This window comes from Oncorhynchus nerka, linkage group LG22 (assembly GCF_034236695.1).
Source record: "Oncorhynchus nerka isolate Pitt River linkage group LG22, Oner_Uvic_2.0, whole genome shotgun sequence".
NCBI lineage: Eukaryota > Metazoa > Chordata > Actinopteri > Salmoniformes > Salmonidae > Oncorhynchus > Oncorhynchus nerka.
The window spans coordinates 85,078,796-85,210,511 of record NC_088417.1 but is presented as its reverse complement, the minus strand read 5'-3'; the positions used below and the strand labels follow the sequence as shown (position 1 = coordinate 85,210,511).

The 131,716-nt window shown below is 45.2% G+C and overlaps 5 protein-coding genes and 1 pseudogene across 11 annotated transcripts in view; 4 read left to right on the top strand and 2 right to left on the bottom strand.

The window, feature by feature from the left end:
* Positions 1–6,624, bottom strand: part of LOC115104817 (N-alpha-acetyltransferase 25, NatB auxiliary subunit-like) — a 55,382-nt gene extending 48,758 nt beyond the window's left edge. For 2 of the 4 annotated variants that reach the window (XM_065007506.1, XM_065007507.1), the window contains exons 1-4: positions 6,538–6,624; positions 4,446–4,531; positions 3,933–4,089; positions 2,698–2,816 (exon numbers count right to left, since the gene is read on the bottom strand). In XM_065007506.1, coding sequence (XP_064863578.1) covers positions 2,698–2,816; positions 3,933–4,089; positions 4,446–4,531; positions 6,538–6,595 — 420 coding nt within the window. In that variant the 5' untranslated portion in view covers positions 6,596–6,624. Of the gene's footprint in view, positions 1–2,697; positions 2,817–2,946; positions 3,094–3,932; positions 4,090–4,445; positions 4,532–6,537 lie in introns of those variants that run through there. The other 2 variants (XM_065007509.1, XM_065007508.1) reach the window with 2 other exon arrangements.
* Positions 6,625–13,113: 6,489 nt separating this feature from the next.
* On the top strand, positions 13,114–22,751 carry LOC115104816 (BRCA1-associated protein-like; annotated as a pseudogene).
* A 4,607-nt stretch (positions 22,752–27,358) lies between these two features.
* Positions 27,359–39,453, top strand: LOC115105903 (torsin-4A-like). Of its 3 annotated transcripts, none has more exons than XM_029628385.2 (3): positions 27,359–27,570; positions 37,856–38,317; positions 38,422–39,453. In XM_029628385.2, the coding sequence occupies exons 1-3, from the start codon at positions 27,451–27,453 to the stop codon at positions 39,274–39,276; spliced, it is 1,437 nt and encodes a 478-aa protein (XP_029484245.2). In that variant the 5' UTR covers positions 27,359–27,450; the 3' UTR covers positions 39,277–39,453. The 3 variants fall into 3 exon arrangements, with proteins under 3 accessions (XP_029484245.2, XP_029484246.2, XP_029484247.2); XM_029628386.2 differs by lacking the exon at positions 27,359–27,570 and adding an exon at positions 28,018–28,253; XM_029628387.2 differs by lacking the exon at positions 27,359–27,570 and adding an exon at positions 34,482–35,758.
* A 614-nt stretch (positions 39,454–40,067) lies between these two features.
* zgc:56235 (Voltage-dependent anion-selective channel protein 2-like) lies at positions 40,068–61,328 on the bottom strand. The gene is made up of 8 exons (XM_029628408.2): positions 61,211–61,328; positions 58,067–58,138; positions 49,011–49,060; positions 42,977–43,182; positions 42,581–42,802; positions 42,139–42,289; positions 41,955–42,012; positions 40,068–41,845 (listed from the first exon to the last, which is right to left on the bottom strand). The coding sequence occupies exons 2-8, from the start codon at positions 58,131–58,133 to the stop codon at positions 41,754–41,756; spliced, it is 846 nt and encodes a 281-aa protein (XP_029484268.1). The 5' UTR covers positions 58,134–58,138; positions 61,211–61,328; the 3' UTR covers positions 40,068–41,753.
* Positions 61,329–65,423: 4,095 nt separating this feature from the next.
* Positions 65,424–82,974, top strand: LOC115105912 (tricarboxylate transport protein B, mitochondrial-like). The gene is made up of 9 exons (XM_029628409.2): positions 65,424–65,787; positions 77,794–77,901; positions 78,908–79,007; positions 79,104–79,242; positions 79,364–79,448; positions 80,281–80,385; positions 80,505–80,620; positions 80,734–80,807; positions 80,931–82,974. The coding sequence occupies exons 1-9, from the start codon at positions 65,676–65,678 to the stop codon at positions 81,043–81,045; spliced, it is 954 nt and encodes a 317-aa protein (XP_029484269.1). The 5' UTR covers positions 65,424–65,675; the 3' UTR covers positions 81,046–82,974.
* Positions 82,975–92,262: 9,288 nt separating this feature from the next.
* Positions 92,263–131,289, top strand: LOC115105894 (phosphatidylinositol 4-kinase alpha-like). 2 transcript variants are annotated; one of them, XM_029628367.2, is made up of 51 exons: positions 92,263–92,474; positions 98,222–98,338; positions 98,536–98,629; positions 98,730–98,891; positions 99,089–99,351; positions 99,744–99,810; positions 99,927–100,075; positions 100,176–100,241; positions 100,331–100,427; positions 100,586–100,777; positions 100,917–101,017; positions 101,138–101,397; positions 101,552–101,647; positions 101,879–102,062; positions 102,243–102,343; positions 102,450–102,618; positions 102,857–102,907; positions 103,047–103,155; positions 103,342–103,478; positions 103,573–103,706; positions 104,918–105,000; positions 105,090–105,160; positions 105,287–105,493; positions 106,014–106,097; positions 106,182–106,271; positions 106,836–106,955; positions 107,030–107,122; positions 118,638–118,794; positions 119,937–120,064; positions 120,189–120,347; positions 120,893–121,044; positions 121,132–121,239; positions 121,352–121,479; positions 123,405–123,563; positions 123,652–123,731; positions 123,858–124,057; positions 124,184–124,271; positions 124,457–124,624; positions 125,545–125,598; positions 125,862–125,982; positions 126,106–126,235; positions 126,334–126,404; positions 126,611–126,683; positions 126,881–127,058; positions 127,197–127,301; positions 127,810–127,935; positions 128,185–128,305; positions 128,652–128,811; positions 128,902–128,991; positions 129,077–129,160; positions 129,625–131,289. In XM_029628367.2, exons 1-51 carry the CDS (start codon positions 92,376–92,378, stop codon positions 129,674–129,676), a joined length of 6,288 nt encoding a protein of 2,095 aa, XP_029484227.2. In that variant the 5' UTR covers positions 92,263–92,375; the 3' UTR covers positions 129,677–131,289. The 2 variants fall into 2 exon arrangements, with proteins under 2 accessions (XP_029484227.2, XP_064863575.1); XM_065007503.1 differs by having other exon boundaries at positions 121,352–121,572.
* Positions 131,290–131,716: the final 427 nt, after the last annotated feature.

Sequence of the window (131,716 nt, the reverse complement as noted above, 5' to 3'; positions counted from 1 at the left end):
GCCCAACAACCTGCCCGCTTGACCCTATCCCCTCCTCTCTTCTCCAGACCATCTCCGGTGACCTTCTCCCTTACCTCACCTCGCTCATCAACTCATCCCTGACCGCTGGCTACGTCCCTCCCGTCTTCAAGAGAGCGAGAGTTGCACCCCTTCTGAAAAAACCTACACTCGATCCCTCCGATGTCAACAACTACAGACCAGTATCCCTTCTTTCTTTTCTCTCCAAAACTCTTGAACGTGCCGTCCTTGGCCAGCTCTCCCGCTATCTCTCTCAGAATGACCTTCTTGATCCAAATCAGTCAGGTTTCAAGACTAGTCATTCAACTGAGACTGCTCTTCTCTGTATCACGGAGGCGCTCCGCACTGCTAAAGCTAACTCTCTCTCCTCTGCTCTCATCCTTCTAGACCTATCGGCTGCCTTCGATACTGTGAACCATCAGATCCTCCTCTCCACCCTCTCCGAGTTGGGCATCTCCCGCGCGGCCCACGCTTGGATTGCGTCCTACCTGACAGGTCGCTCCTACCAGGTGGCGTGGCGAGAATCCGTCTCCTCACCACGTGCTCTCACCACTGGTGTCCCCCAGGGCTCTGTTCTAGGCCCTCTCCTATTCTCGCTATACACCAAGTCACTTGGCTCTGTCATAACCTCACATGGTCTCTCCTATCATTGCTATGCAGACGACACACAATTAATCTTCTCCTTTCCCCTTCTGACGACCAGGTGGCTTAATCGCATCTCTGCATGTCTGGCAGACATATCAGTGTGGATGACGGATCATCACCTCAAGCTGAACTCGGCAAGACGGAGCTGCTCTTCCTCCCGGGGAAGGACTGCCCGCTCCATGATCTCGCCATCACGGTGCTGACAACTCCATTGTGTCCTCGTCCCAGAGCGCTAAGAACCTTGGCGTGATCCTGGACAACACCCTGTCGTTCTCAAATAACATCAAGGCGGTGGCCCGTTCCGTAGGTTCATGCTCTACAACATCCGCAGAGTACGAATCCCTGCCTCACACAGGAAGCGGCGCAGGTCCTTAATCCAGGCACTTGTCATCTCCCGTCTGGATTACTGCAACTCGCTGTTGGCTGGGCTCCCTGCCTGTGCCATTAAACCCTACAACTCATCCAGAACGCTCGCAGCCGTCTGCTGGTGTTCAACCTTCCCAAGTTCTTTCACGTCACTCCCGCTCCTCCGCTCTCCACTGGCTTCCAGCTGAAGCTCGAGATCCGCTACAAGACCATGGTGCTTGCCTACGGAGCTGTGAGGGGAACGGCACTCACTACCCAGGCTCTGATCAGGCCCTACACCCAAAACAAGGGCACTGCGTTCATCCACCTCTGCCTGCTCGCCTCCCTACCACTGAGGAAGTACACCCCGTCTCAGCCCAGTCAAAACTGTTCGCTGCTCTGGCCCCCAATGGTGGAACAAACCTCACGACGCCAGGACAGCGGAGTCAATCACCACCTCCGGAGACACCTGAAACCCCACTTTAAGAATCCTTCTCCCCTCCCCCCTTAAAAGACCTAGATGCACTATTGTAAAGTGGCTGTTCCACTGGATGTCATAAGGTGAAAGCACCAATTTGTAAGTCGCTCTGGATAAGAGCGTCTGCTAAATGACTTAAATGTAAAAATGTAATGTCATTATGGGGTATTGTGTGTAGATTGAGGGGGGAAAAAAACAATTTAATTGAATTTTTGAATAAGGCTGTAACCTAACAAAATGTGGAAAAAGTCAAGGGGTCTGAACACTTCCTGAAGGTACTGTACATTTGGTATGCTACAGTAGAAACGACAATACAATATACAGAAAATAAAGCCCTTACTTTGGTAGGAACGCACACATGTCCAAAGTCTAATTTGTAAAGAAACTACAATGAAGGTAATGCGGGCGCCGGCCAGATAATGTGCCGGGGGAAAAAGTTTGTGCAATCCTGTTCTGACTAGAGATGCAGAATGTCTTCATACTTGATCTGGGGAAACACTGGGGAAGTGCTTGGGCTCTCGTTGAGGAGAGAAGTTTGTTGAGAGAAGTTTGTCCGACTCAGTAAAGCCTCAAATATAAATGATCTGCAACAAGTGAAATGGGCTACTTCTTATGTGAATTAATGAGGCGGGACACAGCTCAAATCAAACTGTTAGAAAACTAGTTCGAAAATAATTTGAAATTGACAAGTTGAAACATAGATCATTGGCAGGCAGTGTGGCTTGGTTTGAGGGCAGCCTGTCTTGTTGGGTAACAATCACATTTTGCAACAGTGAGTGCATTCTGACATCACGCACATAAAAAAACCTCACACTGGGGAAACCGTTAGAGATATTTGGAACTTATGCGTGAAAAGGTTAAAGCAGTTGTATTTAATGCTTGTGGAAAAGCTGGGGAAGTGTGTGTGTGTGTGTGTGTGTGTGGGAAAGGGGGATATCTAGTCAGTTGTACAACTGAATGCCTTCAACTGAAGTGTCTTCCGCATTTAACCCAACCCCTCTGAATCAGAGAGGTGTGGGGGGCTTCCTTAAATCGACATCAACGTCTTCGGCGCCCGGGGAACAGCGAGTTAATTGCCTTGCTCAGGGGCAGAACGACAGATTTTTACCCTGTCAGTTCAGGGATTAGATCCAGCAACCTTTCGGTTACTAGTCCAATGCTCTAACCACTAGACTGTCTGTGTGTGTGTGTGTGTGTCTGCATTTTCTGACCTGCTGCATCTTCTTGTACTCTCCAACACGGGCGTACGCCATGAACAGGTGAGAGTGATACTCCTCGCTGAGGGGAACCTTCTTCACCGCAGCTTCATACAGCTTAGTCACCAACTCAGCTACAGACAGAGGGGATGGGGAGAGTCAACAGCACAACATCTAAGGCCTTTGCAGACTGTATGGCAGCTTCAGTCTTTTACAATCATCACATTACACTGTGCGATGTAATCAAATGAAAATATTGATAACCTGGCCAGATTGCACAATTTGCTTCAGTTCCGTCATCAAATTCTGCGATTGGCTTGAGAGTCTACGTCAGTCTGCGTAGGCTGTCACTGCAGCGGTGTATTTGATCTGCGCATCCGCCAGCACCATCAGAGCAAGCCACTCTTCATGCTTATGCGCAAGTTTGGAAAAAAATTAAAGTCTGCATAGTTTTCAAATAACTGTCTATGTCCGAACTCAGAGTCAAATAGGCTTCCCCAAAATAGCATGGTCGCTGTAGTAGAACGCTTACTTTGATTGGTGATTTTGTGCATTTATCAAAATCCCATCGGGTAGCATGATTTCAGATTATTAGGGAAATCATTCTTCTTGCACAGCATGTAAATGTTTAAATCAAACTATTGTATTAATCTGACTATTCACAATAATGTGCATACTTAGTGCCGGCCATGTTCCTATTGGTCAGTCACCAGGATCGGCTCGTAACACCAGTCACACTATACAATAAATGCGAAACAATTCTGACACTGACAGAACTTTGTCGGAGCCTACGACCGCACACTGTGGTACATAAAAGTCGTCAGACCCCGACCCTGTCACACTGAACGAGCCAAGACGTCTGACAGTCGTTTACGACCTACGAATTTGTCAACAAATTGGAAATTTTGTCTGGGACAGAAAAATCATAGTATAAGATGGCTAAAATCTTTAAAGATAATTCAGAGAGTTGTGTGGATGTGTGCGTGTTTGGTTTTACTGCCTTTGTGGAGAACAAAAGTACTCAAAAGGATAGTAAAACAAGAAAAATCTGGAAAATTGGGGATATTTTCCTGGTCCCCTAAAGGAAAAAGCCTATTTTAGGCTCAGGGGTTAGTTAGGTTTAGGGGTTAGTGTAAGTGTTAGGTTTAGGGTTACGGAAAATAGGATTTTGAATGGGAATCAATTGTTTAGTCCCCAGAAGGATAGTACAACAAATGTGTGTGTGTGTGTGTGTGTGTGTGTGTACTCACGGCGGTGCATCTCTCTGTACAGTATAGTGAGAGCCTGTAATGAGTTATCGTCGGTGGGTTCGAGTGTCGCCACCTCCTGGGCCAGGCTAAATGCTTCATCCTGCTTTCCTGTTCGCTGCAGACCGATGGCTTTCAACACCTGGCGAGAGGGATCTGCCTGAGTAACATGCCACCATCATCATCGTAGGGGGTAGAGGTTAGGGGCAGGGTTTTAGGTAAGGCCTAGGGGGTCAGGTATGGATATAAGTGCTTGTCTCTCTTTCAGTCATTAACCCAACTTGATTTACAGCTGCTAGCGAGCAGTTTTTGACCAGACCGGGAAAAGCTCTGGGCTCCATCTTGGGCCCTAAATACAGCCCAGAGTCCCACCCACCTTGGCACCTAAATACAGCCCAGAGTCCCACCCACCTTGGGCCCTAAATACAGCCCAGAGTCCCACCCACCTTGGGCCCTAAATACAGCCCAGAGTCCCACCCACCTTGGGCCCTAAATACAGCCCAGAGTCCCACCCACCTTGGCACAGTGCAGGTCCTTGTGTTTCTTCAGCAGTTTGTCAGCCTGCTGGATCGCCATCTTGTTGTTGCCATTGTCCAGGTAGTCTGAAGGGAGATGACATTACAGAATCAGTTATAGTACTGTCTGGTGTAGGTAAACACATACACACCCACCCCAGCCCAGTCCCACCCAAGGAGAAAGGGAGTTATTCCTTGTATTTCTCTACAAACCATTCATGGAGTACTAAGACCTGTCAGCAACCAAATTTTAATATAAACTTGCACACTGATTTAAATAATTTAACCAAAGCCATTATCAGGCTCTGAAAGTAGTTTCTAAAATGTGGAATGTCCAATCAAAGACGCATATTTTGAACCAATGGGTAAAATAATATGTTAACTGTGTAAATAATCGTCTAAAACAACCAATGGTCCAAACCTCATGTTTCTAACATAATAACCTTTCAAACATTATTGAAGTTTTTCCCTTGTAATATGACCAAAATTGAAAAGTGATCAAAAATAAGGACAGCATAGCGTAAACTAGGCTGGATGCTGTGCGAGAATAAAGACTACCTGACAGGCTCACATTCCCGTTGAACTCGTCATCATTCTACTCGAATAAGCAGGTAAGATAGATATTGATTTTGAGACATGACATGTAGTATTTCTTTGTTTTAGTATACGCCTTTTTATATTTCATGAAAAATTCCTGTTGTGTTTTTGAAGATTTCTCACAAAAACAAGCGGATCTCTGAAATGTCAACTTTTCCTAAGCCTTTTATATGTAATTCACATTGTCATGCAAATGTAGCTTATTTATTTTTTTACAGAGCACACACAAAAACAAGCACGCACACAGTCCCTTTCATAGGGCAAGTTGGGGTCTAGACTTCAAGGCAGCTGGATGCCAAAATGAACCCTGCCAGACAGACACACAGTGCTCTCCAGCTACACTATGTCATCAGCCCAAACGACAGCCAGGCCAACATCATTATGTCTCGTGTTGGCCATCAGGGTTTCCCCATTCTTCATAAACCAAATGTCTCTAGATCAGCATCAATTTATATATCTACACCCATACAGCAGGAATATTTTTCTGTTGTACAACAGGTATATTTTCATTGTGTCCAGTGTCCACTCACTGACAGCCTCTGTCAACTGATGATAATCAACTCCACATGATTTCAGCAGAGCTTTTGAGGAATGGGAAACAGAGAGAAAGCTGAGAGACCAAACAGAAGTCTCAACGGTGTATGTAATTAGAGCAGTTTGAAAATAAATCTAGCTAGCTATCTGTATGATATAATACGACACTAGAATGTCATCGAATGGCCCAAATCAAAGGCTACAACACAACCATGCATATCAAGCTAGCCAACCTTAATCCTCTTAAACGCATCTGACACATGACAGCTAGCTAACCATGATCATTGATCTGTAGTTATAGCCTTCATACTTTGTAGCTAGATAACAAATGAGTTAACAGAGTTAGCATCAGCATCAGAGACACGAAATAAACAACACCCGCTAATAAAAACTCATCTAACCAGCTATTTAGGTAGCATCACAACTACTGCCTTGTAACGTTAATAGCCAAACCATGGCATCCCGTTCACCCCGGTGTATCTGACCAACTAACTAGTTAGCTTAAACATAGTTGCTGATATTTCTGTGGCATGCAAAACTATTTGTAATAACGTTAAGACTCAGATCCATCACTGTTTCTACATGCTAACATAGCTAAGCCTTAGTTAATTAGCTGTTAAATCAAAGAGACCTGAATTTAGCAAGTGGGAGAGACTAATCGCTGAAACTATTTTAGGGTGTAGTTCAAAGCAAAGCTGTTTCATCGTGCATTGAATAACGGTGGGCAAAATATCTGCAGTTGTGCGCTGTCAGAATTGTGCTGACATCCACTCAAGCCAAGGTGCACGGTCATTCGGCGCTGCAGGCGAATTGAGTCCGGGGATGGGACTTCGGGGGCCCCTGGTGCTGCCCAGCGAGTCCCAGACACAAGCTACTGATCAGATGACTGCTCCGGTACGTCGATAAACAATGACAACGCATTTAACCAGACACAAATGTGCTGTTTCCTTGCGAATTGTTACCGTAAATGGGTCTAAGTCTCCGGTCGTTAGGGTCTTGCACATTGCCTCTAGCCGCCATGTTGGAGGTTACCAGTATATGTCTGAGCATGCGCGGTCGCATCAAACCGGTAGGAATTAAAAGGGGCAGTACATATTTTTTTTCTCACCTTTATTTAACCCGGTAGGCTGTCAGGCTCTCATTTTTATTTAAAATTTTTTTTTTAATTAACAACAAATCAATACATAAAGCACACGAGGGAACACAAGCATACATAGATTACAAACAATGGACAATCGAGCTAGGGGGTACAATTTCACATTACAATTACACAAGGACCTTAAGGGACATGCATATACTTACAATTCTAACAGCTTTTTGTTAGTAGAAGCATTTAACCGTCTTAAAATACAGTTCAATTTCTTTTTGTAGGATACGAAAATGTGGTTTTCTGTTTGTAAATTTACATTTGTGTATATGAAATTTGGCCAAAAGAATAATGAAATTAATTACATAAAAATGATTCCGCTTATTTCTATTGTATGTAAAGAATCCAAACAGTACATCTCTCCACAATAGTGTAAAATCTTCATAAATGTGTTCAATTATAAACCTACTGATGTCTTGCCACAGTTTTCTTACATGCATACAATGCCAAAAAAGATGCACAACTGTTTCTGGGTGGTCATTACAAAAGGAGCAATTTGAGTTGATGTTTTCCTTAAACTTCTTCATATAGTGGTTGGCAGGATAGTATTTATGAATAATTTTAAAGGAAACTTCCTTAATTTTGTTAACAAGTAGGTATGTTTGTGGCAACATCCAAACTTTTTTCCAACAGATATTATCAATAAATCCATTCCAGTAAGGCATGTCAGGCTCTCATTTAGAACTGCGACCTGGCCAAGATAAAGCAAAGCAATTCGACACAAACAACAACACAGAGTTACACATGGAATAAACAAGCATACAATAGAAGAAGTCTATATACAGTGTGTGCAAATGAGGTAGGATAAGGGAGGTAAGGCAATAAATAGGCCATAGTGGCGAAATAATTACAATATATCAATTAAACACTGGAGTGATAGATGTGCATAAGATGAGTGAGCAAGTAGAGATACTGGGGTGCAAAGGAGCAAAATAAAAAATAACAGTATGGGGATGAGGTAGTTGGACGGGCTATTTACAGATGGGCTATGTACAGGTGCAGGGATCTGTGAGCTGCTCCGACAGCTGGTGCTTAATAAAGTTAGTGAAGGAGATGTAAGTCTCCAGCTTCAGTGATTTTTGCAGTTTGTTCCAGTCATTGGCAGCGGAGAACTGGAAGGAAAGGCGGCCAAAGAGGAATTGGCTTTGGGGGTGACCAGTGAAATATACCTGCTGGAGGGTGTGCTATGGTGACCAGTGAGTTGAGATAAGGTGGGGCTTTACCTACCAATGACTTATAGATGACCTGGAGCCAGTGGGTTTGACGACGAATATGAAGCGAGGGCCATTTCAGTAGGATTTATCTGAATTGAATCTACTCAATACGGCAAATGCCAAATACATGTTAAAATACAGTCTCAGTATGTCAACTGCAGTGGTATAAAGTACTTCAGTAAAAATACTTTAAAATACTACTTAAGTAGTCTTTTGGGGTATCTGTACTTTACTTTTTATATGTTTGACAACTTTTACTTTTACTTCAGTACATTCCTAAAGTAAATAATGTTCTTTTTACTCCAAACATTTTCCCTGACACCCAAAACTACTCGTTACATTTTGAATGCTTAGTAGGACAGGGAAATGGTACAATTCACACAGTTATCAAGATAACATCCCTGGTCATCTCTACTGCCTCTGATCTGGCAAATTCACTAAACACAAATACTTCATTTGTAAACGATGTTTGAGTATTGGAGTGTGTCCCTGGCTGTCCGTAAATTTTTTTTAAATAAATGCGAAAATTGTACAGTCTATTTTGCTTAATATATGGAATTTGAAATTATTTATACTTTTACTTTTGATACTTAAGTATATTTAAGCAATTACAATTACTTTTGATACTTAAGTATATTTAAAACCAAATACCCAAGTAAAAGCCGACAAGGTAAAAATCTGCCGTTCAGCCCCGGAGCAAGACAGTTAACCCCCAACAACTGCTCTCCGAGCGCCGATGATGTGGTTGTCGATGATAAGGTGGCCCCCCGCACCTCTCTGATTTGAGGGGTTGGGTTAAATGTGGAAGACACATTTCAGTTGGATGCGTTCAGTTGTACAACGGTATCCCCCGTTTCCAACTGCCATTTACTCATACTGATCTTTCATTATTTGAAAAGACTGTAGTTTCTTACATGCAGTTCACAATGACACATGACTGTTGTGCTCAGCTGTGCCACTAGTGGTCCTTCTTGGTCTGTCAAACTCTGGTCAAACTCTGACCTTTAAAAAATATTGTTCAGCTCTAATTTTCTCATTTTAATTTAAAATGTCTCCATTAAAATTGAATTGATCATAAAATAATAATTCCCTATGTATGTGAGTGATATACTGATCTGCATATCAGAATGATGTCTTAACGAAACAACTGCCGATACCTTGAAATGGTCCCCACACAAATCAAAAGAAATCAGCCAAGACCTCAGAAAAAAAATTGTAGACCTCCACAAGTCCGGTTCATCCTTGGGAGCAATTTCCAAACGCCTGAAGGTACCACGTTCATCTGTACAAACAATAGTATGCAAGTATAAACACACTGGGACTTCGCAGCTGTCATACCGCCCAGGAAGGAGACGCTTTCTGTCTCCTAGAGATTAACTTACTTTGGTGTGAAAAGTGCAAATCAATCCCAGAACAACAGCAAAGGACCTTGTGAAGATGCTGGAGGAAACGGGTACAAAAGTATCTATATCCACAGTAAAACGAGTCCTATATCGACCTAACCTGAAAGGCCGCTCAGCAAGGAAGAAGCCACTGCTCCAAAACCACCATTAAAAAGCCAGACTATGGTTTGCAACTGCACATGGGGACAAAGATTGTACTTTTTGGAGAAATGTCCTCTGGTCTGATGAAAAATAGAACTGTCTGGCCATAATGACCATCATTATGTTTGGAGGAAAAAGGGAGAGGCTTGCAAGTTGAAGAACACCAACCCAACCGTGAAACACGGGGGTGGCAGCATCATGTTGTGGGGGTGCTTTTCTGCAGGAGGGACTGGTGCACTTCACAAAATAGATGGCGTCATGAGGCAGGAAAATTGTGGATATATTGAAGCAACATCTCAAGACATCAGTCAAGTTAAAGCTTGGTCACAAATGGGTCTTCCAAATGGACAATGACCCCAAGCATACTTCCAAAGTTGTGGCAAAATGGCTTAAGGACATCAAAGTCAAGGTATTGGAGTGGCCATCACAAAGCCCTGACCTCAATCGTATAGAAAATTTGTGGGCAGAACTGAAAAAGCGTGTGCGAGCAAGGAGGCCTACAAATCTGACTCAGTTACTCCAGATCTGTCAGGAGGAATGGGCCAAAATTCACTCAACTTATTGTTGGAAGCTTGTGGAAGGCTACCCGAAACGTTTGACCCAAGTTCAACAACTTTAAAGGCAATGCTACCAAATACTAATTGAGTGTATGTAAACATCTGACCCACTGGGACTTTGATGAAAGAAATAACAGCTGAAATAAATAATTCTCTCTACTATTATTCTGACATTTTCACATTCTTAAAATAAAGTGGTGATCTTAACTGACCTAAGACAGGGAATTTTTACTAGGATTAAATGTCAGGAATTGTGAAAAACTGAGTTTAAATGTATTTGGCTAAGGTGTATGTAAACTTCCGACTTCAACTGTAAATATAAACAGTACCGGCACCCAAAATGAGTACTGGCATCCGTTTCAGTCCAAGTCAAGCACCACTACCATCACATGAAATGCCCATGAAAAGCCCTCATGCAAATAAAGGGCATAATTTCAGCAAAATACATTGATACATTTTATTATTCAAAAGTTCTAGTCAATATCCATTGTATTTTTTATTTATTTTTACAGTCACTTCCAGGGCTTGGCACTATGTGGTATCTTGCCATATTTGACCATACACCATTTTCTGTACATTGTGTCCAGTAAAAGGAGCCATTCTACTCAGGAGCACTTGTAGTTTCCAAATCCACAGAGCTTACACCCAGAGGAGCGTTGCTGCTTATTTTGTGGCCACTCTTTAAGGATCGATCATCTTAACATCCAATAGTTTTTTCATGCTGGACATACACAATTTTCTGTATGTTGCGTAAAGAAAATAGACAAATACATTATATCTTATAGAAACACTTTTAATTACTCTTTGTATGATAATTAGTATAAAATATATTGATTGTGCACATTTTCAAAAGTATACAGGACTTGACTCTTATTCTGAAGGATTAAAAAAACATGTGACCCAGAAGTACATAGTTATTTTTGCCAGCTTCACAGCGGTAGAACATAGAACAGCGGAATAATTACGTTTGAGGAGTCAGAGCAAGTCACTCCCTCTTACCATCAGAGACCTGCTCATGTTACTATTTCTGGAACACATTTGTCTGAGTAGTTCAGCAATGATGGCAATAGGTATTGATCCAGAAGTTGATGCTTTGTGTTTGCCTATTCTCCCTTTTTCTCTACCTCTCCCCCTTTTGCTCTCTGGCCCTGTAGTTGAGGATGTGTCAGAGGAGGATTTGCAGGAGAAAGCACTGAGCTCAGCCAGGCTCTCTCTGAGTGGGAAGACAGTTGGAGAGAGCAGCCGTCTTACATCATCACATCGGCAGCAGAACCATGGGAGACATGGTCATCGAGACCTTCCCACCCAATCCTGGTAAGAATCGGGGTATATAGCAATATGGATGACATATTTAATTAATATGATGCTGTACACAAACCAATGCATTATTATATGTTGGTGTGTAATAATACTAATACATGTGGTGTGTGTGTATAGGGAGATGGGGTGTGTTAAAACATATTCTGAGATTTCAGAATGACTGACTAAAGAAAATACAGCTGTGGTTATCAGTCTGTCAGACTTTATAGGGATAGAAACTACTACAAACCTACATTTCTCCCCTTGGTGAGCAGACTGGGGCAGAGGGAGAGGAGGGTGGAGGAGCCCTAGAGGATCAACCAGACGGGAGAGGTCCTATTGAGGGCCCTACAGAGGTCAGTGCCGAGGGCACAGAGGTGGCTCCAGACTCGCCCTTCAAGCAGCTTCCAGACCAGATCTCCTTCTTCAGTGGAAACCCCTCAGTGGAGATCGTCCACGGCATCATGCACCTCTACAAGACCAAGTGAGTCTCTGTTGCCATACACAACACTGAGTGTGTTTACATGCAGACTAATCATTTGATATTAAACTAATTATGGCAGAAGGCAGAGTATGGCTTTAGACATGTAAACACCTTACTCTGCTTATCTTAATCGGCATTAAGTCAAAATCTAAGAAAGCATACGCCGATTAAAACACTGGTTTTCTGAGCAATCTTTCTTATTATTAGGATGTAAACACAGGTTGAAATATCAAAACGAACTCTGAACCAACTTCATTTGGGGACAGTTCGAAACACAAGAAAACATTAATGGCCATTTAGCTAGCTAGCTTGCTGTTGCTAGCTAATTTGTCCTGGGATATAAACATTGGGTTGTTATTTTACCTGGAAGGTCCTTTTTTCTGGATCTTTGTAGAATTTTTACCCATTTTGAGTCACACAAAATCGTATGTTCTCTACTCAAACAATTAATCCACAGATAAAAGGGGAAATCTAGTTAGTTTCTAGTAATCTCTCTGCCTTCTGTCTTCTTCTGTGGACTTTATATGGCAGTTGGCAACTAACTTTAATGTGCATTACCACCATCAACTGGACTGGAGTGTGAACCTCAGTTCATTTTTCAATCACCCATGTGCGTATATGCTCCTAAAAGACTATGAGGAGATGGGAGAGGAGGGACTTGCAGCACGTCATGCGTCAAGTAGAACCAAGTTCTATTTTAGCACCTGGCTACGCAGACACTCGTTGACCCGCACTAGCAGTTTGGATGAAATGATTGAATAATATGTATGTGTACACAAAAGTGGTGTGGTCAGCATGTTACTGTGAGAGAAAAGGGGAACAGAGTGTCTGGCCAAGGTCTGTTGAGGAAGGTGAACAGAAGGTCGCTTGTAAACATCATGGAGACCCGGTAGAGAGGAACTGCTACCAGTGCACTCTACTGCGAAAACAACATTCTAGTCATCCGTTTTGAGTTTTTACTCTGTTCAGAAACTAACAGTGCTCATTGAGTCTGAACCCATTGACTTTATATTTCCATTCAGTAGGCTTGGGCGGTGTCCAGATTGGGATATTTGGTCATATCGGCGCTGAACACGAGGGGCGCTACTTTCAAACCCCAGATAGCCTCTAATCCGAAGGTTAGAAATACTAACAAGTACATATAAAATCCCATAAAGTTTTACAAGTAACTAAAAAATGCTAGTCAGTTTGCTGCACACTCAAAATAAATATTAGAAAGCAAGGCTCTTGATCCAGGAGGGGATTCTCTGCTGTTATCAGGAGAAGCTTCATTTGGCAAGAAGCCACGACCTCATGAAGTTTGTGGCACCATTTTATGATGTCATGGAGCACATGAAGATCATACGAGACTCCACCCCTAACCAGTATATGGTGCTGATCAAGTTTAGTAGCCAGGTGAAATGAGTAAGATCATAGAACACTGCTGTTGTTGTATCTGAAAGTCTGTTTAGAATCTGTTTTTAGAATTATTCACATTATTACTCCGTCCATCTCTCTCTGTCTCCCCCTTTCTCTCTCCAGGCTGATGCAGATAGTTTCTACACAGCGTGTAATGGCCGTACGTTCAACTCCATAGAGGATGCAGTCTGCCAGCTGGTCTATGTGGAGAGAGCTGAGGTCATCAAGTCTGAGCAGGTACAGTATGTACACCAGTACCTCTAATGACTGTCTGAGCAGTGCACCTGAGGACATAGATTTGAATAATTTCTCTCTCTCACCCTCTCACCTCCAGGGCGCCAGTTTTCCAGTCTTCCAGTGATTGAGCTGGCAGAGCTTCCTAAGTGTACCATGTGTCTGGAGAGGATGGATGAGTCAGTGAATGGGGTACTCACTACACTCTGTAACCACAACTTCCACAGCCTGTGTCTGCAACGCTGGGAGGATGCCTCGTGAGTATATACCAGCACACACACACGACTCACAGCATGACCCTGAGTTCATTTCTCCATCCTCCCTCTCTCTGGTCAGTGAATGACTGTCATGTGCTGCAGTTTTAGTCCTTTTGTGGCACAACATGTGAGCAATATGGCATTGTGTTTTAGCATGGGGACAATAGAAGTGGTAGCTACTGTACATTTGGTGTTTTTATGTGTGTAAAGGTGTTGACTGGGGTGTATTGACTGTTCTGTTCCAGGTGTCCGGTGTGTCGGTAATGTCAGACCCCAGAGCCTGTAGAGGAGAACAAGTTCTTTGAATGTGGAGTTCAGGAGGTAAACATTATTTACACACTAAAATCAACACTACATACATTTGCATACATCTACAGGTACTCTTGTTGCTAATGTTTTCCCTCCTACGCCCCTCCCCCTGGCTAATGTTTTCCCTCCTACACCCCTCCCCCTGACTAATGTTTTCCCTCCTACGCCCCTCCCCCTGGCTAATGTTTTCCCTCCTACGCCCCTCCCCTGGCTAATGTTTTCTCTCCTACTCCCCTCCCCCTGGCTAATGTTTTTCTCCTACTCCCCTCCCCTGGCAAATGTTTTCTCTCCTACTCCCCTCTCCCTGGCAAATGTTTTCTCTCCTACGCCCCTCCCCTGGCTAATGTTTTCTCTCCTACCCCCTCCCCTGGCTAATGTTTTCTCTCTACCCCCCTCCCCTGGCTAATGTTTTCCTCCTACTCCCCTCCCCTGGCTAATGTTTTCTCTCCTACTCCCCTCCCCTGGCAAATGTTTTCTCTCCTACTCCCCTCTCCCTGGCAAATGTTTTCTCTCCTACGCCCCCCCCTGGCTAATGTTTTCTCTCCTACCCCCTCCCCCTGGCTAATGTTTTCCCTCCTACTCCCTCCCCTGGCTAATGTTTTCTCTCCTACTCCCCTCCCCCTGGCAAATATTTTCTCCTACTCCCCTCCCCTGGCAAATGTTTTCTCTCCTACTCCCCTCCCCTGGCAAATGTTTTCTCTCCTACTCCCTAATGTTTTCTCTCCTACTCCCCTCCCCTGGCTAATGTTTTCTCTCCTACTCCCCTCCCCTGGCAAATGTTTTCTCTCCTACTCTCTCCTACTCCCTAATGTTTTCTCTCCTACTCCCCTCCCCCTGGCTAATGTTTTCCCTCCTACTCCCCTCCCCTGGCTAATGTTTTCTCTCCTACTCCCCTCCCCTGGCTAATGTTTTCTCTCCTACTCACCTCCCCTGGCTAATGTTTTCTCTCCTACTCACCTCCCCCTGGCTAATGTTTTCTCTCCTACTCCCCTCCCCTGGCTAATGTTTTCTCTCCTACTCCCCCCCCTGGCTAATGTTTTCTCTCCTACTCCCCTCCCCCTGGCTAATGTTTTCTCTCCTACTCCCCTCCCCCTGGCAAATGTTTTCTCTCCTACTCCCCTCCCCTGGCAAATGTTTTTCCTCTCCTACTCCCCCTCCCCTGGCAAATGTTTTCTCTCCTACTCCCCTCCCCTGGCAAATGTTTTTCTCCTACTCCCCTCCCCCTGGCAAATGTTTTCTCTCCTACTCCCCTCCCCTGGCAAATGTTTTCTCTCCTACTCCCCTCCCCTGGCAAATGTTTTCTCTCCTACTCCCTCCCCCTGGCAAATGTTTTCTCTCCTACTCCCCTCCCCCTGGCTAATGTTTTCTCTCCTACTCCCCTCCCCCTGGCTAATGTTTTCTCTCCTACTCCCCTCCCCTGGCTAATGTTTTCTCCTACTCCCCTCCTACTCCCTCCCCTGGCTAATGTTTTCTCTCCTACTCCCCTCCCCTGGCTAATGTTTTCTCTCCTACTCCCTCCCCTGGCTAATGTTTTCTCTCCTACTCTCCCCTCCCCCTGGCTAATGTTTTCTCTCCTACTCCCCTCCCCTGGCAAATGTTTTCTCTCCTACTCCCCTCTCCCTGGCTGTTTTCTCCCCTACTCCCCTCCCCCTGGCAAATGTTTTCTCTCCTACTCCCTCTCCCTGGCTAATGTTTTCCTCCTACTCCCCTCCCCTGGCTAATGTTTTCTCCTACTCCCCTCCCCTGGCTAATGTTTTCTCTCCTACTCCCTCCCCTGGCTAATGTTTTCTCTCCTACTCCCTCCCCCTGGCTAATGTTTTCTCTCCTACTCCCTCCCCTGGCTAATGTTTTCTCTCCTACTCCCTCCCCTGGCTAATGTTTTCTCTCCTACGCCCCTCCCCTGGCTAATGTTTTCTCTCCTACTCCCCTCCCCTGGCTAATGTTTTTCTCCTACGCCCTCCCCTGGCTAATGTTTTCTCTCCCCCCTCCCCTGGCTAATGTTTTCTCCTCCCCCTCCCCTGGCTAATGTTTTCTCTCCTACGCCCCTCCCCCTCCAGAACCTTTGGATCTGTCTGATCTGTGGTCATATCGGATGCGGTCGCTATGTCAGTCGTCATGCCTACAAACACTTTGAGAAGACGCAACACACTTACGCCATGCAGCTCACTCACCACCGTGTCTGGGACTATGCTGGAGGTACAGGATACTGTGGAGGGCTAGGGGCAAGAGTACCGACTTCTGTTTATAATCAACTACAATGTATATAAAACAGGGATGCAACAAATATACAATTACATTTGAGTCATTTATCCAATGCGACGTACAAGAGCAATTAGGGTTAAGTTCCTTGCTCAAGGGCACATCAACATATTTTTCCCCTAGACTGCTCTTGGATTTGAACCAGTGACCATTCAGTTACTGGCCCAACGCTCTTAACCGCTAGGACACCTGCGCCCAATGTACAATTGTTCTTAACATTTAAAGTGCAATTTTTTAAAAACATTTTAATGATAAGAAAAAATAATAAAATGACGTGAATTCACAATTCAGATATGATCCTGCGTATGACCGCTATGGGGGCCAATGCAGTTCAATCTACCTGGCTACCTGACAGCGCTCATCTTCCTGCTGTCCCCTACCCCTTTTTCGACATGGCATCTTGTAGTCTGGTTCTAGATATGCCATCAGGGCAGTGAAGCCAACATCCTCTGCCATTTGACAATGGCTGCATATCAACCGCTGTGATTTTCTCACTCCGTCCCTTATCTGCTGCCAGCAACTGGTTGGTTCACGGTGACTCCCTTTCAGATGGTTGAGCATTGAACCTGTACTGCCTCTGCAGCTCAATTCCACCTTGCAAAGTTTGTATTTATTTCACCACTGTAGTATCCTTAGAGGCTTCTTAGATTGATGAGTCATGACACGTAAGTAGGGTTTAGTATTTAATTGAGTCAATACTGCCATCTATTGGTCAACATAAATATACCAGGCTACTCCACCCACCCTTTAAAGCTAATAACCCAACTTAATTCCTTTCTGAGCTATGCTATTTTCATATTTAAATTTTTTCAAACATGATCTCCTTTAGGATCTGAACTGTAGGCCATCCTTTCAGAATAAATTCATGCACTTGTGATAACGTGACATCCTTGGAAGTCTATTACCTGATTTGTGCTGTGTTCACCTGGGCATCATCCAACACATCGATCATCAAAACCTGGTCATTTTCTTCTTCCTTAATGATGATTTCTGGAATGGGCAGCCTACTCAGAGCATCAGCATTCCCATGGTATCTACCTGGTTTGTAAATGATTATTTTCTTAAATTATTATTTTCTCCGCTGGCGACAACATTCTTGACATGAACCCGATAGGTTTCTCTGCACCAATCTTCATCTGGTGTGATAGCACCGCCCCCACACCATACGATGAGGCATCACACGATAAGATGAGATCTCTGTCTGGTGAGAAGTGCACTAGCACTTCAGCTGATTGCAGTAACACCTTTACTTTGCAAAAGCTTCTTCCTGTCTTTCTGACCATTTCCAGGCCACATCCTTCCATAACAGTTGATGCAGAGGAGCTAAGAACGTAGAGTGGTTCGGGAGGAAGTGATTATAATAGTTCAGTAAGCCTAGATAGGCTTTCAGCTTGGCCTATAGAATCTGGGAGTAGCATCAGCAGCAACATGAATGGTAGCTTGGACCCCTTTTAATGTCCCTAGCTCTTCTTTGAAAACACACTCATGCTTTGAAATCAACTGATGCAGTGTCAATGTCTCTGTGGTGACATGTTTGATTTCATCCCAGTTCAATTTTATTTCCTCAAACCACCCTCTCCCTAGTAAGCTGGTGGCAGTACCTTCCACTACTAAGAGAGGCAGACTTTTCTTTTGTCCTTGATATTCCACTTGAACATCAGCAACTCCAATCACAGGGATCTTCTCCACTGTGTACGTTTTGAGTTTAATGGGGGTGTCTCTCAGTTTAGGCACTTCAACGTTTTTTCCACTTCCTATAGAATTGGGACCTGTTCAACAGCGTGACACTACATCCTGTGTCTAGTTCAAACGGTACCTTAAATCCATTTATTCCCATTTCCACAATGAAAGTCTTCACTTTTTCCGTATTCGCCCACTGCACTGTGTACATTGAGAATGCTTGCTCTGCGTTTGCGCACTCACTTTCACTTTCTATCACTTGATTAGAGCAGTAGCTAGAGCTTCTGTGGGTATTCTGTTTTCTGTCCGTTCTCTTTTCTGCAGCCCATGGCTTTTTTTTTATTGCGGCACGCCCTCGCAATGTGGCATATTATCCCATCCTCGTCACCAAATATGTAGTATCCTTAGAGGCTTCTTAGATTGATGACTCATGACACTTAAGTAGGGTTTAGTATTTAATTGTAACTTAGAATAACATTCTCTAATGCACCTGGCTTAAGCTACCTCAAGCTTTCTTAAATCACGGTTATATAGGCAGACATAGGAAATGGCTATGGATAGCGGAAAGCAAACCCCGTCTTGAGTCAATACTGCCATCTATTGGTAAACATAAATATAGCAGGTTACTACAACTACCTCACGTGACCTTCTCAGTATTACCATACAGGACTTCGCTGCTGTCCCTTCCCTGTCTTACTCACTTACATTTTTTAGAACTGTTAACGACGATGACGACGTGCGGATCGATTTATTTCCGTGGTAAATCATTTGAAAGATGCATATCTCCCCCTAACGTTACAGCATTGTTGCATTAGGTATCTGTTTAATAGTGTTCCTTTTATGATGGTGATGATCGGGACCTGTTAGTGGTAGTTTTGCGATAACTGCACTGTGATTTTCATTTTGTAAAAAATTAATGTTTTTTGTTTAGGGATTTTAAATGTTAACGATCCCAATGTCGTTTAAACCTTCCCACCACTAATATAAAACCTTCTGTGTAGCACCGCAACAGTGCTTCACTGATTTGTGTGTGTGTGTGTGTGTAGATAACTATGTACACAGGCTGGTGGGAAGGTTTAAACATAGGCTGGGAGAATAAGATTGTCCACCTGGAGAAGGACACAGCAGAGGAGGTAGGATAAGAATCATTGCTGCATGTCTGAAATCATGTCTCTATCTAGCCATTCAGCTAAATACCCGATTTTGTGTGTGTGTGTGTGTGTGTGTGTGTGTGTGTGTGTGTGTGTTTCAGATCAGCAACATGAAGGCCAAGTTTAAGGAGACCATAGATCGATATGATAACCTGGAGCGTCGGCTGGGAGAGCTGGCCAAGGACGAACAGAGCATGGACAAGAAGTAGGTGGATCCTCTCACACTGCAGGCAGCTGTCAATCATCCTGACACAGTAAAATGTTAGAATCTGACTGTGGCCATAGTCATGTTGTACTGTAGGTTTTCATTTTCTTTCTCTCTCTAAACTAGTGGGGAGAGACGTTGTTATCTGCAATTGAAAATCTGTGTGTCTTGGTAGCACCATCTCTGTCTCCCCCTCCTTCAGGTGTGGTCAGTTGTCGACCCGTGTGACGAAGCTTGGTCAGGAGCTGAAAGAGGAACAGGAAATTAATCGCTGTCTGAGAGCCAATCAGGTTCAGCTACAGGCCCAGTTGGCTGAAGATGAGCACAAGGCTAGAGAGACTGGTGAGTCTGGGGGAGTGAGAGACTAGAGCCTAATTCTGGGGGAGTGAGAGACTAGAGCCTAATTCTGGGGGAGGGAGAGACTAGAGCCTAATTCTGGGGGAGGGAGAGACTAGAGCCTAATTCTGGGGGAGGGAGAGACTAGAGCCTAATTCTGGGGGAGGGAGAGACTAGAGCCTAATTCTGGGGGAGGGAGAGACTAGAGCCTAATTCTGGGGGAGGGAGAGACTAGAGCCTAATTCTGGGGGAGGGAGAGACTAGAGCCTAATTCTGGGGGAGGGAGAGACTAGAGCCTAATTCTGGGGAGGGAGAGACTAGAGCCTAATTCTGGGGGAGGGAGAGACTAGAGCCTAATTCTGGGGGATGGAGAGACTAGAGCCTAATTCTGGGGGAGGGAGAGACTAGAACCTAATTATGGGGGAGTGAGAGACTAGAACCTAATTCTGGGGGAGGGAGAGACTAGAGCCTAATTCTGGGGGAGGGAGAGACTAGAGCCTAATTCTGGGGGAGGGAGAGACTAGAGCCTAATTCTGGGGGAGGGAGAGACTAGAGCCTAATTCTGGGGGAGGGAGAGACTAGAGCCTAATTCTGGGGGAGGGAGAGACTAGAGCCTAATTCTGGGGGATGGAGAGACTAGAGCCTAATTGTGGGGGGAGGGAGAGACTAGAGCCTAATTCTGGGGGATGGAGAGACTAGAGCCTAATTCTGGGGGAGGGAGAGACTAGAACCTAATTCTGGGGGAGGGAGAGACTAGAACCTAATTCTGGGGGAGGGAGAGACTAGAGCCTAATTCTGGGGGAGGGAGAGACTAGAGCCTAATTCTGGGGGAGGGAGAGACTAGAGCCTAATTCTGGGGGAGGGAGAGACTAGAGCCTAATTCTGGGGGAGGGAGAGACTAGAGCCTAATTCTGGGGGATGGAGAGACTAGAACCTAATTCTGGGGGAACCCTACATTGTGGACGTAGTTTCTATCTAGGAGTTAAATGGATGACAACATTTTATCTTATCTTTGATGCCTTTAACCTCTCTTTCCCCCCTCCAGGCGAGCGTAAGGACGGGGTGATAGCAGGGCTCCGGGAGCAGCTGAGAGATGTCATGTTTTACCTGGAGACTTAGCAGCAGATAGGTCTGCCTCCAGAGACCAGAACTGAGATACAGGAAGGACACATCAACATAGGCGCAGCAGCCACTCCTGCCCCAGGACCCACCACCGCCATAGGCTGAGGCCGCAGGGGGGCGGTCCAAAAAGGGGAGGGAGTGACTAGATCCTAATTCTGGGGGAGGCAGAGACTAGAACCTAATTCTGGGGAAGTGGCACAACCAGGAAGTGGAGAGAAGAAGAGATGTCGGCCTTCACTAATTGCCACAAAGTCATAAACCCTGCCTATTTCTACAATTTATTTTCTTAAAATGTGATTTTAAACCGAACCTTAAACCTAGCCTTAACCACACTGCTAACCTTATTCCTAACCTTGAAGGAAGACCAAACATTTTTGTTTTCATACATTTTCTATGATATAGCCTATTTTGAATTTGTGCCTGTGGTAAAACCAAAGATGTCAGATGCCTGAAATGCCCCACCAAAATTACCATATTAAAGTGTGTGTGGTGTGCGTGCGTGCATGCGTGTTTGCGCAATTGTGTGTGTTTGCGCAATTGTGTGTGTTTGTGCTTTTCAAATGGACTTTGGCTCCTTTGACAGTACTCTTAAGAGGATGGGATCAGAAGTTAAGTGTATATCTCTGCTTCAAGGTGCCCACTTTGACTTCTCCCTCCATCCTTCTATAAAAAAAAGTCACCCTCTTTTCTTCCTGAAAGGAGGAGAGATTCATGTGAATAAGGAAGTGAGAAGTGGACAAATACCTCATGTTTGAATATGTTGGCTTTTCTAACGAACTGTCCAGTCACTTTTTGTAGGTATGTGTGTTGTTATAAATGGGTTTAGAAAGTCTGCTTCCGAGGTTCACTACCAGCTGGTTGTCAGCGTTTGTCATCTCTGTTTTATCGAACATCTGACTCCAATCTGTTCTCAGGAAACGGAATGACTCAGTTCTATCGTGAGATTGTTTATTTATTTTTCATTGAGATCATTTAATATGTGACAGAAAACAAACTGAACATCACTTTATCTGAGAGATTAAGTCAAGTGCTGAAATATTTAATTTCTCAATTTAGCTCTGTGTCAGAGCTGTAGACTTAACAGACGGGCACAGGTATATGTGGCTGATGCTTTGGCATTCCTACACTAATCTGAGATGTGCACCTGATGTCAAGGGTTGCCCTATTGCCTGGGCCAAGTCATTTGAGCAGTCATGCAAGTTAAGCCTAAGGTTGCACGTTGGGCAGGTGATTTTTTACAAAAAAAAGTAAAAACAACCAAACTGCAAAGAATTCCAGTAACCTAAAGCTGATCTTTCTGGTTCCTCCCCATTGTTTAAATGAAAGACAGACAATGTATGGCAGTTGGGCAAGTTGAGCCTGTTCTACTTGCTAGTAACAACCAAAATACAAAGAATTCCAGTAGTGATCTTTCTGGTTCCTCCCCTATGTGTAGGTGAAAGACAGGCAATATATGGCACTTCTGTGTGTAAATAGCTCATTTATATTTTCGGGCAAGTGCCTTTCAGACTTTAATGTCAATCCCTGTAATACAGTACAATACTCTACAAATACAATATCATACAACAGTTTGACTCCTGTTTCCCTGCACTTAACTGTGTGTATGTGACCACCATTTTCTTCACTGACAACACATCTGTGGCAAGCCTGAAAGGGCACCATATTGCCTACACACTGCACTACTGACCAGATCCTGATAACCTGTGAACACGTTTGTGTTGAAATGCTGAAAGGCTACCGGTATTTTCTGCTCAGTCACAACTTTCCACTATAATATAGCATCAATATTGTCATAGCATGGTATTGTATCTAGGTCAACACAGACGTTGGAATAGTACACGGCAGCAGCAGGATCCCATCTTTAGCCTATTGTGAACATGTCATATTTTATTTTACCTTCCTGAATGTCAACTTAAAGCAGTTTAAGTATTCACTGTGTATACATGTTAAAGTGCTCAATAAATTGTGTTGCCATTTGTACTCGGGGTGATGGTTTTGTTTTAAAAGTTCCTCTATGAAGGTTCATGATAGTCAAAATGAAGAGTTCCTAGAAAAGGCCTCTTTTTAAATAATACTTTACCACCCACCACGGCTGCCCAGTCATTTCTGTGTGATGTCTGTGTAAAGGGAAGTTAAAGATGGTCAACTATACCATAAGTCACGTTGAAGAGAGTAAACCATAAGCTGTGAGTCATAGAGAGAGTTAGGGCTGGGGGATTTTTCTCCCCGCTCCAAGGGGGGGATTTTTCGTGGCGCCCTGCTGACGAGTATTTCGCTCATACAGCAGTCATAAAGGCCTAGAGCACTAATTTAATGTAATTTTTATTTAAAAAATGATATTCTTTTTTAGCAGCACCCTCAGCACCCCTAAATCTCCTGTCTATGGGCTGGATTCAATACGTAGCTCTGAAGATCAGCGTTGTAGGCCGGTGGAAATGTAAAGGTTATTTTTGGTTGAGCTGGAAATGCAGCGTTTACCCTAAATGCAGTCTGAAAAAAGTATGGTTGCTGAGGGTGAGCGAACTATAATACAGAAGCTGTGGCTCTTTCATTGTTGATGGACACATTTAACAAGGTGTGGTAAACTTTATAGGAAGATATTTCAATATCATAATTCATGTCAGCCTGATTCAGATTTCAGATAGGTAGACTTAACATTAATTTAAGACAAAATATGTACTCAAGCAGAGGCGTCATGCCCATAGGGGGCACAGGGGCACATGCCCCCTCAGATTTCTGATATTTAAATATATATATATATATATATACAGTATATATATATATACACAGTATTTATATATATATATATATATTCAGACCCCTTGACCTTTTCCACAATTTGTTAAATTACAGCCTTATTCTAAAATGAATTACATTTTTTTTTGAATTTTCATCAATCTACACACAATGCCACGTAATGGCAAAGCGAAAACAGGTTTTTGGAAATGTTAGCAAATTTATATAACAAAACAAATAGAAATAGCTAATTTACATAAGTATTCAGACGCTTTGCTATGAGACTCTAAATTGAGCTCAGATGTTTCCATTGATCATCCTTGAGATGTCTCTACAACTTGATTGGAGTCCACCTGTAGTAAATTGAATAGATTGGACATGAAATGGAAAGGGACACACCTGTCTATATAAGGTCCCACAGTTGACAGTGCATGTCAGAGCAAAAATCAAGCCATGAGGTCAAAAGAATTGTCGGTAAGCTCCGAGACAGGTTTATGTTGAGGCACAGATCTGTACCAAAAAAATTCTGCAGTATTGAAGGTCCCCAAGAACACAGTGGCCTCCATCATTCTTAAATGGAAGAAGTTTGGAACCACCAAGACTCTTCCTAAAGCTGTTCGCCCGGCCAAACTGAGCAATCGAGGGAGAAGTCACTCTGACAGATCTCCTCTGTGGAGACGGGAGAACCTTCCAGAAAGTCAACCATCTCTGCAGCACTCCACCAATCAGGGCTTTATGGTAGAGTGGCCAGACGGAAGCCACTCTTCAGTAAAAGGCATATGAAAGCCTGCTTGGAGTTTGCCAAAGGGCAGATAAAGGACTCTCAGACCATGAGAAACAAGATTCTCTGGTCTGATGAAACCAAGATTGAACTCTTTGGCCTGAATGCCAAGCGTCAGGTCTGGAGGAAACCTGGCACCATCCCTGCGGAGAAGCATGGTGGTGGCAGCGTCATGTCTGGAGGAAACCTGGCACCATCCCTGCGGAGAAGCATGGTGGTGGCAGCATCATATCTGGAGGAAACCTGGCACCATCCCTACGGAGAAGCATGGTGGTGGCAGCATCATGTCTGGAGGAAACCTGGCACCATCCCTGCGGAGAAGCATGGTGGTGGCAGCATCATGTCTGGAGGAAACCTGGCACCATCCCTGCGGAGAAGCATGGTGGTGGCAGCATCATGTCTGGAGGAAACCTGGCACCATCCCTGCGGAGAAGCATGGTGGTGGCAGCATCATGCTGCGGGGATGTTTTTCAGCGGCAGGGACTGGAAGAGTAGTCGGAATTGAGGGAAAGATAAACAGAGAAAGTACAGAGAGATCCTTGAGGAAAACCTTCTCCAGAGCTCTCAGGACCTCAGACTGGGGTGACGGTTCACCTTCCAACAGGACAACGACCCTAAGCACACAGCCAAGACAACGCAGGAGTGGCTTCGGGACATTTCTCTAAATGTCCTTGAGTGGCCCAACTAGAGCCCGGACTTGAACCTGATCAAACATCTCTGGAGACAGAGCTTGAGAGGATCTGCAGACCCCAAATACAGGTGTGTCAAGCTTGTAGTATCATACCCAATAAGACTCAAGGCTGTAATTGTTGCCGAAAGTGCTTCAACAAATTACTGAGTAAAGGGTCTGAATAGTTATGTAAATTATATATTTCAGTTATATATTTTTTTATAAATGTGCAAAAAATTCTAAAATACCTTTTTGCTTTGTCATTATGGGGTATTGTGTGTAGATTGATGGAAAAAACGATTTAATACATTTTAGGATAAGGCTGTAACGTAAAAAATGTGGAAGAAGTCAAGGGGTCTGAATACTTTCCAAATATATACATTTTTCTGTAATACTACTAGCCACCTAACAATTTGATGAAATTGGCTTTAGCCCATATAGGTTACCAATCTCCCAGCCTCATAATCTTCTTTTAATTGTAATATTTTTTTATACAAAGGGCACCATTGGAAATTAGACCCTGGTCTCAATTGGGCTACCCTGAATAAATAAAACGTAATGAAAATACATTTAAGAAAACTAGTTACCAAGAAGCATTTCAGGGTAACAATTAAGTTAGAGTAGCTAGCTTGTTTAACTATCTTATCTGGCCTGCCTGCTGGCAAGGTTGGTAGACTTTAGAAAAGCAAACAATAACTAAATGTATTCTTTTCAATCTTATACCCAGATTTTAGCAGAGAAACAGAGAAGCATATTCAGTTTATTTAAAAAAAAGAACCACCACTCAGTAGGATACAGAAAGCTCAAGAGGTATGTTTAGATATGCAATAATGAACATGGCTCTGCAGTACTTTTATGACATCTTTTTTTTAAACTTAGGTTCATGTTGAGACAACCATCTCAAGTTTGAATTGAAAACTGAATTGACCCCAACCATGACAGAGATGAGCCTCCTCTCTCTCACCCGTGAGATATTTACTCTTTCAAATCAACCACACACACACACACACACACACACACACACACACACACACACACACACACACACACACACACACACACACACACACACACACACACACACACACACACACACACACACACACACACACACATTCTCCTACCACCCACACTCACAAATAAAACACTCACACCCTCTCAGCCATTAATAACACTCAGTTTTGTGATTTGTTCTCTTCAGTAGCATCATGTTGCGACATTGACGCAGAGCCATTCTGCCTTGGGCTAGTGCAAAGTAATTACAATCACAGGACAAAAAGGTCAAACATTTGTAGAATGTAACCTAGTGTATGAAAAGGATTTCGAGGGAACTTAATCATGTGATGGTTTCATTATTGTTTATTTACACAAAATACTTACAATAGCAGGACAAAACTGAATTGGAGAGCCCATATTGTATTAAAGGTTGTCTTTGTTCACAACAACAATCCTCTATTGTTATGATGGATAATATGACAAGTTCTCTCCTTGAACTCTTGGTTACCAATCATCATTTGTACATAGATATGATGTTAAACCAGCCCTATCAGTTTCCCCACTGCTTGGCTGTGGGTTTCCTCTTCTCATATATGCTGTGAAGCAAATGACACACTAAATACGCAAACATTTATCACACCGCCTAGTTTTCCGCTAAGTAGAGGACCTCTAACTAAGCAAATAGATTACTTAAACAAAGTTATCCACACTCTGAGAAAAAAGGTTCTATCTACAACCTAAAAGGGCTTTTCAGCTGTCTCCGAAGGAGAACCCTTTGAAGAACCCTTTTTGATTCTAGGTAGAGCCCTTTTTAGTTCCATGTAGAACTCTCTGTGGAAAGTGTTCAACATGGAATCCAAAAGGGTTCTACCTGGAACCAGAAGGGTTCTACGGCTGTCCCCATATGAGTACTCTTTTTGGTTGTAGGTAGAGCTGTTTTTGGTTCCATGTAGAACTCTCTGTGGAAAGTGTTCAACATGGAATCCAAAAGGGTTCTACCTGGAACCAGAAGGGTTCTACGGCTGTCCCCATATGAGTACTCTTTTTGGTTGTAGGTAGAGCTGTTTTTGGTTCCATGTAGAACCCTTTTGGGTTCCAGGTAGAAGTCTTTGTGGAAAGGAACCCAAAATAGTTATACCTGGAACCAAAAGGGGTTATCCTATGTGGACAGCCAAAGAACCCTTTTGGAACATTTTTTATAAGAGTGCATGCCTGCAGGCTGGGAGTGAAAGTCTTTACTTAAGACTCATCTCTTCAGTGAGTCCAATGATTGAGCGTAGGGGCCCCTCGAGCACATTTCTCTTAGGGCCCCCAAAAGGCTCGATCCGGCCCTGATGGAGGATATGTAGAGCAGGAAAGGGGAGAGGGTAGGTGGAAGGACAGACAGAGAGAGAAAGAGGAAGGAGGAGACTGCAGAGGACATAAGCAAGAATGGGGAGGGTGAGATAGAATGATAGGAGTGGTTGTATAGCAGTCTTAGTCTAGCAACTCACTATATGCTGATGAAGTTCAAGAGAAGGACTTACTCTATTGTTCTCTCCCAACTAAAATCTTGGTGCGAGCCTAGTGAAGACCCATCAGTCTATAGGAGGCTTGATATTACCTATACATTTAAGGTAAGCCAACTGATTACCCTGCATTTCTCTTTCTGTATACTGTTTTGATTCTTTCCCCGCTCCTATCTCTCTCTTCTTGCTTACACTGTTTTGATTCTTTCCCCGCTCCTATCTCTCTCTTCTTGCTTACACTGTTTTTTGGGTGACGTATTTGCAGCTGGGTCTCTAGTCCTACACAATCTCCCTCTCTTTCTCTCACTCTCAGGGTTAGAAAAGCTCACGTGTGTACCTAGCAGCTAGGACCCTTCCAGGAAGGAAATGTAGTCAGCAGAGAGCAGTGGAGGTCTGAGAGAGAGGGGGATACAGAACTTCGAGAATGCAGCCAGGGAAAGACACCTGGAAAGGCTGTAGAATGTGTGGAATGCCGCCAGCCCCTCTCAGGACACAACATGTGAAGGAGGGGGTTAAGATGATATCAACTCACCTGGCTGCAGGACACACTAAGGTGTAGTTAGTCTAATTCTATTGCACTTGGTCAGAGAATGGCTGACACTAAGTGAGTAAGGTTTCCCAGCAGCAGAGCTAACATTAGTGCCAAGGTAAACAAGCTCGCCAGACTAGCTAGAAAGCAATTACTCTCAACATTCAGCCTTCGGTTCATCTCCAGTGGCATGTTTGATGTGCGTTTTTTTAGCTCTGCGTGCCAGGCCTGCACACGGCCGGTGAGTGAGACTGGTGCCAAGGTAAATACTGGGGTATTACAGTGGTGTTACAGTAGGTTAGCTATATGTTTATGGGTTATCTTGTTTGTTTCACACTCTTTAGTGGGAGAAACCAGATGAAATAGTTAGCTGGGACTGTATGTGGCTGTGTGTTCTTTTCCTTAGGCAGTAGGCACAGATCTATGATCAGTTTACCCTCCCCAAATCCTGACCTGAACCATTAGAGGTAAAAACACAAAAATGAGTTTATTGACTATTGTTTACTGATAAGGTTTACGTTTACTGATCAAGTTTACGCTTCCCAGAGTTGGTGCCAGATGATTTTGGATCCTACACTGGGGATGTTGGCATGGGTCAGGACACTGACATTGGTCCGTCGATCCTCACACCTGATGTTTAGTATCTTTCTCAGAAAGTGCTGTTGCTTTGTACACGTTTTAAAGCCATAGAGAGGGTTGGGATTATGACAGTTTTGTACACGTTTTACAGCCGTAGAGATGGTTGCGATTATGACAGTTTTGTACATGTTTTACAGCCATAGAAATGGTTGGGATTATGACAGCTTTGTACATGTTTTACAGCCATAGAGAGGGTTGGGATTATGACAGCTTTGTACATGTTTTACAGCCATAGAGAGGGTTGGGATTATGACAGCCCTGTACATGTTTTACAGCCATAGAGATGGTTGGGATTATGACAGTTTTGTACACGTTTTACAGCCGTAGAGATGGTTGAGATTATGACAGCCTTGTACACGTTTTACAGCCGTAGAGATGGTTGAGATTATGACAGCCTTGTACACGTTTTACAGCCGTAGAGATGGTTGAGATTATGACAGCCTTGTACACGTTTTACAGCCGTAGAGATGGTTGAGATTATGACAGCCCTGTACACGTTTTACAGCCGTAGAGATGGTTGGGATTATGACAGCCTTTTACACGTTTTACAGCCGTAGAGATGGTTGAGATTATGACAGCCCTGTACACGTTTTACAGCCGTAGAGATGGTTGAGATTATGACAGCCTTGTACACGTTTTACAGCAATAGAGATGGTTGAGATTATGACAGCCTTTTACACGTTTTACAGCCGTAGAGATGGTTGAGATTATGACAGCCTTGTACACGTTTTACAGCCGTAGAGATGGTTGAGATTATGACAGCCTTGTACACGTTTTACAGCCGTAGAGATGGTTGAGATTATGACAGCCCTGTACACGTTTTACAGTCGTAGAGATGGTTGGGATTATGACAGCCTTGTACACGTTTTACAGCCGTAAGAGATGGTTGAGATTATGACAGCACTGTACACGTTTTACAGCCGTAGAGATGGTTGGGATTATGACAGCCTTTTACACGTTTTACAGCCGTAGAGATGGTTGAGATTATGACAGCCCTGTACACGTTTTACAGCCGTAGAGATGGTTGAGATTATGACAGCCTTGTACACGTTTTACAGCAATAGAGATGGTTGAGATTATGACAGCCTTTTACACGTTTTACAGCCGTAGAGATGGTTGAGATTATGACAGCCTTGTACACGTTTTACAGCCGTAGAGATGGTTGAGATTATGACAGCCTTGTACACGTTTTACAGCCGTAGAGATGGTTGAGATTATGACAGCCCTGTACACGTTTTACAGTCGTAGAGATGGTTGGGATTATGACAGCCTTGTACACGTTTTACAGCCGTAGAGATGGTTGAGATTATGACAGCCTTGTACACGTTTTACAGCCGTAGAGATGGTTGAGATTATGACAGCCCTGTACACGTTTTACAGTCGTAGAGATGGTTGGGATTATGACAGCCTTGTACACGTTTTACAGCCGTAGAGATGGTTGAGATTATGACAGCCTTATACTCGTCCTGAGATCGTGGTTTTTGAATACCCATTCGTTTTCCAAAGGCTGTGCTTGTGCAGCCTATCGTGTGCTGTATTTCTTCCTTAGTGGTGACTCATTAGGCGAGATGGCTGCTGAGGTAGGCAAAGTGGTCCACGTTGTCAAGTGGTTCACATTCATCATAGGTCACTGTTGGATTTGGTGGTTTGTTTTATTTATGTTCAGGCTCTTGTATGTTTCAGAGGAGCTGTTGAGAGCAGTTTGGAGGTCTGCTCTGGAGTGTGGAGCAATGGCACAGTCTTCAGCATATTGGAGGTCTTTGACTTTGGTAGTTCTCACAATGGTTTTTGCGCGAAGGCCGCAAAGATCGAAAAGGTTTCCTTTATTTATTACACAGTGAATCCTTATGATGAGCAGTCTTGTGTGAGGGGTTGGAGTGCTGCAAGGAATAGGGAGAAGTTGGTGCCAGCACACATGCTTTATAAAATGTATTTTACAAGGACCAATCAATATTTCCATAAATGTGCCATGTGTATAGCTGTTTCATCAGTAGTAACTGAGTGACATTACATACAGTGTGAATGGCAACACAGAGGTGTCAGCGCTACTTTCAGAACATGACTAAATCCTGTCATTAACACTATCTACAGTATCTGTTTGATATTGGAGTTGAGCATGACTAACATGGTGATAAGAGGCTGTTAATATCTGGGAAAGGCCATGATGTCATTGTAATCTGCCATCACTCACTCCCACCTGGGAAAGGTGTTTGATTGATCATACACTCTCTAATCTGGGAACAAACAGGTGTGTCATGAATCATGTTTAAGTGATAATGCCTGAGAAGCCTGTGTTTGGAGGATATATTGGCACGGGTGTTGTTTCTTCTCGGGCCGGCAAACCTTGCCAATATATTCTCCAAACACCGGTATCGAGGGCATTATCAATTTTATACAACGAGTTACCAACATATTCAAATAATGATTTACATATTTGAATTAAAAACGTTATTTTGGGTCTAAGGCACTGTAGTGTTGCGGCGTCACTACAGGGATTGAACCCAGGCTGTGTCACAACAAGCAGTGACCGGGAGTCCCATAGGGCAGCACACAATTGGCCCAGTGTCATCCGGGTTAGGGGAGGGTTTGGCTCATCGTGCTCTAGCGACACCTTTTGGTCAGGCCGGGTGCCTGCAGGCTGACATCAATTGTCAGTTGAACGGTGTTTCCTCCCACACATTGGTGCAGCTCACTTCTGGGTTATGTGGGCGGGTGTTAAGAAGCGCGGCTTGGCTGGTCATGTTTCGGAGGACGCCTCTCCCGTGCCCGTTGTGGAGTTGCAGCGATGAGAAGATCGTAATCGCGAAATTGGGGAGAAAAAGGAGATAAAAAGTTATTTTGATGAATTTATTCATACTATTTCATCCTTCCACAAGATCTAGGGTTGCTACCCAAGCCGGCTGGTTGCTCGTTCGTTCCTTCTATCGGTTCGGTTGCCAGAGACGCGACCCAGTCCTTCAGTCTTTTTGTTCCGTATCTATGGAAACGACCCAGTCGTCCGTTCGAAATGTTCCCTTGCCATACTGGCTGGCAACGTTCTTATCCCTTGCTTGCTAGCTAGCCAACTACAGCTAACTTACAGTCACATCAAAAAGTCAGAATAACAGTAACGTAGCTGCATTGCGTAAATTTAAGCTGTTTTCTAGTGACATTTATTTGGATACTTCCATAACAATGAGCAAATGATGCACAATTTCACCTGGCATAGAAAATGTGCTCTCTCGTCTGGACACTGTTGTTCAGAGGAGCAAGCCAACAACACAACTAACACAATCACTTCAAACTGAATATGGAAAGACAGCAAAATATCTGCACGCTTTACCTGTATGTCTAAAATAAATGTGAGTTTATAAATTGCCTGGCTGGGCTGATGAGACAGTGAATTGCGCAGTCAGGTGGAACAGAGCAAATAGGCATTTTAAGGTCATAGAGTTAGCTGATGGTAACTTGCGGGAATAGACACCGGCTGGAATATGCTTTTAACCAATCAACTTACACATTAGATCCACACTTTGTATAAGAGCTTATACACACTGTAACCCCCCCCCTTCTCTTTCTCTCCCTAGCTCTGATTTGCACACATCACAACACACTTTAAAGTAATGATGACTAACTCTAAGTGGACATACAAATCATCAAATCAAATTGTATTTGTCATATGTGCCGAATATAACAGGTGTAGACCTTACCGTGAAATGCTTACTTACAAGCTCTTAACCACCAATGCAGTTAAGAAAATAATATTTACTAAATAAAGTAACACAATAAAATAACAATAACAAGGCTATATACAGGGGGTACCTGTACTGAGTCAATGTGCGGGGGTACAGGCTAGTCAAGGTAATTGCGGTAGTATGTACATGTAGCAGCAGTTAAAAAGAATCTATGCAAATAGTCCAGATAATTGGTTAATTGTTCAGCAGTGGCTTGGGGGTAGAAGCTGTTAAGGAGCCTTTTGGACCTAGACTTGGCACTCCGGTACTGCTTGCCGTGCGGTAGCAGAGAGAATAGTCTATGACTTGGGTGACTGGAGTCTTTGACCATTTTTGGGCCTTCCTCTGACACACTTCCCTCATTGTGCATTGTGTGATCCACTATGGAAAAACCTGAACAAGAGGAAAACTTATGTGAGAGTGTTGTTCATTGACTACAGCTCTGCTTTCAACACAATAATGCCCTCCAGGCTCATCACTAAGCTTAGGGCCCTGGGTCTGAACCCATCCCTGTACAACTGGGTCTCAGACTTCCTGATCGGCTGACCCAAGGTGGTGAGGGTAGGCTACAACACCTCCGCCACACTGATCCTCAACAGGGGGTAGAGCTCTGCTACCCGACCCGAGCCTTTAGGGCCGGATAAGGACTGTTTTTTCATCAATAACTAGGGTACAGGCAGGGCTTGGGTGTCACTAAATTGATCACTAGTAGATTAAAAAACATGTACTGGCGCACACCCAGAAAAACTAGCCTGTGTGGAGGTGCTGACCAATGGCGAACAAACTACAAACTACCAAAACAAAGAACGTCACACACTCCATGTATAAACCCCCAGCAACCTAATGGGTAGAATAAAAATCAACCAAAAAATGCACATCTCTTCAAGGAACCGCCACTGGTGGTTGCAATACTGGAGATAGTTAGGTGAGATCTGACCTGCCCCCTGAGCCCACTCAGACACTCTTGACACCTATCCCAAATGGGAATTACAAATGTGGCTTATGCGCACAGTGTAATAGCACCATAAAAACATATTTCTTCATACATTCATATACAGGTCGAAAGATCCCTGTTAGGGGTATCATCTCATGCAAGACCAAGGGAGTAATCTCATCACCTGTTCATGTGGAAAAGCCCACGTAAGACAAACGAAAAGACAATTAAAACAATGCATAGCTGAACACCGCAGCTCAATCAGGTGTAAGAACATTGACTATCCAGTAACAGCTCACTTTGTTAAAGCTAACCATCCAATCCTCTCCCTCAAATACACAGGCATTGAGCATGTTGCTCTACCAAGGAGAGGAGGTAACATGGAGATCCTACTACTACAAAGGGAGGCTTACTGGATATCCTATCTAAAAACATTGACCCCTAGTTGCCTGAATATTGACTTTGATCTCAGGCCCTTCTTATGAACATATTTTTCCTTTATGAACAAGTCTTATAAATTGATATATTATTTCTACAGATTATTAGCGTACAACTAATATGTTCCCCCTGTTGATGATGCTCATTATACATTAAGGTTGAACCAAAAGATTACATGTAACAAATATGAAATTATGTGAAATTGAATGAAACAATAATGTATGTTGATGCTAATATGATGTACAATATTCCATTATGTTTCTATATGATAGCAATAGTGTAATATATTTAATATGCCATATAATATTTTTTAACAGTTTAACTAATTCATTTGAATTAACTTAATCATTATGAAACACCCCTCACTATTGTCATTGGTTGCACTAATTGCACTGTTTGTCTACATAACCTGGTTCAAATATTCATGACATTACCCTGAGGAAGGCACAGTGATGCTGAAACATTGGTAAATACCCATTAGGTTGCTGGGGGTTTATACATGGAGTGTGCCACTTTCTTTGTTTTGGTAGTTCCTAAATGGATCAGGAACATTTTGAAGCTGAGCCTAACCCTAACCCTAGCCCTAACCCTAACCCTAGCCCTAACCCTAGCCCTAACCCTAGCCCTAACCCTAACCCTAGCCCTAACCCTAACCCTAACCCTAGCCCTAACCCTAGCCCTAACCCTAGCCCTAACCCTAACCCTAGCCCTAACCCTAGCCCTAACCCTAACCCTAACCCTAGCCCTAACCCTAACCCTAGCCCTAACCCTAGCCCTAACCCTAGCCCTAACCCTAGCCCTAACCCTAACCCTAGCCCTAACCCTAACCCTAACCCTAGCCATTTGCTCATGCTCTGCTGCACAGCACAGTCATATCTGACTAAGATTATAACATGGTGTCAGAAGTGCTTCAACCTCGTCATTTAAAACAGGATAGATTATTTCACAGAAAACAGTAATAGTGTTCCTTGAGTTTTGCCAGTTTTCAGTGAGTTTTCTTTCATTTCTCTTCATTGAGCAGAGCAGCCCAAGCAGAGCAGTTGCTATAGATACTCACAGACTCAAAGCTGCCATGAGCAGAGTGCATGAAGAGCGAGATGTGCGCAGGGAGTGAATGACAGACAGAGAGGAGCAGCTAATGGATTTACTAACGGAGGAAGTTATTTCTGATTTGGGGTTTCGGGCAGTGCTGGGCCGAGCCTTAAATCTGTTAGAACAATCGGGCCTGGGTAGGGTAGGGCCTGATCGTCGCGGGCATGTGTTGGGCTTGGGTTTAAAATTCATTCCTGTGCAGGGATCTAACACGGGGGACCCCAAGGGGTGTGTGCTCAGCCCCCTCCTGTACTCCATGTTCACCTATGACTGCTTGGCTATGTATGACTCCAACTCATTCATCAAGTTAGCTGACAGCCTGTTTACCAACAATGATGACATAGACGACAGGGAGGAGGGAGGAGGTGAGGACCCTGGCGGAGTGGTGCCAGAAAAATAATCTCTCCCTCAACTTAAACAAAAACGAAGGAGTTTATCGTAGACTACATGAGACAGAAGAAGGAGCAAGCCCCCATCCACATCGACAGGGCTGCAGTGGAGAGGGTCAAAAGCTTCAAGTTCCTTGGCGTGCACATCACTGAGGACCTTCTTCACCACCGACACCGTGGTGAAGAAGGCACAACAGCATCTTTACAACATCAGGCGGGTGAAGAAATCCGGCATTGCCCCTAAGACCCTCACTAACTTCTACAGATGCACCATTGAGAACATGCTGTCTAGCAACTGCACCGCCCTCAACCGAATGGCTCTACAGAGGGTGGTGCGGTCAACCCAACGCATCACCAGGGGAACGCTGCCTGCCATCCAGGACATTTACAGCACTCAGTGTCAAAAGAGGGCCAGGAAGATCATCAAGGACCTCAGCCACCTGAGCCATGGTTTGTTCACTCTGCTACCATCCAGCAGACAGAGACGGTACAGGTGCATCAAAGCGGGGACCGAGAGACTGAAAAACAGCCTCTACCTCCAGCCATCACCCCATCTCCAGTAGTAAGACTCACTCACACAAAACACATACACACACAGACAACGCTCCTGTCCCATGTATATAGAGACATTAAACACTGGACACTTCCTGTTTCTTTTATACTGTTTTTCACACTGTGTATTCATATACTGGATTCTTGACATCGCTCATTGTAATATATCCACTGCCATCTACTTTTTACTATATATTTTTGTTGTGTATACTGTTGGATTCTGGGATGGACTTTGAACATTGTTATACTCAAGAGAATAGGAACATTAGTTACACAAGAGACATGAGGGGTGCCATAATGAGGGGCTGAGTGCAGGGAAAACAATTGCAAGTGACAGTACTGATAAGGGGAGAAACCGTTGAAGGCTCATATCACTTAGTTCCCTGCTTAGCAGGAAGGATGCAATGTTTAGAGATAAGGAGGAGACTCCACCCAAAGTGGGGTATGAATACCACCACAGGGGAAGCCATGTCTGTGTCTGAATTACAGCTGTAACGACCCTTTGGGAAGAATTCAACTTGGTTAAGCTTCTCTAGTATCCGTGAGATATTTACTCTGAAAAATTAGAACCTAACAATACGCATAGATTGCATTTGTATTACTGATAGTGTTATTTTGGTTGTAATTGGGTTAGTTCCTGTAATTAGCTGTAAGGCCTTGATCAGACTTTGTAAATAAATGCACTATAATGATAACATACCGGTACAAGCTAGTACTATTTTGTGTCATTGTGGCAAAGAATGGACTTCATCAGCCACAGTGCTGCACACCTGGTAGTGAACCTCCATAGGCCCCCAAGCATCGTCTCCCGTGACACAGGCCAAGCATCGTCTCCCGTGACACAGGCCAAGCATCGTCTCCCGTGACACAGGCCAAGCATCGTCTCCCGTGACACAGGCCAAGCATCGTCTCCCGTGACAGACCAAGCATCATCTCCCGTGACACAGGCCAAGCATCGTCTCCCGTGACACAGGCCAAGCATCGTCTCCCGTGACACAGGCCAAGCATCGTCTCCCGTGACACAGGCCAAGCATCGTCTCCCGTGACAGACCAAGCATCGTCTCCCGTGACACAGGCCAAGCATCGTCTCCCGTGACACAGGCCAAGCATCGTCTCCCGTGACACAGGCCAAGCATCGTCTCCCGTGACAGACCAAGCATCGTCTCCCGTGACACAGGCCAAGCATCGTCTCCCGTGACACAGGCCAAGCATCGTCTCCCGTGACACAGGCCAAGCATCGTCTCCCGTGACACAGGACAATATATCTTTGTAGTGTTTTGTGTTTAAAAACTGTGCTGAAATAACTGTGTTAATTGAATTTCATACCACACAGAACTCTTGTCGCAACTGCAAGGCATGATCAATAGCTTCACTTGTATTCCTGTAATCATTATCTGTCAATCAGGGGAGAAAATGCTCTGATACCTTTGTAGGTCAATTGAAATGTATTGAGTCAAACGTTACATGAACTGAGTTCTCACAGTCTGGTATGCCTCAGTATCTGACCCTTTATCTGACTAGGGGAAATGGCTGAGGGTAGTATTAACCACACACACACACCAAGTCTGACTACATATAATGACTGTTTGAGCAGCAATGAAAGGATTACGCAACTAAGTGCAATGTCACAACTTGAACTGAAAAGGATATTTGTCAAAGATATTTACACAATTCCATTCCCAGGTCACGTTATCAGGTACTATGTGATGCTGACATATTTGACTAACATTGTGTATTATTGGATATTTCCCACCCGTCTATCTGTTCAGTGACAGGCAGTTAGTTTAGCAAGTCAAGTTTAAGAAGGAAGTTACAGCAGACAAGCTGTAACCCTCTGGGTTTCCATTTAAACTTTACCACCACAGTAAATAATAACCTGGGCTAAACATGAGCATTCACATATAGCATGTTTAATAATAATATATGAATAATAATAATAAATCATATTATAACCTATGCATCTAAGAGAAGATAATCAATCATTAACATTCATTCTTGCTTAGTAGAACCTATTTTTCTTTCTCTTGAGGAAAAAAAACAACAGATTGTGATCCTGACTGTAATTCAATAAATAACCCCTCTACTCCTCTCTCTTTTCCTCCTTCAGATGGGCGACCAGGATGTTTATGACAGAATGTTTGGGTCCCAGATAGACAGAGAGATGAACGAGGATAAAGATGAAGGAGAAAGTGAAACGAGGGGGTCGGGGAAAGGCGCTCAGAGTTTCTGCCAGTTCTCGTCCTCTCTGCGTACTGTGGTTCGCATCAAACAGAAGTACCAGGCCATGAAGAAACGACGGCTGGAGTTGGCCGGGCTGGGGGGAGGAGGGCTAGTGTTAGGGGCTGGTCTCCACACTGGTGCCCCTGTTCGCAGCAGCCCCAAAATCTTCACCTTCGAGACCCCCTCCAGCTCCCCCTCTGCCTTATCGTCGCTCTTCCTAAAGATGAAGAAGAAGAAGTCGCGGCGGGTCATGTTCCCCAGTGGAGGGGGGCGCAAGGCCCCCGTCGTACAGGAACACAGCCGAGCAAAGATCTGCCTCTTCCTCCTCTGCACCATCCTCTTCTTCCAGGTAATGAGTGAATGTGTGTGTGTGTGTGGTTCATCTTCGTCATCCTCTTTGCCTGTGTTTGTCTCATTCTGTACTTTCTATCCTCCCTCCCTCCTTCACTCCAGGTGTATAATGCCATAGAGAACCTTGATGACCACGTCCTGAAGTATGACCTGGGGGGATTAGAGAAGACTCTGTGTAGGGAGGTGTTTGGCCAGCAGGGGGCGATGGATGCTCTGTTAGCCCAGCTCAGAGACTACCTCTCTACCTACGTCCACAGTAAACCCCTGGTCCTCTCCTTACACGGACCCAGTGGCGTGGGGAAGAGCCACGTAGGGCGACTCCTGGCTGGCCACTTCCGCTCGGTGGTAGGCGAGCCCCTGGTTCTACAGTACTTTGTGTTGCACCACTGCCCCCTGGAGGACGAAGCCTGGCGCTGCGCCCGAGCCCTGTCGATCTTAGTGTCAGAGACAGTGCTGAGAGCAGAGGAGGAGGAGAAAATTCCTCTTTTCATCTTTGACGAAGCAGAGCACCTTTACCCAGAGCTTCTTGATGCATTGAGTGACTTGGTCCGCTCAAACCGCTCCAACGAATACCTGAACGCAGTCTACCTGTTCCTGAGCAACCAAGGACACACCCACATCACCATGCACCTGCTGTACAACTCCTCCAGCGACTCCATGATGACCGCATCTGGACACCACGGCAAACTCGTCAAGGAGCTGAATCCGTTGTTGCGCAACACTCTGGTGAAGCTCCACCCACTGTGGGCAGAAGCTGAACTCTTACCAATGACCCTGCTGGAGAAAGGTCACGTGATGGAGTGCTTCCTGGATGAGATGACAAGGGAGGGGTTCTACCCGGACCGTACCAACGTTGAGAGGCTGGCGGGGGAGATAGAGTACTACCCTGTGGTAGGGGGCCACGTGTATTCCCGGACAGGTTGTAAACAGGTGGTTGCTAGGGTCAATTTGCTATGAGAGACTTAGAACTGCAGGGAAATGGTGTGATTAGATGAGATGTCTCCTGAGAAAAGACAGTTCTGGTCCATATCCTTTTGGTGTTTCTTATGATCCACCAAGCAAACATTACCAACGTTACAAGCCAGAACCCATCCTTGAAAAACATTTTTAAATAAAAAGGTATATGTCTGAGAATGAGGAGTATCTCCATGTCCGATAATCATGTTTTCTACGTTCTGTAACTGAACCTCCCAAACAAGACCCTTGATTACTGGACGAATAGATAATGACAATTTTGGTATGAGAGGGAAAAGAGAGAGGTGAGGTTGGGATAATATCCTAGCCTGCACATATACAGAGTGAAGTCACAATCAGATGTTATGGTGAGACACGGCTGTGCCATTCTCCCACGATGCTGTTAGTCAAAATACTGACGGTAATAGACAGACCCACTCCTGATAGAGGACGAGAGAAGTGATTGGACCAAATGAGTCTGGCTGTGGCATTGACAACAGCAGATCAGGAAAATGTGATGCAGTATTTGATGCATTTTGTTAACAAAAATAATGTATTGATTAAACTATCATCCTGTCTAAATGATTAGTCTGTCTGGTAGACAGTGACCAAGGGTTTGGGACAGACTGCAGAAGCAGCTTTCTCTGGAACCCCCAGAATTAGAAATTCAAAATACATATGGAAACTATTACAACTGAACCAAATACTGCAATTATCACTACTATTCTCACTTCAGCGGTAACGGACAATGAAAATATTCTCATGTCTTCTGAGAAACAAAAGACATGACATGATCAAGTCAATGTGTTTATTTATTAGAATTCCATTACTTGAAGTTGGAAAAAATGTGGTACTGTGTCTAAACACACAAAATCAAAGTGATTCACAATTATGTCAACAAATGGAAAGAAAACAAAGATAAATGCATAACTGGTTTATGACTTGGTAAAGGAAACCGTTGAGTTCCACACAATGGCCTCTGACATGATCCCTTCAAGTGTTTTCTGACTGTAGGAGTGGTGAAACTAAGAGGAGAATATGTATACTATGTACAGAGAGTGGGAATGACAGGGAGTGTTGATTGGCTCCCAATGGGACCGATGGCAGCCAGGAAGGGGTGTCGGTCCAAAGTAGCATGAGCAACAACATTCTAGAATGGCACCAAGACACTCATTTTAGAACAGACTAAATTAAATCCCTGAACAGAAATTCTAACTCATAAGTCGCTCAAAATACTCTCAAATAGCGCCATGTCCACGTCCCTCTTCACGTGACCACAGATCTTAACTAGATAGATGAAAGCAACACTGTAGAAATGCCACCTATTCTAACCTACTGGAAGATTCCACCATATTATTTTCACCTACCAGCTGGCATATACAGAAGCGTGGCAAACGAGCAAAGGAGAGGAACATATGTGAGTGTTTTGGGACACATGTAGAACTGCATTCAGAGGACGATACTAATCTTACTGAAACTCTCCTGCAGACGCCCCTATTGTTCAGTGGTTACAGTAACAGCAGATGGTAGCAGTGGTCAAATGGTGGATTCCTTCTCAAGGTTGGACTCAATTAAAATCTCACTTCAGTCAAATGAGGAATTAAAACATAAGTTGTCTGAAATGAGATAGTTCTTACGCCAAGCCTGTTTGTTCTGGCTTTAACCGGTCTCTTTCCACCCAGCCAACCAACCAAAACCAACAACGGTTTACATCCGTGATATGAAAACATACAATGGACTCGTACATAATGTCCAACATCACTAAAACATCCTATGATCACACCTAGTTTAACTGATACCATGGTCCACGACTGACAACAGCACAACCAAAATACAACATTTGATACTCAAACCAATACAAACGAAACAGACCGACGGAGGGAACACTGGACATCAAATGCATGAGGCTTCCATTCTTACCAAGCCTTCCGTTCTACCACAGATATTCATTCAGACATGTTTACAATGAAAGACGAAGGGGAATATATACACACGTACATAAGCATACATGAGCTACAAGTTTCCCAAGGACTACTCCCCCAAACCCCTACTGAGAGGTGACTCTTCAGTTACCAGTCCGATGACAAAACTCCCCTGTACAAGTTTCTATCCATCTTATGTGCCTGCCTTTCCCCTCAAAGACTGAAACACTTTCTTTAAAACAAGATGAACGGTAGTGGTAGCTAACTATCTAAACCAAAGACTAGAATATATAATGGCCATGACATTACAGAATGTCTCTCAGTATTCATTCAGGTTATTTAGCTACTTCAGTCATGACGGACATGGCTGCCACGGGTTTGACTATTCCTGCCTAAACACTTAATGTGTGTGTGTGTGTGAGAGACAGAGGTGCAGGAATGGAGAGGCTACATGAAGATGGTTTTGGATAAGGGCTGTGGTAGGGTTTGCATGTGGTTGGGAATGGAGGTGTGATTGGTTCTGAGCTCTTCTCTTGGTTGGTGGGTCTTGTTCCTGCTTTATGCCTCCAGCTCGAAGCCCAGGCCAACCTTGTGACCGCCGGTGTTGAAGTTCTTCCCATCGATCAGGGCTGACAGAGTCACCTTCACACCTACACGCAGAGGAGAATAATATTACTGGAGGTGTTAAAACACTACAGCTAGACCTAACATGACGGTTGTGCTTAGATCATAACCTTCTCTGTTGTGATTGTTACTCACCTGGCCTGAGGCTCTGGGTGTAACCGACTCCAATCAGGCTGGCGTTATTCACTTTGGCCTGCAGGGGGAGACACAGTTAGAGACAGACAGAGAATGTGTGTTAGTCTGTAAAGCTGGCTGAAGTCCCACCAGGGTAAAGCGTGTAAATGGAACGTGTGTGTAAATGTAAGTGTGTGTTACTCACAGACAGGGAAGCATCTTTGTCTAGAGCGTATTTGGCTGCGATGCCGAAGCGTGTGTTGTTGCTGCCGGCCGTCCAGGCCAGAGTGACCGCCGTCTCCAGCTGGTCATCCACCTTCTGGTAGATAGAACCCCCAAATTCAGTCCCATCGTTACTGAGAGAGGAGAGAGAGCAGTTAACAGACATGCCCAAATCAGCCCCTAGTTCAGACACCTTCTGGTGGGTGGAACCCTCTTAATTCTGTTCCGTCATTACTGAAAGAGAGGGAAGGTAACACAGAAACTCCTTCCTACTCTAACCTCCATACCATTACTGCTGAGAGACACGGGGCAACAGCAGCCACGGTTCCCAAACTTTACCATCTAACACATTCCACATTTCTGATGACTCACTCAAAAACAAATCCAGTGTTTCTAGGCAAGATCCACTGCATTGAGATACTCACACGTTGGTGTGGAGCTGGAAGTCTCCAGCCTTGTATCCCAGGGCAAAGTTGTTCTGGGCCAGTTTGGACTTGGCCGTGTCAAAGGCCATCTGGTACCCGGCCAGCCAGCCCTCATAGCCCACCACTGCGGCTGCGTGGATGATGGGACCCTCGAAGTCGACGTCACAGCCCACATTAAGGAAGTCACGCTTGTAGCCAGTCTTCAGCTTGCCACTCTTCTTGCTGAGGACAGATGGAGAGGAGACACCCAACAAATAACCTTTCATATCTGATCCTTCACACTCCAAAAAAAGAAAGGCGATAACATATTTCATTAATAAATCCTAAATCATTTCATATTTTTTGTCAAAAGGAATAACGTGGTATGTCATTAACAGTTTGATGTCCCTCTCTCACCCAGTGTTTGGTACGAAGGATGTGTCCAGAGCCAGCTTGAGTCCCTGAGCCAGCTGGTCCTCCACAGTGACCTCTGTAGCCAGAGTGTTGTCGGTGTTCCACTTCTGGTTGAAGCTCAGGCCCAGCTCCTTCATCTTGTACTTGGTCTCCAGGTTACCAGCTGCCTTCCCTGTGTCTGTGTTACTGGAACCTGATGTGTTGAACTCCTGAGGGGGAGAGAAGAGAGGGCGGGAGAGAGTGAGGAAAAAGAGGAAAATGTATGAGGCAAGAGATGGTGGAGAGGAGAGTTGATCAAATAGTTTAAAGTGAGTGAGTGAGATCTAGAAAAGCAGATGTTTGCTTACAGCAAAAGAGGACACCCTGTATGATTAATGAACGATGTAAGGAGAAACACAGAAAACTGATTACAGGTAATAGAGCATGAAAAGGTTCACCAGGAAAATAAAGTTAAAGAAAGTGAGGGATGCAAGGTAAGGAGGGTGGATAGGTGGGTGGGAGGAAGTAGACAGAAACACTATATATACACACAAAAGTATGTGGATACCCTTTCAAACGAGTGGATTCGGCCATTTCAGACACACCAGTTGCATCCCTCACTTCGAGCACACAGACATGCAATCTCCATAGACAAAAATTGTCAAGAGAATGACCTTACTGAAGAGCTCAGTTACTTTCAACATGGCATCATCATAGGATGCCACCTTTCCAACAAGTCAGTTAGTCAGATTACTGCCCTAATATATCTGCCCCGGTCAAGTAAGTGCTGTTATTGTGAAGTGGAAACATCTATGCGCAACAACAGCTCAGCCGCGAAGTGGTAGGCCACACAAGCTCACAGAACAGGACCGCAGAGTGCTGAAGAGCGTAGAACACAAAAATAGTGTGTCCTCGGTTGCAACACTCACTACAGAGTTCCAAACTGCCTCTGGAAGCAACAGCAGCACAAGAACTGTTCGTCGAGAGCATCATGAAACGGGTTTCCATGGCCGAGCAGCCGCACACAAGCCTAAGACCACCATGCCCAATGACAAGCACCGTCTGGAGTCCCCCCCCCCCACACCTTTATCTAACCTGGTAGGCTAGTTGAGAACAAGTTCTCAACTGCGACCTGGCCAAGATAAAGCAGTGCGACAGAAACAAAAACAGAGTTACACATGGAATAAACAAGCGTACAGTCAATAACACAATAGAAAAAAAAGAATGTCTATATACAGTGTGTGCAAATGGCATGAGGTGGTAAGGCTATAAATAGGCCATAGTAGCAAAGTAATTACAATTTAGCAGATTAACACTGGAGTGATCGAAGAGCAGATGATGGTGTGTAAGTAGTGATACTGGTGTGCAAAAGAGCAGCAAAGTAAATAAAAACAATATGGGGATGAGGTAGGTAGATTAGGTGGGCTATTTACAGATGGACTATGTACAGCTGCAGCCAACGGTTAGCTGCTCAGATAGCTGATGTTTAAAGTTAGTGAGGGAAATGTAAGTCTCCAGCTTCAGCGATTTTTGCAATTAGTTTCAGTCACTGGCAGCAGAGAACTGGAAGGAAAGGCAGCCAAAGGGGGTGTTGGCTTTGGGGATGAGCAGTGAGATAAACCTGCTGGAGCACGTGCTACGGGTGGGTGTTGTTATCGTGACCAGCGAGCTGAGATAAGGCGGGGCTTTACCTAGCATAGACTTGTAGATGACCTGGAGCCAGTGGGTCTGGCGACGAATATGTAGCAAGGACCAGCCTACTAGAGCATACAAGTCGCAGTGGTGGGTGGTATAAGGCACGTCGGGAACAAAACGGATGGCACTGTGATAGCAAACTGGATGTAGTCTGAGTAGAGTATTGGAAGCTATTTGTAGATGACATCGCCGAAGTCGAGGATTTACTAGGGTAAGTTTGGCGGCGTTTGTTGCGAAATAGAACGCCGATTCTAGATCTGATTTTGGAATGGAGATGTTTGATATGAGTCTGGAAGGAGAGTTAACAGTCTAGCCAGACACCTAGGTATTTGGAGTTGTCCACGTATTTTAGGTCAGAACCGTCCAGAGTAGTGATGCTAGTCGTGCGGGCAGCGAACGGATGAAAATCATGCATTTGGTTTTGCTAGCGTTTAAGAGCAGTTGGAGGCCACGGAAGGAGTGTTGTATGGCATTGAAGCTCGTTTGGAGGTTAGATGGCACAGTGTCCAAGGAAGGGCCAGAAGTATACAGAATGGTGTCGTCTGCGTAGAGGTGGATCAGGGAATCACAATCAGCAAGAGCGACATCGTTGATATATACAGAGAAAATAGTTGGCCCGAGAATTGAACCCCTTGGCACCCCCATAGAGACTGCCAGAGGTCCGGACAACAGGCCCTCCGATTTGACACACTGAACTCTGTATGCGAAGTAGTTGGTGAACCAGGCGAGGCAGTCATTTGAGAAACCAAGGCTATCGAGTATGCCGATAAGAATATGGTGATTGACAGAGTCGAAGGCCTCGGCCAGGTCGATGAAGACGGCTGCACAGTACTGTCTTCTATCGATGGCGGTTATGATATCGTTTACTACCTTGAGTGTGGCTGAGGTGCACCCGTGACCAGTTCGGAAACCGGATTGCACAGTGGAGAAGGTATGGTGGGATTCGAAATGGTCAGTGATCTGTTTATTAACTTGGCATTCGAAGACTTTAGATAGGCAGGGCAGGATGGATACAGGTCTATAACAGTTTGGGTCTACAGTGTCACCCCCTTTGAAGAGGGGGATGACCGCGGCAGCTTTCCAATCTTTAGGGATCTCGGACGATACGAAAGAGGTTGAACAGACTGGTAATAGGGGTTGCAACAATGGCGGCGGATGATTTTAGAAAGAGAGGGTCCAGATTGTCTAGCCCAGCTGTTTTGTTCGGGTCCAGGTTTTGCAGCTCTTTCAGAACATCTGCAATCTGGATTTGGGTGAAGGAGAAGCTGGGGAGGCTCGGGCAAGTAGCTGCGGAGCTGTTGGCTGGGGTTGGGCTAGTCAGGAGGAAAGCATGGCCAGCCGTAGAGATATGCTTATTGAAATGTTCGATTATCATGGATTTATCCGTGGTGACCGTGTTGCCTAGCCTCAGTGCAGTGGGCAGCTGGGAGGAGGTGCTCTTGTTCTCCATGGACTTTACAGTGTCCCCAAACTTTTTGGAGTTAGAGCTACTAGATGCAAATTTCTGTTTGAAAAAGCTAGCGTTTGCTTTCCTGACTGACTGTGTGTGTATTGGTTCCTGACGTCGCTGAACAGTTGCATATCGCGGGGACTGTTCGATGCTATTGCAGTCCGCCACAGGATGTTTTTGTGCTGGTCAAGGGCAGTCAGGTCTGGAGTGAACCAAAGGCTCGCCACCATTGGACTCTGGAACAGTGGAAACGCATTCTCTGGAGTGATGAATCACGCTTCACCATCTGGGTTTGGCAGATGCCAGGAGAACGCTACCTGCCCCAATGCATAGTCCCAACTGTAAAGTTTGGTGGTGGAGGAGGAATAATGGTCTGGGGCTATTTTTTCATGGTTCGGGCTAGGCCCCTTAGTTCCAGTGAAGGGAAATCTTAACGCTACAGCATACAATGACATTCTAGAATATTCTGTGCTTCCAACTTTTTGGCAACAGTTTGGGGAAGGCCCTTTCCTGTTTCAGCATGACAATGCTCCCCTGCACAAAGTGAGGTCCATAAAGAAATAATTTGTCGAGACCAGTGTAGAAAAACTGGACTAGCCTGCAGAGCCCTGACCTCAACCCCATCGAACACCTTTGGGATGAATTGGAACGCCGACTGCGAGCCAGGCCTAATCACCCAACATCAGTGCCCGACCTCACTAATGCTCGTAGCTGAATGGAAGCAAGTCCCTGCAGCAATGTTCCAATATCTAGTAGAAAGCCTTCCCATAAGAGTGGAGGCAGCAAAGGGGGGACCAACTCCATATTAATGCCCATGATTTTGGAATGAGATGTTCGACAAGCAGGTGTCCACATACTTTTGTTCATGTAGTGTAGGTGCAGCAAATGGCAGTCAGTGGTTGAAGCTGGACAAAGAAATGGATGACAAAATGAAATTAGTTGAAGAGACATTGACACCAGTCAATCCAGATGGACAAAGAAATGGATGTGAAATACATGTAAATGAGTTGGACAGAATTATAAGTCACTGGACAGTGATGTAGATGCAAACAGACTAACAGTACCATCTGCTGGACACAAGGATGCTAAAACAAGACTTAACAGTGAAATCAGACAGTCTGTCGATGCATCTTCCAGCACGTATCATGTTGTACATACATAGAGACATCAGCACACTGTGGGAGAGAGTCTTACCATCTAAAATAGAGTGCAGTCCAGGAGGCAGGGGGAGGCAGGGGGACAGAGCAGGGGTTAGGATAAGCAGATGGAGACAAACAGTCCCGACACACAGTCTTAAACACAAGCTGCCTCTCACACACACACAGCCTGTCATATCTCTTTATCCTGAAGCATAAAGCCAAGCAGAGCCAGCAACATCACCTAGCAACCTGTGAACCTTAGAGCTCAGAATTACAAACCGTTAGAAGGGTCGTTATTACAGTACCAGAGAGAGAGAGAGAAGGGTCGTTATTACAGTACCAGAGAGAGAGAGAGAAGGGTCGTTATTACAGTACCAGAGAGAGAGAGAGAAGGGTCGTTATTACAGTACCAGAGAGAGAGAGAGAAGGGTCGTTATTACAGTACCAGAGAGAGAGAGAGAAGGGTCGTTATTACAGTACCAGAGAGAGAGAGAGAAGGGTCGTTATTACAGTACCAGAGAGAGAGAGAGAAGGGTCGTTATTACAGTACCAGAGAGAGAGAGAGAAGGGTCGTTATTACAGTACCAGAGAGAGAGAGAGAGGGTCGTTATTACAGTACCAGAGAGAGAGAGAGAAGGGTCGTTATTACAGTACCAGAGAGAGAGAGAAGGGTCGTTATTACAGTACCAGAGAGAGAGAGAGAAGGGTCGTTATTACAGTACCAGAGAGAGAGAGAGAGAAGGGTCGTTATTACAGTACCAGAGAGAGAGAGAGAGAAGGGTCGTTATTACAGTACCAGAGAGAGAGAAGGGTCGTTATTACAGTACCAGAGAGAGAGAAGGGATAAGCAGATGGAGACAAACAGTCCCGACACACAGTCTTAAACACAAGCTGCCTCTCACACACACACAGCCTGTCATATCTCTTTATCCTGAAGCATAAAGCCAAGCAGAGCCAGCAACATCACCTAGCAACCTGTGAACCTTAGAGCTCAGAATTACAAACCGTTAGAAGGGTCGTTATTACAGAGAGAGAGAAGGGTCGTTATTACAGTACCAGAGAGAGAGAGAGAAGGGTCGTTATTACAGTACCAGAGAGAGAGAGAGAAGGGTCGTTATTACAGTACCAGAGAGAGAGAGAGAAGGGTCGTTATTACAGTACCAGAGAGAGAGAGAGAAGGGTCGTTATTACAGTACCAGAGAGTACCAGAGAGAGAAGGGTCGTTATTACAGTACCAGAGAGAGAGAGAAGGGTCGTTATTACAGTACCAGAGAGAGAGAGAGAAGGGTCGTTATTACAGTACCAGAGAGAGAGAGAGAAGGGTCGTTATTACAGTACCAGAGAGAGAGAGAGAAGGGTCGTTATTACAGTACCAGAGAGAGAGAGAGAGAAGGGTCGTTATTACAGTACCAGAGAGAGAGAGAGAGAAGGGTCGTTATTACAGTACCAGAGAGAGAGAGAGAGAAGGGTCGTTATTACAGTACCAGAGAGAGAGAAGGGTCGTTATTACAGTACCAGAGAGAGAGAAGGGTCGTTATTACAGTACCATAGAGAGAGAAGGGTTATTTATAAAATTACAGTCACAGAATCACAATATACTTTTTCCTCAAAGAAAGAAAAATGTTCTACTAAGATGTTCTACTAAGCAAGAAGGAATGTTAATAACCGATTAACATTAACAGAGAGAGAAAGAGCAACCGAGGAAGTGCAGGTGGTACAGTGGAGGGGAGAGAGAGAGAAGTGGAAAAGGCGAGGACAGAAACAGAAGACTCACCACTCCACTCTGAGACTTGGTCTTCAAGTCCAGCTTCACGATGCCGAAGCCTTGAGGGTTAAACAAGAGGTTGACGAGCTAAGTGTACATTTGAGCAGACTTGAAGAACAATGACAATTTGTTTATGATGCGTTGAGTTACATCATGGTTTGCATTTAGGGATGTGCATCTTTCTCTTTCAAGACGTTTCGATACGTATCCAGATACATGGGCTCCAACACGATACAGGAACGATACACTTTAGTTTGAATCGATTCGGTGCCATTTCAGCTCCATGCGATTCGATGCACTAACATATGCTGCATAAACCCAGTTACCTCACATTGGTAACACTACTTTTAGGGTCCATAATAAACCAATTATATAAGGCATTTATAAATTGGGTATTCCCCATGTATTAACTCGCTACTCAAACAATAATAAACCATTTACTAACCAATAGTAAAGCATTTTTGTAGTCCCTAATCTAGAGTGAGTGCAATTTAAACTACTAAATTTTGAGTGACCAGTATAACTTCTCACAAAAAGATGGGCATGCCAATTGTAGACATTCTTGCTGTACCTGGTAAAATAACAATTATACAACACAGGATGTTTAAGTAAACTCAGCAAAAAAATAAACGTCCCCTTTTCAGGACCCTGTCTTTCAAAGATATTTGGATTTTTACGAATTAACTTCACAGATCTTCATTGTAAAGGGTTTAGACTCTGTTTCCCAAGCTTGTTCAATGACCCATAAACAATTAATGAACATGTACCTGCGGAACGGTCGCTAAGACACTAACAGCGTACAGACGGTAGACAATTAAGGTCACAGTTATGAAAACTTAAGACACTAGAGGCCTTTCTACTGACTCTGAAAAACACCAAAAGAAAGGTGCCCAGGATCCCTGCAGATGTGGCCAGGGCAATAAATAGCTATGTCCGTACTGAGACGTCTAAGACAGCGCTACAGGGAGACAGGACGGACAGCTGATCGTCCTCGCAGTGGCAGACCCCGTGTAGCAACACCTGCACGGGATCGGTACATCCGAACATCACACCTGTGGGACAGGTACAGGATGGCAACAACAACTGCCCGAGTTACACCAGGAACGCACAATCCCTCCATCAATGCTCAGACTGTCCGCAATAGGCTGAGAGAGGCTGGACTGAGGGCTTGTAGGCCTGTTGTAAAGCAGGTCCTCACCAGACATCACCGGCAAAAACGTCACCTATGGGCACAAACCCACCGTCGCTGGACCAGACAGGCCTGGCAAAAAGTGCTCTTCACTGACGAGTCATGGTTTTGTCTCACCAGGGGTGATGGTCGGATTCGCGTTTATCGTCGAAGGAATTAGTGTTACACCGAGGCCTGTACTCTGGAGCGGGATCGATTTGGAGGTGGAGGGTCCGTCATGGACTGGGGAGGCGTGTCACAGCATCATCGGACTGAGCTTGATATTGCAGGCAATCTCAACGCTGTGCGTTACAGGGAAGACATCCTCCTCCCTCATGTGGTACCCTTCCTGCAGGCTCATCCTGACATGACCCTCCAGCATGACAATGCCACCAGCCATACTGCTCGTTTTGTGCATGATTTCCTGCAAGACAGGAATGTCAGTGTTCTGCCATGGCCAGAGAAGAGCCCGGATCTCAATCCCATTGAGCACGTCTAGGACCTGTTGGATCGGAGGGTGAGGGCTAGGGACATTCCCCCAAGAAATGTCTGGGAACTTGCAAGTGCCTTGGTGGAAGAGTGGTGTAACATCTCACAGCAGGAACTGGCAAATCTGGTGCAGTCCATGAGGAGACTGCAGTATTTAATGCAGCTGGTGTCCACACCAGATACTGATTGTTGCATTTGATTTTGACCCCTCCTTTGTTCAGGGACACATTATTCCATTTCTGTTCGTCACATGTCTGTGGAACTTGTTCAGTTTGTTTCAGTTGTTTAATCTTATGTTCATACACATATTGACACGTTAAGTTTGCTGAAAACAAACGCAGTTGACAGTGAGAGGACGTTTCTTTTTTTGCTATATATATATATAAAAACAGAGTTTACCGTAAATGCATTTGGCTAAGGCGTATGTAAACTTCAACTGTGTGTGTGAAGTCAGAAGTTTACAAACACCTTAGCCAAATACATTTAAACTCAGTTTTTCACAAATCCTGACATTTAAGTCTTAGGATCACCACTTTATTTTAAAAATGTAACATGTCAGAATAATAGTAGAGAGAATGATTTATTTCAGCTTTTATTTCTTTCACACATTCCCAGTGGGTCAGAAGTTTACATACACTCAATTAGTATTTGGTAGCATTGCCTTTAAAATTGTTGAACTTGGGTCAAACATTTCAGGTAGCCTTCCACAAGCTTGGGTGAATTTTGGCCCATTCCTCCTGACAGAGCTGGTGTAACTGAGTCAGGTTTGTAGGCCTCCTTGCTCGCACACACCTTTTCAGTTCTGCCCACAAATGTTCTATAGGATTGAGGTCAGGGCTTTGTAATGGCCACTCCAATACCTTGACTTTGTTGTCCTTAAGCCATTTTGTATGCTTGGGGTCATTGTCCATTTGGAAAGCCCATTTGTGACCAAGCTTTAACTTCCTGAATGATGTCTTCAAATGTTGCTTCAATATATCCACATAATTTTCCAGCCTCATGATGGCATCTATTTTGTGAAGTGCACCAGTCCCTCCTGCAGCAAAGCACCCCCACAACATGATGCTGCCACCCCCCGTGCTTCACGGTTGGGATGGTGTTCTTCGGCCTGCAAGCATCCCACCTTTTCCCTCCAAACATAATGATGGCCAAACAGTTATATTTTTGTTTCATCAAACCAGAGGACATTTCTCCAAAAAGTACGATCTTTGTCCACATGTGCAGTTGCAAACGGTAGCCTGGCTTTTTAATAGCGGTTTTGGAGCAGTGGCTTCTTCCTTGCTGAGCGGCCTTTCAGGTTATGTCGATATAGTACTTGTTTTACTGTGGATATAGATACTTTTGTACCCATTTCCTCCAGCATCTTCACAAGGTCCTTTGCTGTTGTTCTGGGATTGATTTGCACTTTTCGCACCAAAGTACGTTCATCTCTAGGAGACAGAACTCGTCTCCTTCCTGAGCGGTATGGTGGCTGCGTGGTCCCATGGAGGTTATTCTTGCGTACTATTGTTTGTACATATGAAAGTGGTATCTTCAGGCGTTTGGAAATTGCTCCCAAGGATGAACCAGACTTGTGGAGGTCTACAATATTTTTTTCTGAGGTCTTGGCTGATTTCTATTGATTTTCCCATGATGTCAAAAAGAGGCACTGAGTTTGAAGGTAGGCCTTGAAATACATCCACAGGTACACCTTCAAATGACTCAAATTATGTCATTTAGCCTATCAGAAGCTTCTAAAGCCATGACATAATTTCTGGAACTTTCCAAACTGTTTAAAGGCACAGCCAACTTACTGTATGTAAACTTCTGACCCACTGGAATTGTGATACAGTGAATTATAAGTGAAATAATCTGTCTGTAAACAACTGTTGGAAAAATGACTTGTCATGCACAAAGTAGATGTCCTAACCGACATGCCAAAACTGTAGTTTGTTAACAAGAATTTGTGTAGGAGTTTTAATGACTCCAACCTAAGTGTATGTAAACTTCCTACTTCAACTGTGTGTGTGTGTGTCTGTATATACATACATATACACACATACACGTGTAAATAACTAGCTTACTAACATTGACAAATGTGTGAGTAATGATAAATAAATTGAGAGAAATACATTATAAATGGTTCATTATGGACCATTCAAATAAAGTGTTCACCCATTCTAAATTATAATCTGCTGCTGATGGAGCTCATAAGACCCCTGAGCGCAATCTGTCTGAGCTAACTTCTGTGGGTATGTGTAAATGATGCTTGTCTATGAAGGTATGTCTATGAAGGTATGTCTATGAAGTCGGTCTATGAAGTACAGTGCCTTTTAGACATTTTTCCTAATTTATTTATTTTTAAACCCAGAAATATCACATTTACTTAAGTATTCAGAACTTTTAGTCAGTATTTGTTGAAGCATCTTTGGCAGCGATTACAGCCTCGAGTCTCCTTGGTTAAGACCCTACAAGTTTGGAACACCTGTATTTGGGGAGTTTCTCCCATACTTCTCTGCAGATCCTCAAGCTCTGTCAGGTTGGAAGGGGAGCGTCGCTGCACAGGTAGTTTCAGGTCTCTCCAGAGATGTTCGATCGGGTTCAAGTCCAGGCTCTGGCTGGGCCACTCAATGACATTCAGGGACTTGTCCCGAAGCCAATCCTGCGTTGTCTTGGCTGTGTGCTTAGGGACGTTGTTGGAAGGTAAACCTTTGCTCCAGTCTGAGGTGCTCCGGAGCAGGTTTTCATCAAGGATCTCTCTGTTCTTTGCTCCATTCAGCTTTCCCTCGATCCTGACTAATCTCCCAGTCCCTGTCGCTGAAAAACATTCCCACAGCATGATGCTGCTGCCACCACCACCATGTTTCACTGTAGGGATGGTGCCAGGTTTCCTACAGATGTGATGCTTTGCTTTCAGGCCAAATAGTTCAATATTGGTTTCATCAGACAAGAGAATCTTGTTTCTCACAAGTCCTTTAGGTGCCTTTTGGCAAACTCAAAGCGGACTGTCATGTGCCTTTTACTGAGGAGTGGCTTCCATCTGGCCACTACCATAAAGGCCTGATTGGTGGAGTACTGCAGAGACGGTAGTCCTTCTGGAAGGTCCTTCCATCTCCACAGAGGAACTCTGGAGCTCTATCAGAGTGACCATTGGGTTCTTGGTCACCTCCCTGACCAAAGCCCTTCTCCCCCAATTGCTCAGTTTGACCGGGCGGCCAGCTCTAGGAAAAGTCTTAGTGGTTTCAAACTTCTTCCATTTAAGAATGATGGAGGCCACTGTGTTCTTGGGGAACTTAAAAATTGCAAAAATGTTTTGGTACCCTTCCCCAAATCTGTGCCGAGACACAATCCTGTCTTGGTGCGCTACGGACAATTCATTCAACCTCATTGCTTGGTTTTTCCTCTGACATGCACCGTCAACTGTGGGACCTTATATAGACAGGTGTGTGCCTTTCCAAATTATGTCCAATTTACCACAGGTGAACTCCAATCAAGTTGTAGAAACATCAAGGATGATCAATGGAAACAGGATGCACCTGAGCTCAATTTCGAGTCTCATTGCAAAGGGTCTGATTACTTATTTAAATAAGGTCTCTGTTTTTATTTTTTTATAAATTTGCAAACATTTCTAAAAACCTGTTTCTGTTTTGTCATTATGGGGCATTACATTTTTTAAATTTAACTAGGCAAGTCAGTTAAGAACAAATTCTTATTTACAATGACGGGCCTAGGAACAGTGTTGTGTGTAGATTGATGAAGAAAATAACTCATTTAATCAGTTTTAGAATGAGGCTGTAACGTAACAAAATGTGGAAAAAGTCAAGGGGTCTGAATACTTTCCGAATGTAGTGTAGGTCCATCTCATTATCTTATTCAAATGTTAGGCAATGTTGGAATGATTTAACTGTTTTGCTTACTTTGTGTATTATAATTAGCTCGTGTGCTTTTCTTGGCGAGGAGCAGATACTATATAATGTTGTTGTGTCTAACCATATTTGCCAGTGACAATCTACCATTAAAATATTTGTTTTCAACAAAAAGTTCAGTAATTGACCCATGTAATTCCAGTTGATAATGAAAGGATCGTTTTGTTTGCTGACTGTGCGTTGGTATATTGTATATAAAAGTGGATCCTCGAGATTGTATTTTCCTCCATTTTTAGACCACATAGGCCTAAGAAAATACTTCAAATGGTAGGCTAACCAAGTCTCTCTCGCTCTCCCTCTCTGTGTGAGAGTAAAGTTAAGGGCTCAACATCTTGCTGAATTTATTTGAACTAATATCTGAATTTCTGTTGGTGTCCATTTTGAAAGTGCTGAATGGATAGGCCCTTGTTTGTTTGCACTTGCTAATATTTAAGGCAAAGTGTTAATGATAAGAATAAACATTGTGAATTTACTGAACATACATTTAAATCATGTTTGTGTATGGTTCAAAAGTTAACTCATTTTGGCGTTCGTTATTATTTAAAGAGAATTCGGTTCTAATAGACTTACACATATCCACAAGGAGTCAGTAGTAACCACATTTGTTTAAGCAAGTCAGTCATATCAGCTATAGTTTTAAAAAAGGCAGTAAATAAGGCTTGATGAACTGTTGTGCTGCTAGACAAGGCTCCGCTGATAGCCAGGTGTAGCGGTGTTAAGGATTCACTCCATGGTGCTGAAAGTAGAGGTCGACCGATTAGGATTTTTCAACGCCGATACCGATGATTGGCGGACCAAAAAAAGCCGATACGGATTATTCTGACTATTTTTTTAAATGTATTTGTAATAATGACAATTACAACCGAATGAACACTTTTTAAAACTTAATATAATACATCAATAAAATCAATTTAGCCTCAAATAAATAATGAAACATGTTCAATTTGGTTTAAATAATGCATAAACAAAGTGTTGCAGAAGAAAGTAAAAGTGCAATATGTGCCATGTAAGAAAGCTAACGATAAAGTTCCTTGCTCAGAACATATGAAAGCTGGTGGTTCCTTTTAACATGAGTCTTCAATATTCCCAGGTAAGAAGTTTTAGGTTGTGGTTATTATAGGAATTATAGGACTATTTCTCTCTATACGATTTGTATTTCATATACCTTTGACTATTGGATGTTTTTATAGGCACTTTAGTATTGCCAGTGTAACAGTATAGCTTCCGTCCCTCTCCTCTCTCCTACCTGGGCTCGAACCAGGAACACGTCGACAAGTCACCCTCGAAGCAGCGTTACCCATGCAGAGCAAGGGGAACAACTACTCCAAGTCTCAGAGCGAGTGCCGTTTGAAATGCTATTAGCGCGCACCCCGCTAACTAGCTAGCCATTTCACATTGGTTACACCAGCCTAATATTGGGAGTTGATAGGCTTGAAGTCATAAACAGCTCAATGCTTGAAGCACAGCAAAAAGCTGCTGGCAAAACGCACGAAAGTGCTAATTGAATTAATGCTTACGAGCCTGCTGGTGCCTACCATCGCTCAGTCAGACTGCTTTATCAAATCATAGACTTAATTATAACATAATAACACACAGAAATACGAGCCTTAGGTCATTAATATGGTCGAATCCAGAAACCTTCATCTCGAAAACAAAATGTTTATTCTTTCAGTGAAATACGGAACCGTTCTGTATTTTATCTAACGGGTGGCATCCCTAAGTCTAAATATTCCTTTTACATTGCACAACCTTCAATGTTATGTCATAATGATGTAAAATTCTGGCAAATTAGTTTGCAACGAGCCAGGCGGGCCAAACTGTTGCATATACCCTGACTCTGCGTGCAATGAACGCAAGAGAAGTGACACAATTTCACCTGGTTAATATTGCCTGCTAACCTGGATTTCTTTTAGCTAAATATGCAGGTTTAAAAAGATATACTTCCGTGTATTGATTTTAAGAAAGGCTTCAATGTTATGTTTAGCTACACGTTGGATCAACGACAGTCCTTTTTCGCAAATGCGCACCGCATGGATTATATGCAACGCAGGACACGCTAGATAAACTATTAATATCATCAACCATGTGTAGTTAACTAGTGATTATGATTGATTGATTTTTTTAATAAGATAAGTTTAATGCTAGCTAGCAACTTACCTTGGCTTCTTACTGCATTCGCGTAACAGGCAGGCTCATCGTGAGGCAGGTGGTTAGAGCATTAGACTAGTTAACTGTAAGGTTGCAAGATTGAATCCCCGAGCTGACAAGGTAAAAGGTAAAAATCTGTCGTTCTGCCCCTGAACAAGGCAGTTAACCCACTGTACCTAGGCAGTCATTGAAAATAAGAATGTGTTCTTAACTGACTTGCCTAGTTAAATAAAGGTGTAAAAAAAAAAAAAGATGTTTTTTTTTTTTTTTTTTTAAATCGGCCAGAATCTCCGATTGTTATGAAAACTGGAAATCAACCTCTAGCTGAAAGGAAAGCTCTGCTGTTGGCACAGTTTTATGTACTGTAGTACCTAACAGTTTATGGCCACCGTTTGTCAGTGTTATAGTGCAATGAATGTATTGTTTCGTGTTGTGGCTTTGCTGGCATGCATCTAAAATGTTTTGCGTTTGTCCCAGCAAGATTTACATGCTAATATCGCCATTGCTCTGTATATCAAAAAGAATACCATATTACACTAGTACACTAATTGCAAAACTACCAAAATTATTGCTGTTGGTGAACCTGAATAATCAAAATAAAATCTATTGTAGGCCCCGTTCAGCAGGTAGAGCCTATAGCCAGATGATAGTTGTCTTCGGCAGCTTACTTTTAGTCTGGTAAAATACATTTTTCAACAGCGCATAGATAATAACCTAGAAAATGACATTGGTTGTCAGTTAACTAATAAAACCTTATATTGCGCTAGTCATTTGGGGATGTTAATGCTGAAGGTGCCGGGCACCGTATGAAGTTTGACTAGGCTACTGATAGTCCCTGGGATTGTTCAGCAGGTAAAAGGACTTGAAGAGCAATGACTGTCAACGCAGTTACATGCATAGTTCCACACTGAAGGAGAAGACGCATCAGGTGTTACAAAAAAGTAAGCACAAAGAGTGAATTAGTGATTCATAACGTTTGAATATATTTTCTGACCAATGCAGCTGCATCTAAAACATTTTAAAACAGGGATCAAGGCATATTGGTGAATCCTTACATCCCTATCTGCTTTGCTTTCTAACAGTCCATAACCTCGCCCGCCAAGTGCAACTTAACATTTTTATGTATCACATTGGCTGATTCCCAGGTGACTTTGGTGTATCAAATTCTAGCACGACCAGACTATAAACAGTAACTTTATCTGTTATTTCATGCTTCAGCTAACTCCTCTGACTGTCATTCATTGTCATGTGTGGAATTGTGGCTTCTCCTTGGTAAGCTAACTGTTCGGGTGTGCAAATGGTTTTACTATTTAGTAACCTATCATAGCCCTTGCTGAAGATAGTTAGTAACTCACCATAGCCCTTGCTGAAGATGTCCTTGGCAGCCTTGCCCAGGTCTGAGTATGAAGGAGGAACAGCCATTGTACCTGGAGAGGAGGAGACAAGTCAGGAAGGTCAACACATGCAAGCCATATACAGTTGCGGCCAAATATATTGGCTCCCTTGCCAATATATTCCCCATTTCTTCTAAAATAAGTTGGGGGGGAAATGGCCTCCTTACCTTGCTATTCGATTTAACATTGCAGAACCATTTTTATTTTTGTAAACTTAAGTTAACAATTAGATTTTCGAAAATAAAGACAAATGGCATAGACAAAGTTATTGGCAACCCATAGCTGGTACTTGGTTGCACAGCCATTGGCCAAAAGAACTGCCAGCAAATGTTTCTTGTAGCCATCAATGACCTTACTGCACTTTTCTGCTGGCAATTTGGCCCACTTTTTAGCAGCAAACTGCTCTAATTCTTCTATGTTTGAGGGGAGCCCTCCAAGTCCTGTTTTCAGCTCTCGTCATAGGTTATGGGTGTGATTCAGATCGTCGCTGGCCGCTCCAGAACAGTCTAGTGATACTTCTTGAACCATTTCAGGGTGCTTTTGCTGTATTTTTGGGGTTGTTGACTTGCTGGAAGACCCACAACCATCAACAGAGACACTGTTTTTGGACACTGGGTTGAACATTACACTCCAAAACACAATGATAATCTGCTGATTTTATGTCTTGCACACATTCAATGCCCCCAGTATCAGAGGCAGCAAAGCAACCCAACAGTATTACCAAACCGCCCCACGTTTGATTTTAGGGAGGGTGTTCTTTTCTTTGAATGCTTTATTTAATCGCTGGTAAACATGAGACCCCACTGCTGAAGGAGACACAAGAAAGCCTAATTGAACTTCTCAAAAACTCCCCTAAACAAGCCTAAATCCTGGGGAAATGTTCTGTGGACCAATGAAACAAAATCAGAGCTCTTTGGCAATACAGATCAGCACTGTGTTTACTGACAACCAAATGAAGCAGTCAATGAAAAGAACACCCTCCAACAATCAAAGACGGGGAGGTTTGATAATGCTGTTTCCCTTGCTGCCTCTGGTACGGGGGGCCTTGAACGTGCAAAAGGCATCATGAAATCAGAAGATTATTAGGTGTTTTGTAGTCCAATGTTGGACCGACCCAGTGTCCAAAAACTGGGTCTCCATTGAATGTTGTGGGTCTTCTTCCAGCTGGACAGCAACACCAAACAAAAATCAAAAAGCACCCTGGAATGGATCAATAAGAGATGTTTAAGAAAAGTGCAAGGCTGCCAATATATTTGGCCGTAACTATGTCCCACTGCAATACTTGACTCAGTGTGTGATGTTCTAGAACGTTGCAAACAGCTGACATGATACCTTCAGGACTGATTTGGAAGTTGTCACTAGAAATCTCAGGACTCTCCATTTTGCAAAGCAGTCCAGAAGGACTGCAGTGTGCCAGTGACTATTCTGCACCATGACTTTCCTGCAGCAGACATTTTTTTCCTAGTGAATCATCAGTGTAGAATAGATGCCCTGTCACATATCCTTGGCAACCAGAGTGCTGGGAGGCTGGGTACCTAGGTCATGTGACTGGTTTCCCAGTGAGTGAGCTCAGCTGGAGAACAGATTGTTTCTTCTGGCAGGAAGCTAGCTAGGCCGACACCAGCATCACACCCAGGCCACACACAGCACTGGATTAGCCTATAGCTTTGATTGACCTACATAACCGTAAGGACATGCTTTTTACATGCCATTCTAGGCAAGTTTCCAAACCTATCATCTCAAGGATAAACTGAAGTCAGAGGTGGCATGAATTTTCTTGACTGAGGACAACAGGAACTTGCAGAACAGGCTGCAGTATTTACAAATCTAGGCCCTTGTGGTTTGACAGGACCGGGCATAGGCACATATTGTAAAAATATTTGCAGTTATCACAATACCAAACAAATAGATAGTTGATTTTTACTTAGAATTTTATTTTCAGGTGGATTTTGAGTTACCTTGATCTGTCACAAAGCCAAAATATATGTCAGGTTAGTAATATTTTTATTTATTTAACCAGGTAAGTTGACAGAACACACAGGGTGGGGGATGAATGAGCCAATTGTAGATAACTAGCTAGATGCATCTAATAATGAATACTTAAAAAAAAAAAAATTGTAATGTTATGTCATCCTTCCAACCAGCTAACAGTAAGGCACTGGTTAATTCACTTGGCTGATTATCTTCTAATTTCAGCACGCAACGACAGCTACGCAACTTAGTTTAGCAAGATAGACTCAACCAGAAAAATGTGTGTTCATCTTGAAGGTGAGGGTCATAGCTATCAGTTACCAAGGTGAGGGTCCTCCTGTAAATGAACGCCACCAGCACAAATGAAAGTACCTAGATGGCTATATTTCCACAGCTAAATTGTCATTGTTCTATTGTTTGCAAGACGAGTGGCGGGCGAACATATTTTGTGCACTGTCTATTTCTGACAAAGGACTGTAGATGCGACCGTTTAAGAGAGTCAGTTGTGGTGGTTAGCCAGGCTAGTCAAACTGGTTAACATTAGCCAGCTGAAATGTTGGCTAGCGTAGATAACGTTACAGCTGCATGATGCATTGGGGATGACTGGAATCAGTAAGAGTAAATATGCCAACAACGACAAAAAGTATCATATATAAAAAGTTAAGTACTTAATTTTATAAATATTGCAGCTAGTTAGCCTCGTTAGCTAGTTAACTAACAGTAGCCAATAGTGGGGAAATCATGGTACACGCCCCTTATTTCTTTAAAAAAACAACTGTTAATCCTTTAAAACGTTAAAATAACGTTAAATAGTTTCATCTCGTTATTTGCAACACAACTCTACCTGGGATTATACAGCACAACATTATGTAATATTTGCTAGCTAAAAGGTTAGCATGTTAACCACATTAGCTAAAACAGATGGACATTGGAATAGGCCCTTGTAGCGAGCTACCTAACATTAGCTAGTTGCTCAGTTGGTGCAGTGGCTAACCTTGGACAACCGCGCTAACTAGTGTAGTGACATTTTACTGCCAATGATTCATTCATGCGATGAATGGCATTATTTTTAAAAAATCAAAAAACATTCATGTTTTATATTAGCTACATCAACAGTTAAATGTTCATAGCTACCGATTTTATGATGTGAAGCAAGGAGAGATGGATATCTGCAAAGCGTCTGGTCCTTTTTCACCCTGTCAAAGCTAGCATCTGCCGGCCTGGCAAAGATAGGGCACAGTGAAGGAGACACAGGGAGCATGCGCAATTCACAGGGGCGACTGTTTGAACGACTGCAGAAATATGCAATATACCTGCCGGTACATAATCCACATTTCTTCAATTAATTCTAGCATTTTCTAAAACAGTAGTAGTTTCAATGATTGTATTTATATTAGTCGAAGTGCATCTCAAATGTCAGCAATTTACAGCCTTTTTTACTGCCTACAGTTTGAAACATCATTATATTCGGACGAAAATTTATTTTTTTGTGCCAAATAATAAGATGAGAAAGATAAATCATCATCACTGTAGCCCCTCCTATGAGCAAAATACGTCGAAAATACGTTGAAAAAACGTTGAAAATAGTATTGTGCTCACTGGGATAGGAAATGGGGAATGTAATGCTTACAAAGGGCCCAATAGCTGTGTTGGGGTCAAAAGTATAATTTGTGTGAGGGCCACAGTGGTGAAAAACACAATTGCTGTTGTCATTTACACCTGCACTTTAGGCCAGTGGCCACCCTGATAAAGTTTACAGCAGGATATTTGGTGAGGCAGCATTGGGAGCTATTTTTACAGTCTGGTTGGGAGAACTTGTGAGGTGTCTGTTTCTCAAACCAGACACTCTAATGTACTTGTTCTCTTGCTCAGTTGTGCACCGGGGCCTCCCACTCCTCTTTCTATTCTGGTTAGGGCCAGTTTGCGCTGTTCTGTGAAGGGAGTAGTACACAGCGTTGCACGAGATCTTCAGATTCTTGGCAATTTCACACATGGAATAGCCTTCATTTCTCAGAACCAGAAAAGACTGGCGAGTTTCATAACTAAGTCCTTTGTTTCTGGCCATTTTGAGCCTGTAATCGAACCCACAAATACTGATGTTTCAAATACTCAACTAGTCTAAAGGTCAGTTTTATTTCTTCTTTAATCAGAACAACAATTTTCAGCGGTGCTAACATAATTACAAAAGGGTTTTCTAATTTTTATTTTATTTTTTTATTTCACCTTTATTTAACCAGGTAGGCTAGCTGAGAACAAGTTCTCATTTGCAACTGCGACCTGGCCAAGATAAAGCATAGCAGTGTGAACAGACAACACAGAGTTACACATGGAGTAAACAATTAACAAGTCAATAACACAGTAGGAAAAAAAAGGGGGGAGTCTATATACAATGTGTGCAAAAGGCATGAGGTAGGCGAATAATTACAATTTTGCAGATTAACACTGGAGTGATAAATGATCAGATGGTCATGTACAGGTAGAGATATTGGTGTGCAAAAGAGCAGAAAAGTAAATAAATAAAACAGTATGGAGATGAGGTAGGTGAAAATGGGTGGGCTATTTACCAATAGACTATGTACAGCTGCAGCGATCGGTTAGCTGCTCAGATAGCTGATGTTTGAAGTTGGTGAGGGAGATAAAAGTCTCCAACTTCAGCGATTTTTGCAATTCGTTCCAGTCACAGGCAGCAGAGTACTGGAACGAAAGGCGGCCGAATGAGGTATTGGCTTTAGGGATGATCAATGAGATACACCTGCTGAAGCGCATGCTACGGATGGGTGTTGCCATCGTGACCAGTGAACTGAGATAAGGCGGAGCTTTACCTAGCATGGACTTGTAGATGACCTGGAGCCAGTGGGTCTGGCGACGAATATGTAGCGAGGGCCAGCCGACTAGAGCATACAAGTCGCAGTGGTGGGTGGTATAAGGTGCTTTAGTGACAAAACGGATGGCACTGTGATAAACTGCATCCAGTTTGCTGAGTAGAGTGTTGGAAGCCATTTTGTAGATGACATCGCCGAAGTCGAGGATCGGTAGGATAGTCAGTTTTACTAGGGTAAGCTTGGCGGCGTGAGTGAAGGAGGCTTTGTTGCGGAATAGAAAGCCGACTCTTGATTTGATTTTCGATTGGAGATGTTTGATATGAGTCTGGAAGGAGAGTTTGCAGTCTAGCCAGACACCTAGGTACTTATAGATGTCCACATATTCAAGGTCGGAACCATCCAGGGTGGTGATGCTAGTCGGGCATGCGGGTGCAGGCAGCGATCGGTTGAAAAGCATGCATTTGGTTTTACTAGCGTTTAAGAGCAGTTGGAGGCCACGGAAGGAGTGTTGTATGGCATTGAAGCTCGTTTGGAGGTTAGATAGCACAGTGTCCAATGACGGGCCGAAAGTATATAGAATGGTGTCGTCTGCGTAGAGGTGGATCAAGGAATCGCCCGCAGCAAGAGCAACATCATTGATATATACAGAGAAAAGAGTCGGCCCGAGAATTGAACCCTGTGGCACCCCCATAGAGACTGCCAGAGGACCGGACAGCATGCCCTCCGATTTGACACACTGAACTCTGTCTGCAAAGTAATTGGTGAACCAGGCAAGGCAGTCATCAGAAAAACCGAGGCTACTGAGTCTGCCGATAAGAATATGGTGATTGACAGAGTCGAAGGCCTTGGCAAGGTCGATGAAGACGGCTGCACAGTACTGTCTTTTATCGATGGCGGTTATGATATCGTTTAGTACCTTGAGTGTGGCTGAGGTGCACCCGTGACCGGCTCGGAAACCAGATTGCACAGCGGAGAAGGTACGGTGGGATTCGAGATGGTCAGTGACCTGTTTGTTGACTTGGCTTTCGAAGACCTTAGATAGGCAGGGCAGGATGGATATAGGTCTGTAACAGTTTGGGTCCAGGGTGTCTCCCCCTTTGAAGAGGGGGATGACTACGGCAGCTTTCCAATCCTTGGGGATCTCGGACGATATGAAAGAGAGGTTGAACAGGCTGGTAATAGGGGTTGCGACAATGGCGGCGGATAGTTTCAGAAATAGAGGGTCCAGATTGTCAAGCCCAGCTGATTTGTATGGGTCCAGGTTTTGGAGCTCTTTCAGAACATCTGCTATCTGGATTTGGGTAAAGGAGAACCTGGAGAGGCTTGGGCGAGGAGCTGCGGGGGGGGGGCGGAGCTGTTGGCCGAGGTTGGAGAAGCCAGGCGGAAGGCATGGCCAGCCGTTGAGAAATGCTTATTGAAGTTTTCGATAATCATGGATTTATCGGTGGTGACCGTGTTACCTAGCCTCAGTGCAGTGGGCAGCTGGGAGGAGGTGTTCTTGTTCTCCATGGACTTCACAGTGTCCCAGAACTTTTTGGAGTTGGAGCTACAGGATGCAAACTTCTGCCTGAAGAAGCTGGCCTTAGCTTTCCTGACTGACTGTGTGTATTGGTTCCTGACTTCCCTGAACAGTTGCATATCACGGGGACTCTTCGATGCTATTGCAGTCCGCCACAGGATGTTTTTGTGCTGGTCGAGGGCAGTCAGGTCTGGAGTGAACCAGACCTAATGATCAATTAGCCTTTTAAAATGATAAACTTGGATTAGCTAACACAACGTGTCATTGGAACACAGGAGTGATGGTTGCTGATAATGGGCCTCTGTACATCTATGTTGATAATCCATTAGCCGTTTCCGGCTACAATAGTCATTTACAACATTGACAATATCTACAATGTATTTCTGATCAATTTGATGTTATTTTAATGGACAAAAACAAGTATTTTCTTTCAAAAACAAGGACATTTCTAATTGGCCCCAAACTTTTGCACGGTAGTGTATGGTTCAATCTTAGTTTTCCTTATCTCCACTGTGACCTTCTGTACCTTCTGTGGCCCTGTGGAATGTCCATGTTGATCCTCTTGGTCCATCCACCTGTCTTTGTTAGTCAGGCCTGACCCCTTCATCCCATAGTTTATTCCAGTTATTTATTTTAATATGACTGAAGATGCAGAAGTTTATGCCAGGCCCCTTCTAATAGGGTATACCAGACTGGTTAGAACTTTGACCACACACCCTTTAGACGGACTACATGCCCTCTATCAAATCAAAACTGGATTTTTTTACTCAAAACAAAAGTTGTAAAAGTATGCTAGACATTTATAGAATACATCATACATAGTTTGACGATTCTGTGACAAACGGTGAATTAGTTATAGATTTGTACATTTTTAAATGGCTTTTGGTGAATGTCTGTTGAATATAAAACCAAGTCCCGTTCCACCTTAAATCGGATTTGCGTTTGTGAAAAATATGGCGCTTTTATGACGGTGAAAACACCGCGCCCCGCCCTAAAAACACTGACCACGATGGGCCGATACACTAGCCTACTGGCAATGGAGGAGTGAGGAAACTTCGCCTGTCAAAAGTGCAGATTCAACATTATCTTTTGTACTGTGCCAAGTCCAATGATCAACACCGCCTTTGTAAATGATCGCACAGCAATTCGTGCACAGAGCAGTAGAGTGCACGGAGGCTGACGATCGGGAGAGAGAACGAGTGTCGTCGTAGAATAGAACAAGTTCTAGCTTGTTTTTTGGGGCGCGATTGTTGCCAATATGTCCGGGAATCCCACATTTGTGAGTCCCTTCCACAGACCCCGCTGTTTGGCCGCAGCCGCGCCAGCAGGGAAAGCCAAACTCACCCACCCGGGCAAAGCCATTCTAGCAGGTAAGGATGAAGTCATTCATCTTTCCTTGTGTAAGCTGCTGACTTTGTATCACATTTTCATACAGTGTTCATTCCAGCGCCCTGCTACATTCTAACACTGCAAGTCATTGTCACTGTGACAATGCAGGGTATTCTACATGGGTTTCTTTTTTACTTTTGTCGAGTGTTATGTTGTAGCAATATATTTAAACACGATTGCCTGCCTATAGTGCTTGCTATGGGAGTGGCGAGGTGAGCTTTGTTAGTGTAGTGAGTTATTTGAGAGTACTAATCCATTCAGTAATTTTTTTCTTAATTTAGTCATGAACTACATGTCATTCAGTTGCTAGGGAGTAAGTAGCCCATTCATAGACGCTAACCACCTTTAGCGTCAGTTCATGACGGCATCTTCGAGAGTCAGACTTTGATTACAATATAGCAACCCACATCATGTGCTGTTCTTGACAGGGTGCTGCAATATGATAATTATTGAACGCATATGAGACTTAAGGAATACAAGACAGTATTGAATTGTTTGGAAATTAAACCTAAAATAAGAGTCCACCATGTCTAAGCCTGGGTTGTCTTTAAACTGTAGTAACCTCGAAGTGTTCAGCAAAATCCTTCTCACTTTGACTATGGTTCTGGCTCCATCTGTTGAACTACTACTATCAATTTGCCCTTTGAGCCTTTACTTCAGTGTGTGTGTGTGAGCGAGTGGTGTGTCTGTTCTAATCAAGGACACATGCTCTGGCTGAAAGTTCCAGGGTGTATAAAGTTAATTAGATGCATGTGGTGGTCCTTTTTCTCTGATATTAATTGACCCCATGATCCTACTGAATCCCCCTCTCCTCAGTCCAGCAGAGCTTGGTTAACATGGCTTATGAATGGAAGTTAGGCAGGCTTTCCTCTCACAGGAATGGGGGCTGAGTGGAGTGTGCCTTGACACTAAAGTTACAGAATCTGGCACACTTGGTTTCAGACACAAAACATTTACAAAGTTCCAATCTAGGAAAGAGTTTGTTTGGATTTTGTAGAACACTTGGTGCCATCATAGATAATGGTTGGCTGTTCTATCCCTTTCTCGGAGTACAGTTGTAACCAAAAGTTTTGAGAATCACATCAAATCAAAGTTTATTTGTCACGTGCGCCGAATACAACCTTAGAGTGAAATGCTTACTTACAGGCTCAAACCAATAGTACAAAAAAGGTATTAGGTGAACAATAGGTAAGTAAAGAAATAAAACAACAGTAAAAAGACAGGCTATATACAGTAGCGATACTATAAATGTAGCGAGGCTACCGGTTAGTCAGGCTGATTGAGGTAGTATGTACATGTAGATATGGTTAAAGTGACTATGCATATATGATGAACAGAGTAGCAGTAGCGTAAAAGAAGGGTTGGTGGTTGGGTGGGACACAAGAATGACACAAATATACATTTTTGACGTCTGCTGCCTCAGTTTGTATGATGGCAATTTGCATATACTCCAGAATGTTATAAAGAGTGATAAGCAATTAATTGCAAAATCCCTCTTTGCCATGCAAATGAACTGAATCACAAAAAAAAAACATTTCCACTGCATTTCAGCCCTGCCACAAAAGGACCAGCTGACATCATGTCAGTGATTCTCTCGTTAACACAGGTGTGAGTGTTGACGAGGACAAGGCTGGAGATCACTCTATCATGCTGATCAATTTCGAATAACAGACTGGAAGCTTCAAAAGGAGGGTGGTGCTTGGAATCATTGTTCTTCCTCTGTCATCCATGGTTACCTGCAAGGAAGCACGTGCCATCATCATTGCTTTGCACAAAAAGGGCTTCACAGGCACAGACATTGCTCCCAGTAAAGATTGCACCTAAATCAACCATTTATCGGATCATCAAGAACTTGAAGGAGAGCGGTTCAATTGTTGTGAAGAAGGCTTCAGGGCACCCAAAAAGTTCAGCAAGCGCCAGGACCGTCTCCTAAAGTTGATTCAGCTGCAGGATCGGGGCACCACCAGTATATAGCTTGCTCAGGAATGGCAGCAGGCAGGTGTGAGTGCATCTGCACGCACAGTGAGGTGAAGACTTTTGGATGATGGCTTGGTGTCAAGAAGAGCAGCAAAGAAGCCACTTCTCTCCAGGAAAAACATCCGGGACAGACTGATATTCTGCAAAAAAGTACAGGGATTGGACTGCTGAGAACTGGGGTAAAGTCATTTACTCTGATGAATCCCCTTTCCGATTGTTTGGGGCATCCGGAAAAAAGCTTGTCCGTGGAAGACAAGGTGAGCGCTACCATCAGTCCTGTGTCATGCCAACAGTAAAGCATCCTGAGCCCATTCATGTGTGGGGTTGCTTCTCAGCCAAGGGAGTGGGCTCACTCACAATTTTGCCTACGAACACAGCTATGAATAAAGAATGGTACCAACACATCCTCCGAGAGCAAAGTCTCCCAACCATTCAGGAACAGTTTGGTGACGAACAATGTCTTTTCCAGCATGATGGAGCACCTTGTCATACGGAAAAAGTGATAACTAAGTGTCTCGGGAACAAAACATCGATATTTTGGGTCCATGGCCAGGAAACTCCCCAGACCTTAATCCCATTGAGAACTGGTAGTCAATCCTCAAGTGGAGGGTGGACAAACAAAAACCCACAAATTCTGACAAACTCCAAGCATTGATTATGCAAGAATGGGCTGCCATCAGTCAGAATGTGGCCCAGAAGTTAATTGACAGCATACCAGGGCGGATTGCAGAGGTCTTGAAAAAGTGTCAACACTGCAAATATTGACTCTTTGCATCAACTTCATGTAATCGTCAATAAAAGCCTAAGACACTTATGAAATCCTTGTAATTATACTTCATTATTCCATAGTAACATCTGACAACAATATATAAAGACACTGAAGCAGCAAACTTTGGAAATTAATATTTGTGTCATCCTCAACTTTTGGCCATGACTGTATACGCTGAACCTGGCTATTGCCTTGTGTTGCACGGCTGTGTAGATATTTGTAGTCATAGTAAGGCTTATCTAAGTTTACATGTAAATCAAGTCAAAGTTTATTGGTTATACACGTAATTTTGCAGGTGTTATCGCAGGTGCAGCAAAATAATTATGTATTCTTATGCAGCCTGAGGAGGAAGGGCCTTGGATGGAAACATTGCAGCACATGCAACAGATTTTAAAAAATCAAGGAACCCTTGAATGCAGTTCTACTACTTGTTTTGTCTCTTTTACATCATAACTAAGAACATTCATGGGTGATAGCTGAGGGCATACATTTGTGCCTAACTGACTATATTGCTTCTGTATCTTGCTTTTTGCAAGAGTGTTGTTCAACCTCAAAAAGCACCAAAAAAATTGATTTTGACACCCACCATCTCAGATTCTTGTGAAATAATTTCTGTTGTTGATGCTTCATGTCCAAATCTACCTAACTTATCTAAAAATGTATTGTGTAACTTATAGATGATTTGGATATAAAGCGCAAAAATGCTAACATAGGTACCATTGACTTGCATTGGATTTGTGCCACACATTATTTAAAGTTAGCATTTGAAGCAGTGGCCAGGTAAACAAAACCAAACAATGGGTTGCTGTCATACCTGGTTCAGAGACTTACCCTGTAAGAAAACCAATATGTAATTTGGGACATAAACCCAACAACTTCAATGGCTAATTTCTCTAAACATGAATAAAATATATTTTGTTGTTGTTGCTGCTGAGAATACAGTACATAGGATAAAGAAACAATGCTCCATACTACTTGTCAACGATAAGTAATGATACTATATACTCATTGTTGGGGTGGGATTGGCTTGGGGTGTAGGGCTTTTGACCACTTCTTTGGACTCCTCATGTCTTACTCATAGTTAACATCCAATTTGGACCAAATGTTTTGCTAGGTACTATAATTCTTGAATATTATATACAATTGAAGTTTACATACACTTAGGTTGGAGTCATTAAAACTTGTTTTTCAACCACTCCACAAATTTCTCGTTAACAAACTATGGTTTTGGTAAGTCGGTTAGGAAATCTACTTTGTGCATGACACAAGTCATTTTTCCAACAATTGTTTACAGACAGATTATTTCACTTATAATTCACTGTATCACAGTTCCAGTGGGTCAGAAGTGTACATACACTAAGTTGACTGTGCCTTTAAACAGCTTGGAAAATTCCAGAAAATGATGTCATGGCTTTAGAAGCTTCTGATTGTCATCATTTGAGTCAATTGGAGATGTACCTGTGGATGTATTTCAAGGCCTACCTTCAAACTCAGTGCCTCTTTGCTTGACATCATGGGAAAATCCAAATAAATCAGCCAAGACCTCAGAGAACAAATTGTAGACCTCCACAAGTCTGGTTCATCCTTGGGAGCAATTTCCAAATGCCTGAAGGTACCATTTTCATCTGTACAAACAATGGTACGCAAATATAAACACCACAGAAGCATCTATATCCACAGTAAAAGGAGTCCTGTATCGACATAACCTGAAAGGCCGCTAAGCAAGAAGAAGCCACTGATCCAAAACCGCCATAAAAAAGCCAGTTTACGGTTTGCAACTGCACATGTGGACAAAGATTGTACTTTTTGGAGAAATGTCCTCTGGTCTGATGAAACAAAAATATAACTGTTTGGCCATAATGACTATCGTTATGTTTGGAGGAAAAAGGGGGAGGCTTGCAAGCCGAAGAACACCATCCGAACTGTGAAGCACGGGGGTGGCAGCATCATGTTGTGGGGGTGCTTTGCTGCAGGAGGGACTGGTGCACTTCACAAATAGACGGCCTCATAAGGAAGGGAAATTATGTAGATAAATTGAAGCAACATCTGAAGACATCAGTCAGGAAGTTAAAGCTTGGTCACAAATGGGTCTTCCAAATGGACAATGACCCCAAGCATACTTCCAACGTTGTGGCAAAATGGCTTAAGGACAACAAAGTGAAGGTATTGGAGTGGCCATCACAAAGCCCTGACTTCAATCCTATAGAACATTTGTGGGCAGAACTGAAAAAGCGTGTGCGAGCAAGGAGGCCCACAAATCTGACTCAGTTACACCAGCTCTGTCAGGAGGAATGGGCCAAAATTCACCCAACTTATTGTGGGAAACTTGTGGAAGCCTACCCAAAACATTTGACCCAAGTTAAACAATTTAAAGGCAATGCTACCAAATACTAATTGAGTGTATGTAAACTTCTGACCCACTGTGACTGTGATGAAAGACGTAAAAGCTGAAGTAAATAATTCTCTCTACAATTATTCTGACATTTCACATTCTTAAAATAAAGTGATGAACCTCACTGACCTAAGACAGGGAATTTTTACTAGGATAAAATGTCAGGAATTGTGAAAAACGGCGTTTAAATGTATTTGGCTAAGGTAAACTTCCGACTTCATCTGTAAATCTTGTAAATAAATATGTCCAATTTGGGTGCAATCAAGTAGCTTAATTTTTCAGAGATCAAATTATATTTCAACAAAATAATGTTTCCGGAATGCTTGTTTCTAACTACAGAAGCTATTTCAGAACAAGTGAACACAGACCCATTCCAATGCCCTGATTGACTGGAAATATCACTGATTGACTGGAAATATCACTGATTGACTGGAAATATCACTGATTGACTGGAAATATCACTATCCACTTTAGGTGATTGAAATAATTTGTCTGTCTCTGATCTCTGGCACATTTTTCAGGACAATTTTTTATTTTTTATGTCTATCGGTGTTAGTCAACTACTATGCTTTCACCTGGAGTGATACGGGAGTTATAGGGGCCCACTCATTTGAACTCACAGAATAGATGAGAGCAATATGATAGTGCTTTCACAGTCAAACCGAAATGAAGGAAAGGAGATGAAGGAATACAGCGAGATTCACCCAATAATGTGAGTGCTTGGCAGGGGGCTGGGGCCTGCAGTGCAGTGCAGTGCTGTGTTACTGAATCCATGAACCATGATGACACAGCATAAATCCACACACTTCTGCAGTTCAGAGAGCACACACACACATGCACACGTGCAGCTGGATTACAACATCCTTTCACCCGACCAGCTCAGACCAGGGCCAGGGATGCATGCTGAAGGTAGTAGGGTTGTCCTTTCATTTTTTATTTTCTTTCTTCCCTGTTCACTTTTTAGTGCAATTTTTGTACTTGATTACCCCCATAGAATGCAAGCACTCTGAGACCCAGTAAAATGTGTCATAAATGTAAATCAATTAATTGGTCATGTTGTTGAGCATAAACTATGGTCTTCAACACCCTCATCTACACAGATTACATTATATTTGGCTATGCAGTATTTTGGCTTGCTCCTCATCTTTAAATCTGAGCCTTTCTTTCTCAACATAGAGGGTTGTAGTAGGTCAGTTAAAAAGTCAACTCATATTGAAGTATCATTGTTGCACGATCACTTATTTCAGCGTGTTTTGCTTGAATGTTTCCCTCCCACCAGAGACCAGTCAGCAAAGCTGTCTATTAGCCCAGAGACGATTGCAATCTCAGTAGTCAGACCTGACAAACTGGTTGTCTTTCTCCTGTCCTGTTATGAGGAAACCGTTAGACATGTCTAATTATAAATATCTAACTTTATGACGGAAGGTGCTGGGCACTGGGCAGAATTTAGAGCCTACTGTCAAATAACAAGATAATTTGCGTGAGCGTTTGTGTGTTTGTGGAGATTGTTGCATGTCCATTCCTGTGTGGGACTGACAGACCAGCATGTCAGGTGAAATGCATGCTTGGAGTTCAGAGCCTCAACAAATGTTTCTTTCAGAAGCTGCAGCATTGGGTTGCGGTTGAGGTTCAACCACGTTTCCCAAACACACAGGTTTAGGGTCAGCTTTCCCAACTCCAAATCTAACAGATTTTTTCCATGGTGAGTGTTTTAGCCTAGTTACAACTGGTTAGAGATCAGTGGATGAGAATGCTAAATTATCAAATAACTTTTAGGTTGCTACCGGCAACAAACTCTATATGTCTGTGATGACTGTGTCACTGAGTGTGTGTGTAGCTCTAGCTCGCGGTCCCCTGCTAAGAGGCATGCATCAAATCAAATTCTATTGGTCGCGTACACATATTTAGCAGATTTTATCGCAGGTGTAGCGAAATGCTTATGTTCCTAGCCCAACACTGCAGTGCCACTGGGCTGCCAAGTGGCGCAGTGGTCTAAGGCATCACTACAGTCCCTGGTTCGAATCCAGGCTGTATCACATCTGGCCGTGATTGGGAGTCCCATAGGACGGCGCACAATTGGCTCAGCATCGTCCGGGTTTGGCCAGGGTAAGCCGTCATTGTGAATAAGAATTTGTTCTTAACTGACTTTCCTAGTTAAATAAAGGTTTAATAAATGTAATACATTTAACCTTTTATTTAACTAGGCAAGACAGTTGATAACAAATTCTTATTTACAATGAGGGCCTACTGGGGAACAGTGGGATAACCGCCTTCTTCAGGGGCAGAACAACAGGTTTCTATCTTGTCAGTTTGGGGATTCGATTCAGCAACCTTTCGGGTACTGGCCCAACACTCTAACAACTAGGCTATTTAAAAAAAAATGCCTGACGATATAAGCAAACCCCCCCCCCCCCTCCAAAGAATAAAGAAATGAATTAAGTCAAATTATTAGAATGAGCAATGTCAGAGTCCGGAATAAAAATATATACATGTACAGTTGAAGTCGGAAGTTTACATACACTTAGGTTGGAGTCATTAAAACTTGTTTTTCAACCACTCCACAAATTCATTGTTAAACTACAGTTTTGGCAAGTCGTTTAGGACATCTACTTTGTGCATGACACCAAGTAATTTTTCCAACAATTGTTTAGACATATTATTTCACTTATAATTCACTGTATCACAATTCCAGTGGGTCAGAAGTTTACATTCACTAAGTTGACTCTGCCTTTAAACAGCTTGTTAATTTTCCAGAAAATGATGTCATGGCTTTAGAAGCTTCTGATAGGCTACTTGACATAATTTGAGTCAATTGAAGGTGTACCTGTGGATGTATTTCAAGGCCTACCTTCAAACTCAGTGCCCCTTTGCTTGACATCATGGGAAAATCAATAGAAATCAGCCAAGACCTCAGAGAATAAATTGTAGACCTCCACAAGTCTGGTTCATCCTTGGGAGCAATTTCCAAATGCCAGAAGGTACCACGTTCATCTGTACAAACAATAGTACGCAAGTATAAACACCATGGGACCACGCAGCTGTCATACCGCTCAGGAAGGAGATGCGTTTTGTCTCCTAGAGATGAACGTACTTTGGTGTGAAAAGTGCAAATCAATCCCAGAACAACAGCAAAGGACCTTGTGAAGATGCTGGAGGAAACCGGTACAAAAGTATCTATATCCACAGTAAAACAAGTCCTATATCAACATAACCTGAAAGGCCGCTCAGCAAGGAAGGAAGCCACTGCTCCAAAACCGCCATTTAAAAAGCCAGACCACGGTTATATGGGAACAAAGATCGTACTTTTTGGAGAAATGTCCTCTGGGATGATAAAATAGAACTGTTTGGCCATAATGATCATCGTTATGTTTGGAGGAAAAAGGGGGAGGCTTGCAAGCCGAAGAGCACCATTCCAAACGTGGAGCACGGGGGTGGCAGCATCATGTTGTGGGGGTGCTTTGCTGCAGGAGGGACTGGTGCATTTCGCAAAATAGATGGCGTCATGAGGAAGGAAAATTATGTGGATATATTGAAGTAACATCTGAAGACATCAGTCAGGAAGTTAAAGCTTGGTTGCAAATGGGTCTTCCAAATGGACAATGACCCCAAGCATACTTCCAAAGTTGTGGAAAAATGGCTTAAAGACAACAAAGTCAAGGTATTGGAGTGGCCATCACAAAGCCATGACTTCAATCCTATAGAAAATTTGTGGGCCGAACTGAAAAAGCGTGTGCGAGCAAAGTGGCCTACAAACCTGACTCAGTTACACCAGCTCTGTCAGGAGGAATGGGCCAAAATTCACCCAACTTATTGTGGGAAGCTTGTGGAAGCCTACCCAAACCATTTGACCCAAGTTAAACAATTTAAAGGCAATGCTACCAAATACTAATTGAGTGTATGTAAACTTCTGACCCACTGGGAATGTGATGAAATAAATAAAAGCTGAAATAAATCACTCCACTATTACTCTGACATTTCACATTCTTAAAATAAAGTGATGAACCTCACTGACCTTAAACTGGGAATTTTTACTAGGATTAAATGTCAGGAATTGTGAAACTGAGTTTAAATGTATTTTGCTTCGGTGTATGTAAACTTCCGACTTCAACTGTATTATGTGTGTGATGGTTTGTATAGACAGTTATTGGCAGTATATGAATAGAAGAGTTGTATACAGCAGTAGTTATACAGGATAAGCCGTGACTAGAATGCAGTTCAAGGACTATATACACAGAGCAGGCGTCTCTAAGGTGCAGGGTAGAGTACCGGGTGGTAGCTGGCTAGTAACGGTGACTAAAGTTCAGGTCAGAGTACTGGGTGGAAGCTGGCTAGTAGTGACTATTTAACAGTATGATGGCCTGGAGATAGGAGCTGTCTCTCGGTCCCAGCTTTGATGCACTTGTACTATCTCCGCCTTCTAGATGATAGCGGGGGAACAGGCTGTGGCTCGGGGGCAAAGACTAATTTCTTCCGCCTCCTGAGGTTGATGAAGCGCTGTTGCTGGTTGTGTGCCACATCATTGCCTGTGCCGCGGACGCCAGATTGCTATAACATACAGCATGATGTGGTTAGCTGATATGTAAAATACCTATCCGGCATTGTAAGATCTGGCATGCGTCACTAATGCCCAGGCAAGAGGAACGCACCCTATGTGTGTACTACTTTCTCTGTTCCAGTGGAGAACACCGGTTACCACAGCCACAAAGTCAAAATTGGCTTTATCGTAAGATTTTTGGTCTTAAATTAAGGTTAGGCTTCGACATAAGGTTAGCAGTGTGGTTAAGGTTATTGTCACGTTTAAAATCACATTTAAAGAAGATGCATGGTAGAAATAGGCAGGTATATGACTGTGGCTGTGGTAACTAGAGACGACTAGTCACACCCCCACTGATCAGGAACAGCACAGAGGGGAGTATCCTGTGGGCAGAATCGCAGTTGAACCAATCAGAGACCTTCTTTCTGTTTGCTGTTCAACTGCAGATGTGTGGAGCTACTGCTGTTAAGGTGGAACTATGAGGTTACCAATAAAACTACAGTTACAGAGAAAAGTCCTACACTGTTGATCTTTTTGAATTGTTAAGTTATTGAATCACTTTGATTCTTTCTAATATTATTACATCTTTTATTTGTGAATGCGGTAATAACACATGCTATACATAAAAGGATGACATCATTCAGCTAGCAGAGAAGACTCATCTACAGTGCCTTCAGAAAGTATTCACACCCCTTGACTTTTTCCATGTTTTGTTGTTACAGCCTGAATTTAAAATAGATTAAATATAGATTTGTTTGTCTCTGGCCTACACACAATACCCAATAATGTCGAAGTAGAATAATGTAAAGCTGGAATGTCTAGAGTCAATAAGTATTCAACCCCTTTGTTGTGTCAAGCCTTAAGTTCGTGTGGGGGATGTCTTAATTAACAAGTCACATAATAAGTTGCATGGACTCACTCTGTGTGCAATAATGGTGTTTAACATGATTTTTGATTGACGACCTCATCTCTGTACCCCACACATATAATTATCTATCTGTAAGGTCCCTCAGTCCAGCAGTGGATTTCAAACACAGATTCAACCACAAAGACCAAGGAAGTTTTGCAATGCCTTGCAAAGAAGGGTACCTATTGGTAGATGGATTAATAAAAAACATTGAATACCCTTTTTAGTACGGTGAAGTTATTAATTACACTTTGGATGGTGTATCAATACACCCAGTCACTACAAAGATACAGGCGTTCTTCCTAACTCTGTTGCCGGAGAGGAAGGAAAACTGCTCAGGGATTTTACTATGAGGCCAATGGTGACTTTAAAATAGTTTGAGTTTAATGGCTGTGATAGGAGAGAACTGAGGATGGTTCAACAACATGATACTTACTCTACAATACTAACCTAATTGACAGAGTGAAAAGAGATGAGCCTGTACAGAATAAAAATATTCCAAAACATGTATCCTGTTTGCAACAAGGCACTGAAGTAAAACTGCAGAAAATGAGGCAAAGCAATTCACTTTTACCCTGAATACAAAGTGTTAAATCCAATACAACAAATTACTGAATACTACTCTCAATATTTTCAAGCATAGTGGTGGCTGCATCGTGATCTGGGTAAGCTTGTAATCGTTAAGGACTGAGGAGTTTTTCAGGATAAAAAATAAACTGAATGGAGCAAAGCCCAGGCATAATCCTAGAGGCAAAGCTGGTTCAGTCTGCTTTCCACCAGACACTGTGAGTTGACTTCACCTTTTCAGCAGGACAATAACCTAAAACACAAGGCCAAATATACACTGGATTTTCTAACCAAGAAGATAGTGAATGTTCCTGAGTGGTCTAGTTAGATTTTCAAGTAGATTTAAGTAAAAACTATGTCAAGACCTGAAAATTGTTGTCTTGCAATGATCAACAACCAGTTTGACAGAGCTTGTAGAATTTTGAAAATAATAATGGAATAATGTTGCACACTCCAGGTGTGGAAAGCTCTTCGAGACTTACCCAGAAAGACCGCTGTAATCACTGCCAAAGGTGCTTCTACAAAGTATTGACTTTGGGGGTGTGAATACTTATGTAAATTAAATATTTCTGTATTTCATTTTCAATACATTTGCAAAAATGTTTAAAAACATGTTTTCACTTTGTCATTATGGGGTGTTTGTAGATGGGTGAGCATTTTATTTTATTTAATCAATTTTGAATTCAGGCTGTAACACAAAATGTGGAATAAGTCAAAGGATATGAATACTTTTTGGGAGGCACTGTACCTTTAACTGAGAACTTGTGACTGTTTCAGATTGAGCAGGGGGTATAGTGATCAGCCCAACCTTAACACTTTCTCTGTCTCTCCCTCTCTCTAGGTGGTATTGCTGGAGGAATAGAGATCTGTATTACATTCCCTACAGAGTATGTGAAGACTCAGCTGCAGCTGGATGAGAAGGCCAACCCTCCCAGATATAAAGGCATTGGTGGGTATCTGTTCCAACAGTTTCTCCCAAACAGGAAAGGGAATTATTTTGTTACTTTTACATGATTTCCTATATTGTTACCAGTAATAGCAGTAACAGTCCATCATTGGCACACATTGAAACAGAGATAGCTGTTTGCAGTAGACCTTACATGGAAGATAAATGAAAAGCCTTGAACCAAGGATCTGTACTAAATGGGTCTACACTTTCCTGAGGGGTGTGTGTGTGTGTGCCTAGCTGTGTTATCTGTGTGTTTAGAGTCAGTGGACTTTGGTTGGAGTCGCTCCTGAGCAACATGTTTGTCAGTCAGTTCTGAGTTCATACTCATGAACTGTTAACTGTAGAAGCTGCAAGTTGATGTTTGTCATCAGTTCTGCCTTCAGGGTAAAACTCATCGCCTTCTGCTAGATGGGCCGGCTTCAAAGTCAAAATTGTTTAAATTGTAAACATTTATGAAGACAAAATTTCGCTTTTTTGTCTAAATTTAAGGTTAGGTTAGCAGTGTGGCCTTTATTTAATTAGGCAAGTCAGTTAAGAACAAATTCTTATTTACAATGACTACCCCGGTCAACCCCTAACCCGGACGAAGCTGATCCAATTGTGCGTCGCCCTATGCGGACTCAGCCTGGAATCGAACCAGGGTCTGTAGTGACGCGTCTAGCACTGAGATATGTTGTCTTAGACCTCTGCGCCACTCAGGATAACATCAGATTTGCTGACTTTGTGGCTGTGCCAGGTAGTGACCACTCTGCAGAGCTGCCTCCAGTACATGAGTCATGACAACAAATGCCAACCTACATAGATGCAAGCACCATGACTGTCACTAACACTTTCCTATATCCATGCATTACTTTTTGGTGATACTATTAAATGTTCCACATGTAACGTGCACAAAACACTATGCACAAAATACCTTAAGCCGAGTTGAAATATCTGCAGTTGACTGTGTATGTTTGTCATTTCTCACCCTGCTTCTCTCTGTCCCTTTTCCTTTCCCTCCCTGTAGTTGACTGTGTGAAGCAGACTGTAGATGGTCATGGGGTGAGGGGTCTGTACAGAGGGCTCAGCTCACTGCTCTATGGCTCCATACCCAAAGCAGCTGTCCGGTACTACACACAGACATACAACCACACTACACCACACACTGTTTATTTGTCTCTGTGTATCTTTTCTATGTCCCTGACAACCGCTCTCTCTATCAGGTTTGGTATGTTTGAGTTCCTCAGTAATAAGATGCGTGATGAGAATGGGAAGCTGGACAGTACCCGGGGTCTTTTCTGTGGTCTGGGGGCAGGAATGGCTGAGGCTGTGGTGGTGGTCTGCCCCATGGAGACGGTCAAGGTATGTGCGTCTTAAAATGTTTTAGGAAATCTTAAACAGTTATTTGCATGTGTGTTGGTGTCGATATCAATAAAGATCTGCATATAATTTGAATCCGTGTCGTCCGCTTGTGTCATTTCAGGTAAAGTTCATCCATGACCAGTCGTCAGCCAACCCAAAGTACCGGGGATTTTTCCATGGAGTCGGGGAGATCATCAGAACCGAAGGTAACAGGATGATTGACATTTTTCCATTCACCTAATAGGGGGATCCTGTTTTCTGCTAACAATGCCTGCAGTACCGCCAATTTTTATAACTAATCCAAGATACACCACAGCCTGTCGTTTCCAATGGGAACAAATTAGTCATAGTGGGCAGAACAAGCAAGGAGGGGTGCAGAGCCAAGCACGAGCTAGCGAGATCCTATTGGCGCGTTCTAGCATGTATTTGCATATTTCCATTAAGGAACGTCTACTCTGTGATGTGCATGTGCAGTAACTCAATTAGCCCATGCACTCTTTCTAAACAACTGCATTTTTTTCCTTTGGCAAATGGTCAAATCTACACAACTTTGTCCAGTCTATTCGTAACAGATTCTGGTTTAGGGAACAAAAAACTGTATTGAGATAAAATGTTTCCTCAATGAGAAAATTAGCATTATGTCAGCCAAAATCCACCTCACTATGTCTTCTCCTACTGCCGGCCACTGGCCTTCCTCTCATCACCATATTTGGTAATGAGTGGAAACACCAAGCGGATGCTTCACACTTATACATTAGGTGAAATATCTGACTCATTGTTCTATCTGTGGTACTGAGTTTGGCCTTGAACATCCGTGGCTTCAATGAGAGGGGAGTCATTCTCCACTGGTTGAAAGAGACTAGTGAAGGGAAGAGGGAGTAGTTACTTCCATCTGCTGGACAGTTATTTGTTCTGATCTCACCATAACTGACATGGCCGTTGGATGGTTATTTTATGGTAATTGGACGGAAGATTGTGGGATGGTTATTGGCTGTGTGTTGATGTGTTATGGTGTTGTGCTGTCAATATCTCTTCCAGGCCTGAGGGGGACGTACCAGGGTCTGACAGCCACGGTACTGAAACAGGGATCCAACCAGGCCATCCGCTTCTACGTTATGACCTCTCTAAGGAACTGGTACAAAGGTGTGTGTGTGTGACCGACTTAGTTTGAATCCTTGTCTCCTGTGTGTATGTGTGTGTTGTTTACCTGTGTGTGTATCCAGAGAGTCTTACTGCTCTGTCTCTCCCTGTCTGTTTCCTAGGTGATGACCCTAACAAGGCCATTAACCCTCTGGTCACGGGAGCATTCGGAGCCTTCGCTGGAGCTGTCAGTGTGTTTGGAAACACTCCTCTTGATGTCATCAAAACCAGGATGCAGGTAGACACTGCCATGATTAATGACCTGGTCACATGCAGTGAATTGTAGATATTTCGCTATACATGTATTGTATCATATTGTTAAGTGAACCTCGTCTGTCTCTTCTCTAACAGGGTCTGGAGGCTCACAAGTACAAAAGCACCCTGGACTGTGCCGTCAAGATCATGAAGCATGAGGGACCTAAAGCGTAAGTATCTCTGTACACACTAACTTTGTGACCTGTCTCATTTTTATCAGACTGATAATGGTATTGACCCTGCCTGCCCTTCGCCTCCTTCCTTCCTTCATTATTTCCTCCCTTTCTCCCCAGGTTCTATAAGGGTACAGTCCCCAGGCTGGGCAGGGTGTGTATGGACGTAGCTATCGTCTTCATCATCTATGAGGAGGTGGTGAAAGTCCTCAACAAAGTCTGGAAGACGGACTAAGACCACATTTCTGTGACGACCAGCGGAGCAGGGAACGGCCAGGAAGGCCTGTTGACATCATAACTATGGCCTGATTCCAAACCCAATCCTTTTGCCCTTTCCTTAGGTTTACTATGACTAGCAACATCCTCACAGATCTGACAGGACTCTGTATTTCATTCCAGAAAGTTGTTCTCTGTCCCCTACCCTTGTTTACTTTTATGGTTGAGTGCACTTCACCTAGGGTGCTATAGGATCCTATCAGGGACACTACTATCATATTGGTTATACCTACTGTCTTTGATCTTCTTAAGATCCGCAAGGGGGATTTAGCAAGGGCACAGGGGGTAGGGTGAGGGATTGGGCCTACGTGACTGAAATATGGGAACACTGTGTCATTCCAGAGAAGTGTCGTAGACGGACGGTGCTTCAGTTCACTAATGGCTATTGTTATCATCTTATGTTATACATTAACATACTTGACTTAATCAAAAATTAATCCCCAAATAATGTGATGTAGATCAACAGAAAACACTTGAAATGACAGAGGAGGATCTCAGAGGCTTTTAACTCCAAGGGCCACGGTGTACATTTAACAGGAAATGGTATTACCCGGTGAAATGGGTCTGGTAGAGACCATCGTTCTCCCCTAATAGCAGTATAACAGACATGTCTGTTGTTCACGGGTCATATGAGTCTTATTGTCCAGGTTTAATGCAGGTCTGAAATGTTTTAGCTGCTTTACATACCTGAGTGCTATTACGTCACAATGCCTTATAGATTGTTATATTCAGAGATATCTTTATGGTAGAATGCTATTATGGGTGTGTTTGTAAATTTGTCAGTTATTCTGTTCTGTGGCACATTCAGACCAGAGTGCTCAGAAATCGGAGTAGATAGTCAGAGTGAATTTACGAACGCACCCTATAGTAACCATAATTGTTGTGACCATAGAATTAGAACTCGGTGTTTAATTACTATTCATTCTACTAATTCTGTAGTGGTGAATAGCCTGTTTTTGCTGTCAGTCAAATACAGAGATGTACATGTCATACAGTATACTCAGACATTCTGCAGAATGCACCAACACTTTTTAAAGTTAATTCCATAAAAACGATGACCAAGATTGAGATGATGCTGGTGAGGGTGATGAACTTTGCACTTGCAAATGTGAAACATCAGAAATATTTACATAATGATTGTTTATTGGGGGTGTTGATTGTTGTATGAAAGTGCCTGCAAGTGTATCTCATGATTGTTTTAGAAATCTGGTATATGATGTCTAGTGTTACTAATGTCTATAGTTGAATGTCTTATCTGGGTCCGTTCTTCATTACTGTCATATGATACAATAACTGAATTGTTTTTATTTAATATAGACAGTAACACAGTGCAATGAGGCCTTGCTGAGATGTTTTTATTGGCAAATATGATTAGATCTACTGGTACTGGTTGACAGTATAGCTCACCAGACACTATCATAATGCAGCCTTGAGTAATTCAATGTGATGAGATGTTGTCTCGTAATGTTCCCTGTCAGTTATAGAGTATGTATAAATGTCTTTGATTTACAATTTATGATTACACATTTCCTTGGTAGTGTGGAGGGGGTGGGACACTGATTTTTATTTAAAATGACTAGATTTATCTTCAGGGCGGCTCCAGGCACAAGCAGCATAAACTCAGTCCAGCTGTCAATTTACTGTTGAGAATATACACAAGGTGCAAGTTTGAAATTTGGTTGTGCATCAACAATTTTTCTATTATGTCAGTCACTAGCTATGTTTCCATCCAATTGGCGACAGATTTTCATGTGAATATTCTAGAATCTGCATAAATAAAATATGGTCATTTTGGACAAAGAAATCAGTGTGATGACGTAGTGCACACAAAATGTACCTTTTCACTTAAGTTTTCGTGTACCGAATAAAACGTTTTGTTTCCATAGCATTTTCAACTCTACCGATAGGTTTATCACAAAAACTGTTGCATTAAATAGCGAATGTGCCTGCTTTGGTCTTGAGACATGCGCTCTGACCAACAGCTACACTTCCTGGGATCCACATAAAACATAAAAATACATGACAGAACAGTAAGACAAAAACAACAAGATATTTATTTTGAATTTAATGCAATAAGATAGTATTTCTGTAGTATACTATATATACACTGCTCATAAAAATAAAGGGAACACTAAAATAACACATCCTAGATCTGAATGAATGAAATGTTCTTATTAAATACTTTTTTCTTTACATAGTTGAATGTGCTGACAACAAAATCACACAAATTATCAATGGAAATCAAGTTTATCAACCCATGGAGGTCTGGATTTGGAGTAACACTCAAAATTAAAGTGGAAAATTAAAGTGGAAAACCACACTACAGGCTGATCCAACTTTGATGTCCTTAAATGTCCTTAAAACAAGTAAAAATGAGGCTCAGTAGTGTGTATGGCCTCCCTACAACGCCTGGGCATGCTCCTGATGAGGTGGCGGATGGTCTCCTGAGGGATCTCCTCCTAGACCTGGACTAAAGCATCCGCCAACTCCTGGACAGTCTGTGGTGCAACGTGGCGTTGGTGGATGGAGCGAGACATGATGTCCCAGATGTGCTCAATTGGATTCAGGTCTGGGGAACGGGCGGGCCAGTCCATAGCATCAATGCCTTCCTCTTGCAGGAACTGCTGACACACTCCAGCCACATGAGGTCTAGCATTGTCTTGCATTAGGAGGAACCCAGGGCAAACCGCACCAGCATATGGTCTCATCTCGGTACCTAATGGCAGTCAGGCTACCTCTGGCGAGCACATGGAGGGCTGTGCGGCCCCCCAAAGAAATGCCACCCCACAACATGACTGACCCACCGCCAAACCGGTCATGCTGGAGGATGTTGCAGGCAGCAGAACATTCTCCATGGCGTCTCTCTCCAGACTCTGTCACGTCTGTCACCAGTGCTCAGTGTTAACCTGCTTTCATCTGTGAAGAGCACAGGGCGCCAGTGGCGAATTTGCCAATCTTGGTGTTCTCTGGCAAATGCCAAACGTCCTGCACGGTGTTGGGCTGTAAGCACAACCCCCACCTGTGGACGTCGGGCCCTCATACCACCCTCATGGAGTCTGTTTCTGACCGTTTGAGCAGACGCATGCACATTTGTGGCCTGCTGGAGGACATTTTGCAGGGCTCTGGCAGTGCTCCACGTCTCCTGATGTACTGGCCTGACTCCTGGTAGAGCCTCCATGCTCTGGACACTATGCTGACAGACACAGCAAACCTTCTTGCCACAGCTCGCATTGATGTGCCATCCTGGATGAGCTGCACTACCTGAGCCACTTGTGTGGGTTGTAGACTCCATCTCATGCTACCACTAGAGTGAAAGCACCGCCAGCATTCAAAAGTGACCAAAACATCAGTCAGGAAGCATAGGAACTGAGAAGTGGTCTGTGGTCACCACCTGCAGAACCACTCCTTTATTGGGGTTGTCTTGCTAATTGCCTATCATTTCCACCTGTTGTCTATTCCATTTGCACAACAGCATGTGAAATTTATTGTCAATCAGTGTTGCTTCCTAAGTGGACAGTTTGATTTCACAGAAGTGTGATTGACGTGGAGTTACATTGTGTTGTTTAAGTGTTCCCTTTATTTTTTTGAGCAGTGTATATATCTAGTATAGTCTACATGATGAGATTATTATGGATAAGAGCAAGAATATTTTTGTTTGTCAAACGCCAGTCAAGCATCGATCATCGTATCACCAGAATTAGACCCTCGATATTTAATGGAAAGGAGCATCAAGCTCATCACCTTGCACTTTCACCACCCTGTGAAGTTCATCTTAACTAATGTCATCTGTAGCCTAATAAACTGCATAGTTTCCCGAGTCGTAGTGGGAGCGTGACTCTTCGATATGATGGTTATTATATCAATATTTGGGTATGAAGGCGTTCCATTGACATTTCGGGTAGAATACATTTTACAGACACAAAAAGATCCCACTATGTCGAACGAACAAATGATGTGTCGGCATTTATAAAATTACACCGTCACTTCCCGTTTCCAGCTGTCGTGTACATTTTTTATATGATAAGACTTTACTCGCTTGAAAACTGTGGATTGAAACATGGTTAATGACAGTCACTCAATTAGCCATGTCAGATAACAATTGTCAGGTTGGTAAATTAGTCTAACCAGCTATCTGAACTTTGAATAATCCTGTCCGAATACCGACCCTACCCAGGGTCCCTGACCTCCAGGCCACACCCCTCCCCCTGTAGAATTACAGGAAATTTGATTTAAACTGTCAAAAAAAATGTCTCCGCCCCATGGCAAAATTGGTAGAATTATTGGAAATTTGCTGTGAAATTGCAATTTATTTCACTCTGTCCCATTGCAAAATGAGTAGAATTGCATGAAATGTTTTATAAAATTGTAACATTTTCTCTCTGCTCTATGGCAAAATATGTAGAACTGAAAAAAACTTTAAAACTGCACCATGTTTTTTTAAACGTTTTTTTTACTCAGTCGAGGTCTCAATTTACTGTTGAGTTAGAATAGTAGAATACAGTAGGTGTAAGTCGAAGTTTGGTGCATCAGCAATTTATCTCTTATGTCAGTCACTGACAGTCACTCAAATCAAATCACATTTTGTGCCGAATACAACAGGTGTAGACCTTACAGTAAAATGCTTACTTATAAGCCCTTAACCAGCAATGCAGTTTTAAGAAAATACCAAAAAAAGTCTAGGGGGGGCCTAGACTTGGCACTCTGGTACCGCCTGCCGTGCGGTAGCAAAGAGAACAATCTATGACTAGGGTGGCTGAAGTCGTTGATAATTTGTAGGGCCTTCCTCTGATACCGCCTGGTATAGAGGTCCTGGATGGCAGGAAGCTTGACCCCGGTGATGTTCTTGGCCATACGCGCTACCCTCTGTAGTGCCTTGCGGTTGGAGGCCAAGCAATTGCCATACGAGGCTGTGATGCAACCCGTCATGATGCTCTCGATGGTGCAGCTGTAAAAGCTTTTTAGGATCTGATGACCCATGCCAAATCTTTTCAGTCTCCTGAGGGGGATAGGTTTTGTCGTGCCCTCTTCACGACGGTCTTGGTGTGTTTGGATCATGTTAGTTTGTTGGTGATGTGGATGCCAAGCTCCACTGTTAGCAATTAGCCCCCAAAAGGCAAGAACCGACCCTGTTTATATTTAGCAAAACCTAATAGATGTTTTACATGAAACATTTGCCACTGTTATGTCTACCCAATGTAAAATACATCAATTTTTGATGCTCTTAGACAAGATCTTGAGTAAGCATGTTTTATTGAAAGATCACGTACACAGTCATTGCAGATTGTATTTGCCTGAAGAGAGACATTTGGAACATTTGCCTTTGGGATTGTGAATATGCCATGTGTGCATTAAAGAGTATAAACGATTGTGTACAAGATGAGTCTGTTTAGCCTGGTTTGAACCCAGGCTGTATCACAACCGGCTGTGATTGGGAATCTCATAGGGAGGCGCACAATTGGCACAGCATCGTCCGGGTTTGGCTGGTGTAGGCCGTCATTGTAAATAACAATTTGTTCTTAACTGACTTGCCTAGTTATTAAATGAAGGTTAAATAAATAAAAACTGAAGCAGCAGTTATCCTCTAGATCCTACCAGCGGAATCCTTCTACCTCACCAGTACCCCCATTAATGTCTTACATTATGAAGATGTTTGTGTGTGACACATGCCTTGCTTCAGATCTACTTGCGCCATATCTGCACAAAAAAGGCAAGAACTTGTGGGTGGCTTTTATTTTCACAAAAGGTAAGCAGAGAGGAACTGACCTCACTGAGAAACTGCATGTGTCACACCCTGATCTATTTCACCTGTCTTTGTGCTTGTCTCCACCCCATCCTGCTGCTGCCTATCTTCCCCATTATCCCCAGTGTATTTATACCTGTGTTCTCTGTTGCCAGTTTGTCTTGTCAGGTCTTACCAGTGTAGTTTCCCGGCGCCCTGCTGTCTCAAGTTCTGTTTCCCTTAGTTCTGATCATTCTGACTGCCCTGAGCCTGCCTGCCGTTCTGTACCTTATTGACTCTGCCCTGGATTACAGACCTCAGCCTGCCTTTGACCTGTCTTTTGCCTGCCCCCTGTTTCGGTCAATAAACATCTGTGACTCTAGCTGTCTGCATCTGGGTCTTATCCTGAGTTCTGATAGCATGGGTCTACAACAGACCCACGTTTGGAAATTCTGTTTAATTATACATTCCATTAGATGTTTTCTCAAATTCTCCGCTGCACAAGGATCTAGCTTCAGCAAACTATTCTGTGTTTTTTTTGCCAGCTAATTAAAAGCAATGCTAGTGTGTAAATACTAGCTTTGCTAAAAGCTTCTAATAATCCCTCATAGTCAACAAACTGAAAAATATTCATGGTCAACAAACAATCTTTTTTTTTTGTGATTCCTACATTTTTACATTTCTGGTTCTGAACAGACATGATTTGCCATTCAGTTGTGTTCTCAAATTGTTTGAAGTCAAAACCTCTACAATGTTGACATACCATTAACAACACATTTTTCTGTTGACCTTGAACTCACGTGAGTGCTCGCTGTAGATGTTGGTGTCTGCTAGGGTCGTCACTAATTACCACAGCCACAAAGACAAACCATTATTAAATCTTCATCTTAATTTAAGGTTAGCAGAGTTAAGATTAGGGTAATATTTAAAATCAGATTTTAAGTAGAGAAACTGTAGAAATGGGGAGAGGGGTCCAGCTGCGACATCATCTTTCAGAGCAGGCATCCCTCAGGTTTTCTATGCTGACACATGGGTTGCACAAATGACATCTCTCAGGAAAAGTGGGGGTTTCGAAAGGAACCATATAAGGAGAAGTGGGGGTTTCGAAAATAACCATATAAGAAGAAGTGGGGGTTTCGAAAGGTGCCACTCAAGACGTCGTTTGAATTATCGGACGTTAGTCATGGTCTGCAGAGATGACAGAAAGGAATTTCCGTTATGCAAAAAAAAAAGTATACCAACAGGTAGCGTTGGTAGTAACGTTACGTTTTTCGCAAATGTAAATGCTAGCTAATGTTAGCTGAATCATTTTTTTTACATCTAAGAATGTATTGTCAATAAAGTGTTTCTTTGTGGGAGGAAGAAAAATATATTAAACAGACCAATGTACATTTCAACTTGCATTTTTATGTAATAATTTCACTAGCAGTTTTAGAGGAACGTAACAATAACAGAAAACAAACACAAGTAACAACAACCATATGAATTAACACAGCAATAGCACAGCCTCCACATAGACCTATCTGATAGTATTACACTCATTATTTCAGAGCTCACTTTACTTGCATGCAGCATAACAGGCTCTCTAGGGTGGATGTCTCCTCCCTGCCCCTAGTGACTCAACACACGTTATAGCTCAGTTTTGAACTAAGCTTTGATCGCTAAGTGGAAGTTTCATCATATTGCCTTGAACCCACCTGTCCTTGACTTTTGCTACATATATGTATTTTACAGTCTAGCACTACTTTGACCGTCATGACGGTCACCGTATGCATATTTAACAGTGGAATAGACCATATTGATTTGCTGCAGCCGTCTGTCTGTAAAGCCATGTAGCTTAATATACAGTACACAATTCTAAATAAATCCATTATTATTTTGTTTAAGAGGGTCATACATTTTTTTTTAAATATCTAGACCAAAACTGTTACAGACCTATATCTATTCTACCCTGCCTTTCTAAAGTCTTTGAAAGCCAAGTTAACAAACAGATCACCGGCCATTTCGAATCCCACCATACCTTCTCCGCTATGCAATCTGGTTTCCGAGCTGGTCATGAGTGCACCTCAGCTACGCTCAAGGTCCTAAATTATATCATAGCCGCCATCGATAAAAGACAATACTGTGCAGTCGTCTTCATCGACCTGTCCAAGGCTTTCGACTAGGTCAATCACTGCATTCTTATCAGCAGACTCAACAGCCTTGGTTTCTTAAGTGACTGCCTCGCCTGGTTCATCAACTACTTCTCAGATAGAGTTTAGTGTGTCAAATCGGAAGGCCTGTTGTCCGGACCTCTGACAGTCTCTATTGGGGTACCACAGTGTTCAATTCACGGGCCGATTCTTTTCTCTGTATACATCAATGATGTTGCTCTTGCTGCTGGTGATTCTCTGATCCACCTCTACCCAGATGACACCATTCTGTATAATTCTGACCCTTCTTAGGACACTGTGTTAACAAGAGTCCAGACAAGCTTAAATGCCATAACTCTCCTTCCATGGCCTCCAACTGCTCTTAAATGCAAGCAAAACTAAATGCATGCTCTTCAACCCATCGCTGCCTGCACCCCCCCCCGTCTAGCATCACTACTCTGGACAGTTCTGACTTAGAATATGTGGACAACTACAAATACCTAGGTGTCTGGTTCAACTGTAAACTCTTCTTCCAGACTCACATTAAGCATCTCCAATCCAAAATTAAATCTTCCTATTTCGCAAACAAAGCCTCCTTCACTCATGCTGCCAAACATACCCTCATAAAACTGACTATCCTACCGATCCTTGACTTCGGCGATGTAATTTACAAAATAGCCTCCAACACTCTACTCAGCTAATTGGATGTAGTATATCACAATGCCATCCGTTTTGTCATCAAAGCCCCATATACTACCCACCACTGCGAGCTGTATGCTCTCATTGGCTGGTGTCACGCCCTGACCATAGAGAGTCCTTGTTTCTCTATGGTGTCCGGTGCCAACTGTGCCGGCTCCACGCATCAGGCCTCCAGTGTGCCTCCCCAGTCCGGTACGTCCTTTGCCTCCTCCTCGCAACCGCCCTGATGTGCATGTCACCAGTCCGGTGCCACCTGTACCGGCTCCACGCAGTAGGCCTCCAGTGCGCATTCACAGTCCAGAGCTTCCGCCGACAGTTCACAGTCCAGAGCTTCCGGCGACAGTTCACAGTCCAGAGTTTCTGCCGACAGTTCACAGTCCAGAGCTTCCGGCGACGGTTCACAGTCCAGAGCTTCCGGCGACGGTTCACAGTCCAGAGCTTCCAGTGACGTTTCACAGTCCGGAACCTCCTGCAACGGTCCACAGTCCGGAACCTCCTGCGACGGTCCACAGTCCGGAACCTCCTGCGACGGTCCACAGTCCGGAACCTCCTGCGACGGTCCACAGTCCGGAACCTCCTGCGACGGTCCACGGTTCGGAACCTCCAACGACGGTCCACGGTCCGGAAACTCCAGCGAGGGTCAACGGTCCAGAGAGTCCAACAACGGTGTCCAGTCCCGCTCCAAGGCCGGAGCCTTCCTCTGCGCCGGTTCCCAGTCCAGGCACAGTGTCCAGTCCCGTTCCAGGGCAGGAGCCTTCCTCTGCGCCGATGCCCAGTCCAGGCACGGCGCCCAGTCCTGTTCCAAGGCCGGAGCCTTCCTCTGCGCCGGTGCCCAGTCACCACCGACACTAGTCACCCCCCCCTAACCCCCCCATTTGATTTCAGGTTTTGCGGCCGGAGTCTGCACCTTTGGGGGGGGGGGTGTTAGATGAATTTAGTTCTTATGTGTTCATTAACTAATTTGATTAAAACACTGTCCATTTCTAAGAATTTGTAAGGTTCATATTTGCATAAAATGGACAGAGACCAGCCATCAAAATTAGCCAATAGCGTTTATTCTCGAGAGCTCTACCCATCATTTCATGTACATTGGTTTATATACCTCGCATTTCGTCATAAATGTCTCTCCTCCTCTAAGACAATGACAAAGCTGCTTTTCAATTCCATTCCAACACGTGTTTTGTGCTGCTACCATGTTGTGTTGCTACCATGTTATTGTCATGTTGTGTTGCTACCATGCTGTGTTGTCATGTGTTGCTGCCTTGCTATGTTGTTGTAATTTATTTTAACATAAAATGCATTCATTTTAGAATGTATTATTTATTATTGATTATACAACAGGTGGGTCTAATCATGGATGCTGATGGGTTAAAACCGCCTTCCAGCCGGTGTCTATTCCACAAATTACCACCCCAATCCCCTGTCTCATCAGCCCAGCCAGGCAATTTATAAACTTGATCTCCACTATAAAAAGCATTTAGACATGATCTCACATTTATTTTAGACTAACATTTAGTTTTCAACAGCGGAGATTTGTATAAACCTGGCTGTCTGTCTCTCCAACATTGTTTCAATATTCAAATTCGATCTCCAGATGTCACCTAGCAATGAACACGCCGGGAGTCGGGATGAGACAGACAGGCAGGCAGCTTTTCTCAGCCAGTCAAAATCATGAATCAGCATAATTTGTATTTCGATATGAAGAAATATCAATAGAAAACAGGTCAAACAAAACGAAGTGCAGATAGTTTGCAGTCTTTCCAGCTTCCGTTTGAAGTGATGGTGTTAGCTGTGTTGTTGGCTCTTTCCTCTGAACAAGTGTCCTGAAGAGAGAGCACATTTTCTATGCCAGGTGAAATCGCACACCATTAACTCATTGTTATGGATGTATTCAAATAAATGTCACGAGAAAACAGCTTGAGTAAATGCAAATGCAGTTATGTTGTTATTCTAGCTGCACTGTTTGACGTGAATGTAAGTTAGTTGTAGTTGGCTAGCTAGTAAGGGATAAGAACGTTGCCAGCCAGTACGGAATGAACGACTGGGTCGCGTCCATACAGAACAAAAAGACAACGACTGGGTCGCAACTCTGGTAACTGGACCTATAGAACGAAGGACCAGCCGGCTAGGTTAGCAACCCTAGATTTGTGTCAGGACTATATCTTGTGGAAGGAAGATATAGTATGAATAAATTCATAAAAAATACGTTTTTAATGAAAATATGTAAATCATTGTTTGAATATGTTGGTAACCCGTTGTATGAATGTGATTATGCTCGAGAATCCGGTGTTTGGAGAATATATTGGCCCATAACAACACCCGTGACAATATATCCTCCAAACACCGGCTTCTCGGACATTATCACTTAAATATTTGAAATAATAATATATAATTGAAATATCAAGTCATTGCGGTTCTAGTAGTTATGGAATTCCAGCGCTTCTAGTGTTAAAATACTCCTTTCGAAACCCCCACCTCTTATGTGGTTAGTTTCGAAAGCCCCCACTTTTCCTAAGAGATGCTGTGCACTGAGAGATTTACATATCAGTAGGTGGCAGCATAGAGACCCTCCGGGACCCTATTGGAAATAGGCGTGGCTTAGCCATAATTAAGACCTTGTGGCTGTGGTAACTAGTGACGGCCGTCTACTCGGCACTAACGTTGGGTGCTAGCTTGTCCTCTTCGCAGCGGTAAAAGCTGTATAATGTTCTTACTACCCGTTTGTCTTGATTCGTAAACATGTCTGCAAAAGGAGTAGGAACGAGGGGTTTTTATTTCAACACTGTATTGTCCCTGGCGCGCTCTTTGGCCGCACACCGCCCAGCACCGATAGATAAGGTGAGTGATGTTATTAGAGTTAACGTAAAGTGAGCGTATGCTAGCTAGCTAAGTTGTCTATACAGTTCCGTAAACAGACATTTTTTTACAGTATCGCCACAGAATAATATACATTATTTACAAAAAAAACTTTCGCTATGGCTAACGTTATATGGCAGTGATATGCGATGCTATCGAAATTAGCTATTAGCTAATTATTCGTTTTCCAAGAGCTGCACACGGCTGTTGGACAGCAATGCTAGCCACTGCAGACATTCATTCACAAGTAGAGGCCCTTAGTTAATTGGCTTGTAATTTCACACCGGAACACGACACAAAAACTAGGCAGTTTTACATACTGACAACCTAGTTTAATAACTAACAAATCACTTGCTAACTACGCGTTTAGCTATCTGTCCTGTCGATTATGATATATGGTGGATTGTCATTCCATCAGAATGAGGAAGTTGGCATACCCATTAGTTAGCTATCTCAAACCTCAACCAAGGTAACGCCCCCGTTTATTTCTGGTCATTATTTACTTCAAGGTTTTGTATTCTTTATTTCAACCATAAGGTCTATGATTTAAACAGACAGTTTGCTCATTTGCCTTATATCACATTACATCATGTTGATTCAGGTGTTGGTAGGAAAGCTGTATGGGAGGAACTTTCAGCCAAACTTTAGGCAAAAACTGGAAGTCATCAATGATGTTGCTCTGAATGGTCTCTCTGTTTTTAAATTGTGTACAAACGCATATACTGTATATACAGTACCAGTCAAGAGTTTGGACACCTACTCATCAAGGGTTTTTCTTTATTTTTACTATTTTCTACGTTGTAGAACAACAGTGAATACATCAGAACTATTAAATAACAAATGGAATCATGTAGTAACCAATTTATTCAACAAATCAAAATAAATTTGAGATTCTTCAAAGTCGCCACCCTTTGCCTTGATGACAGCTTGGCACCTTCTTGGCATTCTCTCAACCAGCTTCACATGGAATGCTTTTCCAACAGTCTTGAAGGAGTGCCCACATATGCTGAGCACTTGTTGGCTGCTTTTCCTTCACTCTGCGGTCCAAACCATCTCAATTGTGTTGAGGTCGGGTGGTTGTGGAGGCCAGGTAATCTGATGCACCATTCCATAACTCTGCTTCTTTGTCAAATAGCCCTTACACTGCCTGGAGGTGTTTTGGGTCATTGTCCTGTTGAAAAAAAAAAAAAAAAATCATAGTCCCACTAAGCGCAAACCAGATGGGATTAGGGCTGGGTGATAAAATATGATGGTATTTTATGTTTTTTAATAATAGAAGTTCTAAATTTTCTTTGAGTAGTGCATGACCCTAGGGTGGCAACACATTATTCTAAGTGATTTCAATGGATCTTTCTCCATTCCTATTGCTTCAATGCCAAAAAGTCATAATTTTCATCAATTTATTGAGGTCATTTCCACACTGCCACATAGGGATGCACAATATGGGCAAGTAATCTGGGCCTTATTTTTAACCTAATGTTGCAATTTGACTTGCGATTTAGAGAAAAACACTTGGGTTAACTGTTGGAATCATGGGAAGAATGTCTATTCTAATTATGTAGTTGGAATATAATAGTGGGCACTTTTAATACAGTGTTTGACATGACAACGAATGCCAGGGAGGAATTGTTGTTATTGTGTTATGTGTTGATAGTTGTTTCCTAAAGGACCCTATAATCTTTGGCTACATTGAATGTTTTCTCTAAGCTACTTCATGTAGCTAACATATTCTTGCTTTGCGTTTACCTCTTTAATTTAGAAGACACTGTTGCACAAACATGCTGATTTAGGTCTACACAATCACTGGTATTTTCAGGCTGTATAGATACTTATGCTTGCTCTTAGTACATTTTATTAGCTAGCTAGATTAGCATCAGCGGCTAACACGATTTAGGAACAACTTGCTAAGAAAAGACAAACTAGCTGTTTGCAGATGTAAGAAACAAAAGCTAATAGTGTAATTATAGAATCCTAGTAGATTAATATTAAGAAGCAAGTGACAACTGCATTGTTGTCATCAACAGTGTTGCATATGCTGCATTGACCATACAGACTGAACACAAGTGTCGGGTAGATGAGGAACACCAAATGCGATCCTTGAGTGACAGGGGGCGTGGCTATGTCTGTTTGGGAAGCGGCATAGAGAAAGTGGAGAGATAACTCAAGTTGTGAAGTAAACTATACAAATGGGCGTTATACACTGCATATCACATTTAACAAACCAAACATTCAAATACTGGTATAGAAGGTAAAGTAAAAACTCATGGTCCATACATCAATACTGGTATATTGCAATAAAGCAGTATACTTCCCAGCCCTAGATGGGATGGCACATTGCTGCAGAATGTTGTGGTAGCCATGCTGGTTGTGTGAAATGAAATCTAAATAAATCACTGACAGTGTCCCCATCACACCTCCTCCTCCATGCTTCAAGGTGGGAACCACACGTGGAGATCAGCCGTCTCACAAAGATCTGAAAATGTCAAATTTGGACTCATCAGACCAAAGGACATATTTCCACCGGTCTAATGTCCATTGCTCATGTTTCTTGGCCCAAGCAAGTCTCTTATTCTTATTAGTGTCTTTTTAGTAGTGGTTTCTTTGCAGCATTTCGACCATGAGCGGCAGGGTAGCCTAGTGGTTAGAGCGTTGGACCCCCGAGCTGACAAGGTACAAATCTGTCGTTCTGCACCTGAACAGGCAGTTAACCCACTGTTCCTAGGCCGTCATTGAAAATAAGAATTTGTTCTTAACTGACTTGCCTAGTTAAATAAAGGTAAAATAAATAAAAATGAAGGCCAGATTCACCCAGTCTCCTCTGAACATTTGATGTTGAGATGTGTCTGTTACTTTAACTCTGTGAAGGATTTATTTGGGCTGCAATTTCTGAGGCTGGTAACTCTAATGAACTTATCCTCTGCAGCAGAGGTAACTGGGTCTTCCTTTCCTGTGGCGATCCTCATGAGAGCCAGTTTCATCATAGCGCTTAGTGGTTTTTGCGACTGCACTTAAAGAAACAAATTTCCTGAAATTTTCAGGATTGACTGACCATGTCTTAAAGTAAAGATGGACTGTTGTTTCTCTTTGCTTATTTGAGCTGTTCTTGCCATGATATGGACTTAGCCTTATTTCGTAAAAGGCCATCTTCTGCATACCATCCCTACCTTGTCACAAGACAACTGATTGGCTCAAACACATTAAGGAAAGATATTCCAGAAATTAACTTTTAAGAAGGCACACCTGTTAATTGCAATGCATTCCAGGTGACTACCTCATGAACCTGGTTGAGAGTAGGCCAAGAGTGTGCAAAGCTGTCATCAAGGAAAAGTGTGACTTTGAAGAATCTCTCATAACATATATTTTGATTTAACACTTTTTTTGGTTACTACATGATTCCATATGTGTTGTCATAGTTTTTATGTCTTCACTATTATTCTACAATGTAGTAAATAGTACAAATAAAGAAACTCTTGAATGAGTAGGTGTGTCCAAACCTTTGACTGCTACTGTGTATGCATGTATGTTTGCACCGTTTTACACGAACATTCAGAATGGTATGATAAAACCATAGAGATCCTATTAAATTACCTTGCTATTGCAACCATGGCAAGTGCACTAGTCTTACTACTGTGCCATAAAGGTCCAGAATTCTGGGTAGAAACATTCGTGTATATAAGTGTAGAGGTTAGAATGATATATTATACAGTTGTAGTCGGAAGTTTACATACACTTAGGTTGGAGTCATTAACTCGTTTTTCAAACACTCCACAAATTTCTTGTTAACAAACTATACTTTTGGCAAGTCGGTTAGGACATCTACTTTGCATGACACAAGTAATTTTTCCAACAAATGTTTACAGACAGATTATTTAACTTATTATTCACTGTCACAATTCCAGTGGGTCAGAAGTTTACATACACTAAGTTGATTGTGCCTTTAAACAGCTTGGAAAATTCATGGCTTTAGAAGCTTCTGATAGGCTAATTGACATCATTTGAGTCAATTGGAGGTTTACCTGTGGATGTATTTCAAGGCCTACCTTCAAACTCAGTGCCTCTTTGCTTGACATCATGGGAAAATCAAAAGAAATCAGCCAAGACCTCAGAAAAAAATAGTGTAGATCTTCAAGTCTGGTTCATCCTTGGGAGCAATTTCCAAATGCCAGAAGGTACCACGTTCATCTGTACAAACAATAGTACGCAAGTATAAACACCATGGGACCACGCAGCTGTCATACCGCTCAGGAAGGAGATGCGTTCTGTCTCATAGAGATGAACGTACTTTTGTGCGACAAGTGCAAATCAATCCCAGAACAACAGCAAAGGACCTTGTGAAGATGCTGGAGTAAACAGGTACAGAAGTATCTATATCCATAGTAAAATGAGTCCTATATCGACATAACCTGAAAGGCCGCTCAGCAAGGAAGTAGTGACTGCTCCAAAACCGCCATAAAAAAGCCAGGCTACGGTTTGCAACTGCACATAGTGACAGATATCGTACTTTTTGGAGAAATGTCCTCTGGTTTGATGAAACAAAAATAGAACTGTTTGGCCTTAATGACCATCGTTATGTTTGGAGGAAAAAGGGGGATGCTTGCAAGCCAAAGAACACCATCCCAACCGTGAAGCATGGGGTGGCAGCATCATGTTGTGGAGTGCTTTGCTGCAGGAGGGACTGGTGCACTTCACAAAATAGATTGCATCATGAGGAAGGGAAAATGATGTGGATATATTGAAGCAACATCTCAAGTTATCAGTTCAGGAAGTTAAAGCTTGGTCGAAAATGGGTCTTCCAAATGGACAATGACCCCAATTATACATCCAAAGTTGTGGCAAAATGGCTTAAGGACAACAAAGTGAAGGTATTTGAGAAAGCCCTGCTCTCAATCCTATAGAAAATGTGTGGGCAGAACTGAAAGCGTTTGTACGAGCAAGGAGGCCCACAAATCTGACTCAGTTACACCAGCTCTGTCATGAGGAATGGGCTAAAATTCACCCAAATTATTGTGGGAAGCTTGTGGAAGGCTACCTGAAACATTTGACGGAAGTTAAACAATTTAAAGGCAATGCTACCAAATACTAATTGAGTGTATGTAAACTTCTGACCCACTGGGAATGTGATGAAAGAAATGAAAGCTGAAAGTCATTCTCTCTACTATTATTCTGACATTTCACATTCTTAAAATAAAGCGGTGATCCTAAACCAGGGAATTTTTACTTAAATTAAATGTCAGGAATTGTGAAAAACGGAGTTTAAATGTATTTTGCCAAGGTGTATGTAAACTTCTGACTTCAACTGTGGGTGTGACTGAGTGATTTTTATCACTGGATTTGTATCTCTCTCTGCTGTGGTGGCGAGTTGACATTAGGCTGTAATCCTCCTCACTGAGCTTAAAGACTGATCCTCGTTAGCTAAGCTAAGTAATGCTAAGGGCTAGTTGTTTGGCTCCTCGCCTGGAGTGCAGTCACGTTGTCAATGCCATGTTTACTATACGGTATAGGACTGTCTGTGTTGTTTTTCCTGAAGGCCATGGAATCCAGGGGTACTTTACTATCTTTATCTGTAAAGCTGGAGCAGAGGCAAGCGTTTAGCCTCTTGTGAATGTCAGTTGGCCTTGGTAGAAGTCACCCTAACTGCTAATACAGGGCAAGGTATTTGTGAAGGTTAGAACTAATGGTTTGATTAGTCAGCCGCAAGCCACTTGTTTGCTGTTTATTCTCTGTTTCAGGTCCAAAAGCTCCAATGCATGTGTCCAGTGGACTTCCGAGGGGTGTTCCAGCTGGACGAGAGGAGGAGGGATGCGGTCCTAGCTCTGGGTATCTTCCTGGTCAAGTCTGACCTACAGGTACATTGAACTGGAGCAGCGATGCCTTCTCTCTGACACTGTTAAGGGTTGTATTTATATCCTGCTTTTTATGGGATGGATGTTCCCTGACCACCTCAGGACTAATAATTGGCTCCTATCCATGGCACCTTCTGTGCTCCCCTTAGCTGTTTAATGGCCTTTGCTCGGGTGGTTTGTGAATTATGTTTTTATTGTAGCACAAAGACTCTATTGTCCCCTACCTGCTGGGGCTGCTGAAGGGACTTCCCAGAGTCCAGTGGATCGAAGAAAGCTCTGGAAGCAAAGGGCGGGGTAAGGAGAGAGATGCCAGCATTTTGTCTCTCGCACCAGTCAAGATGATGTCTAATTCCACCTTTCTGACTGGTTGATGATCTTTCTTCTTGTCCTATAGATATCCTTCCGGTGGCAGAGAACTTCTGCTTCTGTCTGGTAACTCTTCTCTCAGACGTGGCCCAGCGAGATGACACCCTGCGAGGACAGATCGTGGAGGCCGTCATGGACATAATGCAGGTCCTGCTGGACATCTGCTTGAACTCAGAGGGACATGATAAAGGTACCAGCATGCTCTCTGTTCCACCATTTCATGTTCACCAGTGTTTAATGAATATGCTAGTTACTGATTAGTTATCTAGTTGTTGTCTCTTGTCCTCACAAACTTTGATTCAAGTATGTGGAGACAGAATGACAATGAAAAAGGCAGCCTTTCACTTGTCTTTCTTTCTTTGTTCCCCCGTCTCCCTCCCTCCCAAGAATACCTGTGCAGGTACACTGTGCCCTGCTTGTTGGGTGTGGCCCGGGCCTTTGGTCGCTATAGCAACTCGGAGGAGCCCCTGCTGTCCAAGCTATTTCCGCGGGCAGAAGCCCCGCCAGTGTCCACTGGCAATGATGTCGACCCATCACGACGGCGCTCCTTCAACGACTTCCGCTCCATCATGCCTGCCTCGCTGCTCACAGTCTGTCAGGGAGACACCATCAGACGCAAAGGAAGCTCCGTGTCCAGCATATCACAACAGGCACTATTACTATACTAGACCAGTGGTTCCCAACTCCGGTCCTCCAGTACACCCAACAGCACACATTTTGTTGTAACCCTGGACAGACGTTCCTGATTCAACTAATTGAGGACCTGATGATTAGTTGACAAGTTGATTTAGGTGTGCTTGTCTAGGCCTACAACAAAAATGGTGTACTGCTGGGAAGCACTGTACTCTACTACTACCACTACACCATAGTACTACCACTAATTCTCATCAGGTATCAGGGAGACACCATAAGATGCAAGGGCTCTTCCTTTACCATATATATCACTACAGAGAATATAACTGTACTACCATAGCCGGCCACTAGAGGACAAAGGAAGCTCTTATTTGAAATGTCTGAAAATGATCTGTTCCTCTGTCTGTAGGCCAGTCCAGAGAGAGCAGGAATCACCCCCAGCTCTCCAGCTGACCCCTCAGCACAGTACTTTGAAGGTAAGAATATATTAGACAGGTAATATATTTCTGAAGTATTTCAGTTTATTACTAAGTAGCCTGTGTCTCTCCTTTTTTGACTGTCCTTTTCTCCCCCTGCCTCCCTCTCTCTCCAGGCTCCTATCTCCCTGATGGTAGTGCTGTGGACCCAGACTATTACTTCTCCACCATCAGTTCTAGTTTCTCTGTGTCTCCTCTGTTTACGGGCAGTGCCCAGGGAGAGTTTGACGTCCCTCTGGACGTTCTGCGCCAGCTCCTCAACATGGTCAGTACGTAGAATCAGAATGCATAGAACTATAGAATTAGAATGGGTAGAACATTGTTTATCAGAATTCCTTTCTGAGTGTTCTGTTTGTCTTTTGCAGGTTGAGCAGTTTGTCTCTGAATCCTTTCTGAAAACACTGGATAACACCCTGCAGGAACTTCTGGATGTAGGTTAATTTTCCCTATATTTGAATGAAAGTGCTGTCCTGTGTACTCCTCAATGTGACATCATGTTTGTTGTGTTCTCTCCCTCTAGTTGAACCCAGGGATGCACCTGCACTATAGGACCTTCAGTGACCCTCTGTATGTGACCATCTTCAAGATGCTCAGAGACACGCTGTACAACCTGAAAGGTAACAAATAAACTGCTCTCTCACCTTAACCTTTACTATCTCTAATATACAGAAACCCTCTGCTATGACCTGATTATTCTGAAGCAGTTCAGTAGAGTTTATTACGTGTTTATTACTGTGCTGCTAACATGTTATTGATGTTGTGATGGTGTTCACAGACCTGCAGACAGGCTATGTGAAGGAGGTTCATGACTTTGTGCTGAAGCAGTTCAGTAGTAGCCAGTCAGAGCTGCAGAGGATCCTACATGATGTAGATCACCTCCACAGTGAACTGAGTCCTCTGAAGCTACGCTGCCAGGCTAACGCTGCCTGTGTCGACCTCATGGTCTGGGCTGTCACTGAGGAGCAGGGTACGAGTGTGTCTGTGTTCAAACCTGTGTATGTGTGTGTGTGTGCTATCCATCCGTGCGCATGTGTTGAAAAACATTGGGTCGTTAATTTGAATTGAACACCAAACGAACTGTTGTTCATGCGTTTTGTTTTGATCAGGAGCTGAGAACCTGTGTACCAAGCTGTCAGAGAAACTGCAGTCCAAGACGTCCAGTAAAGTTATCATCGCTCACATTCCCCTGCTCGTCTGCTGTCTACAGGTTGGGCCTGTAATGTCTTCATCTGTCTTCACAATACTGTGTTGATAAGACGCCATAATACCAGTATTATCCTACCTAATCACATTTTTTGTGTGTGTATGTGTGTGTGTGTGTGTGTAGGGTTTGGGTCGTCTGTGTGAGCGGTTCCCGGTGGTGGCCCACTCTGTCACCACGTCTCTCAGAGACTTCCTGGTGGTCCCCTCACCTGTCCTTGTAAAGCTGTACAAGTACCACAGCCAGAACACCACAGGGACTGGCGAGATCAAGATCCATGTGACCAATGAGCACTCCCAGTCTACGTTCAGTGCTCACGCTAATAAGAAGAGCCAGCCCTCCATGTACGAACAGCTCCGAGACATCTCCATTGACAACATCTGCAGGTGAGGAAAGAAAAAATATTGTATGTGAAAGGAGAGAGCTGTGTTTGCATAATTGGTTACCACGGAGCAATCTCTTTTCTTCTCCCTCTCCCTTCTCTCTTTCTCTGTCTTCTCCTGCTCTCTCTGCCCCTTCCCCCCTCTCTCTGCTTCTCAGGTGTCTGAAGGCAGGTCTGACTATGGACAGTGTTATAGTGGAGGCTTTCCTGGCCAGCCTGTCCAACCGTCTCTACATCTCTCAGGAGAATGACAAGTAAGTATTATTTCATACCTGAGCCCTCCAATATTACCTGTTAGTGTACTTGACTTATTACCAGGCTGGATTACGTCTGAGGAATAACTGTCAATGTTAGCGAGTGACCCCTCAGGTGATCTCGCTAGTTAGACTCTCCTGCAGTGATTGACAGCTGCTCTGACCAGTCCCCAGGTCCGTGGCAATGACTGACAGCCCCTCTGACCAACGCACTGTTTCTCTCTCCCCCAGGGAGGCCCATCTGATCCCAGACCACACCATCAGAGCGCTGGGTCACATCGCGGTGGCTCTGAGGGACACGCCACGCGTCATGGAGCCCATCCTGCAGATCCTACAGCAGAAGTTCTGCCAGCCACCGTCACAGCTAGACGTACTCATTATAGATCAGCTGGGATGCATGGTCATCACTGGGAACGTGAGTCACACACACACACACACACACACACTTGATCCTGTATACACTTAATTATTTTACCTCTCCCCTCAGCAATATGTCCCTCAGTAAACTCTCCTCTCTCGCTCTCTCTCTTCTGTCAGTAAACTCATCAACCTCTTGTCTCTCAGTAAACTCATCTGTTTCTCTCTCTCCTCACAGCAATATATCTACCAGGAGGTGTGGAACCTGTTCCAGCAGATCAGTGTGAAGGCCTCCTCCATGGTCTACTCCACCAAGGACTACAAGGACCATGGATACAGGTATCCTTAGCCGCTACACCTTTACCCCTATCCCCAATTCCCTACCCATAGCCAGCTCCACGACCCACTTTGCTAAAGACTACTGTGTTAATCTTGTGTGTTCCAGACACTGTTCCCTGGCTGTGATCAATGCATTAGCTAACATAGCTGCCAACCTGGCAACCGAGCAGATGGTTGATGAGTTGCTGGTCAACCTACTGGAGCTGTTTGTCCAGCTAGGACTGGAGGGAAAGAGGGCCAGCGAGAGGGCCTCGGACAAGGGCCCTGCACTGAAGGTAAATTCCGTTTACAGTAGCCATGACTTCTGATAGACCTATAGAGATCAGCGACAACAGGCTTGTGTTAAGGGCCCTACACACTTCATTCAAACTGCGCAAACGCAACGTCGTTTTCGCACCTAGTTCTACGTATTTTTGTGGGTTTCAAATTTGGAAACGGGCCATGTGGGTAGCGGCCTTTAGAGGTTAACTCTTTTTTTTCTTGTTGACATTTGTTTATTATTTGTATTTGCAGGCGTCGAGCAGTGCTGGAAACCTTGGAGTACTCGTTCCTGTTATTGCTGTGGTATGTGGGTTGCCTCTATACATTTTTCACTTTCAACAGTTTGTCCAGTAGTGCCTCTGTGCCCGCGTGTCTATACAGTACTCCGTATATAATCTATACACTTAGTATTGATCGAGATCCCCCTCCTCTCTCTGTGTAGCTGACGAAGCGTCTACCGCCCATCAAGGAAGCGAAGCCTCGTCTACAGAAGCTGTTCAGAGACTTCTGGCTCTACTCTGTGGTGATGGGTTTCGCTGTTGAGGGATCAGGTGGCTGTTTAACAATGTTAACTTGTACTACAATATTCCACCAGGATTGGAATACAATATAAAGAATTGACTAAACATGGTTGAAATGGTGGACTAATACCCATCTGATGGAAAGATAAAAGGGAAGTGAGTCATCCTGCTATGTAGAAGTCTGTAGGTTTAGTAAGGGCTTTATGTGTTGTGCAGGTCTGTGGCCAGAGGAGTGGTATGAGGGAGTGTGTGAGATCGCCACCAAGTCTCCCCTCCTCACCTTCCCCAGTGGAGAACCTCTACGCTCTGAACTACAGTACAACTCTGCCCTGAAGAACGACACCGTCACGGCGGTACAGTACACATGCATGCCCACACAACACACGTGTGAACAGACATGCACACACACACAACTGATGTTCTCTGGGTGGGTGGTTGTGTTTTCAGGCGGAGCTGAATGACCTGAGGAGCACCATTATAAACCTGCTAGATCCTCCTCCTGAGGTGTCTGCTCTCATCAACAAACTAGACTTCGCCATGTCTACCTACCTACTGTCTGTCTACAGGCTGGAGTACATGAGGTAAGGAAAAGGAAACCACTTAGGACTATTGAGATGCACCCCTGCTAGACTAGGGCTCTCCAACCCTGTTCCTGGACAGCTACTGTGCTGCAGGTTTTCACTCCAACCCTGTTCCTGGACAGCTACTGTGCTGCAGGTTTTCACTCCAACCCTGTTCCTGGACAACTACTGTGCTGCAGGTTTTCACTCCAACCCTGTTCCTGGATAGCTACTGTGCTGCAGGTTTTTGCTCCAACCCTGTTCCTGGAGAGCTACTGTGCTGCAGGTTTTTGCTCCAACCCTGTTCCTGGAGAGCCACTGTGCTGCAGGTTTTCGCTCCAACCCTGTTCCTGGAGAGCTACTGTGCTGCAGGTTTTTGCTCCAACCCTGTTCCTGGAGAGCCACTGTGCTGCAGGTTTTCACTCCAACCCTGTTCTTGGAGAGCTACTGTGCTGCAGGTTTTCACTCCAACCCTGTTCCTGGACAGCTACTGTGCTGCAGGTTTTTCCTCCAAACCCAGTTGTAACTAACCTAATTCAACTTATTTAGATGCACTAGCGTAGGGTTTGAGCTAAAACCTACAGGACAGCAGCTCTCCTGGAACGGTCTGTTCTGGAGTGTAGCAGTTGGAGAGGCCTGGTCTGGAGTGTAGCAGTTGGAGAGGCCTGGTCTGGAGTGTAGCAGTTGGAGAGGCCTGGTCTGGAGTGTAGCAGTTGGAGAGGCCTGGTCTGGAGTGTAGCAGTTGGAGAGGCCTGGTCTGGAGTGTAGCAGTTGGAGAGGCCTGGTCTGGAGTGTAGCAGTTGGAGAGGCCTGGTCTGGAGTGTAGCAGTTGGAGAGGCCTGGTCTGGAGTGTAGCAGTTGGAGAGGCCTGGTCTGGAGTGTAGCAGTTGAGGTTAGTTAGTTAAATCTCCTAGTCATTCATATCGTGCCTCCTTGCCAATTCATTTCTCTTCTCTCACCAGGATGCTGCGCGTTCTGGACTCTGACCGTTTCTCTTCTCTCACCAGGATGCTGCGCGTTCTGAACTCTGACCGTTTCTCTTCTCTCACCAGGATGCTGCGCGTTCTGGACTCTGACCGTTTCTCTTCTCTCACCAGGATGCTGCGCGTTCTGGAATCTGACCGTTTCTCTTCTCTCACCAGGATGCTGCGCGTTCTGGACTCTGACCGTTTCTCTTCTCTCACCAGGATGCTGCGCGTTCTGGACTCTGACCGTTTCTCTTCTCTCACCAGGATGCTGCGCGCTCTGGACTCTGACCGTTTCCAGGTGATGTTCCGCTACTTTGAGGACAGAGCCATCCAGAAGGACAAGTCTGGTGAGCTGCATTACACACGTGGTAGACAGGTGTTGTGCGCATATTTCACGCGGTAGACAGTGAGAGAATGTCTCTTTTTGTCTGTCCAGGTATGATGCAGTGTGTGATAGCGGTGGGGGACAAGGTGTTTGAGGTCTTCCTACACATGATGGCTGAGAAGGTAAAGGTCATCGGTCAAAACAGAGAAACTGGGTCTCTAGGAGAAGTCAAGAGCAAACTACCTTCTGTGGTGCGTGTCCTCTACAATGATTGGCTGCCTGAGTGCTGTCTCTGTTTCTCTCCCCAGCCGAAGACTAAAGCCCATGAGGAGGAGTTGGAGCGCCACGCTCAGTTCCTATTGGTCAACTTCAACCACGTCCACAAGAGGATCCGTAGGGTGGCCGACAAATACCTGTCAGGTCTGGCCGAAACGTTCCCTCACCTGCTGTGGAGTGGCCGTGTACTGAAGACGATGCTGGACATCCTGCAGACTCTCTCCCTTTCCCTCAGTGCAGTAAGGACACACACACTCACACACTTTCTTTGTCATAACCACCTGCTATTGTTATTCTCTGTGGTCCCTGAAAGGGGTTATTAGACAACGTATTGTGTTCTGGTGTGTCGTGCTCCTACCTTGTTATTGTTATTCTCTGTGGTCCCTGAAAGGGGTTATTAGACAACGTATTGTGTTCTGGTGTGTCGTGCTCCTACCTTGTTATTGTTATTCTCTGTGGTCCCTGAAAGGGGTTATTAGACAACGTATTGTGTTCTGGTGTGTCGTGCTCCTACCTTGTTATTGTTATTCTCTGTGGTCCCTGAAAGGGGTTATTAGACAACGTATTGTGTTCTGGTGTGTCGTGCTCCTACCTTGTTATTGTTATTCTCTGTGGTCCCTGAAAGGGGTTATTAGACAACGTATTGTGTTCTGGTGTGTCGTGCTCCTACCTTGTTATTGTTATTCTCTGTGGTCCCTGAAAGGGGTTATTAGACAACGTATTGTGTTCTGATGTGTCGTGCTCCTACCTTGTTTGCAGGACATCCATAAGGACCAGCCTTACTATGACATCCCAGACACCCCCTACAGGATCACTGTGCCAGACACATACGAGGCCAGAGAGGTAGGAATGTGTGTGTGATACGTGTGTGTGTGTGTGTGTGTGTGTGTTTTCTAAATAATGGTCTATGTTTCTCTGTGGTTGTAGAGCATAGTGAAGGACTTTGCTGCTCGCTGCGGGGAGATCCTGAAGGAGGCCATGAAGTGGGCCCCCTCTGTCACCAAGTCACATCTACAGGTGAGAGACACGCGCTCACACACACACCGCATTTCGTAAAGGAAAAGCATAGACGGATTGGTTGTTTAGCACCACGCACGATGCGTGTGCAACTATTGTGCAAAACAGACAGGGTTGGCTTGGATTGTTGACAACATGTCAACTTTATTTCCTCCATGTTTATTAAAAACATAAATATATTTGCACAATGAGCACTTGTCTCTCAAACGTCGTTACAGTTGTTACAGTTGGTTAGCTAGTGAATTTGAGCCATATTAGCATTGACATGAGATCAGTTAAAACACCTCAAGACAAGGCAGCAGCTTGTCATTGTATCTCAGGTATCTATCTCTCCATTAGGAATCACAGCAACTAACGGACTTCTGCCTCATTGAAGTGTGCGCATCGTTTTCGTGACGTTGTCAGCTAACCCATCTTTATGACAACGTGTTGCAGTTGTTCTGCCAAATCATTATTCAAGTAGACAACTAACAAGAGCTTCTTGATTGCCTCTTTGAGGGACTCAAAGTTTCAGATGAATATTCTCCTATCCCCTGTTTTGTATGTTTTCTCCCTGTTCTCCAGGAGTACCTAAACAAGCATCAGAACTGGGTGTCCGGTCTGTCCCAGCACACTGGCCTGGCCATGGCTACAGAGAGCATCCTGCACTTCGCTGGCTACAACAGACAGAGCACCACACTAGGGGTGAGGAGACAGACGCACGCACACACACACACACACACACACACATACTAACCAAGTTCCGTCATCCGCTCTAGATCACCCAGCTGACAGAAAGGCCAGCCTGTGTGAAGAAGGACTACTCCAACTTCATGGCTTCACTCAACCTGAGAAACCGCTATGCCGGAGAGGTACAGAGAGACACTGCTACAGGTCTAGACAGGACTCCCGCTATGCCGGAGAGACACTGCTACAGGTCTAGACAGGACTCCCGCTATGCCGGAGAGACACTGCTACAGGTCTAGACAGGACTCCCGCTATGCCGGAGAGACACTGCTACAGGTCTAGACAGGACTCCCGCTATGCCGGAGAGACACTGCTACAGGTCTAGACAGGACTCCCGCTATGCCGGAGAGGTACAGAGAGACACTGCTACAGGTCTAGACAGGACTCCCGCTATGCCGGAGAGACACTGCTACAGGTCTAGACAGGACTCCCGCTATGCCGGAGAGACACTGCTACAGGTCTAGACAGGACTCCCGCTATGCCGGAGAGACACTGCTACAGGTCTAGACAGGACTCCCGCTATGCCGGAGAGACACTGCTACAGGTCTAGACAGGACTCCCGCTATGCCGGAGAGGTACAGAGAGACACTGCTACAGGTCTAGACAGGACCGGAGAGACACCGCTAGGCCGGAGAGACACTGCTACAGGTCTAGACAGGACTCCCGCTATGCCGGAGAGACACTGCTACAGGTCTAGACAGGACTCCCGCTATGCCGGAGAGACACTGCTACAGGTCTAGACAGGACTCCCGCTATGCCGGAGAGACACTGCTACAGGTCTAGACAGGACTCCCGCTATGCCGGAGAGACACTGCTACAGGTCTAGACAGGACTCCCGCTATGCCGGAGAGACACTGCTACAGGTCTAGACAGGACTCCCGCTATGCCGGAGAGACACTGCTACAGGTCTAGACAGGACTCCCGCTATGCCGGAGAGACACTGCTACAGGTCTAGACAGGACTCCCAGGACTATGCCGGAGAGACACTGCTACAGGTCTAGACAGGACTCCCGCTATGCCGGAGAGACACTGCTACAGGTCTAGACAGGACTCCCGCTATGCCGGAGAGACACTGCTACAGGTCTAGACAGGACTCCCGCTATGCCGGAGAGACACTGCTACAGGTCTAGACAGGACTCCCGCTATGCCGGAGAGACACTGCTACAGGTCTAGACAGGACTCCCGCTATGCCGGAGAGACACTGCTACAGGTCTAGACAGGACTCCCGCTATGCCGGAGAGACACTGCTACAGGTCTAGACAGGACTCCCGCTATGCCGGAGAGACACTGCTACAGGTCTAGACAGGACTCCCGCTATGCCGGAGAGACACTGCTACAGGTCTAGACAGGACTCCCGCTATGCCGGAGAGACACTGCTACAGGTCTAGACAGGACTCCCGCTATGCCGGAGAGACACTGCTACAGGTCTAGACAGGACTCCCGCTATGCCGGAGAGACACTGTCTAGACAGGACTCTAGACGGAGACACTGCTACAGGTCTAGACAGGACTCCCGCTATGCCGGAGAGACACTGCTACAGGTCTAGACAGGACTCCCGCTATGCCGGAGAGACACTGCTACAGGTCTAGACAGGACTCCCGCTATGCCGGAGAGACACTGCTACAGGTCTAGACAGGACTCCCGCTATGCCGGAGAGACACTGCTACAGGTCTAGACAGGACTCCCGCTATGCCGGAGAGACACTGCTACAGGTCTAGACAGGACTCCCGCTATGCCAGGAGAGACACTGCTACAGGTCTAGACAGGACTCCCGCTATGCCGGAGAGACACTGCTACAGGTCTAGACAGGACTCCCGCTATGCCGGAGAGACACTGCTACAGGTCTAGACAGGACTCCCGCTATGCCGGAGAGACACTGCTACAGGTCTAGACAGGACTCCCGCTATGCCGGAGAGACACTGCTACAGGTCTAGACAGGACTCCCGCTATGCCGGAGAGACACTGCTACAGGTCTAGACAGGACTCCCGCTATGCCGGAGAGACACTGCTACAGGTCTAGACAGGACTCCCGCTATGCCGGAGAGACACTGCTACAGGTCTAGACAGGACTCCCGCTATGCCGGAGAGACACTGCTACAGGTCTAGACAGGACTCCCGCTATCCCGGAGAGACACTGCTACAGCTCTAGACAGGACTCCCGCTATGCCGGAGAGGTACAGAGAGACACTGCTACAGCTCTAGACAGGACTCCCGCTATGCCGGAGAGGTACAGAGAGACACTGCTACAGGTCTAGACAGGACTCCCGCTATGCCGGAGAGGTACAGAGAGACACTGCTACAGGTCTAGACAGGACTCCCGCTATGCCGGAGAGGTACAGAGAGACACTGCTACAGGTCTAGACAGGACTCCCGCTATGCCGGAGAGACACTGCTACAGGTCTAGACAGGACTCCCGCTATCCCGGAGAGGTACAGAGAGACACTGCTACAGCTCTAGACAGGACTCCCGCTATGCCGGAGAGGTACAGAGAGACACTGCTACAGCTCTAGACAGGACTCCCGCTATCCCGGAGAGGTACAGAGAGACACTGCTACAGCTCTAGACAGGACTCCCGCTATGCCGGAGAGGTACAGAGAGACACTGCTACAGGTCTAGACAGGACTCCCGCTATGCCGGAGAGGTACAGAGAGACACTGCTACAGGTCTAGACAGGACTCCGCTATGCCGGAGAGGTACAGAGAGACACTGCTACAGGTCTAGACAGGACTCCCGCTATGCCGGAGAGACACTGCTACAGGTCTAGACAGGACTCCCGCTATGCCGGAGAGACACTGCTACAGGTCTAGACAGGACTCCCGCTATGCCGGAGAGGTACAGAGAGACACTGCTACAGGTCTAGACAGGACTCCCGCTATGCCGGAGAGGTACAGAGAGACACTGCTACAGGTCTAGACAGGACTCCCGCTATGCCTTGAGAGACACTGCTACAGGTCTAGACAGGACTCCCGCTATGCCGGAGAGGTACAGAGAGACACTGCTACAGGTCTAGACAGGACTCCCGCTATGCCGGAGAGGTACAGAGAGACACTGCTACAGGTCTAGACAGGACTCCCGCTATGCCGGAGAGACACTGCTACAGCTCTAGACAGGACTCCGCTATGCCGGAGAGACACTGCTACAGGTCTAGACAGGACTCCCGCTATGCCGGAGAGGTACAGAGAGACACTGCTACAGGTCTAGACAGGACTCCCGCTATGCCGGAGAGACACTGCTACAGGTCTAGACAGGACTCCCGCTATGCCGGAGAGACACTGCTACAGGTCTAGACAGGACTCCCGCTATGCCGGAGAGGTACAGAGAGACACTGCTACAGGTCTAGACAGGACTCCCGCTATGCCGGAGAGACACTGCTACGGGTCTAGACAGGACTCCCGCTATGCCGGAGAGACACTGCTACGGGTCTAGACAGGACTCCCGCTATGCCGGAGAGACACTGCTACAGGTCTAGACAGGACTCCCGCTATGCCGGAGAGACACTGCTACAGGTCTAGACAGGACTCCCGCTATGCCGGAGAGACACTGCTACAGGTCTAGACAGGACTCCCGCTATGCCGGAGAGACACTGCTACAGGTCTAGACAGGACTCCCGCTATGCCGGAGAGACACTGCTACAGGTCTAGACAGGACTCCCGCTATGCCGGAGAGACACTGCTACAGGTCTAGACAGGACTCCCGCTATGCCGGAGAGACACTGCTACAGGTCTAGACAGGACTCCCGCTATGCCGGAGAGACACTGCTACAGGTCTAGACAGGACTCCCGCTATGCCGGAGAGACACTGCTACAGGTCTAGACAGGACTCCCGCTATGCCGGAGAGACACTGCTACAGGTCTAGACAGGACTCCCGCTATGCCGGAGAGACACTGCTACAGGTCTAGACAGGACTCCCGCTATGCCGGAGAGACACTGCTACATGTCTAGACAGGACTCCCGCTATGCCGGAGAGGTACAGAGAGACACTGCTACAGGTCTAGACAGGACTCCCGCTATGCCGGAGAGACACTGCTACAGGTCTAGACAGGACTCCCGCTATGCCGGAGAGGTACAGAGAGACACTGCTACAGGTCTAGACAGGACTCCCGCTATGCCGGAGAGGTACAGAGAGACACTGCTACAGGTCTAGACAGGACTCCCGCTATGCCGGAGAGACACTGCTACAGCTCTAGACAGGACTCCCGCTATGCCGGAGAGACACTGCTACAGGTCTAGACAGGACTCCCGCTATGCCGGAGAGGTACAGAGAGACACTGCTACAGGTCTAGACAGGACTCCCGCTATGCCGGAGAGACACTGCTACAGGTCTAGACAGGACTCCCGCTATGCCGGAGAGGTACAGAGAGACACTGCTACAGGTCTAGACAGGACTCCCGCTATGCCGGAGAGACACTGCTACAGGTCTAGACAGGACTCCCGCTATGCCGGAGAGACACTGCTACAGGTCTAGACAGGACTCCCGCTATGCCGGAGAGACACTGCTACAGGTCTAGACAGGACTCCCGCTATGCCGGAGAGACACTGCTACAGGTCTAGACAGGACTCCCGCTATGCCGGAGAGGTACAGAGAGACACTGCTACAGGTCTAGACAGGACTCCCGCTATCCCGGAGAGGTACAGAGAGACACTGCTACAGCTCTAGACAGGACTCCCGCTATCCCGGAGAGGTACAGAGAGACACTGCTACAGCTCTAGACAGGACTCCCGCTATGCCGGAGAGGTACAGAGAGACACTGCTACAGGTCTAGACAGGACTCCCGCTATGCCGGAGAGGTACAGAGAGACACTGCTACAGGTCTAGACAGGACTCCCGCTATGCCGGAGAGGTACAGAGAGACACTGCTACAGGTCTAGACAGGACTCCCGCTATGCCGGAGAGACACTGCTACAGGTCTAGACAGGACTCCCGCTATCCCGGAGAGGTACAGAGAGACACTGCTACAGCTCTAGACAGGACTCCCGCTATGCCGGAGAGGTACAGAGAGACACTGCTACAGCTCTAGACAGGACTCCCGCTATCCCGGAGAGGTACAGAGAGACACTGCTACAGCTCTAGACAGGACTCCCGCTATGCCGGAGAGGTACAGAGAGACACTGCTACAGGTCTAGACAGGACTCCCGCTATGCCGGAGAGGTACAGAGAGACACTGCTACAGGTCTAGACAGGACTCCCGCTATGCCGGAGAGGTACAGAGAGACACTGCTACAGGTCTAGACAGGACTCCCGCTATGCCGGAGAGACACTGCTACAGGTCTAGACAGGACTCCCGCTATGCCGGAGAGACACTGCTACAGGTCTAGACAGGACTCCCGCTATGCCGGAGAGGTACAGAGAGACACTGCTACAGGTCTAGACAGGACTCCCGCTATGCCGGAGAGGTACAGAGAGACACTGCTACAGGTCTAGACAGGACTCCCGCTATGCCTTGAGAGACACTGCTACAGGTCTAGACAGGACTCCCGCTATGCCGGAGAGGTACAGAGAGACACTGCTACAGGTCTAGACAGGACTCCCGCTATGCCGGAGAGGTACAGAGAGACACTGCTACAGGTCTAGACAGGACTCCCGCTATGCCGGAGAGACACTGCTACAGGTCTAGACAGGACTCCCGCTATGCCGGAGAGACACTGCTACAGGTCTAGACAGGACTCCCGCTATGCCGGAGAGGTACAGAGAGACACTGCTACAGGTCTAGACAGGACTCCCGCTATGCCGGAGAGACACTGCTACGGGTCTAGACAGGACTCCCGCTATGCCGGAGAGACACTGCTACGGGTCTAGACAGGACTCCCGCTATGCCGGAGAGACACTGCTACGGGTCTAGACAGGACTCCCGCTATGCCGGAGAGACACTGCTACAGGTCTAGACAGGACTCCCGCTATGCCGGAGAGACACTGCTACAGGTCTAGACAGGACTCCCGCTATGCCGGAGAGACACTGCTACAGGTCTAGACAGGACTACCGCTATGCCGGAGAGACACTGCTACAGGTCTAGACAGGACTCCGCTATGCCGGAGAGACACTGCTACAGGTCTAGACAGGACTCCCGCTATGCCGGAGAGACACTGCTACAGGTCTAGACAGGACTCCCGCTATGCCGGAGAGACACTGCTACAGGTCTAGACAGGACTCCCGCTATGCCGGAGAGACACTGCTACAGGTCTAGACAGGACTCCCGCTATGCCGGAGAGACACTGCTACAGGTCTAGACAGGACTCCCGCTATGCCGGAGAGACACTGCTACAGGTCTAGACAGGACTCCCGCTATGCCGGAGAGACACTGCTACAGGTCTAGACAGGACTCCCGCTATGCCGGAGAGACACTGCTACAGGTCTAGACAGGACTCCGCTATGCCGGAGAGACACTGCTACAGGTCTAGACAGGACTCCCGCTATGCCGGAGAGACACTGCTACAGGTCTAGACAGGACTCCCGCTATGCCGGAGAGACACTGCTACAGGTCTAGACAGGACTCCCGCTATGCCGGAGAGACACTGCTACAGGTCTAGACAGGACTCCCGCTATGCCGGAGAGACACTGCTACAGGTCTAGACAGGACTCCCGCTATGCCGGAGAGACACTGCTACAGGTCTAGACAGGACTCCCGCTATGCCGGAGAGGTACAGAGAGACACTGCTACAGGTCTAGACAGGACTCCCGCTATGCCGGAGAGACACTGCTACAGGTCTAGACAGGACTCCCGCTATGCTATGCCGGAGAGGTACAGAGAGACACTGCTACAGGTCTAGACAGGACTCCCGCTATGCCGGAGAGACACTGCTACAGCTCTAGACAGGACTCCGCTATGCCGGAGAGACACTGCTACAGGTCTAGACAGGACTCCCGCTATGCCGGAGAGGTACAGAGAGACACTGCTACAGGTCTAGACAGGACTCCCGCTATGCCGGAGAGACACTGCTACAGGTCTAGACAGGACTCCCGCTATGCCGGAGAGACACTGCTACAGGTCTAGACAGGACTCCCGCTATGCCGGAGAGACACTGCTACAGGTCTAGACAGGACTCCCGCTATGCCGGAGAGGTACAGAGAGACACTGCTACAGGTCTAGACAGGACTCCCGCTATGCCGGAGAGGTACAGAGAGACACTGCTACAGGTCTAGACAGGACTCCCGCTATGCCGGAGAGACACTGCTACAGCTCTAGACAGGACTCCCGCTATGCCGGAGAGACACTGCTACAGGTCTAGACAGGACTCCCGCTATGCCGGAGAGACACTGCTACAGGTCTAGACAGGACTCCCGCTATGCCGGAGAGGTACAGAGAGACACTGCTACAGGTCTAGACAGGACTCCCGCTATGCCGGAGAGACACTGCTACAGGTCTAGACAGGACTCCCGCTATGCCGGAGAGACACTGCTACAGGTCTAGACAGGACTCCCGCTATGCCGGAGAGACACTGCTACAGGTCTAGACAGGACTCCCGCTATGCCGGAGAGACACTGCTACAGGTCTAGACAGGACTCCCGCTATGCCGGAGAGACACTGCTACAGGTCTAGACAGGACTCCCGCTATGCCGGAGAGACACTGCTACAGGTCTAGACAGGACTCCCGCTATGCCGGAGAGACACTGCTACAGGTCTAGACAGGACTCCCGCTATGCCGGAGAGACACTGCTACAGGTCTAGACAGGACTCCCGCTATGCCGGAGAGACACTGCTACAGGTCTAGACAGGACTCCCGCTATGCCGGAGAGACACTGCTACAGGTCTAGACAGGACTCCCGCTATGCCGGAGAGACACTGCTACAGGTCTAGACAGGACTCCCGCTATGCCGGAGAGACACTGCTACAGGTCAAGACAGGACTCCCGCTATGCCGGAGAGACACTGCTACAGGTCTAGACAGGACTCCCGCTATGCCGGAGAGACACTGCTACAGGTCTAGACAGGACTCCCGCTATGCCGGAGAGACACTGCTACAGGTCTAGACAGGACTCCCGCTATGCCGGAGAGACACTGCTACAGGTCTAGACAGGACTCCCGCTATGCCGGAGAGGTACAGAGAGACACTGCTACAGCTCTAGACAGGACTCCCGCTATCCCGGAGAGGTACAGAGAGACACTGCTACAGCTCTAGACAGGACTCCCGCTATGCCGGAGAGACACTGCTACAGGTCTAGACAGGACTCCCGCTATGCCGGAGAGACACTGCTACAGGTCTAGACAGGACTCCCGCTATGCCGGAGAGACACTGCTACAGGTCTAGACAGGACTCCCGCTATGCCGGAGAGACACTGCTACAGGTCTAGACAGGACTCCCGCTATGCCGGAGAGGTACAGAGAGACACTGCTACAGGTCTAGACAGGACTCCCGCTATCCCGGAGAGGTACAGAGAGACACTGCTACAGCTCTAGACAGGACTCCCGCTATCCCGGAGAGGTACAGAGAGACACTGCTACAGCTCTAGACAGGACTCCCGCTATGCCGGAGAGGTACAGAGAGACACTGCTACAGCTCTAGACAGGACTCCCGCTATGCCGGAGAGGTACAGAGAGACACTGCTACAGCTCTAGACAGGACTCCCGCTATGCCGGAGAGGTACAGAGAGACACTGCTACAGGTCTAGACAGGACTCCCGCTATGCCGGAGAGGTACAGAGAGACACTGCTACAGGTCTAGACAGGACTCCCGCTATGCCGGAGAGGTACAGAGAGACACTGCTACAGGTCTAGACAGGACTCCCGCTATGCCGGAGAGGTACAGAGAGACACTGCTACAGGTCTAGACAGGACTCCCGCTATGCCGGAGAGGTACAGAGAGACACTGCTACAGGTCTAGACAGGACTCCCGCTATGCCGGAGAGGTACAGAGAGACACTGCTACAGGTCTAGACAGGACTCCCGCTATGCCGGAGAGGTACAGAGAGACACTGCTACAGGTCTAGACAGGACTCCGCTATGCCGGAGAGGTACAGAGAGACACTGCTACAGGTCTAGACAGGACTCCCGCTATGCCGGAGAGGTACAGAGAGACACTGCTACAGGTCTAGACAGGACTCCCGCTATGCCGGATAGACACTGCTACAGGTCTAGACAGGACTCCCGCTATGCCGGAGAAACACTGCTACAGGTCTAGACAGGACTCCCGCTATGCCGGAGAGGTACAGAGAGACACTGCTACAGGTCTAGACAGGACTCCCGCTATGCCGGATAGACACTGCTACAGGTCTAGACAGGACTCCCGCTATGCCGGAGAAACACTGCTACAGGTCTAGACAGGACTCCCGCTATGCCGGAGAGGTACAGAGAGACACTGCTACAGGTCTAGACAGGACTCCCGCTATGCCGGAGAGACACTGCTACAGGTCTAGACAGGACTCCCGCTATGCCGGAGAGACACTGCTACAGGTCTAGACAGGACTCCGCTATGCCGGAGAGACACTGCTACAGGTCTAGACAGGACTCCCGCTATGCCGGAGAGACACTGCTACAGGTCTAGACAGGACTCCCGCTATGCCGGAGAGACACTGCTACAGGTCTAGACAGGACTCCCGCTATGCCGGAGAGACACTGCTACAGGTCTAGACAGGACTCCCGCTATGCCGGAGAGACACTGCTACAGGTCTAGACAGGACTCCCGCTATGCCGGAGAGACACTGCTACAGGTCTAGACAGGACTCCCGCTATGCCGGAGAGACACTGCTACAGGTCTAGACAGGACTCCCGCTATGCCGGAGAGACACTGCTACAGGTCTAGACAGGACTCCCGCTATGCCGGAGAGACACTGCTACAGGTCTAGACAGGACTCCCGCTATGCCGGAGAGACACTGCTACAGGTCTAGACAGGACTCCCGCTATGCCGGAGAGACACTGCTACAGGTCTAGACAGGACTCCCGCTATGCCGGAGAGACACTGCTACAGGTCTAGACAGGACTCCCGCTATGCCGGAGAGACACTGCTACAGGTCTAGACAGGACTCCCGCTATGCCGGAGAGACACTGCTACAGGTCTAGACAGGACTCCCGCTATGCCGGAGAGACACTGCTACAGGTCTAGACAGGACTCCCGCTATGCCGGAGAGACACTGCTACAGGTCTAGACAGGACTCCCGCTATGCCGGAGAGACACTGCTACAGGTCTAGACAGGACTCCCGCTATGCCGGAGAGACACTGCTACAGGTCTAGACAGGACTCCCGCTATGCCGGAGAGACACTGCTACAGGTCTAGACAGGACTCCCGCTATGCCGGAGAGACACTGCTACAGGTCTAGACAGGACTCCCGCTATGCCGGAGAGACACTGCTACAGGTCTAGACAGGACTCCCGCTATGCCGGAGAGACACTGCTACAGGTCTAGACAGGACTCCCGCTATGCCGGAGAGACACTGCTACAGGTCTAGACAGGACTCCCGCTATGCCGGAGAGACACTGCTACAGGTCTAGACAGGACTCCCGCTATGCCGGAGAGACACTGCTACAGGTCTAGACAGGACTCCCGCTATGCCGGAGAGACACTGCTACAGGTCTAGACAGGACTCCCGCTATGCCGGAGAGACACTGCTACAGGTCTAGACAGGACTCCCGCTATGCCGGAGAGACACTGCTACAGGTCTAGACAGGACTCCCGCTATGCCGGAGAGACACTGCTACAGGTCTAGACAGGACTCCCGCTATGCCGGAGAGACACTGCTACAGGTCTAGACAGGACTCCCGCTATGCCGGAGAGACACTGCTACAGGTCTAGACAGGACTCCCGCTATGCCGGAGAGGTACAGAGAGACACTGCTACAGGTCTAGACAGGACTCCCGCTATCCCGGAGAGGTACAGAGAGACACTGCTACAGCTCTAGACAGGACTCCCGCTATCCCGGAGAGGTACAGAGAGACACTGCTACAGCTCTAGACAGGACTCCCGCTATGCCGGAGAGGTACAGAGAGACACTGCTACAGCTCTAGACAGGACTCCAGCTATGCCGGAGAGGTACAGAGAGACACTGCTACAGGTCTAGACAGGACTCCCGCAATGCCGGAGAGGTACAGAGAGACACTGCTACAGGTCTAGACAGGACTCCCGCTATGCCGGAGAGGTACAGAGAGACACTGCTACAGGTCTAGACAGGACTCCCGCTATGCCGGAGAGGTACAGAGAGACACTGCTACAGGTCTAGACAGGACTCCCGCTATGCCGGAGAGGTACAGAGAGACACTGCTACAGGTCTAGACAGGACTCCCGCTATGCCGGAGAGGTACAGAGAGACACTGCTACAGGTCTAGACAGGACTCCCGCTATGCCGGAGAGGTACAGAGAGACACTGCTACAGGTCTAGACAGGACTCCCGCTATGCCGGAGAGGTACAGAGAGACACTGCTACAGGTCTAGACAGGACTCCCGCTATGCCAGAGAGACACTGCTACAGGTCTAGACAGGACTCCCGCTATGCCGGAGAGGTACAGAGAGACACTGCTACAGGTCTAGACAGGACTCCCGCTATGCCGGAGAGGTACAGAGAGACACTGCTACAGGTCTAGACAGGACTCTACTCACTTCTCCTTTATACACTTTATCATAGTTCTCCTCCTTATTCAACAGAACAATATTGTACTTAGTGGTGTGTGTGTGTGTGTGTGTGTGTGTGTGTGTGTGTGTTCGCTCCCTCCAGGTGGCAGGTATGATCCATTTCAGTAAGGCAGTGCGTAGCCAGTCAGACCTGTCCAGGCTGATGGTCAGACAGACGACAGAGGCTCTAGATGCCCAGAACCCTGAGGCCTTCACTGAGAACATGTTCAAACTGGCAGCACTGCTCATCAGCACTAAAGGTGTGTGCATGTTGAAAAGTGAAGACTTTGATTTGGAATGGAATAAATGTACCAAATAGCCCGTTGATGGGATGCATCGTAAGTATTCACGCCCCGTTTAGATTTTGTTCCGTTACAAAGTGGGATTGAAATACATTTAATAGATGTTTTTTGTTATTGATCTACACAAAATACTCCATAATGTCAAAGGGAAAAGACAATTCTACACTATTTTTTATACAAATTAAATAACTGAAATCTGTAGTTGTTGCATAAGTATTAACCCCTTTGTTTAGGCAAGCCTACACTGTAGCCCTTAAACCTGTCCTACTGAAGTCTTCTCTGTCCTGTAGCACTTAAACCTGTCCTACTGAAGTATTCCCTGTCCTGTAGCCCTTAAACCTGTCCTACTGAAGTCCTCCCTGTCCTGTAGCCCTTAAACCTGTCCTACTGAAGTCTTCCCTGTCCTGTAGCCCTTAAACCTGCCCTACTGAAGTCTTCCCTGTCCTGTAGCAGTTAAACCTGTCCTACTGAAATCTTATCTGTGTTGTAGCTCTGTCACCTGTCCTACTGAAGTCTTCTCTGTGTTGTAGCTCTCGTACCTGTCCTACTGAAATCTTCTCTGTGTTGTAGCTCTGTCACCTGTCCTACTGAAATCTTCTCTGTGTTGTAGCTCTGTCACCTGTCCTACTGAAATCTTCTCTGTGTTGTAGCTCTGTCACCTGTCCTACTGAAATATTTTCTGTGTTGTAGCTATGTCATCTGTCCTACTGAAGTCTTCTCTGTGTTGTAGCTCTGTCATCTGTCCTACTGAAGTCTTCTCTGTTGTAGCTATGTCATCTGTCCTACTGAAGTCTTCTCTGTGTTGTAGCTATGTCATCTGTCCTACTGAAGTCTTCTCTGTGTTGTAGCTCTGTCATCTGTCCTACTGAAGTCTTCTCTGTTGTAGCTCTGTCATCTGTCCTACTGAAGTCTTCTCTGTTGTAGCTCTCTGTCATCTGTCCTACTGAAGTCTTCTCTGTTGTAGCTCTCTGTCATCTGTCCTACTGAAATCTTCTCTGTGTTGAGGCTCTGTCATCTGCCCTACTGAAGTCTTCTCTGTGATGTAGCTCTGTCACCTATCCTACTGAAGTCTTCTGTGTTCTCTCTCGGGGGGGGTGTAGAATGTGATCCTCAGCTGCTGCACCACCTGTGTTGGTCTCCTCTGAAGATGTTTACAGAACACGGCATGGAGACGGCTATCGCCTGCTGGGAGTGGCTGCTGGCTGCTCGCACAGGAGTAGAGGTCCCGGTAAGTATCTGGAGACATCCTATTGCTTCAGTTCAAGTACCATTGTGTATTTGTGTGGGACCGGCATTCAAACCCACACTAACATGGGCATCTTTCTCGCTCTCCCCCACCCCCCTCTCTGCAGTTCATGCGTGAGATGGCGGGGGCGTGGCAGATGACAGTGGAGCTGAAGATGGGCTTGTTCTCTGATGCGCAGGTGGAGGCTGATCCCCTAGCAGCCTCGGAGGAGAGTCAGCCTGTCCCTTGTCCCCCCGCCGTCACACCTCACTGCATTTGGATAGAGGTGTGTGTGTGTCCTGTCTCTGGCAGCTTTAGTTCATTTTTAAAATGTTGGTTAAAACACTAGAGTAAGAGGACTTTACCGCATAAACGGCTTTGTGTGCCTTCTCTCCCTTTCAATTCAAGGACATCTCTCTCCTTTATCTCCTTTCTCTCTCTCTCCCTCTCTCTCTTCTCTCCCCCTCTCTCTTCTCTCTCCCCCTCTCTCTTCTCTCTCCCCCCCTCTCTCTTCTCTCTCCCCCTCTCTCTTCTCTCTCCCCCCTCTCTCTCTTCTCTCTCCCCCTCTCTCTCTCTTCTCTCTCCCCCTCTCTCTCTCTTCTCTCTCCCCCTCTCTCTCTTCTCTCTCCCCCTCTCTCTCTCTCTCTCTCTCTCTCCCCCTCTCTCTCTTCTCCCCTCTCTCTCTCTCTCTCTCTTCTCTCTCTCTCTCCCCCTCTCTCTCTCTCTCTCCCTCTCTCTCTCCCCCTCTCTCTCCCCCTCTCTCTCTCTCTCCCCCCCCTCTCTCTCTCTCTGTCCTCTCTCTCTGTCCTCCCTCTCTCTGCCCCCCTCCAGTTCTTGGTCCAGAGGTTTGAGATAGCTAAGTATTCCAGTGAAGACCAGGTGGAGATATTCGGCAGCCTATTACAACGCTCGCTCTCCCTCAACGTGGGCGGAGCCAAGAGCAACCTCAACCGCCACGTAGCCGCCATCGGACCCCGCTTCAGGTCTTCTCTCTCACACACACTAGATCCAGTTTCTGATTCAGAACAAATGAGCCACTCATTGATGCAATCGTGTGTGTGTGTGTGTAGGCTCCTTACTCTGGGTCTAGCACTGCTCCATTCTGACGTCGTCACCAACGCCACCATCAGGAATGTCCTCCGAGAGAAGATCTACTCCACCGCCTTCGACTACTTCAGGTATGCACACACACACAGTTCTACTCCACAGTCCAACTCACTACTAACGTGGGACATAACTTTCCCCCTCTAAATCAGCATCTTTTAAATCATTTTATCCTCCCCCCTCTAGTGCTCCCCCTAAGTTCCCTACCCAGGGGGACAAGCGTCTGCGTGAGGACATCAGCTTCATGATCCGTTTCTACGCCAGCATCCTGTCAGACAAGAAGTACCTGTCGGCGTGCCAGCTGGTCCCTCCCGGTGAGCTAGGCGCCGTGCCCACCCTCAGCACCTTCTCTGCCGGGATATTCGGATCGTTAATTGTGTCCAGCACTTCTCCGATATCGATGCTAAGTAAGCCTACAGCGGTGGGGCTGGCTGATTTAACAACCGCACTACAAGACTACAGGAGTACGTTTTTACACAGGTCAAATCTGACACCTGAACAGGCTCTCTTTACGCTGCTGATGGATCGATACATCTGCGTAGTCTGTAGAATCTCTTCTCGCTCTGTGTGTGTGTGCGGGGCTCGCTCGCTCGCTCTGTGTGTGTGTGCGCGGGGCTCGCTCGCTCTGTGTGTGTGCGGGGCTCGCTCGCTCTGTGTCTGTGTGTGCGGGGCTCGCTCGCTCTGTGTCTGTGTGCGCGGGGCTCGCTCGCTCTGTGTCTGTGTGTGTGCGGGGCTCGCTCGCTCTGTGTCTGTGTGTGTGCGGGGCTCGCTCGCTCTGTGTCTGTGTGTGTGCGGGGCTCGCTCGCTCTGTGTCTGTGTGCGCGTGGCTCGCTCGCTCTGTGTCTGTGTGCGCGGGGCTCGCTCGCTCTGTGTCTGTGTGCGCGGGGCTCGCTCGCTCTGTGTGTGTGGGGCTCACTCGCTCTGTGTGTGTGTGGGGCTCGCTCGCTCTGTGTCTGTGTGTGTGCGGGGCTCGCTCGCTCTGTGTGTGTGTGGGGCTCGCTCGCTCTGTGTCTGTGTGTGCGCGGGGCTCGCTCGCTCTGTGTCTGTGTGCGCGGGGCTCGCTCGCTCTGTGTCTGTGTGCGCGGGGCTCGCTCGCTCTGTGTGTGTGGGGCTCGCTCGCTCTGTGTGTTGTGTCTGTGTGCGCGGGGCTCGCTCGCTCTGTGTGTGTGGGGCTCGCTCGCTCGCTCTGTGTGTGTGGGGCTCGCTCGCTCGCTCTGTGTGTGTGGGGCTCGCTCGCTCGCTCGCTCTGTGTGTGTGGGGATCGCTCGCTCGCTCTGTGTGTGTGTGGGGCTCTCTCTCTCACTCGCTCTGTGTGTGTGTCCATTTCAATATATCCATCTATAGCTGCTGTGGAGCTTGGTGCAGATCTGCCACTTGTGATAAAACGCAAGATTTATTATTATTCTACACATCATGCCGATCCGCCCCCTCAGCTTGATTTGTCAGCAAAAACAAAACACAAATTGAGAAATTCAAGGTTTTTCTAATTGACAACCCACACCTTTCTTAATCCTCTGTCCCTGGCGTCCCCGAGAACAACATGATCTCACTCATAACTCATCGGATCGCACCAGGTAGAAACTAGCACTAACCACAGATCTAGGATCAGATTACTCTACCGTCAATGGTAACTATTTACCATTAGGTGGGTGAAATAACCCCTGATCCTGTATCAGCGGTTATGGGTAAATGCTACCACCACCTGTGGGAACAACGCATGGCCATCTCATATAAGACCGGGCTAACACTATAAAGCTCACTATACCGCAGGTCAACTCCCCCTCCATCGTCTGCTGAGACAATGCTCGCTACCTCATTTATATTTTCCTCTGGTTCACAATATCTTTTCATATGGATGCAGATGCATGTCGGTCTCAATTTAAAATAAATGAATGCATTGAGAGAAAGAAAGGAAGTGATGCCTGCCAGTGTTGATCTAGACTTGAATGAATGCATTAAGCGATATGGAGAGAGATGCATGCCAGTGTTTGATGAATGCAGAGAGAGAATGTGAAGCAATTCAGAGTTAGACTGACAGACATAATTGCAGAAAGAGATGGAAAGAGATAATGGATAGAGTTAAATGAAGGACCAGAATTTTTCCTGATTAGATCATAGTCAGGAAAATCTCAGGGCCCAAATAATGAGGGATAGAAAGAGGCAGGGAGTGTGTGTGTGTCAGTCTGTCCTGCTGAGTGTCCCTGTGTGTTCCTGTGTCTGTCTGTCCGTGGGTGTGTAGACAACCAGGACCCGTCATTGAACAGTCTGTCAGTGATGACGGCCCAGGAGCCCAGGAGCACCATGTCTCATGACTCCCGCTCCCAGCAGAGTGGCCAGAGTGGCTGGATCAACACCTACCCTCTGTCCTCTGGCATGTCCACCGCCTCCAAGAAGTCAGGTAACACAACACACACGCCCACAGACAGATGCAATGCGCTCACACACACACACACCCTGAGATCTGACCATGGCCTTCCTGTCCCCAGGCATGTCTAAGAAGAGTAACAGAGGGACTCAGCTCCATAAGTACTACATGAAGCGTCGGACCCTGCTGCTGGCCTTACTGGTGACATTCTGGAGACCTTGACAAAGACATTAACATTGACTCTCCCTCCTTGCTATTCAATTACATTTTGTTGCTAGGACTGATGTGCTTTCTCTCTCGCCCTGGTCTCTCGCCCCACTTCTCTAGGCCAGTGAGATTGAGCGGTTGACTACCTGGTACAACCCTCTGTGCACCCAGGAGTTGGCCATCGCTACAGAACAGTCCGTGGAGACCAGCATCGCCAACTGGAGGTCCAAGTACATCAGCCTCAGTGAGAAACAGTGGAAAGACAACGTCAACCTGGCCTGGGGTATATCTCCTTACCTGGCTATGCAGCTACCAGCCAGGTACACACACACACACCCTGGTTAGAATTTCTTTGGGAAAAGCTTTGGATTCATTCCACCTCCTAACTTTTGTTGTCATGTTTAAGAACGGCGTTTGGGTTAACCCTCTCGTGTCTGTATGTTCAGGTTTAAGAACGATGTGATCGTGGCTGAGGTGACCCGGCTGGTAAGGCTGGACCCTGGAGCGGTCAGCGACGTACCTGAGGCTGTCAAGGTGAGTCACTGTTGATCTACAGGTCATCTGCAACACAGGAGTGGCCAATGCTTATGATACCTCAAATAGGTTTTTATGAAAGACATGTTTTTTTATGTCAGAGCCAAACAGTTCAGGATTAGAAGTGATGGTGTTTCTAATTTGAAAGTTCTTTGTCAATTTACCAAAATGTATTTGTTTTCCAGTTCCTGGTGACATGGCACACCATTGATGCAGATTCTCCAGAGCTGAGTCATATCCTGTGTTGGGCTCCTGCTGACCCTCCCACCGGCCTGTCCTACTTCTCTTCCATGTACCCCCCGCACCCCCTTACTGCTCAGTATGGGGTCAAAGTACTACGGTCCTTTCCTCCGGTACGACACACACTTCATACACACTATGGCCGTTTCCTCTGGTACGAAATACACTTCATACACACACACACTACGGTCCTTTCCTCTGGTACGACACACACTTCATACACACACACACTACGGTCCTTTCCTCTGGTACGAAACACACACTTCATACACACACACACTACGGTCCTTTCCTCTGGTACGAAACACACACTTCATACACACACACACACTACGGTCCTTTCCTCTGGTACGAAACACACACACACACACTACGGTCCTTTCCTCTGGTACGAAATACACTTCATACACACACACACACACACACACTACGGTCCTTTCCTCTGGTACGAAATACACTTCATACACACACACACACACACACACACTACGGTCCTTTCCACTGGTACGAAACACACACTTCATACACACACACACACACACACACTACGGTCCTTTCCTCTGGTACGAAACACACACTTCATACACACACACACACACTACGGTCCTTTCCTCTGGTAGGAAACACACACTACACACACTACGGTCCTTTCCTCTGGTACGACACACACACACTGCGGTCCTTTCCTCTGATACGACACACACACACACTCCGGTCCTTTCCTCTGGTACGACACACACACACACACTCCGGTCCTTTCCTCTGGTACGACACACACACACACTCCGGTCCTTTCCTCTGGTACGACACACACACACACTCCGGTCCTTTCCTCTGGTACGACACACACACACACACACTCCGGTCCTTTCCTCTGGTACGACACACACACACACACTACGGTCCTTTCCTCTGGTACGACACACACACACTACGGTCCTTTCCTCTGGTACGACACACACACACACACTACGGTCCTTTCCTCTGGTACAACACACACACTATACCGTCACTAATCTATCTCAATCTCTAGGATGCCATCCTGTTCTACATTCCTCAGATTGTTCAGGCCCTGCGCTATGACAAGGTGAGTGACACTACATTTAACTAGCTGCTGCATTTCTACATTACCGTGTGTGTTTGGTTTTTACTTTCGTTGTGGGGAACAGAAGTCCTAACAAGGATAGTAAAGCAAGTACCATTTGGACAGGTGGAGACATTTTACCACTAGGAAACATGCTATTTTAGAGGTCAGGGTTAGCTTAAGGTTTAGGTGTAGGGGTAAGGAAAAATAGGGTATCAATTGTTTTTAGTAAAACAAGTGTGTGTATGTCTGTATTTGATTGGCAGATGGGGTATGTGAGGGAGTACATCGTGTGGGCGGCCCAGAAGTCTCAGCTGTTGGCCCACCAGTTCATCTGGAACATGAAGACTAACATCTACCTGGATGAGGAGGCACACCATAAAGACCGTGAGACACATACGTACACACACACTCTCATACTCACTCACTCACACTTACTTGCACACTCACACACTTACCACTCCTCACACTCTCGCTTCCCTCCTCTCTCTTCCCTCTCTCTCCGTGTAGCCGACATCGGGGATCTGTTGGAAGAGATGGTTGAGGAGATAATAGGTGCTCAGTCTGGTGCAGCTAAAGACTTTTTCCAGAGAGAGTTTGACTTCTTCGACAAAATCACCAACGTATCTGCCATCATCAAGTAAGACTAACAAATCTAATCACAACTGCAGTCCCTATATAGTCCACTACTGTCAACCAACTAGTGTCTGGATATAAAAGTGTTTGTGTTTTTATTAGGCCCACCCCAAAGGGAGATGAGAGGAAGAGGGCCTGTCTCAAAGCTCTGTCTGACATCAAAGTCCAGCAAGGTAACAACAGCTAGGAGACATCTATGTTGCTAGGTCTGTGGGTGCAGGTGCATGTTTGATTACAGTGAGGTGTATGTGAATAGTTTTGACTTAGGTGTTTTTACCTCTAAGCAGTTGATTCCTGTATCTGTGATTTGTGCTATGTGGAAGCAGTAGTCACTGTGTGTGTCTGTCCATCTTGCCCCCTCCCGGTGGCCATCCTCCAGGCTGCTACCTGCCCAGTAATCCAGAGGCCATCGTATTGGACATCGACTACAAGTCTGGAACACCAATGCAGAGGTACTCACTCACTGATTCTATTCATTTGATTGATTGATTTCATGCCTGACAAAGACCTTCCAGTTGGAACGTTGCAATAAAGTACACAGGAGCATTCAATGGTGTGTGGATATCTATTCCTTTATGCTATTTTAAAAAAGGAATAGAAACCCTTCTCACGGGATCTATATCTGACTGCTGTCTCCGTTCTCTCCCAGTGCTGCCAAGGCCCCGTACCTGGCTAAGTTCAAGGTGAAACGTTGTGGGGTCAGTGAGCTGGAGAAAGAGGGTCTGCGTTGTCAGACTGACTCCCAGGACGTGGAGTCGGGTGAAGATGTAGCTCGCAGGATCGTTTGGCAGGCCGCCATCTTTAAAGTGGGAGACGACTGCAGACAGGTAGGATAGATAGACCAACACATGCGCATACACACACACACCACAAGCATATTTTACATACTCAGCGCTTAGAAACTATTTATTTTTCAATCAGCATATTTTTGAATGTTCTTTTCCTCTCTCTCCCTCCCTGCCCAGGACATGCTGGCTCTCCAGATCATTGGTCTGTTTAAGAACATCTTCCAACTTGTGGGTCTGGACCTGTTTGTGTTTCCCTACAGAGTTGTGGCTACTGCCCCTGGGGTATGTACACTTCTCCCCTACACCAGGGCTATGCCGATAGATTCAGTCGCAGGCACATTTTTGTTGGGAGTGAATGGTTCAGGGTTCCGGGAAAAATGCTATAATAATTTCTACACTGAAAATTGACCAACTATGCCCAAAAATATATTTGTACTTCCAAATACAATAATTTCATACCTTGATTACATTGAGACAAGATTACATGTCTTTTTTTGTATTTGTAGGAATAATTGGACAGATTTTCTAAATTCAACTAATTTTTAGCTTAATTCCTGGTGATTTTAGTCTTTCTTGAGCAAAAACTAAAATCACCATTTTTTTTTGGGGGGGGGGGGGGGGGGGGCATAATTACTAGTGGGCCGGTTTTGGCCCACGGGCAGCCTGTTTCTGTCCTCTGCCCTACCTCCTATACCCTAACCCCTGCACCCTAATCTTTATTAACCTTAAACTTTGTCTTGTTCTGTGCAGTGTAGCATCACAGTAATGGTTTTCCTGTCTCTGTGTCCAGTGTGGTGTGATTGAGTGTATCCCAGACTGTAAATCCCGTGACCAACTGGGCAGACAGACAGACTTTGGGATGTATGACTACTTCAGAAACCAGTATGGAGATGAGTCTACTCTGGCCTTCCAGAAGGTGAGATGACTGTGCTGTCCTACGACCCCTAAACTCTGACCCCTGACCTGATCCTCGTCTGTGCCATTATTCTTAATTAATCAGAAATTAAGGATTATTTAAAAAAGATAAATACTCTTGAGTACATACAGTACGTCATTACAATGGATCTGTTGCCTTAATAAACATACGTCAACTATTTTACTTCACCAACATGGTTTATACAAGGTACTTCCTAATCTCTCCCTTTCTCATTCCCCTCCTCTCCAGGCGAGGTATAACTTCATCCGTAGTATGGCTGCTTACAGCCTGCTGCTCTTCCTGCTACAAATCAAAGATAGACACAACGGGAACATCATGCTGGACAGCAAGGGACACCTTATCCACATAGGTAAAAAATCATCCACATTGGTACACAATCAACCTTCCTTAACCTCATCCAAAACATCATCCACATCGGAACACGATCATCCACATAGGAACACGACCATCCTTAACCTCATCCAAAACATCATCCACATCGGAACACGATCATCCACATAGGAACACGACCATCCTTAACCTCATCCAAAACATCATCCACATGGAAACACAATCATCCTGAACTTCATCCAAAACATCATCCACACAATCAATCATTCATTTAATACAGCAATGTGGATATCTTTCATCTATTTGTGACAATAAATATATGAATTGAATTTATAATCGTTGTCTAAAACAGCATCTTCTTTCAGACTTTGGCTTCATGTTTGAGAGTTCTCCTGGTGGTAACCTGGGCTGGGAGCCGGACATCAAGCTGACCGATGAGATGGTGATGATCATGGGAGGCAAGATGGAAGCCACTCCCTTCAAATGGTTCATGGAGCTGTGTGTCAGGGGGTACCTGGCCGTCAGGTAAGAGTGTGTGTGGGTGGGGTCTTAATCTTATTTGCATCTAAACGGTCTTTCTATGGGTTAATTCTATTTTTGTTACACCTCTCTCAGGCCCTACATGGATGCAGTGGTGTCTCTAGTCACTCTGATGCTGGACACTGGACTACCGTGCTTCAGAGGACAGACCATCAAACTGCTCAAGTCAGTACATCAATAAACCACATCGGAGCATAAATTAGGTTGTGCCAAGTCTCGTGACCATGTCTGACCATGTCTGTGTTCACAGGCAGCGGTTCAACCCCAGTATGAGTGAGAAGGAGGCGGCTGCTTTCATCATCAAGGTCATCCAGAGCTGCTTCCTCAGCAGCAGGTAACACCAATTGCCCTGTACCATTCCAGTTCCTTTCCTCACTCAATGGCCCTGTACCATTCCAGATCCTTTCCTCACTCAATGGCCCTGTACCATTCCAGTTCCTTTCCTCACTCAATGGCCCTGTACCATTCCAGTTCCTTTCCTCACTCAATGGCCCTGTACCATTCCAGATCCTTTCCTCACTCAATGGCCCTGTACCATTCCAATTCCTTTCCTCACTCAATGGCCCTGTACCATTCCAGATCCTTTCCTCACTCAATGGCCCTGTACCATTCCAGTTCCTTTCCTCACTCAATGGCCCTGTACCATTTCAGCTCCTTTCCTCACTCAATGGCCCTGCTCCCATTCCAGTCTCTCGCTCCTTTCCTGACCCCTATGGCCCCAACTCGGCCACAGGAAATATCCATAATGCCAACTGTCTATATACACATGCTGACTGTCTGTTTTCTGTCTTTCCTCAGGAGCAAGACCTATGATATGCTTCAGTATTACCAGAACCAGATCCCATACTGAAGACCTGCTGCAGTATTATCACATACCTGTCTGATATGAGTTCTTATTCCTTATATAGGCAGTAACCTCTTCTTTAGACTCTATGTAAGGTCAGAGGTTGTCCTATATACTAAGTAATTATCCTTGGTTTGCTAGCCAGCTAGCGTCCAGCAACATGCACTTTATAGATTGCTGTATTTCACCCACCTGATTGGACCCTGATCAAGAGCTGTTATGCTAGACTAGAGAAATCGCACTAACCAATCAACCAAACAACCAATCACACAACCTGTAACTGAACTCCAATACAATCAGCAAATCCCACGATCATAATCCATATATCATGTATCAATGTCTTGATGCAAATCACATATTGAATGTGAGTGTCCCCGTCCTGTAGTCAAAAGCCATGAGTAGATATTTTCTCTGGGGACATTTCTAATGGTGGAGCTAGTGACTATATCTGTCTTGAGTCAGTCACATACTGTGTGTGTATCCGCCCCAAGGTTGGTGGGTCCAGTACAGAATAAACCAGTGTTGTTTACCTAATAACCCACTAACTCTGCATGTCTCATGACCAGACCTTCTAGTAGTTACATGGATTTAGTAGCCTTCTTAAACAGGTGTGTGTGAGATTCTGTTTGGAGACATTCCTCTTTCTGCACAAAGAAAGATTTTATTCACCTTCAAGCCTGTAGTTGAATCTCCGGGATTTGTGTTTAGTATTACAATGGTGGTGGTGATTTTACAATGACAATGAAGACTCAAAAAGCCATTTCTCTAAACCTTGGCACAAACAGAAGGGTGGTATTACATGACAACTATACTCCTCTGATGTTATGCTAGATGTTACCTTCTTAATGTGTGTCAACATATGAGATTGCTGTCATAATCTCTTCAGAAACCCTTCTGTTTATGAAGATATTTTACTTGGTAGTCTGTAAAGATAATTCATTTTACATCTATTATTTTAGATTAGATGGTATGTATTATTTTTGATCTGAATGGGTGTTATTATTTTACTTAGGGTATTTCATCTTAAACATCCATGTATGTATTACAGAGTATGTTTGTAATATAACGTGGGCGGCAGGTCAGCTAGCGGCGAGGAACCGAAAGGTCGCTGGTGTGAATGCCCCCAGCTGACTAGGTGAGGTATCTACCAATGTGCCCTTGAGCAAGATACTTATTCATAGTGACTTACAGGAGCAATTAGGGTGAAGAGTGTCTGCTAAATGAGTCAAAATTGACATGTGAAGTATATTACGGTGTACTGTATTTCAGGGCTCCACAGTGTAACCATTTGACTCACATATGCGCCTAAATGTTCTGCTGTGTGACCTGGAGGTTAAATGTAGGCGTACCAGTGCACCTAGAACATTTTCAAGGATTCTAGCTTTAATACTTCAAATATTTTTCATTGTGCGTATTAATTTCTTTGTGTGCTTACATTTTTCAACTTAGGTGCACATATGCTCATTGTAAAAAAGATCAGCGTAGAGAGCCCTGCTATGTACTGTAGGTTGTAATGGCTAACAGGACATGCATTTCAGACCAATGGGATGATAAAGAGCTGTTCCATTATTAGTATTTTTATTGGACTGTTGTATTGTGATAAAGTACTGAAACATAAACCCCAGTTCATGTGTGTCATTTTATCTATACTGAACAAAAATAGAAATGCAACAATTTCAACGGTGTTACTGAGTTACAGTTCATATAAGGAATTCAGTCAATTGAATTAAATTCCTTAGGCCCTTATCTATGGATTTCACATGACTGGGCAGGGGTGCAGCCAAGGGTGGGCCTGGGAGGGCATAGGCCCACCCACTTGGGAGCCAGGACCAGCCAATCAGAATGAGTTTATCCCACAAGGGCTTTGTTAAAGACAAAAATACTCCTCAGCACACCCACCCTCCCCCGTCAGACTATCCCGCAGGTTACACGTGGTCTTCGGTTGGGAGGTCGGTTGGACATACTGCCAAATACTCAAACGACGTGAGGTGACTTATGGTAGAGAAATTAACATTAAACAAAAGTCAACTCTAAAATGTGAAGTTC

Coding starts and splice junctions, on each gene's coding strand:
- LOC115105903 (XM_029628385.2), top strand. CDS start 27,451: ATGCTGATGAAGTTCAAGAGAAGGACTTACTCTATTGTTCTCTCCCAA. Junction 27,571..37,855: donor ATATTACCTATACATTTAAG/GTAAGCCAACTG, acceptor TTCCTCCTTCAG/ATGGGCGACCAGGATGTTTA. Junction 38,318..38,421: donor GCACCATCCTCTTCTTCCAG/GTAATGAGTGAA, acceptor CCTTCACTCCAG/GTGTATAATGCCATAGAGAA.
- LOC115105912 (XM_029628409.2), top strand. CDS start 65,676: ATGTCCGGGAATCCCACATTTGTGAGTCCCTTCCACAGACCCCGCTGT. Junction 65,788..77,793: donor GGGCAAAGCCATTCTAGCAG/GTAAGGATGAAG, acceptor CCCTCTCTCTAG/GTGGTATTGCTGGAGGAATA. Junction 80,808..80,930: donor AAGCATGAGGGACCTAAAGC/GTAAGTATCTCT, acceptor CTTTCTCCCCAG/GTTCTATAAGGGTACAGTCC.
- LOC115105894 (XM_065007503.1), top strand. CDS start 92,376: ATGTCTGCAAAAGGAGTAGGAACGAGGGGTTTTTATTTCAACACTGTA. Junction 101,648..101,878: donor ATCTCTCAGGAGAATGACAA/GTAAGTATTATT, acceptor TCTCTCCCCCAG/GGAGGCCCATCTGATCCCAG. Junction 126,236..126,333: donor AACGTATCTGCCATCATCAA/GTAAGACTAACA, acceptor TGTTTTTATTAG/GCCCACCCCAAAGGGAGATG.
- zgc:56235 (XM_029628408.2), bottom strand. CDS start 58,133: ATGGCTGTTCCTCCTTCATACTCAGACCTGGGCAAGGCTGCCAAGGAC. Junction 43,183..49,010: donor CCAAGTCTCAGAGTGGAGTG/GTGAGTCTTCTG, acceptor TCTCCCCCTCAG/GAGTTCAACACATCAGGTTC. Junction 42,290..42,580: donor TTCCAGCTCCACACCAACGT/GTGAGTATCTCA, acceptor CTCCTCTCTCAG/TAACGATGGGACTGAATTTG.